The sequence below is a fragment of the Lepisma saccharinum genome, chromosome 9 (genome assembly GCF_977018435.1).
Source record: "Lepisma saccharinum chromosome 9, izLepSacc3.1, whole genome shotgun sequence".
Taxonomy (NCBI): Eukaryota; Metazoa; Arthropoda; class Insecta; order Zygentoma; family Lepismatidae; genus Lepisma; species Lepisma saccharinum.
The window spans coordinates 36,234,502-36,378,680 of NC_139237.1; the positions used below are offsets into that span (position 1 = coordinate 36,234,502).

Consider the following 144,179-nt stretch of genomic DNA (forward strand, 5'->3'; position numbering starts at 1 on the left):
CAAGCGTGTAAATGTGTGTTACAAAGACAAAGCACAAACTGCATTCATTGTTTTTGTAGATAGTACAATGTAACAAAACTCCAGATCAATATTTGCATATCAGGGAAGCAGAAAATCCATGTGAAAAAGGCTCATTGAAAATCGTGTGACAATAGAATTAATGGGTACATTACCCTGTCCATTTTCCTATTTCATAAATTCCCAATGTTCTCTCATAATGTTATTGCTTTATATACATGATGTTGCCCTATAGCACTAACATAATCATCAGTTGTATTTCTGTGTATCTTTACACATTTATAATTTTAATGCTACAAGGAAGCTGTCACAAAGTCAATGTCTTGAATTCATATTTTTCTGTCTCTTTAGGCAAATTGTGACACTGAAGATGGATGATGACTAGATTAAATTGATGAACACACACACACACACTAAGGAATGACAATTAACAGGCCAGGATTTGAAACCGGAACCTTTGTTGAAGAGATCAGAAGTCAACTACTCGGATGGATGTGCTGATCCACCCAGTAAGCTGCATTAATGTTTTGAGAGAGATAGAATAAAAATAATTCTGCAATACTCACAACCACACTGTAGAAATTTTCAGCGAAAAATGCAGGCTCGACCAGGACTCGAACCTGGGTCTCTTGCATACCGTGCCATTGCCCTAACCACTGAGCTACCGAGCTGGACTGGCCTCACCTGATCTTTCGCTATTGCTGTTTTACCTGCGTGGAATCGTCTCTGGGTTCGAGTCCTGGCCAAGCCTGCATTTTTCGCTGAAAATGTCTACGTAGGACAACTCCTGTGTGTGCCTAATCCACAACAATTCGCAACTACACTGTTGAATATTACATAGAAATAAAAGAAATAAGAGTTTTATGTTTGTCAACATGCAGCTTCAAAGACAGGTCTGGGACCTTCAGCTACTGCTGGCTACATGCCCCCTTCCCCCCTATATTCAGGCATTTAATATTTGCATATTATAACAATACTGTCTTACTACTTATTAGTACATTCACATACACATATGTGCAAATTAAGAGTAAAAACAATTACTAGACCTTCAGCATGATACTGTATTTTAAATGGTAACACTGTTAAGCCTTGTTTCCATGCTAATAAAACATTAAAATGCAGACCAAGGCAAACTTTTATAGTATAAAAATATACATAAAAACGTAACTTTCCACCCTCTAACAGGGTCTTCCACAGTTCACAATAAATTCTTTTATTAATTAATTTATTGTGAATATTCGTCTGAAGAAGACCCTGTTAGAGGGTGGAAACATTACGTTTTTATGTATATTTTTATACTATAGAAGTTTGCCTTGGTCTGCATTTTATGTTGTATTTTAAAGTATGTTCGAGTTCATAGTTTTCATCTATTAACAGCTGCCGACCTCTGTGGCAGTGTGGTTAGCACAACACCCTATGACAGCAAGGACCCTGGGTTCGAATCCCAGCCTGGGCATGGGTGATCTTTATGAATGTCCCTTCATCAGTTTCATTATATCATCACTCATCCCAATCTTCGAGATTAGCCAAAAGTGGGTTAGAAAAGCGAAGTAGAATAAACCAAAGCAATCAATTTACTAACAAAAAGTTACTGGCAATAATGTTTTCTTCTTGTTGTAACGCACATGAGAAGATATTGTTGTGGCAAAGTTGAACAAACATTTGTCAGTGTTGAATGACAACACCTTACATAAAGGGGAGAGGGGGCAGAAGTACAATGGTTACAGCCCAAATATTTTCACATGAATTTTCAATGCTCTTTATCACATTCTAAGTGCTGATGTTTTTGTTCCTACCCAGTGATATGTACATCAATATATCTGGTAGAACAAGCAGACAATGCTTTTAACTGATACATAACGTGGCAAATACATCGATGATTCTGCAGATATTGTTTAAAAAAACTTTGCAATCAATATTTATGTATATGTAAAAGATACAACGTTAGGCTACACACACACAAGTGATTTTTCTGCACAGAGCACAGTATTAAAAATGCAAAATTGCTTCATTTTTCAGTTACAGGACAGCCATGCACACAAGAAAACTGTTGTGAAGTGACTATACACCTCTGTTTCATTAAAATATACATTTTCCATTTTCAAAGTTGTTATTTATGAAAACAAATGTGTTGCATTTATTTTCTTACAGCAACTTAACAGCCAATGTAAGTTATTTACTACTGTTCCATTTTTAAATTTTCTTCAAGCACAGCAATCTGCATGAAAAAATCACTTGTGTCCATGCACATAGAACATTATAATCAAATGATTAAAAATGACACCATTACTTCATTACAACGTACACTGGTATTTCATAAGGTTAAATAACAATAGATGTAAATTTAAACAATTCATTCTGTATATCTTGTAATCACAATTTAACTTGAGAATAAATACATTTCATAATTTGATATTTTAAAATACACACATGATAAAAATGTTTACATTACAGGGAATATTTATGTGAATGAAAAAAAAAACATTGCATGTGCTACATGTAGATTTTCTGAGAAGTATAAAATATCTGATTTCACATAAAACATTAGAGACCTTCTCTTTCGAGGTCAAATTTACTTTCTATTTTCGCAATAAATTATCATTTCTGTTTAGTGCGACTCTTACGGGTCGCATCGAGCCATTTTATATTTTTCTCATTACAAGCTTGAACATCTTGTATCAAAGTAAAGTGAATCAATATGATCAATCATCATCATATTATTATTATTAATGTTAATTACTATTCGATATGTTGACAAGTTTACTACATTGCCCATTTCAATAAAAAATTTAGGTTAGTAATACCATAAAATACCAAAGTAACTGGCTGCTAATTCACATGCATATGGATGATTGTTTTAAAACATTGAATATATGAAAACATTTACTTTAAATTTATTTTTACAGGGCATCCAAAAAGTCACAACCTATTTCAATGATAAAGGGCCACAGTTGTCAAAAAACATTCTTGTGTAATTCAAAACATATATTTTCTAACAGGTAGTAACAAAAAGAAATAATTGCTGTTGCATAGGTGAATTCCAGCATAATTTCAAAATATCTTACAGAATTTTCCATGATTTGAAAGTTCATTTTTAAGTTTGAATTTATAAACTTGTATTCTTTCCAAATAGATTTCTGGTCAAACATTATTTCCAAAACAAAGTTTATTCTGAACTAGGTAACCTGAAATTAATTAATAATAATTGTGATGTTTTGTAACATCATGTTCATAAATTGTTACTTTAATATTAATTTGTTCACAAGAATTGAACAAATTAATAAGATCATTCAATAACAACAAAATTGCCAACACTCCGCAGACACTAGAAAAATTTAAATTTTCGTGGCTGCGGCTGCATCTTCAGTCATAGACAAAAGAAAAATGGTGGAAATGCAAGTGAGAGTTTGACCTGCAAAGTCGAACCCTCAATTCTTCGATCTGGACCTGGCAACTTTGCAGATCACACTCTCAATTCCATTTCTGTCTTCTTTCCTTTTGGCAACAGAAGGAAAAACAAAGATCCAAAGTAAAAAAAAAAAAAAAATAGGTTGGAAAACAATTGCATTATTATGACAAAATTTGTATATTTTTCATTGTCATAGATGATGTAATATGTTGCACAACATTCAAACTATGCATTGTTTTGTAAATTATAGTCAAATATCAATGAAAAAGCTTATAATTATAAAGCCTTCGCCACTGTAAAAATATAAAGTCTTAATTTTAGATTCTGTCTTTGAAACATAAAAAGCGAAGGTGTGCCCACTGATTCATATAAAGATGAATATAAGAAACCAGAAAATTTAAAAATATGTAGTTAATGTGGTTGCTTTCAAGCTATACCCAATATAAAAAGAAGAAAAAAGGCTATTTACAAGATATGCGAGATCGAAATATTTTCCCATGATATCAATATTTACATTTCAGTAATATTCTTGAAAACGATGTCACCTATACAGGCACTGTAAGATAACAATGTGAACAAGTTTCTAAAAAAAATTACACCAATAAATTGAGAGAAAATTCTGCACTCATGTAATTTCAAATATGAAAAATAGCCATATATGGCAAAGCAAAGGAATGATTCAGTTGTCCACAATATCAACTAATTTTAATTCAAGAATGCACAATTTTATCTTGCATTAAATTTGTTTCTGCTCAAAAGAGCAAATAAGTAATGAAGTACTATATGTGCTACATTCATGCTTAAAATATTTTTTCCCTTCATATATCTACTTTGCTAAATTTCAATATTTATTAGATTCAAATCTATGAATTTCATTCCCCTTAGATTCAAATCTATGATTTTCATTAAAGTAGTTTTTACATGTGCTGAGTGATTTGCAAATTACATTAAACGAGCTAGTCATGGCACTACTGAAAATTTTTGCTACCCTCTTGTTTCTACTTGGAAATTCTGTTAAGGTTGGAACACACACACAGTTTCCTCTATCGAGAGATTATATTGAAATAAATTGGTTACATATTTTCCCCCTTTGTATGTGTGAGACTTGATGAAGGATTTTAAAACAAGATATTGATAATTTTTTTGTTTAAACATTCAACTAAATTGGAATTTTGTACTGCTCTAGTGTGCATCTGCAAATTTTTTTTTACGAACAAACAACATACACATTTATCTGTTGAAGGTTTATGTCTTCAAATAATAGAGCAGCAAAATTGATTAGGGATAAAGACCAGTTCATTCAACATCCAATTTTCATTCTTTCAATAAACTGACTACAATGTACAGCTACTACTGGCTCTATTGAAAGAATGGGCATGTGCCATTATTCTTTTGCCACAATAGTATTCAGGTTAAACATAAAGAGTGGCTAACAAAAATGTTAACTATATATTAATGACGTTAAGCACATTATAGGACCAAAATAATTTTGAACTAAATATTTGCGGGATTACTTTTGACAATGTCTGGACAATATTGAAAAATAGGCAAGGTTTAATTTTAAAAGATTAATACAAAAGCACAAGTACAATAAAACATTACATATGCAACCTAATATGAAGTAGCCAAACTAAATACATATGTTTCTGTAATAATCCAATGAGCCTCACTTAATTATATGTAAACTAATGTATTCGGTTTTCACATTACCTTTCCCTAATGGCAAAATGTAACATCAACACTGTATTTTCAAAATATATATAGGCATAAGCAAAAGTATGGATTTTGAAAAATAACCTATGCCATTATGGAAAGAAAATGCTTAAAATTAATGAACATATTACTAATGTTTAAAATGTTCATTTTAAACATTACTGCATTTTAAAATGTGTGTACAGTATATACAGTGGAAACTTGATTTTATGTTTTGCAGGGGACCAAGCTGAAAAAATTAAAATGCAGAAAAAATGTATAATTTTTCCCAAATTTGGACCATCAAGATTGAATGTATACTGTGGGAACGTAAAATCGGGGCTCCACTGTATATTGTTTATTGCAGCTCTACTCAGCAGCAAAGAGACAACTGTTATTATTCTGTCACAGCACCACATGCCTACATCCTCTTCAAAATAAATTTGAATTTGCTCCCATTATTACAGTATTTATGTGAAGCCTGTAGTATTCTGACGATATACAGTGTGCTGAGGTTGTTTGTTGTGAAATATATTTACGGTTTCCTAGTGCAGACCAACACGTGCATGCCCCTCTGGATCATGAAACCACTGGAATATTTTGAAACTAACACATCTCCTTAATAAGTATGTAACTTCCTCTTTTACCCTTTTACCACTTCCCTTGTAATGCAAATGCAATTTTTTTTAATTTAAAATGTACAAGGGGATATTCAGTAAATAAGTCCTGACAGATGAAGAAAAAAATACAAATAATTTTTACAAGTACATTCCGGTCAGAATTCTTCCACCATGAGCTACTGCCTCGTACAGTCTCTACCACTGTTAAGGCACTTCCCATACCAATGAAAAACTTCTGTAGGCTCTGGTCATATAAACTAGCCAACTGGATCTTTGTTATGAGTATGTTCTATTTGCTCTGTTCAAGTTGTTGTTGTTTCATTGAATTATGCAGGGATGCATTGGCAAGTCACCAACAGCATTACATTGTAAGAGTAGGTTGATTGTCTGGTGCAGATGTATATGTTTGCTGATCCACAGCTTCAGTGAAAATGTTTAAGAATTACTGCTCTCCCACCAGTTTCCAAATATTTCAAGGACTTTACATGAAATTACCATATTTTTTTTTTACAGTAAGCTTAATGAAACAACACTCATATGCATGGCAGGAATGGAAACTCGTCCGTGTGATGGAACCAGGTGGAAGGTTTCTATGCCAAGGGTCTACAAAAGCCTATGCCCATGTCTGTTAAGTGTGTCTTAGTAATGGAATTGTGTAAGGAATCCAACCATAATAAATTGTGACTCTCCCTTAATAGTATCCGAGTGCTTTCTGAAAGTTGCTTGTTTGGTGACAACTATCAGTGGGAATCAGCAAACAGATATTTGTTTTATAAAATACAATATTGCAAAAAATGTGTGAATTTGGTTTAAAACAAATTTATAATTCTAGCATGTTTTTCTCAAGACAAAATTCATCGGTGTAATTTTGTAATATGATATTAATAGAGAGAAAATTACATTTACACACCAAATTTCCAGTTTTTGTATTTCAGTTTCTGTGTGCACTTGTCAATTAAAATTGTTCAGTTATCAGCATCAATAAATAAATATATTGGTAGTCAAGCACACTTCTGTATCGTAACAATTTCATTAAGTCAATGTTTTGAATTCAGAACCCCTTGATTAAAAGGTGATATCATCACTATGCCATTGGGTAAGCCCTTTCATCACAACTAACCTTTACTTATGACAGCAGAAGATTCCAGAATATTCTGATTTATTATTTCAAAATTGACTCCTATTGTATGTTTATAGGTTCCTTCTGACCAATTCTATTTCCTCCACAGTTTGATATGATTTTCTTACTATCTTGCATTTATTTTCTTTCACAAGCTACACAACATAGAAGTTATTCATAATTGGGAAAAGAGAGACGCGGTAGTATATAAATACGGAGAAACTAGTACTCACTTTTATCCGCGAAGCTGTTTTTTCTTCTTTTTCGATTTTCGAAGGTTCCAACGAGGATGGTGGCAGTGGCCACTGAAATTAATCGAAAAAGAAGAAAAAACAGCTTTGCGGATAAAAGTGAGTACTAGTTTCTCCGTATTTATAGAAGTTATATATATATTCTATACTTGCACAATTTCTTTTATTGTAATTGTTGGCACCATTTTTGGGCACAATATACAATATAAACCCAATGAAAACTTTAATTTACTTTTGCCCTTTTTCCTGTTTGTCGTAGAGTTTCACAAGTTTGCTTTTTTCAGCATTCAATTCTTTGTTGATGTCCCAGCACTAAAAAAATCAGCTGTATACCTCTAAGAAAAAGTATTTGGGTTCAGCATGCACCATCTCTTCCATTGCAAAAATCTTTCCAACCATCTGCCTGTCAAATGATGGCAATGTGAAACTCTGCGCTCTATTTGTAAACTTGCTGGACTGGTAGTAATGCACTGAATATTCATTCACCAGAGAAATACAGAAGATTTTAAGCTTCATGGTAGCAAGAAATCACTGGTGCAAATGTGCAGTGTTTCTTTAAAATGACCATTTGCAGCTCATATCACAAGTGATGCAGCCTAATGGACATTCTGCAATTAATAGTTGATATCTCATGTTATTTTAAGTTGAATGCAATGTGGCCTGTAATATTTGTTGGGACTTTTTCATTTTGTCAACCCTAATACCCAAACCTCTCGGCTCCGAACATATGCCTAACCACAATTTATCTTACTTCTCTTTACACACACACAAATTCCTCTCCGTAGTACATCACAAATAACCAATGTTTATTACATTTATAAAGGTAATCTGTACCTGTCCCCCCTTTTACCCTTTCAAATATGTTTGAGATATCACAATAGATTTTTGGTATATATTGTTATAGCTTTCTGTCTGTGTGAATGAATAAGGCTGTTCTTTCAAAGGCATTTATATAAGTACAGTTCAAACTTATTTGAAATGTGTCCTGCATTACAGATGAATCCATGATTTTTTTTTACGGAATAACTGATATGTCATGTTTTACCAATAATCAATAGCTGTCAATTAATGGATGATATTCAATGAACAAACTCCCCCACAATTCACTGCATGAAATCATGTTCGTCACAATATTTCCAGCAAACAGATCAGATCATGCATTGAAAACATGCTGGGTAAGCTTTGGGCATATGGTCTTTGCTGTAGTGATTCAAGTTATAATTATCATGATCGTATGAGGAATATGTACACATAAATTATTGCAAATTTTCTTCCTGTAAGGTGGCACTCTCATACACTGTACATAACACCAGTGAATGTGTTTGCCAGACTTTATGCATATTCAACTGTTTCTTCCCAAGGTTCACTGTGTGATGATGTCACACTGAATATCATCCATTGATTAGTCAAATTAAGCTTGCATATTTCCGTCCTGATGTGAAATTACCCACTGTAGTGGTCATTTTAGAATTTCCAAAGGCCAGAAGTAGATTTTTGTAGCACTTGCATAAAATAATGTGGAATTGGATGTGAAAATATATATATACATACATATATATATATATATATATATATATATATATATATATATATATATATATATATATATATATATATATATATATATATATATATATATATATATATATATGAATTAATAAGAAGTCTATTTCATAGAATATATATGCAGACTTCTTATTAATTCATAGCTAACAATGGCATTAAGATTTTAAAAAAAATACAGACAAAATATCACCGTGTCTCTTATTCCCATAGTATGAATAATTATTCTTGTTATTGAGTCATCCAATTAATTGAAAGTAAATATGAATTTTAAAGTCTGACAACTAAATTCAATTGTATATGAACTCTAGGTACAAAATTCTTACTGAAAGAAGTTAGTACTGAGAAGAAACTTACTGCATTATCTACATTAAGACAGCTTGGATTAATAATATTAACATTATGTATGGGACTTTAGGGGTTATTTTTCCACTGCACTGTTTTGTACTTTGGCTATTTCATGCTACTTCTTACAGTTCAATTTCAACCACTGGCTCTACAGTTATTCAAAATCTTATCAATAAATGAATCTGCCATTATATTTTAGTATTGAAATACAAAATACAAAAAATAAATAAAAACATACACAAATGTTTCCAATGTTTCATGAACTCCCTGTTTGCATTTGCATTTTTGGGAAATGAAGGATTACATGAAAAGGTAATTTAATCCATTCTTCAAAAAGCACCGAGGACCACACATGAAAAGAAAAACCAGAATGAGAAGCATTTATAATGTTGCCAGATGATCAATTTTTCACTGTTCATACTTTTAGATGGAAAATTCCTTTTTTGATATTTTGTATCCTTTGTACTATGGGCAGCTATGATGCATGTGGAATTTCTTATTATTTGTGGATTCTTACATCACCAAGTTTACTAAGCACTACATAAGTATGAACAATTTAAAATTGATTACCTGACATTACAGACACCTCATCCTTCCTGTTTAATTATGGAGCCCAGTTACCAACTATCTTATAAGCAAACACTAGGTCAACAGATTATCTGATTATCCTGACCAGTTGAATGAACAACTGAACATTCTGGCATAAAAAAAATTAAGGGGAAGTTGTCTATCAGAACACTGCATTGTTTGAATTATCCATCATCATTCGTGTTTGGAAAATAAAAAATAGTCACTCAAGTGTGGAGGAAGACTGAACATAAATGGTTAAGCAAATACTGTTGTATACAATGCAAATTAACAAATCATTATTAACAGTAATTATATAGCTATTTTCAGTGTTGGAATAATTGTAAGATATGTGATTAAAAAATGCCATTGATTATATAATTATTATCTGACAACTGCCTAACGAACGGTTGCTTTCAAAGAATGAATTGGGTAACTTCTCATGTGAATCCATCACAGATGCAAATGGGAAATTTTAAACACCAGAAACATTTTAAAGTATTTTCAGTTTTAGATTTCATACAAAAAATGCATCAAATTACAACATGCCATTCTTTGCCAATGATCTAAAATTACAATTCAAAGTTTGCACTTGAGTTTCAGTTCTTGATTTAACTCCACTTTATGCAGATTTATTATTTATACAGATAGCTAATTGGGACGGCCTACAAAAATGGCTCAAGGAGAAAACTTTACCAATATAAACTCTCTTAATATACACACGAAATGTGCTTATGTATCTGCGCACCTGTTTATGTTTTAATTAATTAAACAAACAGGTATGTGGATAAGAAAGCACGTTTTGTGTGTACATTAGTATCTCACCACATATAAATTCTGGTAACATGAATCGCAGCATTTAGCCTTAAAATAATTGAAAATGTCATTATTTATGGAGCAGAAAATTTAAAAATCACTTGCACTTTGCATTGAAAGTATAACGAAACCTAATTCTGGTAATTATTAGAAAAGTTATTCACTTTTTTTATATATTTTCATACTGTAATGTCAATGACTCCTGTGTGTATTTTAGTTATGTTTATAAATAACTTATTGTTAACAGATGTCTCATTACTGTTGAATAAAGCTACACAAAACAACAATTAGTCATGTTTACTATGTAATAAATTTTCGGGAATACAATCACGATTTCAGAAAAGTAAATGAAGAATATAAAAAGCCATTAACTTGATTTTTGATGAAATTACTTTGAAAAAAAAGATCTTTTACTTAATAACTTTTATTTCGTAAATATAGTAAATTATTTACAATGTTTCCTCTTTCCTCTATTCTTCCACACACACACATGCACACACACACACACACGATTTACAAATCAGCATATAGTTTCCATTCTCTTTTTTATCTAAACATTTTCGAGTTCATGAAAAGTGTAAATATTACAGTTGAATGAAGCCTTGTGCATACCCAAATTTTTTATAGTTCTTCACGGGCATGCTACATTTTGTACATGATCTCAGTAAGAGTTCCCTTGTGTAAAGAAAACATTTAGAGCATGAAGGATCAAGGGATTTTTAAAAGGAAAAGTGCAATCTCGTCACCTGGTCGTTACACAATTTGATTGCATCCCAGGATAGTGGCATTTCAAACCAATAGACATCAATCAAACACCTCTGTACACTTCTTTACAATACCTAATCAATTCATGGTCTGTGTTACTAAGCAATTACATCATGATTTCTGGAAGCTTGTGAAAATAATTATATTATCAGCCTCCAATCATCGAGACTTTGATAACGGGACAGCCATTACAAGCACACACCACTCACATCAGCAGCAAAAACATTCTGTCACATAAAAGAAAAAACTAATTTGCTCCACCTCATTACTTCATCTTACATACATACTTGTACAGAAATTCATAGCAAGTACAAAAATAATTATATATCACTATATATAAACTCTTGCTACACACAACATACACAAACATGCATACATATGTATATATAAATAAATATAGCTTTGCTTTGTATATATGCCTCTTCAGTAAATGTTTTCTTCAGTGTTACTTAAATCGTTTTCAACAGGCTGAAACCAGTTCAATACACTTCCCCTGAATGAGTCATTTACCACAAGTGCAAGCAACAAGAGGAAGCTATATTCAAACATAAGTACATTTGATTTTTATACATGTATATAAAAAAATACAGCGAGAGTAAACTATTACATCATAAATGATCTACACCACTTTAAGCGGATCACAGCACAGAGGCTAATATTTATAATAAATGCAATAAGAATTATAATAATTTCCCACATCCATCTTTGTTTCCTTGTTTTCAAGGCAACATACGATCTGTACTTGTCACTGGATTCATACATCATAAAGTATGCTTTCAGCTCCCAAGAAGCCTCATGAGAATAACTCAAAAAAAAATATACATAAATATATTTAATACAGTCTTGTTTAAGCATGCAAAGGTATCTTTAGTACACACATATAAGTAATCCAGTCTTTTAAAGGGTATGCAATGATAAGCACACACTGAATATAACTTTGTATTACGCAGCAAGCATTTGTTTCCTATGGAAATGCAACATTCAGGTTATTCTTTAGGAAAAATAGTGATACAGACCAGTGGTTCCCTGAGCTCCTTTGGTACCTAGTTCCCGAAGGATGGCAAAAGGGTCGCCATTTTTGGTTCCAGGATTGGGTGAAGCAGAATTTGACTTTTGCGGTTGGGCTCGCAGGACGCTGGCGTATGTTGTGCGTTGCGTTTCCTCATCCATGGACTGTAAACAGGGAACATTTATAGGAGATTCTTGGTTTCTGTTCATCGCCCTGTGGAACTGAGTATTCTCTTGATAGATAGGGAGTGCGTTCGGTCTCTTCAATGGCTGGGGCTGCATGACATCCTGCTTCTCCATTTCCAAAGGTAACCCTATGTGTACTGCCGCACGTGCATAACCTGCAAATGCACTGCTACCTGTTAGTGGTGGCTTGTCAATGCCGTCCGCAATCGGATAATTCCTCCTTTCAGCTGGAACAGGCTGAATGAATGGTTTTGCACTTGCCTCTGATCCATACGCAACATCCTGATGGTAGTTAGTATGTGGTACGAGCTGGGCCACCTCCCCATTTTCCATTGGATGCCTACCATACAGAGCTACATTTGAAATACTATTCATGCCCGGACCTGGTGAACCGTTATGAATAAATTTCTGCTGTTCCATAGCAGGAGACCACGGCACAATTTTATCAGCATGAAATTTACCTTGGCTGTCCTGATTGTATACGTTACCCATGTGCCTCGAAGAGCCGAGAAAATCAGGCCTGATGGAGATGTCATCTACTGCATTCATATGGCAAGGGTACCCTTCTCTGATGTGAGACTGTGCTGCCACAAGCATCGATGCTTCCAAATCTGACACCGTTAAAGGTTTACCCACTTGGCTGTTTGCACTCCTATTGAACCACTGTGGATGCTTTGGAGAGGCATGCGAGACTGAGATCTAAAATAAAAAATTAACATTTTAATTTTGATCATACACTAGTGTGGAATGTACTGTATTTACTCATGTATAATGGGCACTTTTTTCCAAAATGTTTTCCCCCCAAAACTGTGGTGTGTATTATGCACGGAATAATTCAGACAGCCAACATGAAACCACACATGTTTTTACTTATGTTACTGCATGTAACATGTACATATCAACAAGCGCAAATACAATTTACCAGGTTGGAATTCTTCAGTAATAAAAAAAAAAAAAAACACTATAGAAGTGAAATGGCATTTTCTGACTTTCACTTTTTAACGGAACATATTGCAAACACAGAAAAGCGGTGGCATTCTGGCACAATTCAAGAATGCACCTCCCGTCATATGGGATGTGTATCTGCAGATTTGTTGGGCAAGAAATAGCTTCCTGAGCACTGCAAATCTGTAACATAATTTTGATCTAGTTTTCTACCACAGAATAAACAACGTGGTTACGGAAGTTAAAGCTTTGGGATGCTAAACACAGTGGAGGGGGGGCAGGTGGCATGGGGTAGTGACTTATTGTATACACAAGACGATATTCTCCTCTTGGTCCACATAGCAACAGCTTTATAACCTACAAGTAAGAAAGCCATTTCTTGAACCTGAATTGTACTGCGCATTATACATGAGATATAATTAATTGTTTGATGCTTTTCCCTATCAAAAACCAGAGTGCGCATTATACTCTCGTAAATACAATAATTATGCAAGCATTTCATTAAAAACTAGGGGCAAGTCAATCAATACCAATGGTATCACTGTTGGGAAGTAGTGGCTGAAATTTAATCACCAATTGATTAATCTTGCAACAACATTGTAGGGAAGAAGCTGTTTTGTGATTCTCTCATGCAAAATTAAGAAAATATATATATATTTTTTTTTTTTAAAAAAAACACTGATAGATTGATGTGGTACAGTTCAGATGGAAAACGCATATGTTAAAATTTATTAATTTTCTGAATGAATGTGAATTTGTACAATTTTCAAGCACCAGTATTGGCTAAAAGTGGTATTGGCTCAGCTCTTCTAAAAACACACCTTCAAACTGAAAATTGTAACGGGCAAAAGTCTTTATTGTTTTGGCAATAGTAGACCCCAGTCTCCAACATTAAGTAAAATCCTTATTGTGCAGGCTTTCTGCCAAACAAGCCACAAAGATAGCGTGTCTAATACTTTCTCTAGGACTGATATTCTACCAATCAGATATAAAATTACACACGTTCCATGTGTAACGAGGTTTCTACAACAGGTTTTGCTCTGAAGAAAATTCTGCATATATACACACTTACTTTATAAAACTAGGACATATGAATTATATGTTTATATCCATAAAAATAACAACAAAATGGCAGAATTTTGCACTCAGTGACACGTCATTCATATAAACGTCATATGGTAAAATTGTCAGTAATTTTACCGATCATCCAAAGCTCCACTTAATTTGTCCCATTGCTAACAAAAGGTCTGCACTTTAGTGAAACGTATGCTTTTTGTTAATACTTTTAATGAATATAAAGGTACATACATAATAGTTTTGTACTGATTGATTGATTTAGTTTATTTAATTCGTGTTTTGTGCCTCTTGGCTAATTTGCGAAGATGGGGATGAGTGATGAAATTGATGAATGAACATTCACAAACAACCAAGTCTGAGCGGGATTCGAACCCGGGACCCTCGGTGTCGCAGCACGATGTGCTAACCACTTGCCCACAGGGTCCGGCATAATAGTTTTGTAAAGTAAACGTCTACACATGAAGTTCTTTTCTCTAAATCAAAACATTAGTTATCCGCAGAGCTGAGCTAAATATCACTGACTGATACCAATACTTGATGCAGATACTGTTACAAATTCCCCTGATACTGATACTTGGGAGAGTCACAATTAAAATTGGTGATTGTTATACAAGTATTCCATTATAATTATAAGAGTTTTACCGGTAACTTAAATATTTCAATAATTACACAACAGCTAATTAAAATAAGTATAATTTTAGCATAATCAAGGCTCCCACATAAACTCCAAATGAATTTTCCTTGAGCTCTTGAGTACTGTCATTTTTTTCCAGGGTGGCCAATATAGAGTACACTACTGTTTTATCTTACAATGGCTTTGTCCATTTCCCCGCACAGCCATATCATCCTCACCTTCTAATTATTATTAGAGATGGGACAGATTAATCGGTACTCTATCAGTATTGGCCAATACAGGCATGTATGATGTTTTAACAGAAATACTACCAATAATATTAACGATCCGATGTACTTGTAAATAACCTGTAATCTAGAGCAATATTCAATGCTATTCATAAACATAATTGATACACCCTGGTTTTGTGAAGTAAATGTCCAATACGCATTTCTCTTGCAAAGGCAAAATCAATTGCAGCCACTTGATGATAAGCGTAAATTAAGGACGTGAATAACCATTCAGATTCTTCAAGAAATATTTGCATTTCATATTGAATCAGCAATCAGTAATCAGTTATCGGTGAATTTTTATATCAGTAGTTTATCATATAAGTTCAATTTCCGACAGCAATAATGAAACTAAATCCAGAATAAAATGACATAATTAAGGTTACAGGTTTCTTGTGAAATTTAAAGACATATTCAAACAAAATGAAATTTCAAACACATATACAGAACATTGACAAACAGAAATTTACAATATCAATTAATCTGTAATGCAAAATAAACATTTCTAAAGCTTATAGCTCTAAAGTAGCTTCTGTAAAGTAAGTTACTGAAGTTGTAAGTACGTATTAGTACTTATTGGTTGTAATTAGGGATGTGACGAAGCTGAAAATTTATCGATGTTGATGTACTCACCGATAATTTTTGGAACCAATACCGACGCCGATATTTAACTGATTCCGAAGATTATTCAACAGAAATGGGATGTTATTTTCAGCATGACAAAAATAAATTTGCTACATACATTTCTATTGCATATCATATGTGTATACATATATATTCTCAAGATGCGGATGTACATTTGCATCTACAAAAAGTGGTTATGTGAACCTTTAAGAAGAACATAGATTCTCAAGAGATTTAACATTAGTACACATGTAGTTCTTTGAAATGCAAAATGAATTCCTGTTCTTAAAGTTGTAAATTTAATGCTGGCAGATTCAACTTCAGAAACACGAGGTTTGGAAGCACTTGTGGAAGTAACCTACATCTTGTCTTATCGCAAATCTGTCCAGCAACACTGAACACTTGTTCACTGAATCAGGGTGGCTACAAACAAGCAGAAATGAAATTCCCTGACTTTTCCAGGTTTTCCAGGACAAAATTTACATTTTTCCCTGACAATTACAAACTAAACTAAATCGATGTTTTTGCAAATGGAAATAATAAACTCATACAGATCCAGGTGGCCTAGTGGTTAGCACATCGCGCTGCGACGCCAAGGGTCCCGGGTTCGAATCCCGGTCGGGCTTGGTTGTTTGTGAATGTCCATTCATCAATTTCATCATTTCATCACTCATCCCCATCTTCGCAAATTAGCCAAGAGGCGCAAAACGCGAAGTAAAATAAACTAAATCAATCAATCAATCAATCATACAGATCCAGGTATTGATTTGTTAAGTACCAATATTATCTTCTATGAAATTGACTTAATTTCTCTATTCTCTATGATTTGAATTCAAAGTGAAAAATAGTGAATTTGAAAAATTATTACAATTCACAAGCTAGGGAAGGATTACGGACGGAATTTTGTCATTCGCAGTAAGTTTAAAATAAAGTACTTGATTATTTTTAAAGTTACGACTAAATGAAATTAGAGTGAAGAGTGATTGATTAAGAAATACAATTTGTAATTTATCAGTCTCCTTATACATTCTCGGTATTACATGTTGATATTTCCACTGAGGTTTGGAACCCTCTGCTCGCAAGAACCAAGAGTGCGGACTCATTTTTCAATGCATAAAGCTCTCTTCTCTGTAAAGCAAACAACTTAACTCTTGCATATAAGTGAAACAATTGAATGGAACAAAATAAAGTGTCATATTTCCTTACATTATCAATGGGATTTCTGCTTCAGTACAGTATATCCAAGTGAAGTACTGTGAAACTGACAACATGCAGTTTTAATGCTGTCGAAAAGGGTATGTAGGTATTAGAAATTTAACGCAAGGAATTTATAAAATTGCATTGTATAGGTACCTGATTTAGCTAACCATACATTAAAACAGGAACACTCTAATAATAAAAGCTTCTGAAAGTTCATATACGAGGGGCATTCTGAAAAAAGCTCCAATGGTGCCTATACGCAGCACTGGTGGTCAGAGATAGACACACACCCATGCAGGCAGGAAGAAGTGGCATGTAGCTGTAACCTGGTACAGTTGCAATGCAGCCGTTTTAGGACAGTTCTAGGTTAAAGATTGGAGCTCTCATACAGTCTCCCACCGACTGCAATGTAGCCTACATTGCACGCTCAGAATTTGGCACGGAGCCACCAGCAATTGTGTGAGGTGTGCAGACCGGACGTCGTGTATGGTCAGACGATGGTGCAGACAATTCACGGAAGGCCAATCGAATGTGCACAACCCCATACAGCTGAGTACACACGGACCCTTTGCATCACTTCAGGTGAGAGATCACTCCCTGTACAGCCCTGGCCTTGAATGTACCGACTTTCATCTCTTTGTTTAACTGAAGAGGTTTCTGGCAGGACAAGGATTTGACAGCTATACTGCGGTAGAGATAGTTCCAGTCTTTGCTGTCAGACACATATACCATGGGCATACAAACTTTAGTGCCATGCTACTAAAAATGCCAGAACAATGGTGGTGATTATGTCGAAAATTAGGATAAGACTCACTGTTACTAATGAAATAAATTACAACTGATATTCATGTTTTATTTATGCCTAATCGGTAGGGACCTTGATATTTGTTAATTTTTTTTCAAATTGGTGTATTTTCTTATTTTTTATTTTTTACTATACGGTGTTATTTTTCTCAAAATTCACATTTTCATTTTAGCGCATTTTCTGACAAATATCTGAAATTATTCCTTCATGGTGTTTTTAAATTACTGTTTCAAATTGTAAGTCACATGGCTTACGCCTCTTTGTGAGAGTTTCATATCTTGAAAGTTATTTTGGGAAAGTTATTTACCATACCTCTTTTTTAATTTTAAGGTAAGGATTTTAGATAATGGAATTTCCCCCGTATATACTGAAGGGTGCATAATGACCCAAAAAATTAAAATTAATCAATCTCAGGTGACAGATACCGATATATTATGGCACCAAAAATTGACATTATCTTTTTTTGACTTGTCAGTTTCCCAAAATTGGCGTTTTTGTTTTAGAACATTTATCTGCCAAATATACCGAAACTTAATACTCTATTGTGCTTTTAAACGATTATTTTAAATTGTAGATCACATGGTCTACGTATTTTCGTGACAGTTTGATATGTTGGAACAGATTTTTGAGGAAGTAAAAGTAAAGTGCTCCCCTGCACTTTTCCATGAAGGTGTATAAGGGTGTGGAGTTAGGGCCCCACACTTTCTTGATCACGGCTAAAGGTGGGGGTGATGTGATCAGCACCACGCTCCTGGCTACCTTTATCCCTCAAAGTTTCCTCAAGGTACCAGCTTCATATGATGCTGGGTGGGTGCCGGAGCAGTTTGAATAGGTGGTAAACATCCCGGTTCTCCCCCGCAGGGGATCGACCCTGGGTCTCTTGCATAGTAGTCAAGACACCCTAACGACTGAGCTCCATTATTACTCGCTCGACAAATGCCGATGGAGCGCACTTAGCTTGGTAATTCAAAACATAACTCGTGCGACAAATACGTGGCTCCCGTGTGACAGTAGATACACACTCGATCTCCTGTTAGAACCCTGCCACTTTTCTCTGTGATGCAAATGGTTTTGATAAAAGTTGAAAAAATCGTGGGAAATACATGATTTAATGTAGCTGTCGGAATTATTTCATGTACGTATAACTCTATAGTTTGCTCTTGAGTAAAATATTGGAAAACTTGCATGTTCTATGTACACAAACATGGCCTAGAAAAGACAAGAATGTTGGATTTCATGGATTTTTTTCGTTGTCTTAGGTCATTTCTTTAAAAAATATCGCTAAAAACGCCAACAATTCAAATTTTATGCCAAATTCACATTATTTCGATATTTAGAAAGGGCGAAAATGTGTCCAGACATCACTGCACATTCCTAAACATAACTTCGCAGCAATTACCAGAGTTCACGTTTTTGGCGTTTGCGAAAAATCAATCGGAAATTACTTTCTGGCCACCCCTCGTATAAATCAGTAGATGGAAAGTGATAATTTAGCAGGACTGGCAGAGAAAAGTCAATTCTTGAAGAAAGTGATTTGCTTTTATGATTGAATGATTCGAGTAAATATGATATTAAAATATTTACGTATTTATTATTAGTATTTTATTTCATAATATTGGACATTAACCTTACTCCGTGAGAGATTAATGACCATCTCTCATGAGTTTAAACAGACAGGACAGAGAATGGTGTTAATGTCATTGCAATACTAGTGTTGCAGTAAATTTGAGGTTGGGAGCATGCACTTGCCAATTTTTATAACGTTCACCGATGCAGATTTATGTTTCACTATTACGTGATAGTATTCAATATATAACCAGTTTTGTTGGATTCTTCTTGATATCCAAGAATAGTGCAATGTCATTGTAAACGTATGTTAACTTGTGCGAAACCAGTAATACGTCAGGATGATGGAAGAAAACCTTCGTAAGCACTGCTACATTAAATGAGGTGAAGTGAGCCAGAAGAGTAATAAAATTCCAGCAGCATATTTGCAGTCTAAAGCTCTTCTTGTTTATGCATACTATTTTTGTTGGATGTTGCAGTCCGAAGACATCGAACAAAAATCATAAGAGTCCCATGCATGGAATTTCTGTCACATGTTGTAGTGAGATATTTTGTCGGGTGGCGATATTCGACAAAAATCGTACGTATCATGAAACCTATTTGTTTCCAACAAAATGCCTTACTACGACGTCCGACAACTATCGGACGGCGCCACCCGCTCCCATCCCCTCCATCTGTTGACAGTTCTGTCTCCTTACTACTCCCATACGGACAAGAAAAAATGATAATTCAATGCATTTTCCACGTAATATTTAGAGGCTTAACCTTTACTCCCCCGATGATATTATATGGTACGTATCATCAGAGTAAGGTCGTTCTGGCCCGATGAAACCATATGGTATCATGGTGCAGATTACAAAATGAATGTGCTTTTTGGACCCTCATACTCTTCTGTTTGGGTTGAAACTCTGACACAGGTCTGGAGCAAGTCTGGGTAAATTAATATTGATGACCAACCTTCCCCCTCTCCGCAACATATCCATGACACATTTCCGAATAGTTTCACATTTTGGTTCATTATTCAACTTGTATGGCACCCAGGAACATGAAACAAGTTTCAATCTCTCTGGAATTGTCCAGTCTTTGAAGAGAATACTAAGGTTTGCGCCTTCTCCCGAAAATAGCGAGAGAAGAGGAGGGCAAACTCCAGATTTTTGTGTTTTTTTCATTGAAATTCGGTGGTCACGACCCAAACTCCCCTTCCTCGGTTCGGCGATCTTAATTGTACACGGTTGCATGCTATGATGTTTTAGCTGCAAAACAAAACTTATCTGAAGTAGATTGCTCCCATTGCGCCCGAGTTGTAACAATTTTCCTCCAAAAATGCAAATTAACTATATTTTTCGTTAAAAAAATCACATTTTGGCTTATTGATCAACTTGTATGGCACCCAAGAACATGAAACATGTTTCATTCTCTTGAGAAATGTCCATTCTTTGAAGAGAATACTAAAGTTTGCGCCTTCTCCCCAAAATAGCGGGAGAAGAGGGAGCAAACTCCAGATTTTTATTTTTTTTCCATTGAAATTCGGGGGACGTGCCACCCCCCCCCCCCCCCTTCCTCGGTCCAGTGTTCTAAATTGTACACGGTTGCATGCGCTGATGTTTTAGCTGCAAACCAAAAGTTATCTGAAGTAGATTGCTCCCATAGTACCAGAGTTATAACAATTTTCGTCAAAAGTGTGTTTGAAGTCAATGAAGACGATATTCCCTGACATTTCCCTGACTTTTTTTGACACCTCAAATTCCCTGACTTTTCCCGGTTTTCCAGGTTTTCCAGGTCTGTCGCCACCCTGCTGAATACTGATGCAGCAGGTATGCCCAAGTATTTTCTCACCACTTGCTTCATGTTTGGACACTCATTTTTGAATTTCCGATACAAGAGCGGATGCTGGTCACGTGTACTAGTTGGTTCCGCAATGCACTGTTCTATTTCTGATTTTGAGGTAGGTTGATCCTCTGAATGAGAGTTTGCAATAATTTTATTACAAAAGCTATACAATGATGAAGAATCATAAACTAATTTTCAATAATTCTTGCAAAACTAAAATATATAAAACTTATTAGAAGGTAAAACTGTATTATCTGTACCGGTTTAAATATCAGATTTTTGCCGATGCCGATATGGCAATTTCTTCCGATTTTCATACATCTGTAATCGGCTTAGGCACATCCCTAGTTGTAATTATTATTATCAGCGCAGAGCATATTCTAATCCTTCATTGGGACTCCTTGACCAATTAGATGATTTCCCCTGATATTTTTATTTTTTAAAATTTCCTAAGATTCTCAGGTTCTCCAGGTGTATGGAACCCCTGATGATTAGATTTCACGAAAGTATTGCATATCATTTTCATGGATGATACAAGACACATACACTCTGGAAAGTACTTGAAATTCCAACCAATCCTTTCTGATACCAACACCACAATATCAGTTAATCCAGGTTCTTCAGGGAATATTTGCAATTTCATATTGATCATTACAAAATCAGTTAACAGTACGGGGAGGGGACTGACAGTTTAAAAAAAAAGTTATACATCTACATAAATCAAGGTTCACAAAATGAGCACAGTGGTAACATAGATTAACAAAAAAAAAAAATATGTGTTTGTATACAAAGACTGAATCCCATTGCCCGTGTGACATTGAAGACAACATAATATGATCCCATACATCAAATGTTAACGCACCTGATTCGGCAGTTCTTCAAAAGGAGGGGCTTGTGGCATGACCGGAGACTTTTCCACAAAAAGATCTTCTAGTTTCTTCACAACATCCGGTGTAGGCGGACAACAGTCACTAGACCCATTGTTTGAATGAATGAAACCAGATTCATTGGGATTTCCATTCTGCGGATTCTTAAAACCTCTCTGACTATGGCCTAAGATGACTAACTCCATAAACCTGTAAAAGTAAACAAATGCATAAGTTGTGTAGGTAAACTATTGCAATTACTTTTGTTGCTAGACTAATATCAAAGACTGACTGCCTTGATTAACTCAGGTTGCGGCATCTAGGAAGCAGATGGTACCTTGTCACTGCTTGGTTTACTCCCGGTTGGTGGTAGTTCTGATTTCCTCCAGCTCGTGACACTAGTTGGTGTTGATTGCTAGGTTCAGTCATCTGCTGTGCTGTGCTGCTCCATGCGATACAGTTTGTGCTTGGGTGTTGTGCACTGGATCTGCATCTTCTCTTGTTGTCCGGGATATTTTGAAGCATGGGGTCTCAAGTGGCATGTCATTGTCTAGTGTCTAAGTTTTGTGCCTGTTTTCTTTGATGATATTCTCTGTGAGGGAGTCTGTTGAGTGAGGTACAGGGTGATAGAATAAAAATGGAATGGCCAGAGGTGTTGAAGTGTTGTGCAATGCCTGATTTTGATTCTCTCCTGGCATCAAGTAAGTGGTCTCCTATTCATACTTGTACTGCATAGACAATCCTGCTGGTGTAATGTAGTTGACACTGGCATGTAACCTTGTATAGATCGACCACAAGGGAAAAAACCTTGGGACGAAAAGTCCTCGCTCAGTTTTCCCTTCTTCCCTCCACCTCGGGCCATAAGGAAGCATGGTCCACTCACCCCCTCCCCTACTCACCAGAGTACGGTGCACAAGTCGCGGGTCTGCGCAGGTTGTTTTGCTCGTGGTTCCACTATAGACATGTAAGTGTAGTATTTCAAACTTCTGTAGGGCTCTTCCAATCTGAGATGCTGGTTTGTGTGCTACCTTGATATTGCATCATTTGGATAGTCTGCCTGATGTTGTGGGGTGGTACGGGAATGCAATCAATTTCCGTTTGGTTTCTTGGTTTACATTTTCTCTGCATTGGGGGCACTGAAACTAGGGTTTTATTTTTGCACACCACATTGACAGCTGTTGTTCAGTGTATCCATCTATCAGTCCTATATTCGTTATTCATGCAATTTTGTCTTCAAGGTGTGTGAATGCTCTTCTGTAAAAGATTAGCCACGGTCCAGCTTTTGGTTTTCAGGTGGAGGGTGTTGGACTTAGCCAGGGTGAGTGTACTGGGTGCCTGAGTCTCGTTTCCTGGAGTGTGGCTCAACTTTTATAGAACAGACACACAGTCCCTTGGAGGAAAGATCTCCAAGATGAAATAGCATGGATCACATAGGAGTGAATAACAAATACAATGAACATCATCTGCCAATGTGGTGCACAAATGCCAAACTCCAGTTCAGATGCTCCCAGTGCAAAGATATTCAAACCCAAATGGAGTGCATTCCCACAACACACCACAATATCAGGCAGACTATCCAAAACACACAAACCAGAATCCGAGATTGGAAGAACTCTACCAAACCTAAACTTTGTGTTTGTCAACCTGGTGTTGACAAGGTGCCAACACAACACCTCAACACCACTGGCCATTCCAACTCTATCACTTCTGTACTTCACTCAACAGGCTCCCCCTACAGAGAATATCATCAAAGAAATGCATACAATCATTAGAGGAATGCATATTTAGTTTTTGACGAAAACATGAAATGTGGAATAACACATTGTAATGTTAATTTTTCATGTTTCTGAAAGGTGTGAGGCCATTTTCCTAATCTGTTTTGTCACGAATAATGCGAAATGAACTGCAAAATGCAAAATAGACTCAAACACAAAAGTTAGAGTTTATTTACTGCCATGACATTTCTGAAGTCAGAATTATCCTGAGAGTTATGCAATTCACAGAAAATTGATTCATTCTGCTGTACATATTTCACAAGCAAAACTGGACCCCTTTATACAGGAATAAACTTAATATTCTGGTAATGACATAAATGTGCTATTAGAAGGAATATGTTTATTTTATGTAGTAAAGTGCAGTTTTTAAATCACATTTGGGTCATATTCACATTTTTAAAACCAAAATGTCATATTATATACTGCTTTTTCACTGCTATAACAGTGAAATTTTATTTTATTTGCCGCTTCTGAACCCGAAATTGATTCTAGATTTTGTACCGAAATTTTACTTTTTTATTTATCAAAAATATGTCCCTATGTCAATCATCCAGCAGAAACTGGCACTAGACACTGGATAGCATACCCTACACAGGGAATCAAGCAGAAAATGGAACTGGCGCACTTTTTTTTATAAATTAACCACAATAATATATAATTCCTAGGTACCATGTACTTTGAAAGATCCCGGACAACAAGAAAAAATGATGACGTGCCACACAGTCCCAACCAGCAACCCAAGGAATGAAAAACCACACCACACAGCAGTTGACTCAAACTGGCGATCACCTACTAGCACCAACACATGGTGGAAATCAGAACTACAGCAAACAACACCAGAGATGTGTTACCATCTTCATCCTAGATGCCACAACCTGTGTCAATGAAGGCAGTGGTTCTGGTTAATCAGACAAGCAACGAAAGCAGTAATGTGAAAATGCAAAACTTTACCTACACAATAATTTAACTGCGTTTACCATGCCAAACCATGAAATTCATAAATGTTACTGTTCACTGTACATCACCAGGGACGTGATGCTGATCACATCACCCCCACTCACGACCGGATCAAGAAAGTGTGGGTCGTTACCCCCACACCCCCTATACGCCTTCATGGCGTGGTGCTATGCACAGGGGAACACTTTACCTTTTTTTCACTGTACCCAGGATTTGTGCCAAATTAAGGGACTGTTGAATTTATTATATTTTTATCAAAGTGAAAAATAACACGTGTTATAATAAAAATTATTTCGTATTAACATTTCATTCCAAATATTATACGAAAAGTTCCTTGTACATCTTACTAAGTTATTCCTTGTACATCTTACTAAGTATGTGAATGAACTATGAACCCCTCCCTCAAAATATCAAAAACTATCAATTAATATAAGAGTAAATTACGATCAATGACTCACTCCTCTCCTTGAACATCTAAAAAGATGATCTCTCCCTTACGTCATTGGCATCCAAAATTAAATAAACACCTCACCAGTCACTTAAACACAATAAAAATAGCCAATTAATGTAAGCATTAATTTTGATTTCCAGTTTTAATTACTCAAAGAGTGATGACCCTGCCCCTTCAAATGTACAAGATTATCCTCAAGACATCGACATAATAATAAATCATTTATAGAGGCATGCACATTTAGTTTTTGACAAAAACACAAAATGTGAAATAACACATTGTAATATTAATTTTTGATGCAATTCACGGGAAATTGATTAAATCTGCTGTAAATATTTGAGAAGCAAAAATGGACCCCTTTGTACCGGAATAAACTTATACTCTGGTAACTACATAAATGTGCTATTAGAAGGGATATCTTTATTTTGTGTAATAAGTGCAGTTTATAAATCAAATTTAGGATTATATTCACAATTTTAAAAACAAAAAACAATGTTATGTACCGCTTTTGATCCAATTATTATCCCCTATAACACCAAAATTTTATTTTATTTACCGCTTTTGCGAAATTTTGCCAGATATATGTGCCTCTAACCATTATTTATTAAGTGAAGAGTAAATAGTGCTCGTCCCCCTCTTTTTGTTGCCTAAAATACAGTAACAAGCCCTCCCTCTGCCCAACTATGTCTCAAAGCAATAACATAAACCTTCAATGAAACAAGAGGGCAACAAATGACAGAAAAATTGCATTTTGAATTAAACATGGTCATATTTCAAGCTTCTAAGAAAATTCACACAGAATTCCTGGTGTCCAAAATTTATGCATAATTCCCACAATTCAAGGAACTCATTAGATTGAATTGTTGTTTTAAGTCCACTTTATGCACAGAAAGGCTAATCGGTACTGAACCTACAGTTTAAAGTGAGATCCAAACGACTATGTGCCTCCACCGGGGACCCCTTGATAACAAGGTGACCACTGTGCCATCGGGAGGCCTAGCCAGTACAGATACAAACAATTTAAGCATGAATTTACGTCTTTGTCTCCACTATTATCCCAGCCACCCTATGCAAAATGTTACGTTTAGCACATCAGATTTGATGACTTACCTTGTAGCATCCTCAACTCCTCTTGAATCCAGCAAGTGATTGTACCATTCGAACTGTTTGCTTTGCGAATCCAAGAGTTCAGACAGTTCCATTCCAGGAGGCAGGAGCGAACTGTACATTCCCCCATTGGAACTCCACACTGCTTCGGATGGCCCTTTGTCACACAATCTGAAGTCATTGTTATCCTGCATCTCCTGCGAGACCTCTGGGAAATGGACATTGTGGAGAAACTGGATGTGCTTGTCTCCTTCTTTTTCACCTCCCAGTATCTTGTTCACCTGCATCTTCCCCATCATGTCAATATGAGGCTTCTGTTGGATGTTCATGTCAGGCTGCGGAATCAAGGCGTTTGCCATGGGAACTGGCACGAGGGAGTTGTTAGGATTCGACTGGAACGGGATTTTCTGAGCCAAAGGTCTCGGAAGACACAAAAGAGACGGATGAGGAACGCCAAATGGAAAAGGTGCAGGTGCAGGCAAAAGTGGCCTCGGTAAGGTGCAATTTGGAATCGGAGGTCCTTTTGGTGCAATTGCTTGTACGGTGCCTTGCAATCCTGGCTTCTCCAAAAGCTTGTCGTCCTTGCCTGGCTCCGGAGTCTTTGTACGAATTATCCCTGGCAACCCTGGAGAGAGGGATGGCTGGATCATCGGCAACATAGGAGGCGGCACTTTCTTCTTAACGTTCCAACCAACAGGCGTGGACCTGCCTGTCAGCGACGGGTACATGGGTGACGGAACGCAGCTTGGAACGATAGAATTCATCCAAGGGGTTGGAGGGTTTTGCGGAGGCACTGGAAATGGAAAAGGCGATGGTCCAACAGGTGGCCTCACCTGATAGTACGGTGGGTAGCAATATATGGGGTAGGGGTAAAAGGGTGCAATGTATGGCATAGGGTAGCGAAGATTCATTCCTCCAGGAACATTTGGAACAAATCCACCATAAGGTCCCAATAGAGAAGGAAGGCGAATAAATGACTCTCCTTGAAACTGACGTGGTATGAATTCTGGTGCTAAGGGGTTCAGAACATAGGATTTCTTCAGCTCCACACCATCCAGTTGGCTTCTCAACTGAGACCATTTGATTCCAAATAAGCTGTTGTTATCATTGCAAATTTCAATGAATCTTTCCCACACTTTCCTGAAATAAAATAAAAACACCATTAATTCCCTACCTCAATGAAGCAACAATCTGATGAAAAATAACAAAAGCTTCCACTCATTGTGCAAAACAATTTCCTGATATTTCCAGGTACTTTTAAATACATTTTCAGATATTCTGTAATGCTTTAACATAATAACTAAATTTTAGGTTAAAATCTTTGCAATTGTCTATGTAATCAAAGTGTTCATTTTATGAAATTTTATTTGTATATGAGAATAATCATTTTTTGGTGTATTCTATTAATTTTGGTGGCCAGTACTACTATCTTCTCAGGAGCTTGCTGACCTTTTGTAGTGTATAATTTTGAGGACTGCTGCTGTGGACTTGGAACATTTTAGTAATTGCAAGACGATAGTCACGATACCAGAGAGGGCACCCACACAACAAAGAGGAAAAGTAGATAAATATATGCTCTTTTGACCCAAGTATGGTATTTAGATGTATACTAAATTTGACTGCCCCCAGACTTGGAACATTTTAGTAATTGCAAGACGATAGTCACGATACCAGAGAGGGCACCCACACAACAAAGAGGAAAAGTAGATAAATATATGCTCTTTTGACCCAAGTATGGTATTTAGATGTATACTAAATTTGACTGCCCCCAGAAAATATTGCCGCATGCCTCATCTCTACTGCCCACGCCACTGCACAACACAGAAGTCACATCATCTCCAGAGATAAAATGTTCTCTGCTACATGCAGAAGAATGTGTGTTCCACCTTCCACCTCCCAACCATTGTTTTGACAAGAACATTTTTCCACCAGTGAGTAAACTATTGCTTATCTGCCCACAGAGGAATAATCACTTTAGCATGTACAGTATGTTTTCAGCTTCGCTCTGATAACCAAATGTTACATTATTCATGACAAAAAAATCAAATTAAAAATAAATGAGAGTGAAATATAAAGTAACCAATGTTATTTCCTGAGGAATCTAAATGACTTCTCATCAATATGATATCAAACCGAGGTTGCAAACTCTTCTTGATTTTTTCCATGGGTAATGTGGTAGACAGGAAAAGAGAAGAGTTTTTCACAAACAAGTTTCAATCCCCTGCCCACTTTCAGTCATCTAGGAAGGATTCCATGAACATGCTGGTAAAGAAGTGAATGGTGACCAACAGCCCTGTTGTCAGTTTTCCACATGAGTTTTTGTGGAAGATGGAAGGTCGAACAAAGACACCTCAGTCACTACATTGTCTCTAAACCCTAGGGAAAGCAGCGTTTAGCAACACTTGATTTGGCAACAATGCACTTGTTCTCTGACAATGAGGCAGAAGAATCAGCAGATTTTATCTTTACGGGCAATGCAAGAAGTTCACATTTTTCCTTTACTTTCCCTCAAGAGGCGTGTAACAAATGCACTTCTTCCTTCCTTTCATGTTTGGTTTGAGTTGGTGTTTTAAGTCCACATTATGCACAGTAAGGCTAATCGGGACTGGACCTACAGTTTAAAGTGGGATCCGAACCACTTGTGCCTCCACCGGGTATCGAACCCGGGACCCCTTGATTACAAGGCAATCTTCTTTCATGTGAAAAGCCTAACCTCTAGAAGTTCAAATTAGCATGTTGGATGAAACTGTTGCAAAAAAAAGGAAGAGAAAAAGAAGATGGAAAAGTCATGTGGCCAACAGAACAGCCTTCTGGAAAATTTTATGGCATTGGCACGGCTTGGAAAATGTATACAGCGGGAAAGGGGAGTTAGAGCAAAAGTAAGATAGAAGTCAACGTCCTATTATTTAACATGGTCTTTGGCCGGGACCTTGATGGCTGAATGTATTAAGCGGGAATGTAAAATCGGGGTTCCAAGGTGGAAAATGTATTTGTTTCAAGTTGAGGGTTGTTTAGCTAAAGCAAAGGCTGTACTACCGGTGAATCATTATGAAAGTTGAGGAAACTGTGTATCCATATATGTAGTACATGCAGAAATCACTTCCGTTGCTGTGATAATGACAAGGCAAAGCTGTATTCCAAACTTTCCCCAAAAGGGTAAAATTTTGTTTTTCTATCAAATCATTTGAGCTAGGGATGGACTGATACAAATTTTTTGGACGACTGCCATTGAATAGGACGAGAGATTGATATCACGTCTGTCTAAAGGAAAGATTGTGTTCGTCTCTCCATACACTGACCACATGACAACTGCAGATTTTGACACCTGGTTAGTACATTAGTGGTATTAGTACTGGAAACTATTGGTTGGAATTTAATCACTGATATGCTGATACTTTCCCCAATCTGGGAATTCCACACGATCTGCAAAACTAAAGTACAACACTTTCGGGGAGGCTAATTATCCTAGGAACTATGCAAAATGTATAATATACCTTGAGATTTGTTTTTTAAAGTCCACTTCATGCACAGGATGGCTTACTGTGCATAAAGTGGACTTAAAACACTAAATCAATCCAATCCAATCAAAGGGTCAGCTCTAGTTCAATGTGTGTACCAGTGATGGTTCAATGGGTACCTTGCACTGCCAGATACGATACAGCACAAAGATGTGTGGATGACTCTACAGAAAGTGAAAGGAGGACCCAAGGCAGGGTTGTCGCAAATGGAGAGCTAAATATGAATCGTTCTATTGTTCATGGTTATGGCAGCAGGTTTTAGAGATTGAAATATGAGGTGTGATGTCAGCTGTGGTGTTGATGTGCATGGCATGTGTTACGACTAAGATTATGCTTTAGTTTCTACTTGTGTCAGTGATACGAGGTTAGTTTGTATCCTGTTTTGTTGCATTATATACATTAAGATCTAACATCAGCTGAGACACTGTCCTGAATGGATCTTGCACTTTACTATATGTTCCACTAGTGTAAACACCTTTTGTTGCAAATTTGTGTTTACAAATATACGAAAAATTCAGATCTACAACATGTAGAAAATTATGCTTAATATGCCCTCACTTTTACACGATATCCAGGCCACTGGAAACCCTGAATTGGGGGCTATACATGCCTTTAAAAAAGCATTGATGTTTCACTCACCTGCACCTGCCAATAGAGCACAAAGCCACGGGATCTCCAATGACAGCAACTAAGCTCTGTGCTCGGGTGATCGCTGTATTTAGAAGCTTTGAGTTGGAAAGGAATCCGTAATCCATGTCGTCTTCCAGCTCAGGTTTTGTTCCAGAGAGACAGGTGCGTCTAGTTCTCACGGTACTCAAGAACACTGCTCGGAACTGTTTGCCTTATGGAAAAAATGTCATTCTGATTAGATTTCATTGTTCTCTGCACAATAAAACAGTATCTACAAATTATGTACTGAAGAACTACTATATTTTGGAAATATTCCTTTAAGGACAAAGGTATCAAGGGGAGATCTAGGTGGTCTGGAAGTTAGAATTTTACATGGGTACTGATGGAGACATTACTTTCCTAAGTACTCGGGGAACAAGTTCTTTATATAAATTCAGAAAGCAGGTTAACAGAAAGAAGGCAGGTGGAAGAACTGTCTGTTATGAAGAATGCCAAAACATTGCTCTGATTAGAGAACATTTTAATTTGAAGAGCGATCTTTTTCGTTTTACATGTGTTGGACTGATACGAAATTTTTGCCAATGGTGATAAACTGTAAAAATAAAACGACTTGATATCAATGGATATTCTACTGATCTGATACAAACTTCTGAATGGGTCATGAAGAACATAAATGGTTCATTACGCTCCTTAATTAATATATATGTAAAGGTTTGCCCTTGACAATTTTTTTTTAGATATTTACACAAGCTGAGAATATGAATTTTTACATTAATATTCATTAAAATAATAACAAAAAGGAAACATTAAATTACAGGATAATATCAGATCAGTAAAATATCTGTAATTTTACAAATAAACCAATTCACAGACATGCCTTCATTTGCCCATACTAATGAGAGTACTGATTAGTCTTCTTTATCAGTTAAAACACTTTTATTAATGAAATTCATAATAATCCTTATCAAACTTAAAAATCTAAAAAAATTAAAAATCTAAAAACCTAAAAAATCTGTTTACAACTACAACACGAGGAGAAACTGAAATCAGTGTGCACCGCATCCTCTTAATAGTTTAGCAATGACATTGAGCAAAAGGAACTCATCACAGTCTCATTTATGTGCACAAAAGGCCCTTTCTTGCAGTAGGTACTGGCACTATCATATTATGAGCCCGGTTATTAAAACTACATAAGAGCATCTATCTACCTGTAGAGGGCGATACAATGAGAAATCTACATACTCTTACAAAGCATTACCACTTGGATACACAATTAGTTTGCATATAAACAATTAAAAGAAGAGTAATAGTAATGAATCAGATGGAGAGGTAATGAGTATGTCCTGCCACTACTTCCCATTTATCTGGGATCTCACTGATTTGTTGAACAAACCCTCTCTTTGCTCAGGAAAGAATTATATCACCGAACTAAGCACTACTCTATTTCATGTGTTGCTGTTTCATATGTTTTCTGGAAATGGAATACAGGGTTTCCAGAAAAGAAGTAGTGAAAAAGGAAGCATCACATTTCTGAAACAACAATAAATGAACTTTACATAATTGGAAAGAAAAACTCTCAAAGTTTATGTTGGTACCATTATCAAGCACATAGCAAAGTGGAGGAGGGAAATATATACAGCTGTTTTGCACTCGAGTTTGAACTGGGGGGAAGGAGAGGGAGGGAGAGAGAGAGAGCGGGGGAGGGAGAGAGAGGGGGGATATAGATGCAACAGAAGGCCCAGTATGTTTTGAGACTTGTTGAAATGTAGTTCATCAAAAATGAGCAATGTTATTGAAATGTAGTTCGTCAAAAATGTGCAATGTTATTTGTCGATGGAACAAAACAGATTTCTCTCCATCATGAATCTACAAAAATTTTATGACATTGTTCAACTTAAGACATGGCCAAATCTGCAAGCAATGTTACATTCTTTCCTGTGCATTTGAAATAATCTGAATCCAAAGCTACCAAGTACTGGGTTACTGCAATTTTTTGATTATGACATTCCCTAACATTTCTAGGTTTCCAGTCCAAAAATTAAATTTTTCCAGACATGCTTATCATCAAAACAAGTTTCTAAACTGAATCAATTTTGGGAGTGGAATCCAGAAGTGGAAGTGAACTTCTTGTTCATTTTGCAACTTGTTTCCTGACAAGCCAAATTCCCTGTTTTCCAGATGCGTAGCAACCCTGCCGAGTAGTATAGTTGCCACTTTCTGGGTAGTGTCAGTTCAAGCATCACCCACTGAGCTGTGAGGTGCAGGTAGACAATATGGAGGCATATGACAGAAACCAACAATACAACATATTTTCCACCTATTTCAGACGAACTGAAAATGTGCCATGTAATTTCTTCTTTTGCTAATACAGCATTATGGATAAAATGTCCAAGTATCGCCGAGTTTTAGATTGTCTAATTAATAAAAGTTGTTTCTACAAAGTGAAAGTTGTAATATGATAGCTAAACATAGTGTTACAGTAAGTTTGAGTGTGCACTTGTCTCACTTCCAACGGATTCAGACAGGGGCTCAGTGTGTGGAATGGTCGTACAGTTGCCAGGAGTAGCAGATTCTGATATGGACATGGAGTAGAAACCAGGGTTTCAGGCACTCATGGTAAAAACTGATCAAATGTTAAAACCAAATACATTTTCCAGAAGGACTAAAATTAAATGGTGTGACTCAGTTGTTAGCATATGCAGATGATGTAGACTTACTGGGGGATGATGTGAATACAATTAAGAATAATGCTAAAATATTTTTCAAAACTGCTAAAGAGATAGGTTTGGAAGTTAACAAAGAGAAAACTAAATATATGCTTACAGGCTGAAACCAAGTGTTAGGTAATAATCAAAATCTAATTATTGATAACAACTCGTTTGAACCAGTTTCCAAATTCAAATACTTAGGTGTAATATTAACAAATGAAAATTATATTAAAGAGGAAATAAAAAGTAGGCTTAATTCAGGAAATGCATGTTACTTCTCTCTTCATAAACTTTTGTCTTCTCGTTTAATATCTAAGAAACTACCTAGTCGTATCATAAATACTGACACAAAGTTTGAGGCAGTGTGTACAACCGGTTTTCAAGGTCGCGGCCAACCTTCCTGTGCAAGAGGCTGGAGTGGGCCATTGTGAGTTGAGCTGTCATAGAGGAAGTGTGTTCGTAAAAGTGTAGCTATGGAGTGGGGCGATTACAAAAATCGTGTGGCAGTAATAGCGCTTCATAAAGTGGGTCAAACAGCCCCCCATGATATTCAGAACACTTAAAAAGTTGAATATCAGCAAATCTTTCGTGTATCGGACGATCAAGCGATTCACAGAGACTGGGACAGTTGGTGATCGCCCAAGGCAAGGCCGCCCACGCAGCGTACGAACCAAAAAGTTAGTGCAAGCAGTGGCAGCCTGTATTCGGAGAAATCCTGTACGAAAGCAGGCAGTGCTTGCTCGTGAGCTGAACATTCCCAAAATGTCAGTGTCTCGTGTGTTAAGAAGTGACTTGGGGTTGAAGGCTTACCGGCGAAGTACAGGTCACTTCCTCAATGCACGTCTGAAAGAGCAGAGGGTGATAAAAGCAAAACGCCTCCTGCAGCGTTACGCCAACAATGGCCACAGGAAAATTCTTTTCACAGATGAAAAGATATTCAACATTGAGGAAACTTTCAATCGCCAAAATGACCGGGTGTATGCGTCAACATCCCACGAAGCCCGGGAGAAAGCCCCGAAGATCCAGAGGGGTCATCATCCGGCCTCAGTCATGGTTGGTGGGGCGTGGCGTATGATGGCACCACCAAGCTGCATTTTTGTGAAAAAAGGGTGAAACGTCAGCCAGAGTGTACGAAAATACTGTGTTGAACTCTGTTGTGAAGCCTTTGAGTGACACTTTGTTCAGGAACCAACATTGGACCTTCCAACATGATTCCGCACCAGCCCATAAAGCACACTCTACCCAGGAGTGACTCAAGAGCAATGTCCCGGACTTCACTGCTCCAGCTGATTGGCCTGCTAGCAGCCCTGACCTCAACGCGTTAGACTACAAATTGTGGTCAGTGCTTGAGGGCATGGTCTGTACGAGGAGGCATGCCAATATTGACAGTCTGAAACGGTCCCTGGTGAAGGCAGTGGCGACTTTCCCTACGGAGACAGTGCGTAATGCTGTAGATGAGTGGCCGCAGAGACTTCAGGCCTGTGTGAAGGCCAAAGGTGGCCATTTTGAAAAATGATTGGTGTTATGTGTTCGTTAGACCTGTAAGTAACCTATACAATCAGGACATTAAAGTATCTTTATCACTTTCGTCATAATTCACTTTCAATGTTGTTGTGTCAGTATTTATGATATGACTAGGTAAAAGTTAAAATATACAAAACAGTAATTTTGCCTGTAGGATTATATGGATGTGAAACTTGGTCCCTTACATTGAAAGAGGAACATAAATTGAGAGTATTTGAAAATAAGATCCTTAGGAAAATCTTTGGACCTAAAAGGGATGAGGGGACAGGTGAGTGGAGAAGGTTACATAATTTAGAACTAAATAATTTGTATTCATGTCCAGATATTATTAGAATAATTAAATCTAGAAGACTTAGGTGGGCAGGCCATGTGGCACGAATGGGAGAGGAAAGAGGAGTTTACAGGATTCTTGTTGGGAAACCTGATGGTAAGAGACCTGTAGGAAGGCCAAGACAAAGATGGAGGGACAACGTTGAGATGGACCTAAGGGAAATCGGTAGGGATGGAAAAGAGTATATAAAACTTGCTCAAGATAGGGAAAGATGGAAGGCCTGTGTTGCTGCAGCCATGAACCTTCGGATTTAAGAAGGCTAGGGAGTTAGTTAGTTAGTAATTCTATTTGCAAAATACCAATTTATGTGAAATTTTTAGCATGCTATTCCACATCATGCACTACCTATTTTTGAATGTGATTAGTTTTGCTGAAAAACCAATTCTATTACTTTTTTTTGTTGTTGTAAGTTGTTCATGTTAAAATGGTTACGTAGGACAAAACATCAAAGAAAATGACAATAAGATGGCACGAACATGATTTGGACATTATAAATTTAAATGCACGAACGGGTTTGTCATCTCACATCATCGAGAAGTAGCATATGATTAAAAAGAGAAGGGTTTTGAAAAGAGTGACGGGAAACATACATTTCAATGGAAGCTTCATTCATTGCAGCCACTGGAATAAATTAAATAATGAAAATGATAACATGAACCACTATGGAGTTTTCTTTTCACAAGTGGAGTAGGGCACCATCTTTAAAATTCAATTTAACTGAAAACATCAAGAATATTTTGAATTACTTGATGATATTTGGGATTTATATTTTTTTAAAATGTGATAAAACATTTTCATCTTAAATAATAATAAAACAGACTGCTTGTTTCAGTTAAGTTGCTACATTACAACAAGATCCATTGCATAACTTATTCTTTTTTTTAAAGATTCATTACCATTGTTAAAACTGTATCTTTAATCAAACTAAAAATATATGTCTGATGAAGGGAGCGTGCGTTCTCCTGAAACGTCACAACAAAAACTGTGTGTTTATGCTTGCAACAATCGTAGACTACAAGAGAAGTAATTCTATGACTTTACTGAGCAAAACCTGGAAATTGTCAGGTCAGGTTACCTGGGTGTATAAACACTTAACAATATGTAACAATATATAACAATAAAAATACACTTTTAACACATTCATTAATTTTTGAAAACATACACAAGTAGTTGAACAAACTCATACCCACCAGCTAACTAGAACATGCAAATTACTTCTTTCCCTTTGAATGATCTAAATTCCATCTTTAAATCTTACCTTGTACATTTAAAACCCTTTCCACAGAAATTCCGCCAAGTCTTCTTTTTCTAAGTTCAGATCGAATCCGAAACACTTGGTCTGCATACGGGGTCATTACACCAATGCTCTGATCGTCAACTTTCCCCCACAATGAAGGCCAATTTTTCTTCAACTCGCAAACCCTTTCAACAATTTCATACACCTGAAAAGATGGATATGGCCATCATATCTTCTTCCAAATATTCACATTAGCTTATCCTCTTGCAACATTTTAAATTTGTGCCATTCCAAAAATGCATTTAAACAGGCAAATGGATGAAACTGAACAAAAATTGCACACAATGTTTTTATTGTTCCATCGAAGTAATGAATAATGCAATACACTAATAGTGCAGTCAAAATAGAAAAATAAAGGAACTAATTCATAAGCTGAAATTTGGTATGTAGCACCTTTATAGCATTAATAACAACATACCAAAAGTCCCCGGCGATCACCTGTACACTAAGTCCGCCATATTGAACAATGGCGGATAAATTCAAGTTTTCACTAAATAAAGAAGTAATTGACAATATCTTGGTGTTTTATATACAGTATATCTTTCTTATAACACTAACAATATCAATTACAACATGTTAAGTTTTCTGCAGATCATTGAGACAGTAGGTAACGGCACCATATTGGAAGCACTGCGGATAATTGCAATATTTTGCATGAGAATGGAATTAACTTGTAACAGAATGGGATTTGGTAAATGTGTTTGGTATGTAAGGTATGACAACATTCTGTAATATTTGCCGTCTTATCAGGCAGGCTATTTTTTTTCACGTGTCTGGTTCTGTTCACAAACTGAATCTGATTGTCACTATCGTAATGCACACCTGTAGGTAACACACCGCAAAGACATATCTGAATCAAACAGTTCGTCCCTTTCATAGTTGTCATGTTGGTCATCGACGTCTCCACTATTGTTTTATCTGGAAACACTGAAAACAAGAATGAAATTCCTACCCGAAGCATCTTGGCATGGGACACATAAACTGAAACATCTTAAGCTTTCTTGCATGCAACTACATTCTCCATTACTGTTTTGGTACAGCCTCATGAAATTAAATTCAGTATATTGTTTGGAACATTTTTTCAATCTTGACTTCATTTTTTCTACAAACTTCTCTTGCCTGAAACTATTGAGAGACTTCCTGTTCAGACGCACCATAAAAGGCTAAGAGGAAGAGATCTCGAGCTTTTATAATTGCATCTGGTATTGCCGAATTGTCATCAAAAAATTAACAAGTATTCCCACAAGTCAGGTTTGTTTTAACAATGTATTTGTAAGAACTTTTATTTCTTTGTTTGAAAAAAGAGGAAACAGTATTGAATCCACTGGCTGAATGAAGGAATAAAATGTTGTTCTTAGCTGAGAAAGACTGATTTGCAAATCTGCTGTTCTGTAAATCCCCAATGGTATCATACCTTGCACATATTGCATGAAATAAACAGTATGTTCTGAGAGAGTTAAGGCAGCGAGAATAACAATCAAACCTGTACCTTTGAACCTCTAATACTGTGCCCAGTGGCAGGTTGAACAATTAGGTCATTAATGTCGCCAGGGGAAAGTTTTACAGGGAACCTTGCCTCTGCTTTGAGGAAAGGTGAGTAAGAAATCTGGACTGATGTCTGTTATTTCTTAGAAATGTCATCTGACTGGCGAGAAAACAACCTGCCACCTGAAACTAGAAGATCAAGGTTTAGCTCCTGTCACTACTTGGATATCACCTGCTCCAAACGATATACTAAATTTAATTTCCTGAGGCTGTACCAAAATAGTAATGGAGAATGTAGATGCATGCAAGAAAGCTTAAGATGTTTCAGTTTATGTGTCCCATGCCAAGATGCTTCGGGTAGGAATTTCATTCTTGTTTTCAGTGTTTCCAGATAAAACAATAGTGGAGACGTCGATGACCAACATGACAACTATGAAAGGGACGAACTGTTTGATTCAGATATGTCTTTGCGGTGTGTTACCTACAGGTGTGCATTACGATAGTGACAATCAGATTCAGTTTGTGAACAGAACCAGACACGTGAAAAAAAAAATAGCCTGCCTGATAAGACGGCAAATATTACAGAATGTTGTCATACCTTACATACCAAACACATTTACCAAATCCCATTCTGTTACAAGTTAATTCCATTCTCATGCAAAATATTGAAATTATCCGCAGTGCTTCCAATATGGCGCCGTTTCCTACTGTCTCAATGATCTGCAGAAAACTTAACATGTTGTAATTGATATTATTAGTGTTACAAGAAAGATATACTGTATATAAAACACCAAGATATTGTCAATTAGTTCTTTATTTAGTGAAAACTTGAATTTATCCGCCATTGTTCAGTATGTTATGAATTATAGCTCCCTTATTTCGTAAAAATTTTTACTGTCCACCATTTTTCAATATGGCGGACTTAGCATACGGGTGATCGCTGGGGACTTTTGGTATGTTGTTATTAATGCTACAAAGACGGTACATACCAAACTTTAGCTTGTTATGAATTTCTTCCATTACTTAAAAAAAATCGTCAAAAGTGACTGCACTATAGTACTATCATTCTATATGGCTGAGGATGGTACAAAAGTGTAATGCTTCCACAAAGATACACGGAAAAAGAGTTAATGCTACTAATCTCATCACTATGTAATATATGATTATTCATTTGCACTTACAGGTGAATTAAATTTCCAGGATTATTATTGACATTCCAATAAGTTCTAAACTTGTCATTACTTCATTATTATATCTTATTAAAGTATTGTAACTCATTATCCAACTTTTTTTGGGTGAGCAATTAAGATTTGTACTTCAGGGAAACACTATTTGTATGTAGGGATGGGGCAGATTAATTAATAATTTACTGGTTATCAACTGATATAGACATATCTGTGTATCAGTGAAATTACTGTTAGTTTATCGATATGATATATTACGGAACCTTGATTTTACGTTTTTCATGAGACCAAGGTTAAAAAACTTAGAAGGTTGGAAAATCTGGGAAAGTAAAATCACAGTTCCACTATACCTACAAACAGTCTGTAATTTAGTGCAAAATTCTACCATCCTGTTTTTATTTTTAGAATAAACATATATTTCATGTGAAATATGTCTTGAAACTTTCCTGGTGATGAGTGATGAAAAGATTCCAAGCAGAGTGAATAAAAATCATTTTTATTTAAAAAATAATTTTTGATGATTTTTTATTATTTTCAAAAAACATGCTTAACATGTTAACTGTCATATGAGTCCTATATAATTCATGAAGAATATTTGATTCACATATCTCTCTACATTGGGAACCTCATGGTGCACAGGCAACTCACACTAGCATGCTATAACATACACGTTGTGTGAAGAGTGGCCTCGTGGACAAAATTTTGCAGATGGTTTGTGAAAACCTTATTTAGTGATGCTGTTATTGTTACAATTAAAAAGCATGGATGAAATGAATAGATGTACATTAACTTCTTTTACATTTAAATTTCACTTAAATCTGTGAAGTACACAAACAAAATATATACATTTTCACTCATGAACTGGTTTCAAGTCTTTCAGATTGTGCATTTGGCCTTGAATTTTTGCTGGCCAGCTCCTTGAACAATGTCGGTGCAACAGTATACGGGAGTCATGTTGCAAATAACTAGAGGCATGCATATTATGTTTTTGACGAAAACACAATAACACATTGTAAGGTTTATTTTTCATGTTTCTGAAAGGTGTGAGGTGCATTTTCCTACCCTGTTTTGTCACGAAATAATGGGAAATGAACTGCAAAATGCGAAATTGACTCTTAAACATGAAATTCAGAGTTTATTTACCGACGCGACACTTACTGAAGTCAGAATTATCCTGTGAGTTAAGCAATTTACGGAAAATTGATTAATTCTGCGGCAAATATTTGGGAAGCAAAAATCCTTTATACAGGAATAAAGTTAATACTCTGGTAACTACATAAATGTGTCATTAGAAGGTATATGTTTATTTTGTGTAGTAAGTGCAGTCTTTAAATCAAATGTAAGATTATATTCGCAATTTTAAAACTGAAATGTCATTTTATATACCACTTTTTCACCGCTATAACAGCGAAATTTTATGCACATAAAATAATTAAAAATAACAAATTTTCATCTAATCATCAATAAACATATTGCTCTCAGAATTTTTATTATATTCTCGTAATTAAACATCGTAGCCCAAAGAAAATATTTTTTTCTATTGTGGCACTCAATATGTTAAAATTGCTTGTATGGTTTTTGGCACCATACATATAGATATATGTTTTTTATAGGAAGGCTTTCTCTAGTAATCGACCCTGTAAAATATTTGAACAGTTTGATTAAAGCAAATTAAAAATTATATGTAAATATACATTTTTCTGTTTGTGATACTGGATATATGAACTTTCTATGGAAATGTTTATTGAGTGTGTTAGTGAAACTATAATAATTTCAGTAACTTTTCTTCCAGTGATAATAAAACATTCTGGATGTACTATATAATTGTAACTTAAAATATATTTTATAATTTCTGTAGCTGAATTTTGGCAATTTATTTACTGATAGTTTACAAAATATTAGCTGCCATGTTTTTTATAGCTTAATGATAATGACAGTTTTTACTGTTTAACATGATTAGTATTTTGTATATTATTTTACACAAAATTTTGGCTAATTTTGCCTACAAAAATTATTGAATTTTAAATCAGGAGAAATTTAAGTATTTTTACAGTCGACATATTACATTTCCTTTCGTATGAGCTTCACTCCATCAATACGTATATTTTGTTTCTTTTCTTAGAGCCTAATAAACACCATTCAATGATTACAAGATTAATGTACTTTCACCAAAAGTGATAGTGGTATCTACAAATTCCTTGTGCATCTTATTCTGTAAATTATTTCTTTACAGATATTTAAATCAATGTTTTTTTTAAAAAACATTAATTTTTTAACCATTAATAAGTAGTTTCATGGATAGTATGAACTTAATTCTAGTATTTACTATTATTATTTTATATTAATTATAATATATTGTCCATTGTCCAACTAAACATTTGTGGGGTACCAACATCCCTTTTTTAATACATATTCCATAAAACATAAATAACGACACTCACCTCCGAGTTATTGTGGAACGCTGTACTATTGGTTTCCTGAACATCCTCCCCTCGAGTAGTGAAAAATGTTAAAGGGTAGAATTTTTCATGGCGAGGTTGTTTCCCACTGCTAATCAGCTTCTGATCATAAAACAACTCAGATGTGAACTGCAATTAAAATTAGCATATTTAAAATTAAAGAACAATGTAAGTTTAACTCAAGACAAGATTTTTAACAGTACAATGAAGTCATAATTGCATTTACTCGGTTGTACAACTGTTACCATGTTCATTCTTTGTTTTTACCAAAAGCTATGTCTGAAATGAGGCATTATATGTATAACTGTCTAATGAATAAAAATGCGTTTTTACCACTGTTAATTTGTAGGTGATATCAAAAAGTAATTGAGTAAATTCTTTTCAACGGAAATGTATTCACAAAAACTGAAATATACATTTTGAAGGTTGAACATTACTCTCTATTTCCACATAACATCCATTCACATTTATACATTTGTCCCACCATGACACCAATTTTTCGATGGCCATGCAGTAGAAATCTGGACGTGTAACCAACAACGCATGGCTGTCACAGCTTCCATGTCCCAGCTGAAGTGTTTGCCAGCAAGGTGTTCCTTCAGTGGGCCGAACAGGTGAGTGTCTGACAGGGCCAGGTCTGGACTGTATGCTGGATACTTGAGAATTTCCCAATGCCAGGAATTTACTTTTTGAGTCACTGATGCAGCCACATGAGGACGAGCATTGTCATGGAGAATGATGACCTCTTCCAGAGATTTTGTTGGACGTTTACGGTGCAGAGCAGCTCGTAGACGATCCAGTGTGGCACAATATGCAGCAGCATTTACAGTTGCTCCTTTTACCCAAAAATCAGCAAGAATGACACTCTGGCTGTCCCAAAAACTGTAAGAAAAACCTTTCCTGCAGATGGAAATTTTTGGGTGGGGGCGAGTTTGTGTGTTTCCATACCATACTCTGTCACTTTCGTTCAGGGGTGTAATGAAAAACCCACGATTCGTCCCGGTAACAATGCGGTTGAGGAATGCGTTTCAAGCCCTATGGTACCGGAGCAAATGCTCAAGACTATATCCCATATGGTCCTCCATATGCTGTGGTGTGAGCTGTCTGGGGACCCATCTCCCTGACACTTTGCAATACCCAACTTCTTCATGGATGATTGTGTATGCACTGCCACACGAAATGCCCACTGCATCTGCTGTTGTTTGGATTGTTGACATCCGGTTCTCCTGAATCAATGCCTCCACAGCATCAACATTGCTCTGTGTGTGGGATGTGCAAGGCCGTCCAGAACGGGGTTCATCGAAGACATTTACATGCCCTGCGTTGAACTTTGCACACCAGTTACAGACATTTGTGAATATCTTGCACTTGTCACCATACACTGCACACAAGTCATAATAGATTCCAGGTGGTTTCTGTCCCTTTGACCACATAAACCGAATCACACTCCGTAGCTCAACTGTGTCGAACGTCTCAAGCATAGCTGCCATTTTGAAACACCTGCCATCTAGTGGAAAGGTCGGAAAATACATGTACTTCCAAAAGAATATTTCAGTTTTTGTGAATACATTTTCGTTTGGCTGTAAAAAATTTACTCAATTACTTTTTGATACCCCCTCGTAATTTATAGATGATGAAATGATATGCAAGGCGAATAAAGTCAATGAATAGGAATGAGGTCTGTATCTTGCACTTAACTATAGGAGATTACTAGGGCTAGGCCAAAACCAATAGTTGTATCTGTATCAGAATGTAAAATTTAATCACTGATACTGGCCGATACTTTTGGATTCTGTGTGTCTCACAGTCTGCAAAAATACCATGTAACACCTTTGAGATGTCTGAATATCCTGGATTCACGCAAAATGCAGAATTTTCCTAATCTTTGCAACAATATTGTCTGGATAAATAGATTTTATAATTAAATGATAATCTCACATGAAATTATGAATATTTTAGAGCAAAACTCTGGTAGGTTGCTGTGGTATATATTCAACAGAAAACTTATATAAAAAAAAAGTAAAGTGCTCCCCTGTGCTTAGCACCATGCCATGAAGGCGTATAGGGGGTGTGGGGGTAAAAAAATATGAAAAACATTAAAAAAAAGATTCCACTGTATTCTGAACTACTTTCAGTTGTTACAATTTTCAAATGTCGATACACCTATCAGTATTGGTGGGAATTGGAAAAATATCGGTATTGTTTCAGGCCTGGACTTATATTATTCTACATAATTTACATCTAAATCACCGAGAACACCTGTTCGAACCTAAATCACTTCTATAAAATGTTAAGCAAATATCAAATCCCTGCTTGTAAATTATCTTGTTTCCATTGCATGCTTCACTGTATACACCGGTTGCAATTGAGGAAATGTCCGCAACATGCCCATGGAAATGTTAATGACTTGTGCATTCAGAGTCCTGAATTAGCAAATACATGTAATTATGAAGGTGGCAATGTTTTACATAATTTGGCAATATATTAAAAAAAAAAAAAAAACACTTTCATAGTTTAGAAATACCCTGAAAACAAACTCACATGTATAATAGCCTCGTGTGCCCGATAGTTTTCACATAAAAGGATCTTGCATGCATACGTTGAAGGGTAATGGTCATATAGCCGTTCTAATAATGACACATGAAGATTCCGTTCCTTTGCAAACATGGAGAAGAGTTCTGGACTTAACTGGAAAGAAAGAAGCAAATACAAAAATTAACACCATGTCATAACCAAATATCTCCAATGTTGTTTATTCTAAATAAATTTCAAATGCATATATGAAGTCACAATTAAGTGTAAGGGGAACGTAAATGTTCCAAAAACAATGACCCCAGGATGCCAAGCACACAAGCTGCAAAAAAAACTCTGTTGCTTTTTACACACTGCGATTCCTTACACAATTCATACATGTATATTTGTGGCACTTGACAAATAACTGCTGAATGAATTGATGAAGTTGCATCACAAACAAACTGACCATCTGCTCACCTACATATACATATCTTCATCATCCTTCGCAGTTTCCTGACCCTGGCTGGGTTGGCATAGAAGTCAAGTCTCTCTATTTTCTTCTGGTCTTCCACAACTCCTCTCTTTCCACGGTGTTCCAATCTTGTCCTCTTCTCCTAACACACTCCACTATCTGCTCTTTCCACCAATATCTACGTCTTATTCCCACTCCTTGTGCATTGTAAGCTCTTACTGGGTATCTTTCTGCACTCATCCTCTTCATGTGTCCGAACCATCTCATCTGTGCCTGATCTATCCTGTCCCGAAGCTTCACCACACTCACTGTCTGTCGGATCTCCTCATTCCTTATTCTATCCCTTCTAGTCTTCCCCAATATACTCCTTAAAAATTTCATCTCCACTGCCTGTATCTTCCTTTTGTCTCTTCTGTCATTGTCCAAGTCTCTGCTCCATACATAATTATTGTGGTAATGGTATGTGTTGTACAATACCTTCTTGCATTTCATAGGTATATCCCTGTTCTATATTAATCTTCGAACACTCATAGTCCACCACCCATTTGTCCTCTTCTGTTCACCTCCTCATCTATTCTTCCACTTCTCTCAATTATGCTTCCTAGATATTTGAAACTCTCCACAAGCCTCAACTCTTCCGTGTCCACCTTTATTCTTGGTTCATTTCTGGCTCTGTTTCTTGTTGTTATTAGCACCTAACTCTTTTCTGAAGTGAATTTCATTCCTGCTCCTCTGATTTCCTCATTCCAACTATCAAGCTGTCTCTGTACTTCTTATTCCCTGTTTCCTCATATTAATAAGTCATCAGCAAACAACAGGGCGTTCATCTCTTCCTCTCCTATCTTCTTCCCCACTTCTTCGTTAATTGCATCCATTGTAATTATGAAGAGCAGTGGGGAAAGAGCACTTCCCTGTTTTAGTCCATTACTTATACTGAACAACTCGGTTCTTCCCACTGGTGTCTTCACACAGCTCTGGTTGGCCTTGTATGTGCTCAGCACTCTACACACTATCTCTTCCTCATCTCCTTTCTCTCTTAGAGCCTTCCAAATCTTTGTTCTGTCATAATGAATGACAGAATGTCATAATCTAATCATGTCCATACTCGTAGTGCCTTTCCTGTAATTGCCTTACGGGGAATATCAGATATACTGTTGATCTGCCTCTTCTAAATCTATACTGTTTCTCTCTCATGTTCAGCTCTCTTACTTCCCTTATTCTTTTCACCAATAGTGCATATTCTGTACTCCCACTATATTATGAGAATAATTAACTCAATAGACTTCAGTGGGCAAGTCATGGCGAACAACTGGAAGAAGACAGAAAGAGACCATTGCTGAGACACCTGAAGGAAATTACTGTGGATGGTTGAGAGTGCATTGATCTTGCCCAGGATAGGGTCAGAAAGACGGTTTATGCAGCCAGACTAATATTCCCTTGTTTTTAGGAGTGTCAGGGAGATAAATAAGCACATTGTTTAGTTGAAATGTTGCAGGTGACATATCCTACTCTATTTTATATTTTTATGCTACACTCACCTTTAAGGTAGTCACGGTGGTTTTTTTTCATTACTTCTCTTTATTTCCTTCCTTTTTCTTCTCCTTTCAATATTTCTTTCCATTTGGTACAGCATCTGATTGCCATGCGAGAGACCCGAGTTTGATTTCCAGAGTGGGTGATTTCATGTGGGAAAATTTTTGCCGATGTTCCTGCATGGAGCAGCTCTTGGGTTTACTCAGCATCTAATAAAATGGGTACCTGGTGGCAACCCTGGGGTTAATTTACCTGAGCATGGTGTTAATCACGTCACCTCCACAAGTATGCAAAATTATGAATCTGTGGGGTCCTACGTGCACATCCCAAGAGTATATCTTCACAGCATTTTGCAATGAGCAGGGGGTAGTTTTTTCACCTGGATGATGTCAAGCAGTGACTTTCAACCTTTCTCACATCAAGGAATTAAAACCATCAAGCCACGCCATTAGGTTTTACATGTAATGCTACTACCTAATGATATACCAATGAGTAGAGATACATATTTTTGGTAAATGACAATGCAAAATTTTGGTACAAAAACAAAGTCAATTTCAGGTTCAAAAGCGGTCAAATAAAATAAAATTTCGCTGTTATAGCGGTGAAAAAGCAGTATAAAAAAATGACGTTTTGGTTTTAAAATTGTGAATATAATCCTAAATTTGATTTAAAAACTGCACTTACTGCACAAAATAAACATATCCCTTCTAATAACACATTTGTGTCGTTACCAGAACACTAAGTTCATTCCTGTATAAAGGGGTCTATTTTATCTTCTTAAATATTTACAGCAGAATTAATCAATCGACCGTGAATTACATAACTCACAGGATAATTCTGACTTCAGAAAGTGTCGCGTCGGTAAACAAACCGTAAATTTCATGTTTAAGAGTCTATTTCGGATTTTCATTTTGCATTATTTTGTGACAAAACAGGGTAGAAAATGCACCTCACACCTTTCAGAAACATGAAGAATTAACATTACAATGTGTTATTTCACATTTGTTGTTTTCGTCAAAAACGAAATATGCATGCCTGTACCAATGAGTATGAAGTGCAGTAAGTAAAATTTAAATCACTGTGTTACTTTTAAAATAATAGATTGATCGGAAATATGTGGTCTAACTTCATTCACAACCAACCGACTGCATTCAATTATTTCTTTCAATTTCAGAAAGGAATGTGAATAAAAAGTTGCACTATACGGAAACACTTTTGCATAAAAAGTTCACCATTTCGCTTATGCTTGTTCAAGTGCAAACAACCCACAATTTTAAGATGAATCCATTAAACAGCAATGAAGGGAATTGATGGAGGGACCACACATCCCATGCAGAACAGTTTAGTTCAGTAGTTCTTAATCTGTGGTCCACAGACTACAGGGGCTGACCAATCCTCAAGAACGGGGGTCCATGAAGGCACAAGCTGGTATACTTGTTGCAAAACCTCAAGAAAAAGAACTTGCTAATTATTATTTTCACAGTAAAAATTGTGTATTGTAATAATTAATGTTGCATATGAAATAAAAGACTTTAGATGAGCAACTTTAAACAAATATTTACTGCCCTTTGAAACTTCAAATACTGGGTTAAGTCTTCAGGGATCTCCAACGACAAAAGATATTTAAATGGGGCCTTTGCACATGAAAGGACAAGAAATGCTAGTGCTTAGTTTATTAAAGTTTACTTTGGGCTTCAATCAAGAATAAGTAATGCTACCAATGTAATTATAATCGGGTAATAACCAAAATACAGACAAATCAACAAATTAGACAACTGTGTCCTAAAAGAATACAATGATTACCTGCATGTGATCTCCAGCAAGCACAATACGTGTTTTCTCCGTTGCAAGTGCTAGGGGCATTATGGCCTCACACTCCATCGCTTGAGCTGCTTCATCCAACAGCAAGTGGGTGAAGTGTCCTGAAAAGAGCATTAATTATTAGTATCAATTTCATTATAAATAATGCATGGCAAGGTTTTATTTTGCATGGCCAAAGGTTAGCCTGGGAAAGTTTTGAAGTGTAGTGTTTCATTGAAAGATAAAGACATACTCAAGTTAACACCCGAAGGCTAACTTAACTATCCCTACGCTAACATCAAGTCTAAACATTTGTAAAATTTATGAACAGTTCAATTTTAACTCCATCATTCATATGTGGGGTCAATTTGACCCCAAACGTGCAATTTTGGTATATTTCTTTTTTTATGGTATTTTACTTTTTGTCCATGCTTATTGCAATATTTTATTTGTCTTTTTGCTCTCTTTCAATACATATATTGTTTGAAATTTTTTTCATCGTAATTAGAACATATATTTAGCCATGCTCCTCATTTACATGTGTGGGGTCATTCCGACCCCACCATTATATAGTTTTCTTTCCTGGAATAATTTGCAGTTATAATTTTTGCTACACTGATGGTGGTATATATTCTTTCACCCTGTGACATCGTTTCCTAAACATAGGGTCACAACAATGTTTGATTTGTTCATTTTGCCTGATATACTTGATGAAATAATACTGTGTACAAATGTAGAAGGTAGAAGAGATATGACTGAAAAAATAAAAACTTGGAAGGAATTCACTAAAAAGAACTACTTGCTTTCATAGGTTTTTTGCTCTTGACAGGTAAACAACGTGGTTGAGATGTCCCTACACGTGAACTTTTCTTGGGAAATTTTCGATACATGATATCGTGCTATGTCTGCAAATCATTTTGAGCATATCAAGAGAATGATGCATTTTTATGAATCTTGAAGCTTACCATCATATGTGGATACTTTTCATTTGCAATAGATGAACAACTTGTAGGGTTTCGTGGTACGTATAAATTTATTCAATGTATGCCTAGTAAAAGAGAAAAGTACGGAATAAGGATTTTTTGGTTGTGTGTTGCTGAGATCAGCTATACAAAGGATAGTGAGACTTGCAACACATGTTGTGTAGAATGATTGTGAATATACTGGTTTCATTATTATGACTGATCAGTATTTCACAAATTACAACCTTACTAAATTTCTTTTGATGAAAAATTAATATTGAATCAGAAAAGGTCGAACAGATTCCATCCGAAATGCACAATGTAAAGAGCCAAAAAATATATTCAAGAGAATTTTGCTTTCAGGGTAACATAACCCTCGTAAGTTATGTGATGAAGAAGAAAAATAATGTAGTTCTGCTTATCAGTGTGCATAATGACAAAAGTTTTGATCTTAGATGTGAAAAGAAAAGCCAGAATTCATTATGTTCTAAAACTCGACCAAATGCAATAGAATGGATCAAATGGTCAATATATACAGCTGCAAACGTCAAAGCAAAAGATTGCAGTTGGTGTTATTTTACAACATTTTGAACGTTGGAATTATAAATGCACATATATTTTAGCTAAAGCAACACCAAAACTACCACACTCAAGAAACTCGCAAGAGGCAAATCTTCATTGACAAACTGTGTCAGGAACTACTGTTTCCTCACATGCTAAGGCTCTTACCTTTCTTTAGACCAAGTGAAGACAAGTACTTGGACATATTTAACGTTACAACTACCACTCTGTGGTTCAGCACATCATCTAATGTAGGAACTCGAAACCTTTTCATTCCATCCGTAATATCCACTAGACAGTACTGAAAACAAATTAAATAATTAAGAAACCTGTCTGCTTTGTACCAGTCAACTTACTTCTACTAAGAAAAATTAAAAACCTAAATACTCTCACTTCTTTCTTACAGTTATATCATACCATTAAAATGACACAAGCCTGTGAAATTGTACTCTTTTTTGCAGAAAATAGTGGGCTGAAAATCAGATATTTAGAAGCATATTTTACAAAAACAGCTCACATAAAGGGCCTTCATATACAAGGATTATTATTCTCTTTCTCCTGACCCTACCAACGAACTGGCAGTTGATTTGATCACCAGAACTTTAGTGAGAGTACTAGTTGCTATGTTCACTGATTACTTGTTTCGCATTAAATGTATACACACAACTTGAGTTTGAATCAGAAATGTTGAGAAGTGAAGGTGTGATACTTAGCTCACTGTTGTATCATCTGGCAAATCCATAAAATAACCAGTCAATGGATGTTGGGTTCACATGTTGGTTTCCCATGTTTACACTGTGCGCTTTAACACAATTGATTGACTGATTTGCTTTATTTTACTTTGCTTTTTGTGCCACTTTTGGTTAATCTGCGAAGATAGGGATGAGTGATGACATGATGGAATTGATGAATGGACACTCATAAACATCCATGCCCAGGGTGGGATTCGAACCCGGGACTCCTGGCGTCATAGCACGATGTGTTAACCACTCTGCCATGGGGGCCAGCTTTAACATAACTGCACGTCAATATTTCTTTTATATGCGATAATATATAACGATAACAACATTTCATAATTGTGCATTCAATTATTCATAACACATCTGATCAGTAGGGACTTGCATATTTCATTTTGCTGCAAACACTGTGATGTTGCTTTAAAGGTGAATTGAAAAAAACTGGAAGAACATTTTTCTATGAAATTTTTGTCACAAAGAAATATAAGATTTGGGAACATTGATTACTTACATAATTTCAATTTACTTTTACAGTTGGGATGTTGCCTCACAAATATAAACTTTCTTGAAACAATTAAAGGATTTTCAGTATTACAGTATTTGCAAAAATAATTTAAGAGGTGTATTTCAAGTATAATTGTTCTCATATGAGCTTGGACAAAAATGTAAAGTAAATGGAAGCACATTCATTTTGCATGTTTGATCATAAACGCTTATTTTATTTTGCATATAAAGTGCATTTTTTACACAAATTATTGAGAATGCCAACATATTTTCTTCCCAATTTTATTCCTTATCCCCACTGATCAGGGTAGAGATAGCCTGGAAGTCCCGAAATTCACCCTCTACTTTAATTACCGAGCTACGTCCCAGTGTGACTCAATCCCAACTTCAAAACGTTACATTTCACCACTCAAAACATGTCTCCTTAATTCACTACTGGCAACCACCACATTGGTGTTATTCACGTAACTGCATCTACATCACTACAAGGTGACCTTGCTAATTTGGAATAATTATTTGTTTGTTCGTTTCTCTTATATAGTTGCGTGATATTTTCTTGAGCTTCATGGTGACTGGAAAAAACATAGTCTGAGTTCAAATGTACAAAAGACGACTGATGGACAGAAACAATGCCAAAGAAGAAAAATTAATAAGCAGGGAAAGAAAGGATTTGAATATTTTATGAGAAAGGCAGTCACATTGAATTACACTTGAACATTACAATGTATGCATACTTGCAGTAGATATTCACTTACACACTTTTCTTTGTTGAAGAACAGGAAGGAGAGAGACGGTCCAACTGAACCATATTCTCCCCTTGTGGTGTTGTACTTTTTTGATGAAGGTCATGTACTACAGATGAAAAATCATTATTTTACTTACTTTTTCCGCTAAACTAAATGAGTCAAATCAAATTTTCCCAATATTTTGCTGATATCTCACGAACAGCTGATTTTGAATGGAAATGGGTCTTTTCTATTAGCTGTTTTCCCCTGTAGTAACAATGAAGGCTTACTGTTAGTCTTAGACCTCTCAGAAGGGTGATCACCTGTTCCCCTCTCCCCCTTAATCCTCCCATGAATGTGATGTAATATTGAAATGTCCCTCAACAGTCAGACTAGGGTGTACTCATCAAAGTAAGAAATTAATGATCATAACAGTAACCATGGTTGCATAATGAACATTAATTATTTAAATACTTTTATTTCTCTAATGTAAACATGAGCAATTTTACCCATTACATCATTTGAGGGACACTTTGGGACCTCCCTGATGGTGTAGTGGTAACTTTGCTGACTTTAATCAAGAGGTTCTGGGTTCAAAACTTGGTAGAGGCACATCGCACAGTGGTTGGGATCACACTTTAAACTGCAGGTCCAGTGTGCATAAAGTGAACTTAGAAGAAAAATTCAATTTTAGTTTTCTTTGTATTTTGAAGGAGAGCAGTAGAATCTGAATCATTATTATGAGTGTTCACAAGTTATTTTGCATATTTTAGTGCATTTCAGGTCAGTTGATTAATACAGTAATTAAGAGTAGCAATAAGTGTTACTCAGTCCTAACAATAAACAATATTCCTCAAATAGTGAGTTCAGTTCTTAACGGACGAGACTATTAATTCCACGCCTCACAACAATACTGAATATATATTGTATCACAACTGGATTCAGGCAAAGCACACTTGAGAAGCAATTAAGTGAAAGACGAAGTGAATACCTCTTGCACAACGGGGTTAACAGTTGCAGCCCATCTCTTGTGGTAGTAAATCCTAAGAGGGCGAGCTTCTTCATGACCGGCCTGCACGTAAGGATGAAGATATTCCTTAATATACAAGTCTGCTGCACTGAAATAAATAAGAAGAGATGCACCATTAGAAAAGGAAATTGGCATACAATACACAAACAATTCAAATACATTGAAATATGCACATAAGCCTTATTACCAGGGAACGGATACAGTGGAACCCCAATCTTACATTTCCCTGTATTATACATTCAACCTTGATGGTCCCAACATAGCAAAATGTTAAAATATTTTCCTTGATTTTACATTTTCCCGCATTTTAAGTCTTTTCAGGTTGGTCCCCTGAAAAATGTAAAATTGAGGTTCCACTGTATATATGTAAATACATATTTACATATGAAGATGAAATCAGTTATATTTTGTATTAGGGATGGGACCGATTAATCGGTACTCTATCGGTATCGGCCGATATAGGCATATCGGTTTATCGGTAAAATTACCGATTATTTTACCGATCCGATATATCGATAAATATCTGATAATTTAGTGCAAAATTCTGCCATTTTGTTGTAATTTTTATGGATAATCTCCATGCACTACTTTCTAAAAAAGTAAATGTCTAAATATGCAATTTCTTTTTTCACTGCAGTCACCTTGAAACAACACATTTATTAAGGAGGTCAATGAACCTTTCAGGTACTTGAAGGACCATTTCTAATTTTATATCGGATCGGTAGAATATCGGTTATCGGTATTGGTAAATTTTAGGGATGGGCCGATATGAAATTTTGGCCGATACCAATAAAGTAACGATATAAAATTTACCGATACCAATAACCGATATTCTACCGATCCGATATAAAATTAGAAATGGTCGTTGAAGAACCTGAAAGGTTCATTGACCTCCTTAATAAATGTGTGTTTCAAGGTGACTGCAGTGAAAAAGAAATTGCATATTTAGACATTTACTTTTTTAGAAATAAGGGCATGGAGATTATCCATAAAAATTACAACAAAATGGCAGAATTTTGCACTAAATTATCAGATATTTATCGATATATCGGATCGGTAAAATAATCGGTAATTTTACCGATAAACCGATATGCCTATATCGGCCGATACCGATAGAGTACCGATTAATCGGTCCCATCCCTAGTAAATTTTATAGCGGTACTTTAGCAGTATCGGCCAAAATTTCATATCGGCCCATCCCTATTTTGTACTATCTTTGCGCAGCATGGTATGTACACTCAAAAATTCAGTTTTAATTTTCCATATTTGTACATATATTAGATTTTGGCTCATATTTTACATATCTCCATATTTCATATCATTCCTCAACATATAATCCATATTCATGCAATAACTGCATGTTGCCATGTAACCGAAAGAGTTGGGTGAATTTCTTGCGAACAACTGAAACAGTCCAAAGCGATGTTAAACAAATTAAAGTTTATGACCTGTTTTATATATTCAAATTGCGTTAATTACAAGTTTTCTGTCATCCGAACATAAATGTCTTTTTCTTCTTTCTTCAATTTTACACCTCCCACCTGTTTGCTCTTGCTATTGTAAAATACTTGAAATGCCTGCTTATTTAATACAGATGTCAACAATAGAGAATAAGGGCTCAAGCATCGGCTCCTGGTTGTTACAAACATTATTTTGGCAACGTTGAAAGATAGTCAGTTCCAAGTCGAACAGCTAACCCAACCCTTGCTACTAGTTGCGCACCCGACAGCAGCACCAGAAGCAACAATTTTGTGGCACAGGTACGGGATTTGCTTGGTTTCTCTTCAAGACAGTCACGGTAATACTTACAATGTCAAGACTGTATTTTATGTAACTTGTGTAGTGTCTTATGTTATTAAAAAGGTATTTTTTTACAATTTTAAGTCCATATTTTGGTGAAAATAACTAAATATGTATCTATATATGTAGCACATTTTTACAATATATAAATCCGTTCCCTGCTTATTACATAGAAATTTTCATGCAACCTGTTCAATTGATGTGTCGTGCAGGGTAGCTACTCCAATGCTACATGGAAAATCACACAGAATCAAGAATCAAAGTTGCATTATCCATGGCATAGATTTCTGAATTTTCCAAGGGTAAAAATTCTATGGTGTACACATTTTTTTTTCAATCTTTTTTAAAATTGCTAAAATTTTATAGAAAATCAATATTAAGAATTCCCGAGCATGATGGAATGGACAATAGCAAAAGACATACAATGCATCACTGCAGCTGTTTAGAACAAATACCTGCTTTATCAATGCTGAAATGCTTTCAATTCAGCAACAAATTTAGGGTGTTGGCATCACACAAATGTGTGCCAAAGGTGGACAAATGCAGAAGCCCCTAGCAAACACCTTTTCAGCTGCATGTTCTGATATTTGCTCAACCAGGGTGTCTACCGAAAAAACAAATCCAAAATTCTTGACTTTTTCATGACATTTTCTTGACGTTTCTTTCCTTCCCCCCCCCCCCTTTTCTTCCAATTTATTTAATAGTCCCCTATTTAGGTATAGCTGGAAATTAAGAAATATATATTTTTATTCAATGAAAAACCCCTACCGCAAGGCCACTTAAGATGAAAACTGAAGCTGTACTTTGAGAAGAGATTTAGACTAGCTTTAATTATTAATGCATGTAAAAGTTAATACTTCAGAATTCATCCTGGATGGGGAATGGCCACATTACTTTATTAATACTTTTACAAAGCTTCACACATACAAGAATGTAATTCTTAAGAAACAAAGTGAACAAAACCTAACCACAACTCAATACAATTTTAGATTTCCAAATATTCAATTTTATCAAATCATAGACAGGTATATAACAATGTATATGCAATGAAATATACATTTGGAAGTATATGTATTTCGCCACCTTTTCACGAGATGGCAGGTGTGTGCATCTCACACACGCTGAGAGGCAGTTGTTTCAAAATGGCAGTTACGCCTGAAAAGTTGAGCTGCGGAGTGTGATTCTGTGGACAGAAACCACCTGAAATATATCGTGAGTTGTGTGCAGTGTATGGTGACACGTGCATGACATTCACAAATGTCTGTAACTGGTGTGCAAAATTCAACGCAGGGCGTGCAAATGTCTTCGTTGGTAACGCATCCAGCTCAACGATTTCTACCGCATGGGCATCGCAAAATTGGTGTCACGGTGGGACAAATGTATAAATGTGAATGGATGTTATGTGGAAAAGTAGAGTAATGTTCAACCTTCAAAATATATATTTCAGTTTTTGTGAATACATTTCAGTTTGCCTGTAAAAGATTTACTCAATTACTTTTTGATATCCCCTCGTAAATTCACTATACTGTAAAAAATAGCAAACATTCTTGATCACAAGCATAATTTATTGACCTACCTCTTCATTTCTTGACTGGTAGATACCCTGCTAATGCATGATCACAACTTATTGACAAAATAGTGAAAATTTTAGGTTCCAATGGTGACTGAACAAGGGTATTTGGCATGTGATGCCAAATCACTGGGCAATGGTTGGGCTGTAGTGCACCAAATATTGTGTAGTTTTATGACAAGAAATATATGTGCTTGTGGCAAGCATGAATCTGCAATGTGTGGTTGCATATATACAAGATAATATGCAGTTTTTAAAGGATTGTACTGCACAAAATATTGTTATGAAAGCCTGTTGTTCACATTTCATGGCACTACCCTGCATATGAAATGTCCCAATCATCTTATTTTACAAAATTACATGGATCCTTAAGAACTATGGCCAGTACTTGTAACCAATGACCATGTGTAATTCCAGATTTTCAAGCTAAATTTTAAAAAAAAAATGCTTCTGCAATTACAATCATTTGCAATATTGTGGGCATATTGTGAAACCAATATAATGTAAATATTAATGACCTGAAGAAGAATTTGTTTGATGATAGTGTTATGAATGTAATTTAGTGGAGGGTGCCTATTTTGTGTTGATTATTTGGTTTATTTTACTTTGTTTTTCTGCCACTTTTGGCTAATCACAAAGATGAGGATAATGAAACTGATCAAGATACACTCTTACAGATCAATCACGTCCAGGCCAGGATTCGAATTCAGGACCCCTGATGTCTTAGCATGATGGTACAATGGTGGTTGGCTATCAAATTGTGTTTAAGTCCACTTTATGTACAGTTAAGCTAATCGGGACTGAAGGAGGCCGGCTATCATGTACTAATTACTACAGTACAGCGGAACCTCGATTTTACGTTTTTCAGGTAACCAAGATGAAGGAACTTAAAATGCGGGAAAATGTAAAATTGAGTAAAATTTTATAGCATTTTGCTATGTTGAGACCATCAAGATTGAATGTATGAGGGAAAATGTAAAACAGGGGAATGTAAAATTGGTGTTCCAATGTAATAACAAAAACTGCTCAAGTAATAAATGAAATAGCCACCTATGGAAATCTTTCTCTGCCTTTTAGTGTACAGAATAAAAATCAAAATAAAATGCTTTGAAAGGTACAAATAGAAACTAATAGTGTATATTATCCATTTAATTTTCTACATATGTTTTTGTTTGATTACAATGCCACAGGAATTCTCGCTGCCCAAAATTTGATCTACACCATGGGAGTCAAATCATTTCAAATTTTAGTGAGAGTACTGATTAATATTTCTGACCAAGCTTTTGAACCCTTTCGGTCCCGAATTAATGTTTATCGTTCAAAAAATTATTTTTATGTGTAAATGGTGTATATGAAATATGACGTTACTTGAATATTTTCATTGTTACCATGGTAACGGGAAGATGTGTACAATTGTACACAAAATGACCAGAGTGTAAAGATAATACACACTTTAATTTTTCATACAATTGTTGTTTGTTATAATGTAATACATGTAATGTATAGTGTTTCTTTGAAAAATTACCATCATTTATCAATTTCGTTTTTAATTTTTTAATATTAAATTATATTTTCACATATGAGATCTCTCTGGGTTCTAAATTTCACACTAAATCCTAAAATATAATATGTTACATACTGCTACATTATTATTTTTCTAATTAGTTATTGAAATCTACAATTGCAAAAAAGCGTAAGAAATGTAATTTCAGTAATTATGATGTAGGTTTTCAACTATTATTATACATATTTCTCATAAATAAATATTTTTCACAAACTGCACATATTTTTCTTTCTGCAATTCTCAATTAATAATAATAACAATATGACACATTAACAACAATATAACCAAAAAAATGATTATAAACAACAAAATTGTTCCAAATGAACAAAACGTGCTAATTGAGGCAAGTACTTATACATGGAACATGCAATGCTGCACAGTCCTGAGTATTCAGCATTCACTAGCTCCGAGTATGAATGTGTACAATTGTAGACACCATATTTCAACAATAATTTCTGTCACTACTTACTATCTATTGTAGAAAAGTAGTTATTCTAACAATATCCTCAGATATTCATGGTACACAGAAATGAACCAGTATATGTAGTAATTTCAAATTAAAATCCACAAATATAATATGAACTAATCTGCATTTGTTCAAGGGTGCATATTATATATTATTAGTATTAATAGTATTACAGCTATTGCGGGCTGTAATACTCTCAATTTCTAACAGATGGTATTGGGTAGCACGTATTTGAAACGAATAATGTCTACAAAAGTAGACAATGGTACTGGATGGAGCATATACTCTGTAAACATCACTTTACATGGTAAAAAATTTAATGTGTACAATTTTACACAAGGGAAGCGAAAAGGTTAACATTTAACTTTATGAATGTAAATGTCTGATATTTTCACATATCAAATAACAAATCCCCAAATTAACTTACCTATTAGAATGAGTGCACACTAAAATGCAAGTATTTGGCTGTAATAGTAACTGCTTTATGGCTTGTGCCAATGTGTATGTTTTTCCAGTTCCAAATGGACCTGGAAATTAACAAAGTTTAAATTCAGAACAAGTATTTATAACCGGAACAATGAAGTATTACGTTGCACAGAGAAATTACAAAATAAAATCCATGCACACCTACATACAATCATTAGGTGTGCAGTAAAAACTATGCTATACATAAATATACCCTGGAGAATTATATTTGAATATACCACATGACAAAACAATAGTTTACCTAATATCTATGAAAAATATGTGATTGTTAGACTTCAAAATTATAAGATGCTCGTCAACATATTAGCCATAAATAAGAAGATTGCCAAAGCTTGTTTCCAATGCTAGTAGTAGAAAAAATGATCATTGGAAACTGATTACGAGGTTACTTGGATAATAAAATGTTGTGGTACTTAAGAATTCCTCATATTCTGTACTTTTTAAAAAAAAAAATCTATGAGATTTTCTGCCACTTTTAGCAAATTACAAAAATGCTTATGAATAATGATTAAATGAAGCTGGGATTAGGGCATGAACTAGGAACCATCCGTGTAGAGACTGTGAGTCAATTATTCAAAGTGCTTGGCTATCAACGAAGCTAAAAATTCTTAGACTGTAAAGTGGAATTTTTGGAAAAAGACAAGCAAAACCTTTTCTTTCCTTATGCACAATGTTACATTTTAGAGCACAATATAAGAAAAATGGCACTAAAACTTATTTGGGGCTTGTGATTACTTAAAAATTACTCTGTGTGAAATCATTTAGAAGTATTGATTTTTGAAAAAATGCCAAAATATTTCATAGCTTTCTACACTATTTGTGAATTTGTGTATTAATTTTTTTTTATTTATTGAAATTACAGTACAGCAGAAGCAATTTTAAACCAGAAAGAAACAACAGTAAAACAATGGACTAAGATTAAAAACACAAAAAAAAGGATAACATAAAATAAACAAATATAAACAAGCCAAAAGAGTACCAAGTTAAACAGATCAGTTTCACAAAAGCATTACTTATGTACATTTTTTTTCTATATTGGTGATAAAAGATGAATATGAAGTGAATATATCGATTTGGTTTGAGATGATATTGAACTGATTCGGTAGCCTATGGAATAGTGATCGTTGTATGAGTGAGAGCCTGGGAGTTGTAGTGTGGAAAGTTTCCAAGCTCCGTGTTTTATGTCTAGGCACTCTGAGTGAGAGTTCGTGGAGTAGGATGCTGCATCTTAAGTTTCCATTTATGATCTTGTATAGCAATTTCATATCTGCAATGTATCTACGAATTTCTGGAGTATTAATGTGCAGATTTACAAACAGATCTCTCTTAGGCAGGCACTCTATATCGAACGATGGAGAGGAAAAAGCTGAGAACACTTTTGATCTTGGAGGTATGAGAATGGGCAGCCATGTTCCAGATTGGTGAACAGTATTCTAGAATGGGGGACACAAATGTTTTGAAGTAACTGGAAAGTGCTTTCGGGTTATTGATTTCGGTGAATCTATAAAGTAGGCCTAGCATACGCATTGCCTTTTTTGTGATGGTTGATATGTGATTATCGAAATTTAGTTTTGTATCTATGAGGACACCTAGATCTCGGTGTTGTGCTTCTTTTGCTAGAGGGAGGTCGGTGAGTGTATAATTACCTTCAAGAATGTTTTGTTTCAATGAAATTGTTATGTAAGAGCATTTAGAAGGGTTTGTGGACAGTTTCCATCACTTACACCATTTAGAGAATCTATTAATGTCATTTTGGAGAATTTGCATGTCTGATGGCTGTTTTATTTCTCTCATAATCTTGCAATCATCGGCAAACATTAGAATTGTGCTTGAGATGGGGGAATTAAAGAGGTCTGTGAGATCATCCAGACATAATACAAATAACAGAGGGCCAAGAACGCTTCCTTGTGGCACACCAGATATAACAGGAAGCCAGTTAGAATAAGTTCCAGGAAGTATAATACATTGTTGTCTATTTTGTAGATAGTCTTTCACTAATTTTAACGTGTTTCCAGTTATGTTAAATCTGTTAGATAATTTATGCAGTAAATAATGGTGATCCACTGAGTCAAAAGCTTTGGACAGATCAAAGTACACAACATTTAACTGATTACGATTAGTAATTGAGTTTATGGCACAGGATTGCATAGAAGACAGATTGGTAAGGCATGAAGAATTTGGAAGAAAGTCGTGCTGTGCTGGGTTAATGTAAGGGGATGTGAATTTCAGAAGTCTATTTTTCAGAATTTTTTCACAGACAATAGCAAGTGTGGAAAGAAGAGAAATGGGCCTATAACATGTAGTATCGTTAGCATTTCCAGATTTAAAAATAGGAATGATATTTGCTTTCTTCCATTGAGTGGGAAAGCAGCCTTCAGAGAAGCACCTATTGTATAACATTGCAAGAGGAGTAGCTAGTGAGTGAGCTGTTTTTTGAAGGAAAATAGTAGGAATATTGTCTGGTCCAGATGCTCGGTGAGAAGAAAAGGAGGTAAGGAAGTGCAAGACTTTACCTGGTTCTGTAAAGATGGTAGAAAGAGAGTGAGAGCAGATAGATTTGATAGGCGGGTGATCTAAAACATCATTTGAAACAAAATTATTTTGAAATATTTGTTAAAAAAAACATAATGATATTTCCTTAACATAGACAGCAAAGAAGATGAAACAAACTATTATCAACGTTAGTAAATCTCTTGTTTGCAGCCTCAGGGACTGAAGGATTTACATCAGAAGGTGGTCTTAAATTCATTAGGAAATAACCATCGTAAACAGAGAAAAAATATGAAACAAACATTTCACTACAAGGTATTTTGTAATGCTGTGCCATTTAAGTGAAAAATTTATTTCTGAGATATTTTGTAACCTATGAATTGTGGGTACGCATGACAAATAAAGATTTCCAGTTCTAGTAATTCAGTTACTCACGTTTTCCACAAAGCTGTTTCAAGTAAGTTTCTATTAATTTCAGTAGCCACTGCCACCATCCTCGTTGGAATTCGTTGTATCGTTGCTTGGCACGTTTCTACTGCTTCTTCCTAAATCACTGCTAGGTGCTGATGTCGCCTGTATGTCTGCATGTGTGTCGTCTACTGTTCACCTGTATTAATTGCTGCAGTAAGGGAAGCCAAGCATGGTGTGCCTGACCACTATCTATGTTGAGTTCATGGTTGTAGTGCACGATGGCGTGTGTTTCTTTGATTTTTGTGTCTATGAGAGTGTGTGCTTTGTATTTGACATGTACATTTTCGATTTTATGGTTGTGGAATTTGATATGTTTTGCAAATCCGTGGTGAGTTGGGCCGTTTTTGCATTTGATAGGTGCTGCTGAATTCTCTCACTGACAGGCCGATACATGCATTCAGCATCATAGTATGAATAGTTCTAGGTCGTAACACAGATATACCTTTCTTGACATTTCTTTTAATTTTATTTTAAGCAACGGCTAAAAGGGTTTCATGTTTAGTCTCCAAAATATTTGTTGCATAAACAAGAATTGTTGGAATATTATTGAAGTAAATATGAAAAATATACATTTAAAGTAAACTTACCAATGATTAATATTGGAGGTAGATTTACAGAAAATGGCGTTGTTATGGCAACCACTGCTTCTTTCTGCTTAGGATTTAGTCTAGCATCTAGGTTGTCATTCCACTGCCTTTAATAGAACAAAAGTTATGAGTTTCACAGCATCTTAATATTACAAAGTAAACTGATATTCATGCAATTCCTAATATAATTCAGCCACTCATTCTCAAATTACTTGTACTTCATATACAATTATTTTCCTTCTTACACCCGTATTAAAATAACCTTTGCAATGATGGAAAAACAGCAAACAAAAGAAGCAGATGAATTCTAGGTTCTCTCCATCCATAGTTAAGAACCAAGTGGATGCCTACAAACAGCATGTGCCTTAAGAGTACAGCAGCTCTGGACAAACTTAAAGAAAGTCAGACTATATGCTCCTTCGATGTGGCCAATTTTTGTAAGGACATCCATGTGGAAAGGACAGTGCAAAGGAGAATTCATATCCATTTGTAGGAAAAGTACATGGAGGGAGGGGAAGCATGGTCATCACAGAAAGCTTGTTATTTTTTTTTTGTTAATAACATAAAAAAAAGTTCAATTAGTTAGTATTAGAACAGAATAACCAAAATAAAAAAGAAATTAGATTGAAAAATGCAGGAACCATGTTCTACTATTTCATCCAAAGAATAAATTGTTCCATGGTTTTCAAAATTCCAAAAAACTATAGTTTTAGGTGAGAAATCACAATATAAACTTTACGAGTAAAATTTCCCCTAACTTTTCTTCAACGGAACTTGTCAAATTTAATAACAAAATAGAATAACAGTGAATTTCAGTACACTAACTGTTTGAAATGTTTAAAAAAAATAATAATAATGGAAAAGAGTTGTGCTGGACATTCACCCATCTGGTGGATCAAAAAGTACAGTGCCCTTTTATATAATAACAATAAAATTTTGAATACAATATCTATCTAAATCTAGATTTATTTTTATTACTTTACAATATTTATTATTGTATAAAAACAATTATAATGTACAAAAACAATTATAACCAATAGTAATATTTATTGTCATTGTTATTATTTCTATTATTCAAGCTACCCCCCCCCCTGCAGTAATAATTTCTGATAACATACATGAGGGGGAGGGGTCTAGGACATTTTGGTGCTACGTAATCTTGGTGCCACACGCTATGGTGCCCGAGCATTTTGTGCTTTTATCTTTACACACACCTCTGGCATTCAAACGACTATAAATGCTCAATGTGAGTTACTTCCTCATTTAGAAAATGGCTACATTAGTAAATAGCTCTCATGGCGGGAAGGAATTATTTAATTAAATAATGAATTTCCGTACTTAAACTCCATTAGTTACTTTACTGTATTATATCATTTTAAAAAGAATCAGGTTTTTCTGCACCACTCTGTCTTTGGGACTAACATGAGCCAAGAACTTAAGAAGAATTCTTAAAGATGGTTTGCGGATGGGACATTTAAGGTTGCAGGTCTACTTTATTCTATCAGCTGCATACAATCAATGTGCAGATAGAGAGCTCGGTACTTCAGCATTACATGTATTGATGACAAACATAGGATAGGATAAACATAGACAAACATATGTGCATATAAAAGGACAATCATCATTCGCTACTCATGAGGTGTTGGCCATAACTTTTCCATGTAATGTTGCTTGTATGTAAGGAACTTAATAAAGAGCGATACACTACAGTCCCGTTGAACCGAATTTGATGGTACCGATGGCGATTCAGTTGAACGAAAATTCAGTTAAACCGGAATAAAGGTTTTTTGATATACAGTACATACATTTTATTACGTACAGTATTTTGATATACAGTGGAGTGGGTGAGTACAGCCAACTCATCGTAACAATGAACTTACTCTTTGATAACTAACTGTTAGACCAAAACAAAGACAAAAGTGCTTCATGAGAGCTCCCGCGTAAAACACAGTCGCGCACGATTAACGGCTTTTTTTAGCGATTCGGTTAAAAACGGGACTGTAGTGTACATTTAAAAGAACATTAATTTGTTTCTGTACACAAAGTTTTATGTTGCTTGCACCAATATGTCCTGGCACCTAAGTGTGTGGCACCAAAAGTCCCGAGGGTAAGCTGACACACATAAATGTAGCAATGTTTTAAACCTAGCCCACTACCTAAGTGCAAGGACTTGCAGAATCTGCTCAAATCTGGCAACACTCAGACAAGAAGAGGAACGCATCATCGATACAATAGAGCTCAATGGGTATCCTCCCATAATAACCATAAATAGCATGGAGTAGGTAGTTGGTTAGTGCACTGGATTTGTAGTAAAAATCACAGGCCTGTCATACGATTGATCCCCACCACCGGCAAAAAGAAAATTGTTCACCTGAAGACGGGAGAAGAGGTGCTCTCTCGAAAAGTAGAGTTAGAACAGGTAAAAGGACTACACAATGGACAATGTCCAATTAACATTGCATACTAAGAAGAACAATTGTCACTAACATTCGTAGAATTACTAGTTTATGAATATGTAAATTTTTTTACAGTACTATGCACTGTTTTCTGTTACAAAAAATGTCAAATGATGAAATATGTGGTTGCTGTTTCAGATTTGTTTTAAAGAAATCCCTTTCAACTTCATGGAAACCATGGATTAAAATTGGGTCACCATGTTTTTCAGATCAGAAATGACAAATACATAAAAATAAGTTGCCAGATATTATGTAATGCAAGAACTGAAAAAATAGAGAGGGTTGACCACTTAAACTCACTTCACATAATGCTGTTTCCCTAATTTTGTTTGTTTGTAACAAGTAATTGGACACAGGGTTGTTTCAAATGTGACTGAGCTTGATTCATACTTATTTCCTCTTGGAAAAGATGCATCAGCATATACTGAAATGTTGAGACTAAATATTTACGCAGCAAAAGTTCATAATTTTTAAAACTACCTTTGATAGCATACAAAAACTATATTTGTTTACTTAGGCATGTACAGGATGGTGTGGAGCCAACTGACACATTTCAAATTTGAGTATTGAGCCGACGCGATATCTTGTCGTGGTTGGCGGGAAGGGGAACAGCAGAGGAGAGAATGATATTTCACTTATAGTCCGTTCCAATGGAGCGTTGGAAAATGCTACAGTTATTACGAAAAAAAAAGTCTGTGACAGGAGTGCCGTGTGTCTTTAGATGACAGCAATGTTGGTCAACATAAACACATACCCTCTCGAAATACCATATTGGCTTGGGTGAAGAAATTTGAAGAAATGTATCATAACTATTAAAAACTAAAACAAGCCATTGTTGATGAATTTGGGGCTATTAATGAGGACCTACGGAGGCCATTTGCCTGTTTTTTTTTTGTTTTTTTTTTAAATAAGCTTGTATGTAATCTTACAGATTATATGGCATACTTGGACATATTTATAGACAGTTTTGCTTAATTTTTCGTTTCCATATATTTATGACCATTTGAAATGTGTCAGTCGGCTCCACGGCACCCTGCATGTAAGTTAGTGAGTGAGTGAGACAGTCTTGTGTATTTACGCATGCAATTCCTAGAAGTTCCACAAGTAATGGAATTCCCAATAAAGAAATAATTGCATAAATTGTGCTCAAAATTGATTTAACCCCTAAATGCCCAGCTGGTAAATTTTTGTAGCATTTTGCAATTAAAAGACATAACGTTGACCCCCACCTCTCCCCTCCCCCTGCATAGCTATTCACTTCCTATGCATAACCATATCTCTCCCAGCCAAATGAATCTCCAACACATGCCTCAGCTGCAGATCAGATTACAAAATAAGATGGCTGGGAACAGTGTTTCCGAGAGTACGCAGGATAATCCAGACGTCGAAAAAAGGATGAGAGAGATGAAGGCAGAACTCGACCAGCTAAAAGCTAATAGAGTTGAGTCTCCGAACCCAGGACACGACTTGTTACGGGATAATGAATACAGGAAGACACATTCATAGTCTGCAGGCTGTGACTAGAACCTGAGATCTCCTGTGGCAAGATTATTATTAGTAGACTGCTCAATGCATTCAGCCACTTACATGGCCAACAGGTCTTGTAAAATATTTGCTTGTGATATGATACTACTACACAGAGTGCAGGTTACAAGGAAAAAACACCTTTCACTCACACTTGACTTAACAAAAGCAGACCATACTTTTTATTGTGAATAAATAGCAAATTTATATATTTTAAAAATATACATATAAATTAATGTATTAAAAGATTCAAGGTTTTAACCCATGATATACAAGTGAGGAAACAAGCGTTTCTGTAATTGGTAGTTTACCATATCAAGAGCTGGAACACAGATTAAGTCCAAAGGATCCATAAAATTGCACTTTGGACGAACTCCTTAATTTATGGTGACAATATTAAAAGAAGTGTAGTATGCACCTTGGAAATACTTTTTCTCATGCTTCAGAGTTAATCACATTTCATGTTTAAGACAGCATTCAAATAGTATTTTATGTATGGTTTAAAGTTGTATGCGAGGATTTTTCATTCTTAGTCCAGACTTTTATGTCTATTTTCATAAGACAAATGTACTGTTAAATCTAAAATATTTTAAAATTATTCAGAACACTGTAAATAAGTTAAAATGTAAACTAAATGCATGTTTAGACTCACCTTTGTGGAGTCCATGGAATGCTGGGTTTAATTTCTGTATCCGGAAATATTATTTTGAAATCTGATATCCTATCTACTGCAAAATGCCACTCGCAATATGGAATCCGATTCAGCTGGAACTGAACTTCACACTGGCATTCAGTGTCCGCCTTCAAGTTGCACTCTGAAACCATTTGATGGGACAGTTTCAAGTAAATAGCACTCTTTCCCTTGTCTTCAATAAAGGCTTCGAACACCCTGAGCTTTCCGTCGGAAGATTTCTCCCGTAATTGTTTTACCGGTGACATCAGGACCATGGTGCAGTTGTTCAAAATCAAACGACCTGCACATGTGTCTTCCGATATATCTTTTGTGAGGGACATCCGAGCGAACAGCTCCCCTGATTGAGCATACTTTGCAGTCCCCATGTGGCTCGGCGTAAGAAGGTAGCAACTGACTATTTTTACTTTCGTGTTGAGGTTGTACTGGGAAATCAACTCGTGCCTTGCCATTTCTTCTATGTAGAGCAACTCATGCATGCGAGAGTGATAGTTTGATTCGGTCAGGATCTTTTCCATCAAAACAGATTCAGTCAACGTGAAGTTCATCGCCTGGGGCGCTGGGTAGGTATTTAGTAGGTCCATCTCGCTGTCTGTATATGTTTCTACCTTCGGTACATACTCAACAATTAGAGAGTTGGTTTTGTCCCATCGCTCGGATGCCGACAATATCATGTCTTTAATCTCCTGCACTTTGTCCATATCTTGTACTGGAACCACATCTACACACACATGCTGAACCAAAACTGGTTCGAATCCAAATTCGAACACTACAGACTGTCTAAATGTGCCATAGATATCAGTCCTAAATGCTATTTTCACTTCGTAACAAATATCCATTTCCTCAGGGTTAGAGGTTACTGGGGGAATATGCCATTCTTGATCATTACTTGGAGTCCACTCATACAACCTACTCTGCGACATAATTCTGCAAAATATCTGCTTGAGGGAAAAATGGTTCCGATGTGCATCTTGGAGAAGAGCTATCACTTGCAGGGGTTTCCTTGTGTTGATTGTAAATATCCATTCCCTTTGGCTAATTTTTGAAGATACTGTTACCGAGAGCTCATCGTTGCAAGTTATCTCTACATCCTCAACGGATTCCTTCATAACATTTTCGGGGTTGGTCGACTGAATCCATTTCTCCAGTATCTGTTCCGTGTAGGATTTGCCATACAGCTCCTTCTCGTAGGCACGTTTCAGCTTCATCTGACGATAATTAAAGCGCTCTTTCCATTCGGCCAGCTCCTCTTCACTGTGTGCTTCAACGCACTGGACTCCAAACCTGCATATGCCGTAAGTTGTGTAGCGTTCGCAGAGCGAGTATGCATCCGCACCGACCCCACGTGGGGGTGGCCTCCACTTCCAGTCCCTTCCGTCATCGGACATGATGACCATCTGGTGACTCTCCGTCTGACAATGCGCCTGGAGTTCCAATTTGTTCTGGAATGACACGTTACAGTACACGCACACGTTAACACCATCCTTGAGTCTGCTGGCATCTGGAATAGCTTCAAACAAGTTGGGGTTTTCGCCACCATCAAGAAAACCGTTCTCGACCACCTGGTCTCTGCATGCGCCATCAGGCTTCATATGCTCATTCTGCGGATGATAATGTGCATTCGAGGGGCCCTTCCCGTCAGGTGGCGGTGCGTACTTGGCAACTACATTTTGGGCAGAAGCACTCCTTTCGCTATTAACCATCTGAACGACAATCTGGAGTCTCTCCAAAGTTTTGATCGCTTCAGGGTTCACTTTGTCGCTGGCGATCCAGTTCTCGGCTGCTGCTTCGGCCTCCATAAACTTCTTCAAGTAAAAGAGGGCATGAATCAAACGTCTCTGTGCTTTGGTATTATTGTTGTTGCTTAGTTTAATTATCCTTCTGCAATCCGAAACGACCATTTCATGATTCTTCAACTCCATACAACATTCCGATCTTCCGAGCAAAAGTTGCACAATTGTCTCTTTTGGCGTGTTTTCTGGTAATGCACCCAAACACTGGTTGTACACCTCCACAGCATTTCCATAGTCTTTCTTCTGTAGGAGGTCATTTGCAAGGGCTCTTCTTTCATTCATGGTGCAAAACAGAATTTCCTCCAGGTGCAAGACTCCCAAGGTTCATTCTGGAATTATAAAAATTGAGGGAAGGTAAGAAAAATGTTTTGCACACACACATATTCTAGTATGGTTAAGAAATGTTACTTGTCAACATAACCCAAAGCAAATATCTGACGGATTTGCAAGGTATCAAACACTAAAGCCACCAAAATTGGGGGCAAATAAAACAGCTAGAGAATGTTTGATCTTATAGTTTTCAGTTCTTCAATAAACGATGGTACACATATACAGTCACTAATCCTAACCTTTAAATGCACAGATGGATGAAAATTTGCTCAATATCAAATTTTACTGAACTCTCTTCCATTGAAAGGGCTGGGTCGAAGTTTTTCTTCCTTCTAATTTCCCATGCTCCAACTTTTCATTATTAACAGAATTTGGCATTGAGTCATTCCATGCCAAATCAACACAGATATGTGCAATTTCCAACCTGACCAACTCCGATTTTCATGAAATTTTGGGAGTTGAAACTATGCCTGGAACTTAGTAACTATGAAAATTTTTAGTTTAGTTTGTCTTGTAATTGTTAAATTATTCAAGGTCAAAGTTACCAGAAATTGCCCTTTTTGAGCCTGCTTAGCTATACTAAATGTGCTGTAACTCCGCCACTATTTTGCCTAGAAAGCTCAATAAAGCTTATTGTACAGGGAATTGAACAAGCTTTCCAGTGATATATAACAAGCCTACCTTTGAATAAAAATATAATTTTGTCACGTGACCTTGACCTTTGACCTTGAATATCTCAAAACATGTCATCACCAAAAATCGTGAAAAAAAAAATTTGGTCCCTCATGCCATACTATAAACATATCATGAAATTATTCTGGAACTGCAATGGGATCAGAAGATACAAAATAATATGTGTAAGTATGTGACTGATAAAAGCCTCATTACATGAACTATGATGAGTCAAGTCCCTTAACACCCCCTACAAAATGTACAGGAGTTATCCTGGTCATGAAAGAAATAGGTTAGGCACAGGGAGACTTCTAGTTGTGTGCAGGTCCGGCATATTGTTGACCGCCATATTGAATTCAAAGCAAACATTTCAAAGGGAAACTGAAAAGTCCCGGTTACAAACACTGTGTCAAATTTATAAAAAAATATTTCTGGTGAAGAACAGACATTGAAGAGGAATTCACCGAAGAAGAACTGTGGTGTTTTTCACATGCGCCTGTGATGTCATTCTACGTGGAAAGAACATTTTCACTGTACAAATCATTCTTCACTGACAGACACAGGAGCTTCACACAAGAAATCTCAGGATGACCTTCCTTACATACTTTAACAGCTTTGAATAAGGTAATAGATCTAATAAACAAAGGTTTTTTCAGATTTTCCAGTATTTGCTTATGCTTATTTTTTTCATTTTTTGTGCTTATTAACTTGTTTACTGCCTGATTGTGCTTATAAATACGGGCCCTAGAGCCTGACAAGTTAAGTCCCGATATGCGCAGATCGCTGCGGAGCACTTCCTATTACGTCATCCTCCCCACCACTCTTCTACTCACTGGTCTGGCGTTGAGAGTACCAGTGGTGCCAACTCAGAAAAATTAAGCTAAAACAAATATGACGATTTTCATGGTACAGTGGCTCTCAGCGACAGACAAACCTGCAAACGAAACTGAAATTGATGCGGAGAATAGAGTGAAAGCATTGTGAACAATGAACAAAAGGCAATTGTACTTAAAAATTCAAAGTGTACCTTATGTGAAACAGTATGCGATTGACACGAAATTTAGAAACACGGGGCTCACCATAATACGACTTCCGCCTTACCACGCAGACTTAAATCCCATTGAACTTGTGGGGGGGGGGGGGATCAAGGGTAAGGCAAGGGAATTAATTTCGGATTCACTGGACTCAAAGAAAGAATTGCTGGGAAAATTATTTAGTGAATATTCTGTACAGAAATGGATTAAATGTTGTGAACACGTGAAAAAAATTGAAGATTCTTACTTTGAAAGAGATGGACTTAAGGACGAGCGTGTAGATGAAAGATAATTAGACTTGGTAAAGCGGATTCAGACACAGACTCGGATGAGTGGGAGAGTGAAACTGAAGAAGGAGAACTGGAAAACATTTAGAAGGTGAGCTCAGTTCTATCGTTTATATATTTTTCATTTTTCTAACGGTTTATTTGTTACATTTCTTATGCTGGTAAGAAATATCCCTAATATAACTTAATTCATTTAAGGTTTAAAGGGAAAATATCAAAATGTATTTAGAATTTAGCGTAATCAATAGGTAGCGTAGGTGAGGGGATACTAATTCATGCCTTTCACATTCAAATTTCGTTGAAAATTCTCAGACGAGTCCTCTCCCACCAGGTTTGCAACACTGCGAACTAACGTCACCGCAGACAATGGGTTGGGGAAATGTGATGCGAGGTGCGCAAACAATGGATTGCAGCATCTTGTTTTTAAACTTGTCAAGTTATAGTAATCAGTAGGATCAAACAATAACATTTCAATGTAAAAAGATGAAAGCACACATGTAAGTTAATTTATGCATTTGCATGTTACATAAAACCCAAGTTATGTCCTAGTGCAAATATTTGCATTCAACCAGCATGAAATACAACACTTCAGATTGATTGATTTATTTTACTTTACTTTTCTGCCACTCTTGACTAATCACGAAGATAAGGATGAGTGACGATGTGAAAATTAAGGGACACTCACAAAGAACATCCATGCTCCAGCTGCGGTTCAAACCCGGGACAATGACATTTAAGAATTTGTGAACATAGTTGGCTTGTACTGTAGATTACATGGATTACAGGAGAGTAAAACTCTGCTCAACTGACCAAGGTACCGTAAGGAAATTGGCACAGGTTAAACAAATGTGATTGCAAAAATTCTTAGGTTCAAAGATAATAACTAATGTAACAGTGTTGAAACCACTGTAAAAGACATCGGATGATGAAAATGACATCGAAATATATATATTTTCGTGGCTGGTGACTAGAGTTCGAAGTGGTCGGGAAAAAAATTGCTTTCTTGAGAAAAAAAAGTTTTTTCCATGGCTTTTTACCACAAAGTGTTTCAAATTGATGAAAATACATTACTTGACTTCATTTTTCTCTCGACTATGAAAGACACCCATATCTAAATTTAAAGTACAACTTTCAACATGGAATTCGTAGCAACTGTTTGACCAGCGATCCGAGAGCTCCAGTTGGCAAAGTGCCAAGAAAAAAGGGAAGTTCGTGAGAGGTAGGCAGGCGGGAGAATGCAGTTTGGGGTTGAACAGTGTTACCAATCTGCGAGGATGCTTATCCACCACAACATAAGTATCGAAAACTGAGGGACATGCACAGAAGTAAAGGATTGTGACAAGGACTTGTTTTGTATCACAATCATGTCTTTTGTCCTTCTTACAATTTACAATAGAAGGATAGTAGGGTAAAGCAGGGCATGACATTTCTAGTTTGAAATAAGTCGCGGGACTAAAATCTTTGATCGCCACTATTTTATATTGATAAATAATAAAAATATGAGCAATTATTAAAAAGTTAGGAATGAATGTTTGTGTAGCACTGTCGATTTGCACTGAAGTACCACTTATCAATCGCAGCTGCTGGGTCAAACTCTGACAGGGAAAGGGGGGAGGGGGTCCGTTTACGGAAACTGAGCAAATCATCCAGTGTCTCAGTCTTCAGAGAGTTCCTAATGACAGCTGAAATCTCTCTCACATGAAGCTGTGCTCACTGGTAGAACAGCACAAAATGTAAAAATCTGGAGCAAATTGGGGAATCTTGCTGAACACTCCACACTGTGGATCTTCTCCAGCGTCTGATTCAAAGCTGGAGAAGGAAACAAAAGTTTGTATTCTGTCCACTCTGCTGACAGAACATCCATTTTCTCATTATAAAGGCTCGGGTTCAAGTATATGTAGAGCTTCTTTATCTCTTCTATCCCAAACTGAAGAATATTTTCTTTGGGAGGCCAACCCAAGGTGTCGAAAACATGCAGAGATGCAATCGCATCTGTTGATACAGATTGCAATCTTTCTGTGATGTACACCTTTGCATTGTTAATTAAGTTTCCTCTAACAGCTGAAACTCTTGCTCTCCGTTTTGAATGTTTGTGAACTGCACATCCCTGATCTTCCCTGAAATGGATACATGGTCCAAGAAATCTTGTTCACTTGGTCCAACATTAGATTCCAAGTCAGCCAAAACTGAAATACAGTGTTCAATTCTTATTTTCAGAGATGTAATCAAAAGATTCTTATTTTGTCGTGCCAGGCTTAAAGGGTTCAATTTCCCGTAGAAATCCAAAAGGAAGTACAGAAGCTTAACAAATTTAAATTGCTTCAAACTTTTCAGCAAATCCTTAGCTTTAGCGCCATCATTGTCTTTTCCACGGGCCACCTGTTCAAGATAAGTCACAACAGCTTTCCATGATTGCAAGAGAGCTCTTACTGCTTGCTGGCGAACCACCTAATAGTGTGGATATCACTAAGTTTTAGAATTTCTTCTATAACTTCTGCCGTTTCTCTCAAGAGGTGAAGTCTTGAGGCGTGTTTGACACACATTTGAAACAACGAAATTTTAGTCGCCAGCCCAAAACTTTTGGTCGCCAGTGGCGACCTGGCGAACGGAAATTTCGCGCCCTGGGGTAAATAACTGCAGTTTCACTTTTCCAGTGGGGCAAACAAGGCACATTTTCTCCAAAAATAGTGCAGTTCCATAAAAAAACATTGCTTAAATTTGAATTTATGGCTATCATGCAATAATTAACACATATTATTGTGGCTAAAATGAAATTATATGTGTGAAATACATAATTTTTGGTTGACTTTCATTTTTCATGCCCCCCTCCCCCCTTCCAGACCTCCATGGTGGTGGCCCTCTGAGGTTGGGTCAAAGATGCCGAACTTGCGCTACGTTCAAGACCAGCATTTGCAAAGACGCCTCTCCACGGCCAGAGCACTTCCAATATCTTGTGTCAATATTCTCCGGTTGGCAACATTGCTTTCTTTCCCCACGTGACACTCACGCTGCTCGCGTTTCAGAGAAGCGCCTCCGCAAACCCCCCAAATTTATGACTGGACTCGGCTACTTCGGTCATGCGCAGAAAACTCGAGAGCTCTCGGATCGCTGGTCAAACAGTACACATAAGCAGTATTGCAAAAATGCCAGCTTTTTTGAATGGATGATTTTAATGCCAGCTTTTTTGAATGGATGATTTTATCCAAGTGCAATCTTCATATTTCAGTAGGCTTAATAAATATACAGGGTGTCTGATAAGTCACTCTGTATTTTTAAATTGTTATAATTTCTTTATTTACTAACCAAATTGTTTAGAACTAGTATTATTAGAAACACCACTAATAAGAAATTATAACAATTTAAAAATAGGGAGTGACTTATCAGACACCCTGTATATACATAGTATATACACGCTCACGTAACTTAGAGTAGTCTTGTAAATAGAATCTAATAGTAGCTATACTTATATAATTTTCCATGTTTGAATTTGGCATACAAATGTGCACATAAAGCAAATAGAAAATAAGGAGGAAAGAAAATATTGCTACATCTTTTAACACACTTATCAAATGTACCTTCAGTCATATCACTTTTCGTTGAACTATATTTAAAATAAAAAATCTAGTATCAACCCCCTTTACATTTGTATCTAGCATAAAATATTTGTATTCTGGCTTTCAACTGTATCACGTATAATTTGATGTAATAGCTGCTAAATCTGGTCATGGAGCAAGCCTTGTGTAGTTGTTCACAACCATTATGAGGTCAGAGGGTGGTAAATTCATTCTATAAAGTTGCTCAAAAATGTTACCCCTTTCTAATTTCTTTTTAACTAAACATTAATATGCACCCTTCAAATTAAATATTAATAAATAAATTATGCCCTATGGTATATGTCTAGGTTTGTTCACAAATAGAAAATTGGGATTCAAATAGTTGGCAAGCATTGGATTCAGTGAACTCTTTCAGCCTGGTACTGGGTCACAAACCAACAGTTGATAGACACTGCCCTAGTACACCGTAGTCCTAAAATGAAGGCAGAAACTGAAATAGATTGGCCTAAAAAAGGATATTATTATTTTATTTTATTTTTAAATCTGGCTTTCTGTCAGTAAAATTTTGTTTAAGTCCACTTTATGCTCAGATGTGCTCATTGTGCTTGGACCTACAGATTAAGATGGGACCTGACCACTGTGCTTTCATTGGGGATTGACCTTGGAACCTCTTGATGACAAGATGGCAGCATTACTTTATCCCATCACGGATACTTTATGTATGGGTAGGGACATGAAGTTTTTGTTTTATATTTCCCTAAATTTCGATGTTATTTTTAAATGCATTTTAACTGTTGCTTCTTTGCTTAAGATTTTCACATTGTTTTAGTTCTGGAAAACTGAGACAAATTTTAGTTTTAATGACAAAAAATTATGGCTTATCTTTGTGAGAAATGACCAAATTGCTTCCATTTGGAAAACTATTTCATCTCATCATCCATTAAATATGAAATGTTTATTGAATGATAACACCCAAATTTTTTAACACAATCATACACATGGCATTTCCCTAACAATGCCAAAAAATCCCTCTGCGACCTAAAAATGTAGTTTTGTGTACTCACACATACATGCCCTCCCCAACCCTTCAAAACCCAACAGTGCATCTCCCTGAAATGCTTGCGTTCCTTAGAAATTTTCCTTCAGGGGAGATCCCTTCGAGGGAATTCTATTTCAGGACGGGGTTAAACACCGTCAGTCATGTCTGCACCAAACTGCAATAAATGAAGCATGATAATCTCTTTTGAATCGAACTATCACCAGCTAGACTACAAATGACGAATAGTTAACAAAAGAAGTGTTATCCCCAGTTTATATTGCATATTTTGTGGCCCTTAACTGACACTACAAGTAAAATAGGTGAGCGGAAATTGATAAAAAGCCAGCGTTTTCTCGAAGAAAAAAAACACAAAAAAAACATCTATTTAAAAAAGTTGGCTTTTTTGCGACTCTACTGGTGACTGTACACGCTCAAAAACTTCGATGTTTTTTTTAACTACAGTTTTCAAAGTTTTAAAAGATCAAAATTTTATTTCAAGATATGGAAACCACAAATAAGAATGATATTTAGCCGTATATTGTAACATGCATCTATGCGTAAAATTCATCATATTGCAGACCCACTTTCACTGCTTCTTTAAAGAAAATTTAATTCTACTTACACACAAACATGTGCCAAGTACAATGTAAAATTACTATAGCAGTGCTCGAAAAATCTTCTTCAGAGCTAGGAGCCAGCTCTGAAAATCAGGCGCCAGGAAACCACCAACTAGCAATTGTGCATATTATAAGAAGCTGAACCGGCCCCCATCGCAGAGTGGTTATCACATCGCACTACGACACCAGGGGTCCTGAGTACGAATCCCGGCACAAGCGTTTGTGAGTGTTCATTCATCAATTTCATCATATCCTCACATATCTCCATCTTTGCAAATTAGCCAAAAGTGGCACAAAAGGCGAAGTAAAATAAAGCAAATCAATCAATCTATAAGAAGCTGAGCATCACCGTATTCAAAACATCGCTAAATCATGTGAGAAATGGGGGGTTAGGGGACAAAGAGTAAGAAATTGTTACTGATTCTATGGAATGCTCACGTTAAAAAAAAATTAATAATTTGTTAACTTACGCAGTACTGCAATTTGTACTTAGAATCTTCAAAATTTCGTACATGCAAACTTAAAAATTGGCAATATTTCAGCAAAAGATCACAGTCGCCATGGCGAGCGGGATTTTTCGAGGCCTGACTATGAGTATCAATGAGTTGAGTTGGTGTTTTAATTCCACTTTATGCACAGTAAGGCTAATTGGGACTGGACGTACAGTTTAAAGTGGAATCCGAACCACTTGTGCCTCCACCAGGTATCGCACCCGTGACCCCTTGAATACAAGGCGGCGACGCTTCCACTGCGCCATCGGGTGAACCTAAAACTTCCATTTGTAGATTTTAAAAATTGTGGCACTATCAGACACTCATCCTTGTGAGCATGCTTGTGAGCTTCACTTGTATGATTGTGAAACATGTATGATAGTGCAACACCACATTACATCGGTGTGGCCAACTTTCAACAATAAATACTCATGATAATCCAAAATATTAAAATTCTGACCTACGGGAAAAATGTCTCAAATTTGTTTATTTTATTATTTTTTACATTTGTACTTACCTATTCTGCATTGCTAAGGATTATGGAAGGTGGGATTTTGTATTTTTCACGACAATAACTTCAATTTTCCACTTATCGAGTAATTATTGTTCGTTCATTTTTCGGTTGCGTTAACACAATATGGCGGGCAAATCTTGACTACCGTTGTCTATCATCAGTGGGTATGCAGTGTTTCCAACCTTCTTCACCAAAAAATACCTACTTTCGTGTTACTGATTTTGTATTTTTTTCAGGGATCGAACCATGCATGCGTAGCCCCACACACCATGCATGGCAAGGTTAGGTTAGGTAAAGCAAACATAGTTAAAATTGTCATCTTCTTGCAAAACAACAGTGTGGTTGGAAACACTGACTGGGGGTTACGTCAGTAAACGCACGGAACATCTGGTTCACATAGTCGAAGGTAATGGAGGCAAGAGCTTTTGTGCATTGGAGAGACATTAAGATAGAAAAATACATGATTTACTGGCCGAATAAATTGAGTTGCTGTTTTTTAAGTCCACTTTATGCACAGTAAGGCTAATCGGGACTGGACCTACAGTTTAAAGTGGGATCCGAACCACTTGTGCCTCCACCGGGTATCGAACCCGGGACCCCTCGATTACAAGGCAATGACGCTACCACTGCGCCATGGGGGAGGCTCGAATAAATTGAACGAAGGGAGAAAACACTTCCACGACCTTTCAAAATTCTACAGAAACTCAGTTCCGTAAGTACTTTCTAATGTAAAATTGAAGAAATACGTTTCCCGGAGATCAGAATTTTACCTTCTCCTGTAAAAATATATAGTGGGTAATTCCATGTCAAATCAGAGCGAATGTAGAATATAGAGAATGTCTCTAATTTCATTAATATTTGGTATACTAACTAAATTTGGCTTCTAATCACGAATCTGTTGTTAAAATGCCACAGACACTTCTGGAAATCGTGAAAAAAGCTGATGTAAGTTGAATTTTTTTTTCTTCAAAAAAAAAAGAAGCATTTTTGCATTGCTTTACGAACAAAATTTTAACTATGCTTGCCTAACCTAGGCGGAAATGGTTCATGGGGCTATCTGTGAATGGTTTTTGGGGCTATCCGCCAATGGTTTGTGGGGCTACCTGTGAATTTTTACATACGTCCGTGGCATTTTAACAACAGATTTGTGATTAGAAGGTCAAATTTAGTTAGTATACCAAATATTAACATAATTAGAGACATTCTCTATATTCTTCATTCATACAGTCAAATCAACCAAGAAAAAATACATTTTGGAATTTGATGTCATGGATTTGACTAACTTTTAGTAGCCTATACACGTTTCTTATCATCCAAAATACAGATTTTTTTCCCCCTCCATTTTGCCGGGTTTTGAGTTATTGAATTTTGAAAAACCGCTCACCGCTGAAACTTTAAATATGCCCTACAATTTGCAAGAGACCTGTTTCAACTACTGGGCTGGGCATGGTCTCATTTTAAAGCTTATGAAGAGGGCTTTCATTTTATATTTGGTATCATGAAAAGCGAATTCCTTTCAAGACCAACTAGGCTACGTTATGGGGAATCCTGTAGTTCACATATTTTCTGAGGTTTCAGAAAGCTTCGCAATACTAGTATAGTGATGTTTGGGGAGGGGTTTACAAAGATGCATAGCACAGGTGTAAGTATTATTTGATTTGATGAAAGGGAGGGCAAGAATGAAAGAAGATAGGAGTAAATCTATCTCTCTGGTTTAAAGCAATAAATATAATTGAACAAAATCGCTAAAACTCCACAGTGTGTGTTAACAGAAGTAAATCGAAATCGAACCATGTTAAAATTGCATTCGTATTCATAATGAAATTGCAATAAAGCAAATGGAACTTGGGCCACTTGATTAATTGTACAGAAACACTCATTCTGTTTTGAATTTAGTCTAAATAAAAATAATAATTGATTTAATTAGGTTAAAATTAATTATGTAAAAGTAATATTTATGTATAAATAAAACACCACAATATGAAAAAGCTATAGGTGGTAAGAGAAATGTATTTGTGTCTACTTTGTTCTTTTCAATATTCTCCCCACTCCCCATAAATTAAGTTTGAATTTTATTTAAAAATGCAGAGAACGTATTTGTAAAGGTACATACAAATTACATATTAGATGTTTCTTAGTGAAAACAAATAAAATGAAAGTATACATGCTTCACATTTGGAAAGTTACAAATACTTTCAAAAAGGAAGTTTCTCTGTGATCCGATTCCTAATACGAAAATTTCAATATCCATTATCCATGTCATTATTACAACAAAATCGCAAAATCGTATTCTCTGCATAGATTCACAACAAAGAGTGATCAGATTCCTAACATTAAAATTTCAGTATTCATTATCCATGCCATTATTACAACAAAATCGTATTCTCTGTATAGGTTCACAACAAAGAAAGTATTGTTGCGAATTCGACACAAGCTACTGTTCCCGACGAATAGCTACTAGTTTGAAAACAGTCGATATAAGTCAGTCTTGCGGGTTCTTCATGCAAACATAAAAAAACTTGCCTTATCTAAATCAATTCTGAAGAAATCAAACTCCAATTTTAAAAACTTAATACTGGTGCATGTTTTTTCTTGCAATTTCCGGGGTTTCGTAAAAAAAAACATCCTTGACATGTAACCTACAATTTTTATATCTACGTACACAAAAAACTTTCTCATACAGTTATATTAGACGTATTATTTACTTACAAAACACGATTTCATAATCTTTAGCCGATCTAAGTATTACTTATTCACTATTTCCTTTTTTACCTACATTTATTTTCCTCCAAGAACAAAATTTGTGACGCCATCTTCAACACGTCCCTCCATAAACAAAAAAATTGAATCCAAAGGTACTAGATCAGTAATTCCATACTTTTCTTCGCAATTTCATAGCAGATATTTTGTTATTCCACACATTATTAACTATTCCACATACATTTCGATAATAAATGTTCACTCAAACACAAAAGAAATTTCCCCTACAACTACACTGTTCCCACCCTCCAATGTTAACCACCCGTCATTTGTTTCTCGTTTACATTGTAATGAGTGAAAACATAGATGTCACTGTAAACGCATGTGGAAATTATTTATTGGCCAATCAAAGTCACGTGATAGTAACTATAGAAACAAGGGACCTATTTTTTGTTTATCATCGTTGCTATGGAGAAATCTGTTTCGATATTAGAGGCAGTAAACCTGAACTTTCCAGCAGTTCGAAGGAATTTTCTATGGAAAACTATGCGCAATAAAGATACTTTTGCAGAATCGATGATCAAATACGAACTGTACAGATTCCTCCCTCTGGAAGACCATATATCGAAATCCTTCATTATTTTAGTGAAATGAAGAAACCACAGCAGTGGCGCAGCAACCAGGTATTGGGGTGTGTTCAGTGGCGTAGCGCAGTTTCCTGGTGGCCCGCTGCAACTAAAATATGGGGGGAGAAATATCGAAAATGCTATAACGTATATATCATCGATGACGTCAAAGGATATACAGTGAGTCACATAATTATTCGGACACAGTAAATTTCTAACGTTTAAGAGCGGGAAGGGAGTGAAATCTGTATACAGCGTTGAAGTTGATTTTCGTTTAAAAAATGTCATGTTTAGTACAAAATTGGACGATAAAAAGTTAAAAAACGAACATCAGCAACAATAAAACGAAGGATGAATCCCTACCGTTGCAAAAATAGTGCCACAAAATTATTCGGACACATAGTACATGTTAACGTAAGTTTCCGATACAGTGACAATTTCGATTTACGGATTGATTGATACTCTGTTCATATATATTAGCTCTGGTTTCCTGTAGGTTTCTATAGCAATTACGATCGCGTTTCGTTTAACAAAGTTGTGATATAAGAACATTTTCTATGTAGAAATGGGGCGAAGAGGAAAGGAAAGTTCATTTAAACAACGTCAGTTAGTGATATGGCACCACGCTAAGGGTAAAACTTACCGTGCAATTGCCTCAATGTTGAAAATGAAAAAAAGTACAGTTGCAGATATTATAAAGCGATTTAAAGATGAAGACAGGATCGAGTTCCACGGTCATACAGGGAGACCAAGAATTTTACCCCCAGAGAAGAGACAGTAATCGTGAGGAAAATTAAAAAACAAAACAAAGATGAGTGCTCCAATGGTGTGTGCTGAGGTAGTTGAGGAGTGTGGAAAGCATAGTCATCCTGAAACTATACGAAGAGTGCTCAGAAGGGCAAACTATCATGGCCGTGTAGCTAGGAGAAAGCCATTTGTAAGTAAGCCAAACAGGACAAAAAGACTGGTGTTCGCAAAGGAACACTTAGGAAAGGATCAGACATGGTGGAATCGGGTAATTTTCACTGACGAGAGTAAATTCAATATTTGTGAGTCAGATGGGAGGGTAACCGTGTGGCGTAAACCAAATGAGGAGTTCCGAGGGAAAAATTTGCAAGCAACAGTGAAGCACGGGTGTGGTCACGTAATGGTTTGGGGCTGCATGTCGGCCCAAGGCGTTGGTAAATTGGCTTTCATCGAACAGACAATGGACAGGTACCGTTACCTTGACATTCTGAAGTCAAATCTAAAGACTAGTGCTGAAATGATGGGCATTCTTTGTAACTTTATGTTTTATCAAGATAATGACCCGAAGCACACTTCCCGCTTAGTACAAGAATGGTTATTGTACAACTGCCCAAAAGTGCTCCATCCTCCACCGCAGTCTCCAGACTTGAACGTCATTGAGCACCTCTGGTGTAAGTTGGAGAAAGAAGTGAGGAAAACACCTATAACCTCGAAGGCAGACCTCAAGGAAAAACTTCAACATGAATGGGCCAACATATCGCCAGTGTACACCAGAAAATTGGTAGAAAGTATGCCAAATCGTTTATCCGAGGTGTTAAAAATGAATGGGATGCCTACCAGATACTGACACTTCTGTTCGTTGATTTTCACGCTTGTTTTCCTGTTTCTCCTTCCATGTGTCCGAATAATTTTGTTTAACCCACAAAAAATGTTTGTTTTGTTTAATGAAAATATTCTACTAATATATTATATTAAACATAATCGAAGATAATTAACAGTGTGCTCATATTGTGTTTTGTTTGTTAAATAAATATTAAACATTTATCATCGTATTATATCACGACTACGTCAGTAAATATTCAGAAATCTTATCTGTCCGAAAAATTATGTGACTCACCGTATGTCTTCTAAGCATCAGCTGTTCGGTGTCTTTGACACAACCCCGGAGGAAGCCGACCGGACCCGTATCTGGTTTTAAGCCACCACCAGTTTTTCGGCAAAGCGTTGTTGTCACTTTTGCCTGCAGTGTTTAGACATCCATTCATTCACTTCGACGTTTTACTCCCATATTTATATTGTATGAAAAATTGCACAACACAACAGTAGCATAGCGTCCTAGTACGCCCATACGCCCGGCGTTCCCTGATTTAAAATTTTAAAAATGCGTAAATATAAAGTAAAACGTGACTAATTATATATATGTTTGAGCATTATGGCATTATAAAAGCTAATTTCTCGATCCGTCTACAACGCTCCACTAACAGCTCTCGTTGTGGCATTTCTCTAATGTCTCTGCTTGCCGGACGCCGGCTAGGTTTGGCGTACAGGACCATGCTTTCCTGGAGGCAGAGAGGAGGAGGGAAAGCTTGTCGCTTGGATCTCTACAGCACGGGCAAAATGCTCTCTCCATACGCGGGCGTACGGAGCACCTGATTAGTTCTAGGGGCCATGTGACCTTTCCTGCCTTCCGATTTAAGGCGCTGTTTGTAACCTTTATGAATATCTAAACCTTGTTTGTAAAATCCACATAATATTTAATAACCTGTACGTATATTTACTCCTTGTACCATATATGCATAATTAACCCTTGTATCCTGTATAACCCACATATGTCACCATAACAACCTCATGTCCTTGAAATAATGTTTTCCATGTATACCATCCACCTAGTTATCATTGTATCATATTATATCCCAAACATGTACCTGTTTACTCATACCATTGCACGGCTCGTGCAACAGAACCTTCCACGCCGGCTGAGGGAGCAAACAACTCCAGAAACAAACTGCCACTACGCTCAGCCTCCAAGGAGCCCCCCCCATTTCGAGGTAGGAGAAAACCTCAAAACTCTTCGCTCCAGCCAAGTTAAGGAGCAAAAATTCCTTTCCCCACCCAAGTCAACCCCGCTGTTGCAGTTGCAGCAGGAAACAACTCACCTCAACTAACTAAATAACCAACCTTCCTGTCCTACACAGCACTTCTACCCCAAGAAAAGCCGAGTCCTACGGGACGATACTTACACCCCTCCTAACCAATATGAATGATGATGATGATGATGATGATACAGACGACAGAAGTAGAATTCCTACCCGGTTTTTTTCGCGCTCGTGCCCATAGACTAACCTCGTGCCTCTGCTCGTGCTGTGTGATGCTACAATACGCAATATTCACTGACGTATCTTAAATGACCACTGCATTGTGTAATTTATCGCAAGAACAGTGAAGTGCATTAAAAACTAAAAGAACAAAACAGTTTTTGTCAAACAAGTTGATAAAGTCCTCGTGGTAGAAGTTCAGCCTGTGGCTGCTCTACCACCTAACCCGCAAAACTATTTATTTAAAAAAATATATTTTTTTTCGTTAGTATCTTACTGCCTAATATTGTGCCAGTGAAAATGTTTAGCATTCATTTCAAAACTCTTAACATCGTATGATCTCTTGACAAAATTATTTTAAAATGTCTATCAGCATTCTGAAGATGCAATAAACAGTGGTCTGAAACTCTGAATTACTAATAATCACTGTTACGTCAGTAGAGTGTACGATTGTACAGAATATTTTGCACAGCGCGCTAAGACGCCAGAGGTTTCCTGTTTGAATCCCGGCCTACGCATGTTTGTTCTTTGTGAGTGTGACTTCATCAATATCATCACTCATATTCATATTTGCGATTAGCCAAAAGTGGTAGAAAGCGAAGTAAAATAAACCAAATCAATCAATAGTTGTATCATCCACAACAATGAAGTCTACTGTTGTTCTAGAGGTACTTGTGATTCAGGTAGTTTTTTTTTAATTACTTGCGTCATGCCGAAAGGTTTCCTTGATTATAAAATACTGTTTTGCTACACATGTGTTATACGTGCGGAGCAAAATACTCCGAATGGTGTACGGTGTTTCTGACTTGAGTAATCTAATTAAAAATGGTATAAAACACCAGTGCTCCAAGCATTTATTGCACACTGATGCATCTTATTTTCTAGATAAAACAAGCATGGATCATGTTTTATCGGAACCCAGCTGACTTCATGTAATAAACACAATGAGATTGTGATTTTAAATAGACAACACATATGTCGGCTAATTCCATAAGTAAACTCTTAAGCGAAAAAAAGGCCTACCCTTCCTTCGGACTTGGCGTTCCCATCCGAAATGCTCATGCTACGCCACTGCAACACAATAACACAACCTATCAAAGATAAAGAACCGCAACCACGCGTTCAGTAATATCTAAAGAAACCGAATTAGCAACATCTCATTTACTCCACGTGGAGTTGACAAGAACTGTAATTTCTTGGACGATCGGTATTGGTGGGAAAGGTTTCAGGGGACGATTTATTGGACTCCACGTGGACCTGACATGTGGTTGTTAGGGGGAAACTGATCTCTCGGAACTTTCTTTGTAGCAAAGTGCGGTTGGAATCAGGACGACAACTACAACAGTTAGCTAACCCCCCACCCCTAGTTCTACAAAAAAATATGAACTTTTCCCCTTTCCATTTTTTGTAGTAGCTTCTGGAAACTAAATCAGTATTGTATGGTCTCAATCTCATAAACAACTTGAAGAAGAGATTGGAATTATTTTATTTTACATATAACGTATTTAACGATGTTGTCATTTTATTGGAACAACTTTTTAATTCGTTAGATTTTTCTGTTACCTGCGGTAACTCATACACCTCGGGTCTCCCCCGTTTCGCGGTGGCGGCCACTACACCACTGGGTATGTTGCAAGGTTTAGGAACCCCCCTCCAAAAATGTCTATGTTGTGTTGAAATTTTTTACAACACAAATTCAACAGACAGTGTTGCATAGTAGTGCATGAAGGGGTGGTACAGAAGCACACTGTAGCCAGAGGCGAGGCTTCCAGTCATCCGGAGATGCGACCATGACAAAGGAAATTAATTAAAATATTGAATTTTAAATATTTTAGAGAAGAAGTAAAAAAAATAAGTGAGAATATTAGCATATTTGTGCAAAAAAGCCAAGCGACAGAATGAAACAGCTAGAAATACGCAAAAGATTCGCTAATTTTTAGCACATCGAAATGAGAGCTCAGTACTACTCTCCGTGTCGAACCCTCCTGCCACGTTTCCTATTGAGTTCAATGGTGTTACACCGTCCAGGCCAGCGCAGAATTATGCGAATCCATCCCTTCTATATGTTCGGCAGACACCCATGACAAGAAAGACGAGAGACTTTCCCCCGCCCTTGAAGGTCCGAGGATTTTTTTTCAGCCCCTATGTTTACAACCACGGCAATATTTCTCTGACGTAATCAAAATTAAAGTTCTTCCGAGTTTCAGCATTGTGAAGCATGCAATGCTCTTGTTTTTAAGAGGAAAAATATGTATAATGTGCTAAAATCGAGTGCGAAAATCGAAAAAGTAGAGGACACATTATTGTTGAGACTCTTGATTTACTGGAATTAGTATTATCAGGAACACCAATACATGCATTTAACATATTATTTATATTTTGGGTGCAGCAAATTGAAAGAGGGAAAGGTAACGAAAAAAAGAATTGATGCAACGATTAATTACATATTTCAAAAGCCCTATAAATACCCTGAGCATCAGGCCAATGAAACCCAGGGAGATATGCCAGTAGATATTAGTAAAGTTCATGATACTGAGTACATAGAAAGCTTAAAAGAAAAGTTAAAAGACAAAACAGGTAATGAGTGATATGACATCTGTTTTTCATTATCAAAAGCAACATAGAAGCTTGACTTAACGTGACTTGATATTTCGAAGTATCGAGTAACCTTCGTGCGAAAGTCTCGATGTTCTCGCAACAATTGGCGATTGACTTTAAACGTGACAATTGAGGTATTTGCAGTTCAGTTTCAAACAAGAAGAGAAATAAATAAGTGAGGATTGTTGTTATTACGTATTGCTCAATTTAAGTAATGCGGTCTCCAAAGTATTTTCTTCCAGGTATATAAATTTTAGTGTTATTAGCAGTATTATTAAAGTTATTAACACTGATGAACTGCCTGACAATTCACAAGAGCAATATCAACAAGAAATTAAAATACAGTAACATGCTGTGCTGTAGTATTTATTTTCTCTCTGTATTCAGGATTTCTCAAATAAATAAATGTCAATTTGTTATATTTTATTACAGATAGAATACAAATTAATCAAATTTCATAATTATCATCGTATGAGATAGCATAATTTGTCTTTTGTAGATGTAAGGCCTATGGCACTGCAGTGAGCCTTTACATTGAATAGTCAATGACCTTGGCGTTTACCGCGAAGAAATATCGTGCCCCCCCCCCCCAGGAAGTTCATGTGATAATTTTTGTGCTGCTGTTACTATGATTTTTAGTGCATTTCGTTATGATGTAAAATGTTGTTCTTAATTGCATAATCAAGATAAATATATTCTGAACCTAGATGTTAACACGTAAGTCCTGAGTTTGTTAATTTACTGCAAATCTTAATGTTTTCCCGTGCCCTGGGAGGTATCACGTGTATACCGATATACAGTCTCATGTTACTCATGCTCAATTTGTATTGAGATAAATCTATTCTTATGGATATTAATATGCTATAGTTGAACCTGGCACGACCGTGTCAATAATTTGGCGCACAGAACGTGGGGCCACGAACACATTGTGCATTAGTTACGTTAATCTTTGGTAACGTGTTTTAGATTTGCAGTTGACTCAGAACTTTTGATGCGCAACAATGGAAAAGAAAATATTAAGAAGTGGAAGCAAAGCGTTAAATGTTGACGAAAGCACAGTTCATGTGTTTTGCTGTGAGACTACATCAAGGCTTGATGATACGTTTGTTTGCACTGAGTGTCACAATACTTTTCATTTAAATTGTGCAAAGCTAAAGTCACCAAAGGAAAGTAATTCTCCTTGTGAATTAACATGTCTCGCATGCAAAGAAAAACTTGCAGTTCCTGTTGTTCCTGTTACTACTGATTTGCTTGCGTCATTGCAGCGAATGCTGGAGGCAAATTCCAGCAATCTGGAAGCTAAAATGGCAGAAAATTCTAGTAATCTAGAACTTAGAATCCAGGAAAGGATTACTGAAAATACTAGTAATCTAGAACTTAGAATACAGGAAAGAATTACTGAAAATTCTAATAATCTAGAATCTAGAATGCGGGAACATTCTGATAGCTTGGAGGCTAAGTTACATGAGAACTCTAGGAGGTTAGAGGATAAACTTCAGGAAAAGATGAATATCTTGGAGCACAGTTTACAACTAAGACTAGAAGAAAGTAGTAGAACTCTTGAGTGCCGGCTAGAAGCAAGGATGGAGGAGAAACTGGCCCATAGTTGTTCACAACTCGCTGCGTCCAATTCAGAGATGGGACGGAGGATCGAACAACTGACTCTGCAAATGTCTGAGGGACAGCAGAAATTGAAGAAAGCCTTGAAATTGAGATGATGAGCTTACGTCAAGCATGTCAGTCAAATTCTCAGCAGCTGGAATCTAAACTCGATGAAACAGTTGTTCTGTTGAGGGAAGAAGCTGAGCAGACCAAGGAGGAGTTCCGAAAGGAAATCAGTGAAACGCAGAGCGGTTTCAGAGAAGAAATGTCCAGAGAGTTGGACAACCAGGTGACCAATATGGCACATCAGCTGAGAGAAAACCTGAATTTGCGAGTTGAAGAGACTGTGGCGGAAAAACTTAAAGGCACAGAGGGTCCTAGAGAGAATGCTGAAGAGTGGAAAAATGATATGGAATCCAAACAAGGGAAGCTTTCTTCAGACATGCGTAATCTTTGTGAAGAAGTGGCTCAAATTTCAACCACTTTAAGCAAGTTGCCACTCTCCGGTGAACCAGAGTTACCGCGGGTGGACCAGCTGGGCGCGCCTTTTCGAAGGTTACTGTCTCCTAGACGTTCTGAGGTCTCTTCGGGGCAACGAAACCGTACACATTTAAAAAAAGATGCCACAGAGAGATCGTTTCCAGTTCTTCAGGCAGCGAGTCGACTTTATCGGAAAAGAGAAAAGAAAGAAAATCTCGAACCAATGCTACGCGTGGTGGGATGACTCCCCGGATGGCTGACCTGAATTCCATGCGGAAATTCGACGGAAATATTATAGCCACTTCGGCTGAGATTTATTTCAAAGAATTAGATACCAACCTTGAGATCCTTCAGATCCCGCATAGATACAGGCTGGAGATTATTCCTCGTTTGCTAACGGGCATGGCTTATCATTGGTTCTACTCTCATAAGAATGATTTCCACACATATTCAGATTTCCGTAGGGCGTTTAAAAGGCGTTTTGCGTCTTCAGAGGCAAAAGAAAGGGAGTTGGCATCTGTTAGGGCCAAACGGTACAATAAAAACAATGACAATAGTTTGGAAGAATATGTTTGGTCTGTATACTCTGCTTACAGAAACCTGAGTAGCCACTACACAGAGCAGGAGGTGGTAAACCTCATAATAGGCCAATTGCCTTATAGAGTGAAGCAATTGTGTATGGCCCACGCTCCCGTAACTGTTGATTTGCTTGCAGATTTTGTTAAGAGATACGAGCAAGCGGAAGAGCAGGATGCTTGGCGAACTGCGTGGAGGAAGGAGAATCCTACTCACCAGAACAACAGAGATATTCCAGGCAACTCGGCAAACAGAAACCCGAGGGTTCGTATGGTCCAGAGGCAGAATAATTACCGTGAAAATCGCCCTGCAGGCCCATATAGAAACGACAATCGTTATCGTCAACAAAGCCAAAATAGGCAGAGACGTGAGTATGCTGCTCCCAGATACGAACCTTGTGAGAGACCACGAAATGAGAACCGTGTATCTTCACCGGAGCACAGTGAACCTTTGAGGGAAGGTCGTAGCTCTCCACGATTCCAAGCGGCGAGCAGTGGCTTACAAACAGATGCTGCAGTGTCGTACCCTAGTAACGAGCAGCAACAGAGCGTTGAGCTGACCAGAAATTTTTGCTGGGAGAATGGAGCAAATCTCGACCAGGTGCGGGATTTTACCCCACGCCTGGCACAGAAACGTCCCCTTCTGATGTCGGGCGGTCTCGGATAGAACTGGGGCCTGCAGAAAATAATTCCCAGTCTGTAAGTAATGATCTGAAGCTGGTGTTTGTTATTAATCATGAAGAGAGTGAGTTTCTTTACAATTTGTGTCAGGCTAGTCAGTCTAAAAATTTTGGAAGAGCGCCTGAGTTCAAGGCACGTGTAGCAAATGTTGATATCACTTGTATAGTGGACACTGCAGCTAAAATATCTGTTCTGAGTCTCGAGATTTGGAAGAAAATAAAGCAAAATTTGCCAGGGGCCATGTTACAAGCTACTCCGGAGGTACGACTTATTGATTTCGCTGGAAAAAGTCGAACTCGAGTTGTGGGAAAGCGCAGAATCGTGCTGGAAATTGGTGAGAGCACCATACCTTTAGAAATTTTTGTTGTGAAGGATTTGCCTTCAGACTTATTATTGGGTTATTCGTTCCTGCAGAAATATGAAGCAGAGATCAATCTCAAGCATAAGAAGTTGTATCTAATGGTGGATGGAGAGCCAATTGAGCAAAAGCTAGATGATGATGATTCCGTTGATAAGCAGATGAGCGTCCGGAGGATTGAAGCTAGCTACGATAAATGGGCTACACCGCTAGAGGATATAAGGGAGAAGATTGACTCCAGAGAATTATTGTCTAAGGAACAAAGAGCCGAATTGTTCGAGATATTTATTGCACATAGGAAGGTGTTTTCAGAGAGGCCTGGCACTGCCAAGAACTTAGTCTGTGATATTCATTTGTCCAGTACCGTTCCAGTGAGTCAAAAACCGTACCCGATTCCAGTGGCAAAAAGGGCAAAACTAGAGGCTGAGCTGCAAAAATGGAAAGATTGGGATATAATTGTGCCTTGTAACTCTCCGTACTTGAACCCGCTCATTGTTGTGGACAAACCGGATGGGTCTGTACGTCCGTGTGTAGATTTTCGGTTGTTGAATAAGTTTGTTATTGTTCCTAGAAGTTCTGTTGAACCAATAGACGAAGCACTTCAGAAATTTAAAGGTGCCAAGTACTTCACTAGTTTTGATTTGGTATCCGGGTATCTGCAGACTCCTGTAAAGCAAGAATGCCAGTCATACACTGCATTTTCTTATAAAGGAAGACAGTGGATGTTTACAAAAAATGCCTTTCGGAATAGCTAACGCAGTTTCAGTTTTTGTTTCGGCTATGCATTCTATATTTGGGCCCGAAACTGATTCATTTCTGACCCAGTATATCGACGATTTATTACTGTTCGATTGTGATTTGCACGAACATTTCCGGCACATTAATTATGTTTTGACCAGACTAGAAGAAGTTGGAATGACGGTGAAGTTGAAGAAATGTGACTTAGTTAAGTCGGAAATATTATATTTAGGCCATATTGTTTCTGGGGATTCCATCCGAACTGATCCTAAGAAGAACGACGCCATTTTAAATTTTCCTAGGCCTAGAAATAGAAAAGACGTTAGGAAATTTTTGGGACTTGCCGGTTGGAGGAGAAAGTACATTGAAAATTTTGCAGTCAAAGTGAAACCACTTACTTATCTTTTGTCCAAAAATGTGAAGTTTCAATGGACAGAAGTAGAAAATGAAGCTTTCGAATTGACGAAACTTGATTTGGTTAGTGCACCTGCGCTATCGCAACCAGATTTTACTAAAGAATTTTGTCTACAGTCAGATGCATGTGGAAAAGGGCTTGGTTGCGTTTTGTTCCAGACAGATGGACATGATATTTTCGTTATCCAATATGCTAGCCGAAAGTTACGTAACAATGAACTTCATTTTTCTGTTAATGAACTTGAGTGCCTTGCTATATTATTTGGAATAGAACGCTTTGCAGTCTATCTTAAGGGGCGAAAATTTAAAATTTATACTGATCATAAAGGACTACAGTGGCTGCAAAATAGCAAAAATTGGAATAGTCGATTGACCCGTTGGTCTTTGAAAATCCAATCATATCAGTTCGAAATAGTGTATGTTAGTGGAAAAGAAAACATTATTCCTGATACGCTATCTAGATATCCTGTGAAAGCAGATACTGAGAGCAAACCGGAGTCTGATTGTCTGCATTACCACATAAATTTTCTGTGGGAAGAAGATGAAGATGAAGAAGTGAGTGATTGGAAAGAAGCCCAGGCTAAAGATTCTTTTTGCAGTGAAATGATTGCTAAACTTCAGCAGCCTACTGAAAACGAAGATGCAGGCATGACCAGGTTACGGAAGTCCTTTAAACTTCATCATGGATTGCTGTTTAGAAGTTACAGTGGGGAGGCTCCACAGTACAAGTTGTGTGTTCCGAATTCCAGACGTCCTGAGCTGCTGAAAAAAATTCATGATGACGGCGGTCATTTTGGTGTGGGAAAGTGTTATAGGCAATTGCAATCCCGATATTATTGGAAAAAAATGAAACCTGATATTTCTAACTATATCCGTGATTGCCTGATTTGTGCAAAAGTGAAGCCTGACAAGTTAGGTATCATGAAGGAAAAGCTGCACATTAGTGGAAAGGAACCTCATGAGATGCTTTCCATTGACCTTATTGGAAAGTTACCGCCTTCTTCAGGGTACTATTATATTCTCAGCCTTATAGATGTTTTCTCCAGGTTCGTCACAGTTTATCCTGTGCGGAAGGCTAGTACCGTTGAGATAATTCGATTAATGAAGGAGAGATATTTCGCCCATTATCCAGCTGTTAAACTAATTTTGTCGGATAGAGGATCCCAGTTCACTTCCAGGTCATGGCAGAGTTTCATCGAATCCATGGGAATGAAACATGTGTGTACGACGCCCTACCACCCTCAAGGAAACTTAGTAGAGAGAGCAAACCAAGAGATAACTCGTTTACTTAGGGTTTATTGCCAGCACGATCACCAGATTTAATCCAAGCACCTTTATGAAGTTGCCTGGTTAATTAACAATTCTCTTTCTGAAGTTACAGGATATTCACCCATTGAATTGTTTTTCCACCATTCAGTTCCACCACAAGTGCTAAGAGATTTTCCATGGCCTGTGTCCGAAGAAGGTGAGAGTGACTGGCAGAGTAAGGTTGTTCAAGTGCAGTTAAGGGAACGATATGCTGTGAAGAGGCGGAAACTGAAGCAGAAGTGCCATGCTTTGCAGTTGAAGGAGGATGACCTGGTGCTGCTAAGAAGTCATCGTCCAAGTTCAGCTGTTAACCGAACCATTTCAAAGTTGTTTTATTTGTGGACAGGACCGTTCATAGCTACCCAAGTGAAATTCAACACGGCAGTGTTATTGGACACAAAAACTCGTAAGGAAGTGTGCAAGGTAAATTTCGACAATCTGAAGATTTTTAATTGTTCTCCAGACATGAGTAAAATACTTTTAGAAGGTTGAATCCAAAATCTCCTAGACTGTGAGTGCTTCCACGAGTCGTCGTCGATTTTGTTTCTCAATGGAGGGGGCGATTGACATGTCCTTCCCGGACGTATGAACAGTCTGCTGAAGTACATCATCCCGCCTGATAGATATGAATCTTGGAATAGAAGTTACGAGATTAATGGAAGTTCATGTGATAATTTTTGTGCTGCTGTTACTATGATTTTTAGTGCATTTCGTTATGATGTAAAATGTTGTTCTTAATTGCATAATCAAGATAAATATATTCTGAACCTAGATGTTAACACGTAAGTCCTGAGTTTGTTAATTTACTGCAAATCTTAATGTTTTCCCGTGCCCTGGGAGGTATCACGTGTATACCGATATACAGTCTCATGTTACTCATGCTCAATTTGTATTGAGATAAATCTATTCTTATGGATATTAATATGCTATAGTTGAACCTGGCACGACCGTGTCACTACAGAACCCTCTAAATCCGTGGATCCAAGTTGTACCCCTTGTATCTTCTCAATAATTTTGACTGCCTATTTTCTAATAGCTAAAGTACGAAAAGTTTATATTGTTTACAAATATTATCTTCCTTTTCACATGAAATCAAAGCAATGTAAACCTATTCTACTGCTTTGTAGTAGTAGAATAGGCCTACTACACCCGCGACACGTTAAGTTTAGAGCAACTTTTTGCATATATAGTCCAAAACCTACGAGCAGAATATAGTTCCGCTGCAATGCTGCCAATTTTCTCGTCTGTGATGTAAGCAACTCGGCGGTTGAGGCAAGACTGGTACGGAACATTCTAATCGCCGTTCTCGCGTGGATTGATACATAAAACCTGCTGCAAATTTAACCTGTCGCGGGGCTTAGTTAGTAGTTCACTTGACCTGTACTCTTACCCTTTTTAAGGAGATGTGGAATAACATACAGTTTGGTTTCAGGAAATCACTCTGCACGCTAATACCCTTTGGAGGGGGGTACACTTTTCTAAAGAAGTAATAGATTGGAAGATAAGTTAAAGATCTGCTTCAGAAGAGTGTACGACTAACCTCCTTCCCTTAACAATTTTTCAAATTTAAATTTCAGAAACTAAATACTCTCACAGTTCTTTCTTTCATTTTCTTTCTCTTCTTATGTCAGTTTTATTCAATTTATTCAGGAGAAACACAAAACATTCATGTTTTACCCGGGATCCCTGGTGTCGTTGCGCGCTGTGCTAACCACTCCGCCGCGGAGGTCGACTACCAAAATAGGCTACCGAACCAGCTCCGATTTCGCACGATTTTCCACTGTCTGTATTTTACCTGTGTGGAATTGTCTCCGTCAGTGATATTGTAGCGAGACCTGATGCGTTTTTTTAGACTGATTGATTAATTTTTAATTATGGGCACAAATAGGCTATGTTTGACGGGGGAGGACCTATCTTGATCAATTTTCCTATATTTTCGATTTCTGAAAGATTATGAAGAAAATTTGTATCTGACGTGATGTCATCTTTTCTAATCAATGGGATGCATAGTGCTTGCGGTCACCTAAAATTGACTGCCAAGTCGAAAGACAGGCTGAAGACCAAAAAAAATTTTAAAAAATTACTGGAACTGTTATTTATCGAAGGATGCTGGAGTTTCCCCCCCCCCCTCCCATCTCATTCTGGTTACATATTTTCGTTTCACTTTTAGGTTTAAGCAAAGCACCTAGAAACTTGGCATCGGCGGACAAGAAAGCTACTTTCGTATACGTAGTGAGTTACTCAATATGTTTCCTTGTACAAAAAGCCGGCCCCCGTGGTAGAGTGGTTAGCACATCGCGTTACGACGCCAGGGGCCCCGTGTTCGAATTCTGGCCTGGGCATGGATGTTTGTCAGTGTTCATTCATGAATTTCATCATTTCATCCCTCATTCCTCATCATCCCAAACTTCGCAAATTAGCCAAAAGTGGCACAAAAAGCGAAGTAAAATAAAGCAAATCAATCAAACGTTGTACAAAAGTAGATGCTTCTTTTTACAATTTGTTTCGAAAGTTACAAAGAGCTCTCTTACATATTTACATATTCTACAATAATTTGCGATGTGAAAAAGTAATTAATAGTTGACAAAATAGGTTTCTTAAATATGTGCATGTTGCTGTGCGTTTTTGAGATTATAAATTTGATAGAAACTTTAATTTGAACAACATGTCTTTAAAATTACGTTGAATATGTTCAAATACAATAAATATCTAGCAGAATTATTGAAATTGCTTGGATACTCGATTGTTATTAATATTGCATATTCTATGATACTCTATATTTAGTTACATATCCTTTTCATAATACATATTTAGGTACATATTTTATCAATTATTTTACATATTTTGTACTTTGATAAAAATCCGGGCTCTAGTGAGGAGAAAACGGCTTAATCGTATTTGTTCATTATATAGCAGTAATTCGTGGTGAGTGAATCTTGTTGAGCTCAGGGTTGAGAAAGCAGAATGGAAAAAAAGAAAAACTGGAACATTCTTTGACTATTTCAAGGAGAAATCCAAAATGTAAGTAGTAGCATGCTTTACAAACGCTTATATAAAATTTAATTGGCTCATTAGATACATTGACCTATTAATTATAAACTTTATTATTACTAGCATTATTATTACATGTAAAACACTTGGCTAATACCCCTATATACGTGCCTGGGATGGAGAGCATAACAAAAAAAAAAAAGAGGCTTACAATTTATTTTTAAGAAACTTGCTCGGACACCCTTCCCCCTTCAATCCTGCCGCAAACGGAAATAAATCGGTATTTATGCTTTGCTTAGCTTTGCCCCACCCCCCAAATATCAGAAGAAATCTGCACCTATGGTAGAAGATTTGGATCACAAACATGGTGTTCAACTGGGTTACACCGGAAATTTTCTTCTCACATCTCTTCACAGCTGGCTTGCGGCCCCTGCTTGAAACTTTGGTTTCCTTTTTCTTCCGTTCGGTTTCTCCTTATTTTCCTTGGGTTGCCTTTTCATACTGCTTCAATTGTAATCAGCTTACTTACTAATACTGCGAATATAGATTTATTTTCTTTCTTCTGTACTAACGCGATCATGTTCGCACAAGAAATGATGTGAATTAAAGATTCAAGAATATTCTGGAAGCGTTTGGGAGATGGGCGTGTGCCCTCTGCTACAGCTACCAATGCCGAAGGGTGTGAAAGGTCAAATTCACTCCAATGCTCTAACACTCATCCCGTTGTCATACTGAATCAAACGGACCGACCACATGGATATTTAGAAAAGGCTATAAGGAATATCTGGCGCTTTCTTTGAACAAACGGTCTATTCAAGTGGATGTGGACGTTGGAAGCGGGGATCGAACCGCTCCGTCCAGCACACCTGTCCCCTGGAAATTAACATCGTTCATTTTAAGTCACAAAAAGAAGAAAGCTTGTTATTTTTATTGTTAATAACAGAAATAGCATACAGTTAGTTAGCATTTCAACATAACAACCAAAGTAAAAACTACGTTAGATCGAAAAAGTTAGTGTAAAAGGCAGTAACCACACTACGTTTTTATATTATACCATTTAATGCAAATAGCACAGTGTTCAATTTTTTTTAAAAAAATAGTATTATTTGAGAGCACAGCATACGCCTAATGTTTATCTCTAAAATTTCTTCCTAACTTTAGTGTGTAAAAGTTACAACAAAATCAAATAACTATGTATTTCAATACACTAACTGTATAAAATGTAAAAACATAAAGATAAACAGTTGTGTTGTATATACACTTACCTGGTTGATGGAGTAGAAGTTTCAAAGGATGTTATAATAATAACAATAATAATAATAATGATAATTATTATTATTATAAATTGGAATAAAATCGGTTAATTTATATCAGTTTATAATAATTACTACTGTATGATTACAATCATAACCACGATAATAATTATTAAAATTGTTATTATTTCTACTATTCAAGTTTTATCAACGGCCTGACACACTACAAAAATTTCCGACGACGCCGATGAAACTGGTCGGGTCTCTCCTTCTTTCTTAGCAAGATGTAAAACAATCTCCATATTCCCTTCCTTTCGCCTCTGATATTTAAAGTTTCTACAGGGGCAATGGCCTTGCTTACTATGAGCATAGAGCACCCGGCTGGAGAAGGAAAGTTCTGAAACAAAAGTGTGGACAAGAGACTTTCTGAAATAAAACAAATGGGTCCTAAAATTAAGGAATTCAAACATGCACTTTATTTCGTTCTCTAATATACATTACATTATTTTAAATCAAATAACTACACACTGCATGTAGCAATTTTCGTTGAAAATGAAAATAACTAAGAACATGAAGTAAAACAATATTGACCTATACCAATATCGAATAAGAAAGAAGCAGAAAAAATATTTTTTAATTGTTGATTTTTGTTTTAAGTCTACATTATGCACCGTTAGGCTAATCGGGACTGGACCTACAGTCTAAAGTGGGACAGTCTTGACACAGTTTGCAAAAACCTCCAAGCATCTCTTCTGTCAGGTTCCCGAACGGCAATGGCACCTGGGAATAAAAGGGCAATTGGAAAAGTAGAGGAATGCCCTTCACAGGACACGTCTATTTTACACAACACAACTCTCCGACATATTTAAGTATAAACATTAAACGTTGTCCTAAGCTTTTAGGTTTCGTTGGTCTTCCCAACATTTTGTGAATTCCCTAGAATTCTTTTGGTGATTTATGTTGTACTCGTGGATGACGTAGGCTACATAAATACCAATGGACAGAGCAAAAAGCAGAGGGAAAAGAATTAAAGAAGTCCGATCCTGAATGCCCCATTTGTCTTTGTCATATTGGGTGAAATGCTTCCCCATTGCAGACATGAACTTTCTCATGTAAGTCTTTCCTTCGTGTTCCTGAAAAGAATATAATATATATTAATATTTGTTTTTTACCACAAGAAAAGCTACGGGCTAGGTCACTATTTAAATGTGTATTGTAACAATGATGCCTGAATATGGTAAGGAGAGAGATAATAGAGAGAGAGAGAGAGAGAGAGAGAGAAAGAGAGAGCATTACAGAAGAATATATTTAACTTTCACAAAGATGTTTAACTTAGTCAGAGATGAAACAAAAGAAATGTGAACTTTGGCCTTTTCGGGTACATATTAGGGGCCTCCCCGAGGGGCAGGGGCGTTCCTAATATGTTGTGGGTTCATAGTGGCAGCGTCTTGATTACAATGTGAAGGGGTCCCAGGTTCGATTCCCGGTGGAGGCACATAGTGATTTGGATTACATTTTAAATCGTATGTCCAGTCTTGATTAGCCTGAACATGCACAAAGTACACTTAAAACAGCAACACAACAACAACAACATTCTTCTTTCAAAATCCTGAGTACGCTACTAGATTCTATGTCATCAAAAATGGGTTTAGAAGGATATTTAACTTCTCAGAAAGAAATTAGGTTTATATATATGTCAAATTTTTAATGTATGGTTGTGCACGCATGGTGCAGAAGTAACATTAGAAGCAGAATAATAACAAATTAGGTCATTGTGACAACTGTTATGAAGTGCTTTATAAAAATTTAGGAAAGGTGCAAAATCATTAAAACGCAAAAGTATACATTTCCGACCCTGTGTTCTGTATTAATTAACTTTCGCGTTTACGGCAAGAGATAGCATATTTAAAGAAAATACCACCATGAACGAAACAGAGGTTCTTGTTTGATTAATCATACCTTCCAAGCAAAACATATCAAGTTTTGACTCACGTAGTCCATTAGTACCGAACTCACCCACCAGTAGCGCTGTCAGCATTGTTCTTGAAAATGGCTACTTTTACTGCCCACCAGTGGCGGCGATTAGGGGGGCGAGGGGGGGTGTTTCCCACTCCCACTTTTCGCCACTATGCTAAACCTTATCTACAAAGGCACCTTGCCCCCCGGATTTGGAACTCAATTGCCGCCACTGCTGTCCACTAATGTGAAACGTTGACTCATCACTAAAAATGACATTGTCGTCTCGTTATCTGCTGGCGAGCGACTTTATCTGCATCCGTAACGTGTCGAACCATTGTTAGTCTCGTGAAACCACAACGCACAGCGAGCACGTTCCGCACCACTAAAAGTGGCCATTTTCAAGAACAATGCTGACAGCGCTACTGGTTAGTGAGTTCGATACTAATGGACTGCGTGAGACAAAACGTGATGTGTTTTGCTTTGCAATGGCACCTTAACCGACTCTGTAAGTTATCTGAATTAATTTCTATATGTTTTCGAAGTTGTAAAGTTATTTTTGAATCACCCTGCGAGGAAAACCACTCCCCCTACCAGAACCTCTAGGTGATGGAGTGACTACCTCCAACGACAAAACTACAAACAAGGGGTGGGGAAGGGGAAACAAAGGAAAATATCTTTCCTCTCGGTGGCGGTCTTTACCAACTTAAAGGTCGAGCTGTGGAAGAGGGATTAAAGAAATGCATGTGAACTGCGACTTCGATAAAACAATAAATGTTACGGTTTAAAACTTATAAAATCTGTAAGATCGAGTGGTCTATTTTTTTATAGCAGTGCTGGACTTGCTACCCCTCAGTGCACGGCGCTACGAGCACTTGTTAGTGAACATAAACTGGCAGGCGCGGGTTGGAGTGTGATTACTTTCGTAACATCTCTGGCTGTTTTGCATTATCTGCTTTGGAGCGAGTCATAAGTACCGGAGCAGCCAATCAACAAACGAGCCGCTGGCGTCATCACTACCCAGCACCTATCGCTATACCTGTTGCTCGCGCTCTGGACTGTTGGTAGGCTCACTAACTGGACTCGCGCTATCAGCTGGAGTTGTTATGAAAATAATCTGACTCTATCACTTTTCGTCGATAAGGGAATTCGCCAGGTGGTAGGCGAACTTCTTCCCTCAGCGGCCGCTCGGAGCACTTAGCTCTCTTGGAGCCAGATCTGGCTTATTAGTGTACTCGTTTGGCTGTGGACTGGGGCGCCCGCCAATCAGCCCCACTATGATGCCATCCAGTAGCGTAGCGCAGTGCCCTGCCCCCCGCAACTAAAATATTGGGGGGCCCCTTAGTAAAAAAAAAATATCGAAAATACTACAACGTATGTATGACAGATACCCCCATCCTTTTGAAGTGTTTAACATTTAAAAGAAAACTGAACTACCTTGTCCAACTATAGCTAAATATCAAAAATAATATGTAACACTTAACAGATGTGGACTTTGTGGGAAATTTATCTCAGTTCTTATTTGAATATGAAAAGGCTTAGGCCGGCTTTGAAAATATTTGGTGGGTAGTTACATTTTAAATAGAAGAATAGAATAGAATAGAATTTATTTCAAGTATGAGCCTTTACAACTGTGCATACCATACAAGGATGAAAAATTTTATTGCAATTTTCCTACACCCTTTCTCCTCTCAGTCTACTTCCACATTCACACTGCTTGGGAGTTAAAAAACACCGTCTTTCATTTCCATTATTTCATTACACTTGCACTGTTACCTGCGTGATTCCTAAATTATCTCAGATTTATTTATTTATTTAGTAACCCTCTTTCACACATTTTCGCTATCACCACTTTAAATACCACACCACACACACATAAACTAAGACTGTATTAGTGTAAATGAATTGAAGACTAAAATTGGTAAACGCTGTAAGTGCCACAATAATTCAAATACCGTTTTCCACGTTAAACTGTGAAATGTGCCATGCTTTATAATGTGGTAAACGTGAAAAGTGGCTGGTAGCCCTCTAAAGTGGTTCAAAGGGCGTGTAAAGAGGTCACTAGTGTGAACGTTCTTACGGGCTAATGTGCGGAACGATGCGATTTCCCAACACTTTCGCTTTTGGCACTTACAACGTTTACCACTTCTAGTCCTCAATTACCAAGTTTTCTTGTTTGCTTGGCAAGAAAAGCAGACTGTCCGAGCAACTGAATCTTCATAACTGCAGACAATTTATACTCTAAAATTTTGATTGATTGATTGATTTGGTGTTTTAAGTCCACAGTAAGGCTAATCGGGATTGGACCTACAGTTTGAAGTAGGATCCGAACCACTTGTGCCTCCACCGGGTATCGAACCCGAGACCCCTTGATTACAAGGCGACGACGCATACTCTAAAAGATTCCGGTATATCTATAAAGGTGTAAGATGAGGATTTTTTTCCTATTTTAGGCAATCTGCGAGCAAGTAAATTAATACGGCATTTCTGAGGGCCCGCAGGTTAAGTTGCCAGGACCCCTTTGATTGAGCCAGTACGCCCCTGCTTATTATCGCAGACATTGTCTTATGATATGTTACTGGGAACCCACTTGACCACCTTCCACATGAAAATAAATAAATAAAACGTCGCGAAGTTATTTTTGGTGTCCACTGACTCGTAAATTACAGTGACTCTGTTGATACGTATTCTAAGTTTACCGATCTGGCTTTTCTATTTAGTGCTCACCTCAGTGAATTTCGAGTTCAAATTTAATTTTGACATTGTTGACCAATATTTTATATATTTCGTATCTTTTAAAAATAACCGACACTATTAGCTGACTTTCAGAAATTATATAACATTTCAGGAGCGCAGAGAAAACATTGCGGGGCGCTAACACCTCAGCCCCCCCCCATCCCGCATTGCGGAGGTTGCGGAAGGCGGTCATCACTGGCTCCGGCCCACAAAGACTAACTTTTGCCATGAAAATACATTTTGCACGTGATAGTGTTATATTGGCTGCGTCGCCCCATCCCCTCTTAATAAACCATTAACGAGCAGGCCTCATCTCCAGGAAGGTATCAACTCGGTTAATCCCGGCACATACCGATATGTTGGGTGAGAATGAGTCAAGGCCTTAATGAACCTTTTCCTGCTCCACCAGAAATAGGCAATAGTTAGGCTGGAGTTCGATGAACTAACCGATCTCTAACTACGCACTGGTAATGGTTAGGCTGGAGATTTATGTGAACTAACCGACCGCTAACCCAGTCTTTAAGACTTTGAACTTCCCATCCCCTCTTACCTCTCCAGCTTTTTATAGCGCCATGCCTGACGTGAAAATGACATAATATTGTTATCCGGGAATCCTTTATTTTCGATTTCATACGACCATCGGTGGATTATTGAGATGAGTGACGCCGCCAGATATAGACTGTGAAAACTAAGAATAGATTGTCATCACTTTAAAGTTAACGATAATAGGAGCGCCTCCCCCCTTGATACCCAAAATTACCCTAGGAGGTACTTTGTCCAGCCCTCGTATATCTAGCTCATTGAAAGTCAACTCTAGCTCCATTTAAGGTGAAATTTAGCTCTATTATGCGCATCACGTTTGGCAACACTGCCAGGATGGGCCTCATTTGCTTAGAAAAGATCTTTGTGAACGTATACCTAAGTCGGAAAAATATATCAAGAAAATCAAGATAAAGTAACGAAAATAAATTGAAAATCTTTTAAGTCATGCTCGTTAGTTTTTTCATCTCTTATGGTATGGCTAGATATACATATAATCAAGCTTATGGAGGCCAGGAAAAATGCATTACGCTCATGGAAGCATTATTTTATTTGTTCTCTCTGGAATATCAAAAAGCCAATGGCTTAGAAAAGTACGTGGACGGGAAAAGGACATATTGAACAATTTCTTGGTTCGAATTTCTTAGAAAAAGTCGGAACTTCTATTTAATTAGAAGTAACTTGAAGTTCCTTATAAGGAATACATGAGATTCTGTAAATAATTTATTCATCATAGTTTTCAAACATTGTGTCTAGCTTAAAAATCAACTTGAAAAAGAGCTTACACTTGCAACGTGGAGAGAAATTCATACTCTGTTGTATAGTCAAAGGTTTTTGTTAGTAGCAATGCCCATTCCGACGATATTGAAATAAATGCACAACTGGAGCGAAACTGGCGCTCTTTCACTTTGGTGGATTCCATTGGTCTTGCAGAAGTGAAGTGGGTGGCGATACACTGAAGATTTGGCGCTCAAGTGGGTTACACCAACTTTGAAGTGTGTATGTTTCCCCTTCCACCTAATAGACACCGCCACCTCCTTTCCAATGCATTGTCATGGGTACAGATAAGACTGTGTTAAGTAGTTAAATAAGTGAAAGCCATCAATAGTCTTGTAACTATTCTCCGCCCAGTATAAGAACGAAGTGAACGTAAACAAATACGCGTAGCACCTGATAAATCCTATTGGTTGTTCGAATAGCAGTTGTGCAGGAATCTTGTACGTGAGAATATGGAGCATTTGATAACATATCTTTTTATACATTTTATAAACAGATGCAGAACACTAACGTAGATGTTGTGGGACCTTGGCATCAGCCTCATTAAAAGAGCTGGACAGCCACGACCATACATTAATAAGAAAAATAATACCGGAACTAACACGTAGGAAAGAAACGTTTTCTCAGAAGTCATGTGGTTTTGTTTGCATTAATGTCGTTCTTACAGTAGATAGAGAACAGTGAAATTTGATTGTTTTTTCAAAGATTACCAAATGTCCAGATTTAGTCGACACCGTCCAGACTTTATCTAACTCCGGTAGGGACATGAAAATGTCTCGATATTTTATTTGCAAGCACAGTCTTGAGCACTTGTGGCTTGTAACGACCCTATTGAAAGAGCATTGGAGTTGGTTAGTACAGCGCGCTACGACGCCAGAGGTCCCAGGTGCCAATCCCGGCATGGGCCTGGGTGTTCTTTGTGAGTGTCCCTTCATCAATTTCATCATATCATCACTCATTCATATCTTCGCGTTTAGCCAAAAGTGGCAGAAAAACGAAGTAACATAAAAAATTAATCGATCAACGAACCTCGACCGCCCGCCTTGCGTACAGACAAGAATACCATCACCTCGACCACAAAGCGCCTTGTATATAGACAACCCAACCAACTTAGCAATTCTGCGGCTTGCATATATTCACGGTAGACTGAGCAGTGATGCCAAAGAGAAATTCAAGAATGAATGAATGAATTGATTTATTTTACTTCGCGTTTCTGCCACTTTTGGCTAATTGCGAAGCTGACGATGAATGTTAATAAGATTAAATAAATGAAGGAACAATCACAAGCACAAGACAGGACACAGCACAAATTCCATAGAAGATTATACTCGCTATTGATCCAGACGCAAAATGCAGTCCAGGATGAACTACGTGGAAGTAAGGTTGACATTTTGTATCTCTTGAAAGAGGGCCCTTTAACCTGAGAAATACGAGATGAACATTGTTGGATTTAATGTCTGGGTTCGCGACGTGGAGTAATACTCGGTCCAGTTATGTTTGTTTATTTAATATTGCTTGAGAACGAACCTCACGGATATGCTTTATATTAGTGCAAACTCTATATTTTACAATTATATTAATGATTTGGAGGAAAAGAATACCTAGAAAACATTCAACACATATGAAACCATTCTTCTCATACACGTGCACATGAAAACAAACATACAAACTGAAGTTTTAACTTCCAATCTAATGTTCTTGGGACATGCCTTGTTCTCTGCCAGCCAGAGCTCGCCGTTGGCTTTGTGAGGGGAATTTGAGCACTTGTATGCCACATTCATAGTGGATGAGAGGTGAAAGCAACCGACACACTGTACAGTGCCATATTGCACGAGTCCTTTCTTGCAGGAAGGTGTAACAAAATAATATCTATGAGCTCTTCAAACCCTTTAGAGGGCAACTTATTTTCCGCTCTCTCTGTGGAATACTTGTGCCCTGTGTGTCGATTGCCTTCACCTACCCTACACTGTGAATGTGGCATGCACGTGTTCAAATTCCCCTCACAAAAGCAGTGGCGAACCCTGGCTGGCAGAGAACAAAGCACGTGCTGTCTCCAGTGCTCCTCTTGGTCAGTGTTGCCACAATATGATGGCAAAATTATCCTTTCCAAGGGACAAAATTTCAGCACTGCTTTTCAGGTGCGGTGATTCCGTGCCCAGGGTAAGCTCCTTCTTGTGAGAGTCCACCGGTCGCACTCTCAACCTTGAGAGCCTTTCCGTTCCCTCCGCTCAACTAGGGAAAACATACCCGGTAGAGTGCGAAGAACAGGAAAACTGAATAACATGGGCAAACCAATTCTACGCTAATTTTCACTTTACATTTGCTTCTGTCGTGCTGATTTCTGTTACTTGAACATAAATTTATCAAAAGGGAAAAGCTTAAATATTGAAGATGAAGCAAACTGAATTAAAATTCAAGGCTTAAGCAATTAAAGCACCTATTTGCTGACTCCCCCCATCCTTGTATTTACAAAAATAGTGATTGTTTCTCCTCTCTAATCTTCAAAAGCAGCGAGAATACTTCTCTCACGGAACTGAATATTTTTTTAAAGGGAAACCCCCCTCCCCGAAATCCTACAAATATCTAATTTAAAAAGTGTATAGTGGTAATTCATTTTACTTCATTAGCAGGATTAAACACTTTGCTTAATACATTGTAATAATCTGAGATTCATCTTCAGGACTTCTAACCCCACTGTTTCAAATTTATGTGGCGGCTGCTAATAAGGGATGATCCCCATCCCGAAATAAAATTCTGACTCTGACCTGCAATGATTCGAACTTTTAAAAACCTGTCATTTCGAGCTCGGAAAGGGATTTTTTTTATTATTCATAGGGAATTTCATTCTGAGCCAGGAACACAATTGTTGTTGTCACGATTTCAAAATTTTTACTTTGATTGTTGTGAATAGTCAATAGTAGTTTATAAAAAATAATTAATTGTTGCAATTATGATGCTATTTTTAGGGTTTGTAGTGGTAACGTCGTAACCTTGTAGTAAAGGGGTCCCGGGTCTATCCCAAGTGAAGGACGTTACTCAGTTGTTTCTTCAGACCTTAGGTTCAGTTCAGATTAGCCTGAATGTGATACTTCCCACACAACATCAGTTAATGGTTGGTTGTCTGACACACAGGGTGAGAAAATGCATTCACTAAACTCACTGTCATGATTGGTCGGCTGGTAGAAGTTCGCGCTGTTACCACGTCGGACACAATCCCGTGTATTCGGAGGTTTAAGAGAATGAAATATCTCGTTGTAGAGTTGGTCTTTGTAATCCATGTGATACAAACTGACAGTATTTTCTCGAAAGGTCAGGGATAACACAATACTGCCCCGGAGAGAAGTCTGTCTGACGCTCGAACTAGGCAACGCAGCCCGGTTGACGTTGCCACACAGTGCGCGGGAACCAGCAACATTTTTCCCTCTCTCGCCTTCCTTTTCCCAGATGTGGCACCAGCGCAATTCTGCCCAGCCGCCTATTTTTATGGCCGTGCGTTTAGTTATTGTTACAAACATTTCTGTAACAAATAGAATGCAAAGTAAAAATACAACTGCAAACTACGTACACGTTACAGCTGAAATACATTACGCAATGTTTTTCGTCTTCGTGGTCTCTTAACGAGCAACAATATAGTATTATTTATTATTTTTGAATTCGTGATATATATATATATATATATATATATACACACACACACACACACACACACACGTCTTTTATTTATCTATTGCACTACCCCTAGAACTTTATATTTGGTTGTCTAACACACAAGTTGAGAAAATATTTCCCCTGATCACAGAGAGAGACATTGCATAGGAACGCCTGCCACCGTGGCGGAGTGGTTAGCACATAGCGCTACGACACCAGGGGTCCTGGGTTCGAATCCTGGCCTGGACATGGATGTTTATAAGTGTCCATTCATCAATTTCATCATATCATCATTCATTCCCATCTTCGCAAATTAGTTAACAGTGGCACAAAAGGCAAAGTATAATAAAGCAAATCAATCAATCAAGCATTACACTTCATGCACGAATAGGCTAATCTGTAATGAATATTGAATAGTCGAATCACAATGGCTCCCACTACTAATTTAACTCGAAATAAGTTTATTATAAAACTACTACACTATCGAGGAGATCCTTGGGTATTTGTGTTGTATTGTTCTTATCAGTATATTCCAGGAGTGGTTACATTAATCGGCATTGTATCGGATTCAGCCGATAAAAGCATTCCTGTTTTCGGCAAACTACCAATAATAATAACCATATTGTTTGTATATTCATCATGTTCCTGTAAATAACCTTACTTAGTTCAAAATTATTCCATTTTTTACTTTCTTGTAAATAACATAAAGATATAATTCACATTCTTTGCCTTTATAGTAAAATTATTATCGTTTTTATTAAAGAAGGCCGTGTTTCAGACTTGTGGGCCCTTTTTATAACCAACCCTTACATGAAAAATTAATGGATAATTATGTAACCATGCAGAATGATAGTTACATAAAATGCTAATACTAATAACAATGTTATTTTGCAACAACACAAGGAAAGTGCTATATGAATCAAAACTAAAATTGTGCGCTTTATAAGAGACATAATTTAAGAATAATAATAATTGATAATAATAATAATACACAATATGATTAACTTAAATAAAATACATTATAATCGTCTGGTTTCCTGTATTAATTAAGGAAGTGAATGATCCACAAAGCACAAGAACACATTCTCGTCTACACACCGAAGTCCTTCAACATGGTTGAGATAATGTGATTTGCCCACTTGATTAGAAACTGATCTTACAATTAGTATACTGACATTACAAAAGGTCGAACTATGTGGCCTAGACTGCATTTGAGGACATTACGAAATGAAAATCTGAGCTTTTTTAGGGCATCAATTGAGTTATAAATTTCTCATAATCGCTTTGAAAGTTAGTGTGCAGTTTAGGGAAAGGGAAGAAAGTCAAAATAAAGGCAAGTGGTCGATATTGTGTCCAAAATAATTGCAGATGATTTAGCATCGGATATATTTCACTTTTATGATTCGGAGATATCCAAGCAGTGTCTACAAATACGTCACACCATTTAGATTTTGGACGAAATTAGAACAGCAAATATTAATTATATTTCACTTAAAAATTAACGCTGGAGAAATTAAGAAAGATTATAATCTCAAAAGATTTCTAAAAATTAAAAGATAATTTTGGTGTATTATAAATTATGAAGTTCGCAGGGAGTACAGATCACGTGAGGTATTAGTACTACAGTTGTACGTTTGTGTTTTTTCTTGTGTAGTGGTTGTTATGTGTTTGTGTGTCTTGTGCAGTAGTTGTGCTGTGTAGTGTGTTTGGGTTTGTCTTGTGTAGTAGTTGTGGTGCCTAGTGTGTTTGTGTTTATTTTGTGTAGTAGTTATGCTGTCTAATGTGTTTCTGTTTGTCTTGTGTACTATCGGTGGTGTGTATGTTTCTTGTGGTGTAGTTGTGCTGTCTAGTATGTTTGTGTAGTAGTTGTGCTGTCTAGTATGTTTGTGTAGTAGTTGTGCTGTCTAGTATGTTTGTGTAGTAGTTGTGCTGTCTAATTTGTTTGTGTTTGTCTTGTGTAGTAGTTGTGCTGTGTTTGTGTTTATATTTTGTTATAGTTGTGATGTGTTTGTGTGTCTTGTGTAGTAGTTGTGCTGTCTAATGTGTTTGTGTTTGTCTTGTGTAGTAGTTCCTCCATTCATATTGGGGGTTAGGCGTAGAGCTGACAACTCTGCACTGTAAAAACACATGTCAAGAAACAACAATATAAGGCCATGGATGTTCCCAAGGTAAAATATTCCGGAGGTAAAATAGTCCCCCGTTCGGATCTCCGGGTGGGGACTACTTTGGGAGGTCCCTGGACTAAGGATAAGATCTACATTAGGAATAAGGATATTAAATTAGGCACCTGGAATGTTCTGAGCCTTTACCGGCCTGGGGCATTTCAGTGTACAGTTAATGAGATAGTGAAGTATAAATTAGATGTAGTAGCTGTCCAGGAAGTTAGGTGGCCAGGAGAAGGGAATTGTAAAACTAAAAATTATACTTTTTTCTATGGTGGTACTGAAAATCATAATTTTGGAACAGGCTTTTTCATAAATAATAGAATTATCTCAGCTCTTAAAACAGTAGAATTTATTAATGATAGGATATCATATGCAGTTTTACAGGGTAGGTGGTGTAAAATTATTTTAATAAACATACATGCACCAACGGAAGATAAAGATGATAATACTAAAGATGATTTTTATACAGAGTTAGAACAGGTCTTTGATAAATTTTCTCATTATGATATGAAAATTCTGTTAGGTGACTGTAATGCACAGATTGGCAAAGAAGAGACATTTAAACCCACGATTGGTAAAGAAAGTCTTCATGAATTAAGTAATGATAATGGTATAAGATTGATTACTTTTGCAACCTCAAAGAATTTAATTGTGAAAAGTACCACTTTTAAACATAAAGATATCCATAAATATACCTGGTCTTCTCCAGATGGTAAAACTCATAATCAGATAGATCATATTCTCATTGATAAGAGAAGGCATACTAGTATAATTGACGTTCGTACACATAGAGGTGCTGACTGTGCCAGTGACCATTATTTAGTAATTGCTAAATTAAGAGAAAGACTCTCAGTGATAAATCATAAGCAACAAAATACTAAAGATGATTTTTATACAGAGTTAGAACAGGTCTTTGATAAATTTTCTCAGTATGATATGAAAATTCTGTTAGGTGACTGTAATGCACAGATTGGCAAAGAAGAGACATTTAAACCCACGATTGGTAAAGAAAGTCTTCATGAATTAAGTAATGATAATGGTATAAGATTGATTACTTTTGCAACCTCAAAGAATTTAATTGTGAAAAGTACCACTTTTAAACATAAAGATATCCATAAATATACCTGGTCTTCTCCAGATGGTAAAACTCATAATCAGATAGATCATATTCTCATTGATAAGAGAAGGCATACTAGTATAATTGACGTTCGTACACATAGAGGTGCTGACTGTGCCAGTGACCATTATTTAGTAATTGCTAAATTAAGAGAAAGACTCTCAGTGATAAATCATAAGCAACAAAATCTAAAAGTTCTAAAATTTGATACAGGAAAGTTTACTGATGAAAGAATTAAGAAAGATTACCAAATTAAACTGTCAAATAGATTTGATGTTTTGCAGGATTTAAATGATGATGAAAATATAAATGAAACAGACGTAAATAAGAATTGGGAGCACATACGTAATGCAATAGAATCAGCAGCTAAAGAAAGTATAGGATACCATAAACCGAGAAAAAGTAAGCCATGGTTTGATAATGAATGTCATAATCTAATAGAAATAAGAAATCAGGCTAGACTTAGGTGGTTAAATAACTCTGATGATACAAATCTAAACAATTATAATAGAATAAAGCGAGAAGTTAACCGCACGTTTAGAAGTAAAAAAAGAGATTACTTGAAAACCAAAATTAACGAAATTGAAACAAACAGCAAAAATAAAAATATTAGAGATTTATATAAAGGTGTAAATGAGTTTAGAAAGGGGTGGCAACCTAAAGTAAACTTGATAAAAGATAAAGACGGTGATTTTCTAGCTGACCCAAGCGATATTCTAAATAGATGGAAGAACTACTTTAATGACCTTTTAAATGTCCATGCAGGAGATAAATCAGAAGTGAATGAAGTACACACAGCAGAACCTTTAGTTCCAGAACCTAACTTGACTGAAGTTAAAGATGCTATTAAAAGGCTAAAGAATAACAAAGCACCTGGCATTGATTTAATACCAGCTGAGTTAATTATATATGGTGGAAATTCATTAATATGTCAAATTCATAAATTAATTTGTTTAATATGGAATAAAGAAGAAATCCCTAAACAGTGGAAAGAATCCATAATTGTTCCTGTGTTTAAAAAAGGTGATAAAATGAACTGCAATAATTACCGTGGAATTTCTCTACTCTCAACAACATATAAAATATTATCTAACATTCTTTTAACAAGACTAACCCCATATGCTAATGAAATTATAGGTGATTATCAATGTGGATTTAAACGTAACAGATCTCCCACAGATCAAATTTTTCACATCAGACAGACACTTGAAAAAAAGTGGGAATATAATCAAAATGTCCATCAGCTATTCATTGATTTCAAAAAAGCATATGATTCAGTCAAAAGAGATAAACTATATAATATATTAGTAGAGTTTGGAATACCTAAGAAGCTTGTTAGTATGATAAAAGTATGCACCAGTGAAACAGAAAGTAAAATTCGTGTGGGTATTAATATGTCTGACAAATTTACAATTCATGATGGGTTAAAACAAGGAGATGCATTATCTCCATTGCTCTTTAATTTTGCCTTAGAATATGCTGTTAGGAAGGTAAACGAAACTAAAGAAGGACTAAAATTAAATGGTGTGACTCAGTTGTTAGCATATGCAGATGATGTAGACTTACTGGGGGATGATGTGAATACAATTAAGAATAATGCTAAAATATTTTCCAAACTGCTAAAGAGATAGGTTTGGAAGTTAACAAAGAGAAAACTAAATATATGCTTACAGGCCGAAACCAAGTGTTAGGTAATAATCAAAATCTAATTATTGATAACAACTCGTTTGAACCAGTTTCCAAATTCAAATACTTAGGAGTAATATTAACAAATGAAAATTATATTAAAGAGGAAATAAAAAGTAGGCTTAATTCAGGAAATGCATGTTACTTCTCTCTTCATAAACTTTTGTCTTCTCGTTTAATATCTAAGAAACTAAAAGTTAAAATATACAAAACAGTAATTTTGCCTGTAGTATTATATGGATGTGACACTTGGTCCCTTACATTGAAAGAGGAACATAAATTGAGAGTATTTGAAAATAAGATCCTTAGGAAAATCTTTGGACCTAAAAGGGATGAGGAGACAGGTGAGTGGAGAAGGTTACATAATTTAGAACTACATAATTTGTATTCATGTCCAGATATTATTAGAATAATTAAATCAAGAAGACTTAGGTGGGCAGGCCATGTGGCACGAATGGGAGAGGAGAGAGGAGTTTACAGGATTCTTGTTGGGAAACCTGATGGTAAGAGACCTGTAGGAAGACCAAGACGAAGATGGAGGGACATCGTTGAGATGGACCTAAGGAAAATCGGCGGGGATGGAAAAGAGTATATAGAACTTGCTCAAGATAGGGAAACGTGGAAGGCCTGTGTTGCTGCAACCATGAACCTTCGGGTTTAAGAAGGCTAGAGAGTTAGTTAGTTAAGGGACAAAATTTCCATTTTTGGACCAATTTTTCCCTTCACCTAAGCAAATGATATAATAATAATAATAGTAGTAGTAGTAGTAGTAGTAGTAGTAGTAGTAGTAGTAGTAGTAGTAGTAGTAGTAGTAGTAGTAGTAGCAGCAGCAGCATTATTAGAGGTGGTGGTGGAAGCAGTAGTAGTCCGTAGTAAAGTATTCCGTTGAATTCGTTATTCGTTTGAATAAAAAATATTTTCAAAAAATGTCACATTTCAGTTTCATCACTTCCTGAACAGATGTCCCAGGTTTGAATCCTGGTCAGGAATCCATTTCATCGTTAATCCTCATCTTACTATTCATCCAAAAATGCATAGAAGCAACGTACAATAAACTTAAAGGAGCAGAAACAAGTAGGAATAGCAAAATCAATAAATAACATAAAAATGTGGATATAAAATTCGAACTTAACATAAACTGTAATAATGTAATCAAGTAGTATAAAATATGATAGGATGAGCACAAAAATCGTACAAAAGAAGAGGTTATTTGATTAAACAGCCCGATTTGCCTACACTTAAAACTATGCAAAGATGCCCTTATTCCCTATTTCTTCAAGTGTGATATGCTCTTAATTCTAAGAATTCTGAATTCTAGTGTAGAAAAGAAGAACCCTCAATAGACAGATTTGCCTACACTTAAAACTATGGCAAAAAGGGCATATAGCCCAATCGGCCATGTGTGTACATATTTAAATCTAAAGAATTTTGAATTCTAGTGTAGAAATGAAGAACTCCCCTCAGACAGATTTGCCCATGAGTGTAAAAGCTGAATCTCTTAGTTTGTTGTCCATAAACTTGTCAAAAATATGCCCCCCTTGATATTGTTTTGACTATACTTAAAACTAGGGCAAAAATGCTTATATTCTCATCCTCTACAACTTACAGATCAATACAATAGGACAAGGGCAGGCAAGCAAATTGGTTTCATGTTTTTTCTAATCTTTGATCAGTTTCATGTCCTGGCCAGCAATAAATTATATGCTTGCATGCATGAGATAAAATCTAGACTGTGCCCTTTCAGGGAAAATTCCCCATACATGCCATCATGTCATTGACTCCAAGGGAAATTCTTAGTAAAAAGAACATTGGCCTCTTGCATGTTGACATATATGCCTGAATTGGATTCAAGTTTTGCTTTGTTCTGATAATATATACCCGAGAGAGACTTACAGAATATTCATTGCACAGTTCAAAGTCCAACTTTGAATTGTATTTAGCTGATATATAGCTCATAACTCCTGGGTTCTGATGCTCAATAGAATATGGACATAGTCCCATGGCTTATATGCTTTGTAATCAAGAGGCTTCTGTGTTTAAGACCTCTCTATGGAGAAGTGCTAGTCTTGTTGTCTTGTAATCATAAGGCCCCCAGGTCTGAAACCTGGTAGAGTGTGTGGGCCTCCCCTGATGGCAAAGTGTTGGTATTATTGCCTTGTAATCAAGAGGCTCCGGGTTTGAGGCTCTGGTAAAATGTGTAAGATTGAAATACATGTGGCAGAATAATATCCCCACATGTAATATTTTGAGAATATTTATTGCTAGCTGATATACAGCTGAGGTTTGAAACCTGGTAAAGTGTGTTGTACAACAGCATAATAGAGCAAAACTACTCTATATTGGGGATCACCAGAGCATAGTTTCTGCTGTTGTCTGGGTATAAAAGCACCAGCTCAGCCACTAACTGCTGTTATAATTGTTTTGGCATATTGTCCATAGTTCTGTTTTTTTGGACCAAGAAATTTTATATAAACAAACAACAAAAAATGCCAAATCAAAAATATTGCAATCAATGCAATAAAAATATATCTAGTTCTAATTGGTCTAGGCACCGGTTTATTTGTGACCGTAAGAAATGCAGAAAGGCTACAAAAATGTGTCCAAGATGCCATAAAATATTAAGCAAGGCATATTACAAAAGGCATAAGTGTAATTCTTATGTACAGTCATCAATATTGCCCTCACAACCATCTACATCTGGTCTGAAAAGGAAGCATGAAACACCTGTTAATGCTAGAGCAGCAAAGCAGCCACGCTATGCACCACCTATCCATAGCAGTTTTAATGGCCAATTAAGGGATTACCGGTTTGTATCAGAGCCAAGATGTGACATTAAGAATTTTTTGAACAGTATAAATCCTGATGTGCAGGCAATTCTAAATGCACAAAATGGCTCTTATAAGCTGTCTCTCAAATTGTTTACACAATATAAGAAACCAAATGGCACAAAATTTACACAGCCCCACATAACAGAAACTGTACCTGTATACTCAAATACAAATTCAGACAAAATAATAAGCAGTTTGATAGATCAATTGAATATTAAACACTCTGAATTTGCAACAAAAGAGTCAGGATGGAGCCTATGCGGTTCTTCACACAAGCTCTATGTTAATATTTCTGAATTCAGCCCATTACAAGGATCTACATATCTGCCATTACCTGCCAATATAAAAACAAAAGAGCCGTGGTTAATATAGAAAATAATGATGAGAAATGCTTTTTGTGGTGTATTTTAGCTGCTTTGTTTCCAGTTTCAAGGAATCCTCAGAGAATAAGTTATTATAAACAATATGAACACAATTTTGATGAAGCAATGGAGGGTTTAGAATATCCAATGTCTATTCAGAATATTGATAAATTTGAAAAAAAGGCCCGGGATATCAATGGTAAACAATTATCTATTAATGTATTTATTTGTTCTACTGGCCGTGGCAATTGCTTGATAGCACCTCTCGGAATCAGTACATTTGATGATGATTCTGCTGTTCCGATTGATCTGCTCTTAATTGAAGGGGATGGCACATATCATTACACTCTGATACATAATCTTGAAGCTTTAGTCAGAACACAACTAGACAAATCTAATAGAATATTTAAGTTGTGCAGAAGATGTTTAACTGTATTTGATGGTCAAAAAATAATAAATGGTGTTTGTGAATGTAACACAGAAATTGCTAAAAACAAGTTAATTGAGCATCTGAAATACTGTGGCAACCATAAACCTGTTCATATGGTGATGCCTAATCCAAGTGAAAATGCCAAATTCAAAAAATTTGAAGCCTTGTTGGAACACCCAGCATATATAGTCTGTGATTTTGAATCAAACCTCAAACCCCTTGCATTCTGTAGCCCAGACCCTGAGGAATCTTCAATTACATCTTATCAATTACATGAACCTTCTAGTTTTTATTATGTGGTTGTACAGGATGGTGTTGTTAGTAAAGAAGATTTATACATGGGACCAGATGCCATCAAAAAATTTGCACATATAATAGAAAATGAGTGCCATGACATAGCATCTAATGTCTTATTAAAATCAAAACCCATGTTGCCTTTAACAGAGAAACAGATTGAAGATTTCAACAATGCAGAAAAATGCCCGGTATGTGATTCTGAATTTTCAGATATAAATATCAAGGTACATCACCATTCCCATACAGATGGTAAATTCTTAATGGCCCTGTGTAATAGCTGTAATATTAAGATCCAGAGACCAAAATTTGTCCCTATATTTTGCCATGGTGCATCCAATTATGATTTCCATCATTTGATCAGGTACGAGGGGTTTGACAAGCAGAATTTAAATATTTTAGCTGAAAATGATGAGAAATATATTGCTATTAGCAAAATAATTAAAGTTAATGGTGTTCCTATTCACTTAAGATTTCTTGATTCATACAGAATTTTATCGACTAGCCTGGCTACACTGGCCACTCAATTATCTGATGATCAATTCAAAATCACATGTGCTTTGTTTCCAAATCAGGACCTGAAATTAATTAGGCGGAAGGGTGTATATCCATATGACTATGTTACAGATTTTTCTAAATTTGATGAGTGTGCTCTGCCACCACAACAAGAGTTTTACAGCAAAATCAGAGGATCTGGAATCACTGATGATGATTATCACCATGCCCAGTTGATGTGGAACAATTTAAAATGCCAGACATTTGGTGATTATCACAATGCTTATTTAAAACTTGATGTGACCCTCTTAGCTGATATACTGCAGGCATTTAGAAAATCTTCCATGCAAAATTATAAACTGGATCCAATGTATTTTTACAGTGCTCCGGGCCTAGCATGGTCTGCAATGTTTTTAAACACTAAAATGCAATTGGATCTGATCCAAGATCAGGACATGTATCTGTTTATGGAGCAATGTATAAGAGGGGGCATGGTGCAATGCTCTCAGAGATATGCCAGAGCTAATAACAAATATATTTCTGATTATGATCCAGCACTGCCATCAAATTATATACTATATGTGGATGCCAATAGCCTGTATGGTTATGCTATGATGGATAAATTGCCATATGCAGGGCTTGAGTGGGTTGAAGATTTCAATATTGAAGATCTTAAGGATTTTGATGACAGTAACTATGGCCTATTCTTAGAGGTTGATCTGACAATTCCTGATAATTTACACAATACATTTTCTGATCTGCCCCCAATTCCTGAGGTTGAGTGCTCATCTGGCTCTAAACAGAAGAAATTCATGATGACTCTGGAGCCAAAACAGGGTTATGTCATATATTACAAAAACCTCCAGTTCCTGATGAATCATGGTGTTCAAGTGACCAAAGTTGGAAAAGTTTTGAGGTTCAGGCACTCAAGATGGTTGAAGCCATATATTGATACAAACACAGAGCTTCGAACATCTGCAATGAGCCAATTTGATAAGACCTTGTTTAAATTGATGGTAAATTCAGTGTATGGCAAAACAATTGAAAATGTCAGAAAACATATTGATGTTAAAATAATTACTGACCCCAGCCGGAGCAAAAAATTGATAGCAAAGCCCAACTTCAATTACAGAAGAATTTATGATGAGCATATGGCACTTTTTAATATGAAAAAAACAAAGATTAAGTTTGATAAGCCTATTTATGTAGGGGCTGTGATATTGGAATTGGCCAAATTACACATGTTAAAATTGTATTATAATGTGTTGAAACCTTTTTATGGTGATTGTGTAAAATTGATGTACATGGACACAGATAGTTTTGTTCTTGATATTCAAACAGAAGATGTTTATCAAGATATAGCACAGCCTGAATTGTTTAAATATTTTGATACCAGTGAACATTCAAAAATTCAACCCCACAACAAAAAGGTGCCTGGCAAGTTAAAAGATGAGACACTTGGTGATGTTATTGTGGCATTTGCTGGGTTAAGGGCCAAGATGTACAGTTTTGAAACATGTAGTGGTGCTGTTGCAAAAAAAGCCAAGGGCATTGGCAGGGTAATTGTTGACAAAGAGCTTGAATTTGAAGATTACAAAAATTGCCTCAAGTCATGTAGCACAATCAGAACATCAGAAAATAGAATTCAGAGTGTGGATCACTTGTTGACTACAAATATTGTAAGAAAAGTGGCTCTGGACCCACATGATGATAAGAGATGTATTTTGTCATGTGGCATACATACTCTACCATGGGGTCATTGTGATTTGAAAAGTGGGAATCAATGCCCAATTACAGAGCATGATTTGAAATAAATAAACATGCCTATGAACTTATTTGGGTTCAAAAAACAGGCTATTATGGACCTGCCAACACCACAACCCTCTTCTGATATAATATCTAAACTAAGTGCTTTGTTAATTATTCATCTGAACAGCATACTTACAGATGTTGATGATGAAACAGGTAAAACATTGTACATATTTAACAATAATTTAAATCATTACCAATTACCTGTAGGTGGACAATTACAATTTATTACAACCCCTGAGGGTAATGTCAAGATTTCAATAGGGAGAAATATTTATAGAATTAAGCACTCAAACATGATTTCTGGCACTGTATATACTGTTTCTGCTGGTGACTGCTTATATATTGAGGTCCCGGGATCCTATGACAAGCTTATACCCTTTTTTATAGAATTAAGAATTAGATATTCAATAATAAATAACCGCTAAAACAAAAATGCCTAATGATATATTTGGCCATACAAGACATGAAGATCACAGTGATGAGATTCTGATGCTTGATGTCAGAGTCAAGAAATTAAGAAGTGATTTACAAGCTTTACAAACCACACGGAATGCCAGTCTTCAACTAGAAATTACAAATTTGCAATCACAATGCATGGACCCTCTTCTTAAAATTGATTCTGAACTCAAATTATTGCTTCAGGAATATACTGATTTGGCCACATTGGATAATTTTCAAAGTTTAGAAGAAGCTGTATCAGCTCTTCAAGCCAAATTTAAGACCCAGGCCACCAACTCTGAGCAATTGAAACAACAATTGGAAGAGCAAATAAATAATGTCCAGGCACAGCTCCAAACAATTGTCAAAAGCATAAAATCACAAGAAGATTTTGATCTAGTGATTTCCACTCTAAAAGAACAGATTCAATCACTCCAGATACCTAATCTGGACCCTCTGAAATATGCCATAGCCGAGGTTAAAGAAAAAATTGAGACACTTGAAAATTTTATGAACAACTTGCCATCTTCTGATGCTTTGAGTGCAATAACTCGGAGTGTTGCCAATATTAAGCTGCAACTTGAAACATATGAAGATTTTGGAAAAATTCAAAGTACCATAACCCATCTTGAGGGTACAATAGCAGCAGTGCAAAGTGATTTGACAAATGTACAAGAATCTCTAGAATCTCGCCTGCCTGGTATTGTAGATACCCTTGCCAGTGTCCAGCAACAGATCACAAAACTTGAAAACCTCAACACTGAATCTGAGCTATCTCATTTTCATCACTTGATCGATGATATCCAAACAAAGCTTGAAATTTTACAACAATCAACACCCACTCAGGCAGATATAGCCCTGCTTCAAGATGCTGTGCGTGGTGTGGTTGATGCTTCTGAATTAAATGATGTGAAATTGGCACTTGAATCTTTGCAAAATACTGTATCAAATCTGCCTACATCACAGGAACTTAAAAATATTAAGAGGGCAGTGAATCGCATATTGAAATCAGAAGATATCAAGAATATCCAGACAGAGATCAAACAACTCACTCAGACAGTGGCCACTCTACCAACCAATCAACATATTAATGAACTGCATGCCCTGTTTGAGGATATCAGAAGACAGGTCCATGATCTTACTGCTCAAAATTCAAAATTGGCAGTTGTTGAAAATTTACAGCAAATTGTAGCTAATATCAAGCAACAGCTAGGGACCATGGAATCCAATCAAGCAAATGCTTTGTCTGTTTTTGCCACCCAGCTACAAGAAATTGTGCAACAATACAAGAAACTTGTTGTGGACATAAAAATCAAGCCAGGCCATGATGATGTTGTTAGGACCATCAATGAGCACCTTGAATCTGTAACAAGCAGATTGCTTACAGCAGAAAAAGAAATAACAGGCATAATCGAGAATCCTAAACATACAGTAATTCTTGAATTGTACAGCACCCCCAACAAAGAATATGATTCACCATTTACACCAGGAGGCAAAATATATATGCTGTCCCCTGCACAATTTTATTACCAATTTTTGTTGGGGGCACACTGAGATCAATCAAGATCAAACATTGGCTTCAACCACAGGCACACCACTACCCTACCTTATCAATAACAAATGCTGATAACAAACCAAAAATCATGAGTGTAGAGTTAGAGGATTTTACAGATCCCAATACATTAGAAACATCTTATGCTGAAGATGATGGCTCTCTGGAATTTCATATACAAATAGGAGACAAATTATATTTAGAAAATCCTGTTGTATCAGCTGCTGAACATCCCATAGTTGCAATATTCTTGTTTACATACTATGTCTAGACAAATTATTGTTGATGAATTACACAGACAAGCCAGACATAATTTTAAGAGATTGCCAGTAGTTACAAAAGGCATAGATGATTTATGGCAGTGCGACTTGATTGAGATGGCAAGTGGACAGCTGAAAAACTTAGACAAAATCAACAAGGGCTACAAGTATCTACTCACTGTAATAGACACATTTTCAAAATTTGCCTGGGCTGTGCCACTCAAATCCAAGACTGGAAAATATGTTACAGAAGCCTTCAGGACAATCATCAATCAGAGTGGAAGATCACCGCGCTATTTGCAAAAAGATAATGGCAAAGAATTTTATAATTCTGTGTTCCAACAATTTATTAAAAGCCAGTCAATACAACATTATTCGAGTTACAGTGATCTCAAGGCCTCAATTGTAGAGAGATTCAACAAAACCCTAAAAAATCATATGTATAAACAATTTACACTTCAAGTAATTATAAATGGATTAATATTCTTCCAGAACTTCTACAAAAATATATCAACTCGGTCCATTCCACATTCAACATGAAACCCTCTGAAGTAACTTCATCTGATGAGCAAAAATTGATCAGGACTGTTTATTATCCTAGATACCAGCCAACAACAAGAAAAGCCAAATACAAGGTGGGTGATCAAGTAAGAATCAGCAAATATAAGCACTTATTCAAAAAAGGCTTTACAAGAAACTGGAGCACTGAATTATTTACAGTGGTTCAAGTTAAACCTGGGACCCGATACACATATATAATAAAAGACCACCGAGGAGAAATTCTCAAAGGCCGGTTCTATGAAGAAGTACTCAACAAAACTAAACAGCCTGACACATATCTCATAGAAAAATCATCCGCAAAAAAGGCAACAAGTTACTTGTCAAATGGCTAGGACTTCCAGAACACAGCTGGATCGATGCAGACAGAGTGATAATATGAGCACCTGGGATGTTATAAAGAGGCTGCCAGAACCTGAACAGCAGATTAAGAGAAATGGCAAGTTGCTGCCTGAAAATATTAGATGTCTTATTGTTGGGCCATCGGCTTGTGGTAAAACTACACTAATGATTGATAATTTTTTATTGGCACCCAACTGGTTAGACTGGAAAAATAGGCACTTGTATGTCTTCTCTAAGAGCTTGGAACAATTAAAATATCAGCAGCTGATGAAGCTATATGATGGACTGGATATTGCCACTTTTGAATCAGATGTTAAGCCACTCCATGAATGTCTCGATAATTCTGTTGTTGTGTTTGATGACATTATACTGGATAATCAAAACAAGGTTAGAAATTTCTTTACACAGGGCCGACACAAAAACATTGATTGCTTCTATCTTGCACAGACTTTTTCAAAAATACCCAAGCAGCTGATCCGAGACAACAGCAATTTTATATGTGTGTTTCATCAAGATCATACCAACCTCAAACACATACATGATGAATATGTAGGTGGGGACTTGAGCTACAATGATTTTTCCAAGTTTTGCAGTAGGTGCTGGAACCAGGATAGTTATGGGTTTGTCACAATTGATATGACAAGAACACCTAATACTGGTAAATATAGAAATAAAATTAACAATTTTCTAGACATTGAAACATATATAAATAACCATGAAAAGGCCAATCATTGATGATCTTAAATTAAGAGATTATCTTGTAAAAAGATTTAAGGGATGGAAATCAGAGAACCGAGGAATCTATGAAAAACACAAACAAACAGAACAGCCTATTATTGATGCTATTAGTGAATTAGGTAAAAATATCAAAACTGTTACAGAGCAAAATCAAAATTTGATCACAGAGCTTGTACCTGTAGCTGCAAGGAACATATTAGATTATCCAATCACCCCACTTTCTAGTATTCATACACCTAGTCCTGTTGCTCCTCGAAGAATTGAAGCTACTCAGGATCCTATTGAATTGGGTCTTCTTGCTCAAAAATATTTAAGCACACCTAAAGACAACAAAGATGAGGTCTTTGGCTTATATGCTGACACAGAGCGTGATGGTAGCATCATACATAGAATTGGCAATTTCAGAGTAACATTTATGGGAGATGATCTGATTGTATATTCAGAATCTCATCTTGGAGAAAAAGGTGCTTTTGTTAAGTATCTTGGCACACCTGGATTGTGGGAACTGATGACTAGGAAAAGGCCTGGCAGCTATACAGATCAAGATTATGAGCATTACAAAGAAATATTAATAAAATCAGATGCTCTATACCAGAACAATGATCCCACACAAAAAAGAGTCAAGTCTAGCAGTGGAGCAAAATATAACAACTTAATCAAGCCCATATGGTCACAGATCAAGACTGGCAGTGGAATCAAACATTACAACACCCTGCCTAAAGAATTTGTGTGGGTTGATGATGTCAGGAAACTTGTAGATAGGTTATTGGTGATAGCTGGGGAGGAAAATGCTGGCAACCACAATTTTTACAATGAAAAGGTTGAAATTATGGACATGATAAGCACAAAATTGTCTAATTTTATAGTGAATGACACTAAGGGGATTGGATATCTTATAAAAATTATTAATACTCTACCACCTAAATTTTGGAATATTTCTGAGGGTCGGGGGCTGGTTAATGACATTATAAACAAGCTGCCATTTGAACTACACATTCCAGGCTATCAGTATTGTGGTCCAGGCACAAAATTCGACCATAGATTAAACAGAGGTGATCCTGGTGTTAATCCCCTAGATGCTGCTTGTAGAGACCATGACATAGCATAAAACACACATTCTGATCTTGACAAGAGACATGTTGCAGACAAGAAATTAGAAGAGGCTGCATTTGGTAGATTTGTAAGCAAAGATGCTTCTTTAAGTGAAAGAATAGCAGCATTGGGAACCACCATAGCTATGAACACCAAACAAAAACTGGGGTGGGGGTTGTGAATATATATATAATAAACCTAGGATGAAGGCCAAGGGTGTTATGTATCAGGTACCTTATGCAGGTCTTAAATCTCTTAAAACTATTGATAGTCTTTTAACCAAAAAGCAGCGCAAGAAAAAAAATTCTTGTATTGCCAAGGGCCATGGTATGAAATTATTACTTAGTACCCCCCAATTAAAAAAATTACAGCAATCTAGAAAAAAATCACATGTGGGTGGATTTATATTTACTATCCCGGCCATCTTAGCAGCACTTGGGGCTGTGGGGAGCTTGGCTGGGGGATCAGCTGCCATAGCAAAAACAGTAATAGATGCCAAGAAGAATAGGGCAGAATTAGATGAATTGAAGCGCCATAACCTGGCCATGGAGAAACAAGGCAAAGGTGTTAAGAGAGCCATGAATAAGTTTAAAAAAACAAGAGCCACTTACAAACCAAGATATTGAAGCTTTAATCAAGCCACTGGGCATCAAACATTTTAGAGGTGTGTACATGTCTGATTCTTTACCAGAACAACCACTCAACAAAGAGTGTGGCATTGTTAATTTGGATAAGTACAAGAATCAGGGCACTCACTGGATCTGTTATCTTAAATATTTAAAAGATGAGGCATTTGTGTTTGATTCATTTGGAGGTGTTCCACCTGAAAATTTAATAAAATATCTAAATTCAGCTAATCTTTATTACAATAATGCCCGTGTTCAAAATTTCAAAGATGTTAATTGTGGACATTTGTGTTTATCTGTTCTTAGATATATGTCTCAAATAAATAAACCATCAATTGAAGATTTTCAAAAAGCCCTGTGGTATCTGAAACATCATGGGGGTATTCCATCTCACCAGCCAAAATTCAATATTGAAACTTAGATTACATGATGACATAGTGTATCCCAAAACAATAGCTCTCAGAGCATTTTATGGCATGTACTTGATCCCTAATATTACACACCACAACAACACAATTGCAGTTGGGGATCAAAAAATTGTCATCACTCCAGGGCAATATAATCTATCTACTCTAAATGCTCAATTACCCAGAGGTATAGTTTTAACTCAAAATTCTGTCACTCACAGAGTAGAGATTGTATCTGCTACAGAGACAGTGGATCTGGGTACTATAGGAGAGCTGTTAGGATTTGAGAACAACACAAAACTTGAACCAGCCATCAAACACACTGCTATTAATATACCTAAATTCTTAGCCATAGAAACTCTGAATATTCACTGTAATGTGGCCGAGGGTATGATCACCAAATCAAATGGCATAGGCACTCACAAACAAACTGGCATCATTGCAACATTTAAACCTAATTCTGAATTTATGGAGCCAATCATCTACACTCCATCCCCAACATTATATTTTCCTGTGTGCCATAATAGAATAGATTACATTGAGTTGATGGTCACTAATGAAAAAGAAGAATTAGTTGATTTTGCTGGAGCCACAACAACTGCAATCATAGAAATTAATATTTAAATAAAAATACATACAAAAAAAATGGAAAATATTGAGAGTTATGAGCTACAATCATTCCCCCCAAACAGGAGGACATTTGCAAATTTAAATCAACCCAACACAGAGATTGAGGTTGATCTTGATGTAGGGGATGGCTTTATACACCCTCACAGAGCAGATCTATACATCAAATTTGATGTTGTAAAGCTCGATGGTACAGATTATCCGGCAAATTCAAATATAAGATTGGTGGACAATTTTGTGCCGCATCTGTTCTCTGAAATTGAGATCAGAAAACATGGTGTTGTTATAAACAGAGTAGATTATCCCGGCATTACCTCCACAGCTTTGGCCACACTAAAATTATCCAAAACCGAGGCTTCTTACTACAAAATAGGTGGATTTGAGGCTGGTGATAAAATTATATCTAAGAGCCACACTGTACTGTTCCCCATGCGCCTGTTGCCAGGATTCTTCTCAGATTACAAAGATATTATGTGGAAGGGTGGTTTAAGAATCACATTTAGAAGAGCTGCCAATGATAATAATGCTTTGATGAGGTACAGCACATTAAACTCTACAGGGGAAGCTCTGCCTAATACCCTACCTGATGAAGGCAAATGCCTTATTCAGACTATGGAGCTAAGAATGCCAGTTGTTGAATATAAAGCCAGTTATGCTCTTAAATACAAAGCAGATATTCTAAAAAATCCACAGGTACCTTTACAATTTTATACATATCAATGTGTACAGAAGCCCGCCACTGGTACTTATTATGAGTTTGATGCTACAAATTCATTCTCCAGTATACAATATGACATGCCGGATTTTGTGGTGGTACTGTTTCAGACTGGAAGACACAATAATCAGGAAAAAATTTCAAGTAAATTTGATAGCTGCAACATCAAGAACATATATCTTAAAAATGGCAGAAATGAGGTATTTCCTAGAGAAAATTATAATTTAGACATGTCCAAGGATGATTTCCTTAAATTATATGAAGCATTTACAGCATACAAAAGGGTCACTACTGGCAATACTGACATGTATTACACACCAGATGAATTCAAAGCACAGAGACCCATGTTTGTCATCAACACTTCAAAAATAAAACAAGTTGTGGTTAATGACAGGACAAACATTAAAATTATCTGTGAATTCCACGAAACACTCCCTGATGACACTATATGTAGTGTTATTCTCATAGGTGAAAAATCATATGTTTATGATGTAAGAAATGAGAGAGTCACAGAGCAATTCTAGAAAGTCTCTGCATATTACATTGTTTTAGTACTAGATATATGAGTTGAGGCTGGTGTCCAATTAAAATATTGAGCATATTCCAGGTAATAAGTATTTAAGCATATATTACATTATATTATTGTGTAAGCAAAAGCTCTTATAAGCATTTTTGCCCTAGTTTTAAGTATGGTCAAAACAATATCAAGGGGGGCATATTTTTGACAAGTTTATGGACAACAAACTAAGAGATTCAGCTTTTACACTCATGGGCAAATCTGTCTGAGGGGAGTTCTTCATTTCTACACTAGAATTCAAAATTCTTTAGATTTAAATATGTACACACATGGCCGATTGGGCTATGTGCCCTTTTTGCCATAGTTTTAAGTGTAGGCAAATCTGTCTATTGAGGGTTCTTCTTTTCTACACTAGAATTCAGAATTCTTAGAATTAAGAGCATATCACACTTGAAGAAATAGGGAATAAGGGCATCTTGGCATAGTTTTAAGTGTAGGCAAATCTGTCTATTGAGGGTTCTTCTTTTCTACACTAGAATTCAGAATTCTTAGAATTAAGAGCATATCACACTTGAAGAAATAGGAAATAAGGGCATCTTGGCATAGTTTTAAGTGTAGGCAAATCGGGCTGTTTAATCAAATAACCTATTCTTTTGTACGATTTTTGTGCTCATCCTATCATATTTTATATTACTTAATCAGATGACCTTAAAATTTCCTGCAATTGTGGTACTTTTCATCGAAATTCCCTTTTCCCTTTTGGCTAAAATTTCGGTCCGAATTTCCCTCCATGTGGCAACATTGCTCTTGGTGTGTGAGACAATTACGTGATCCGCGCCAAAGAAGAACTTTTAGCAGACGACAGACTAGCGGAAAGTGTATCAACATAAACCTTCGAGACTATAGAAACGTTCCTGGTACTACCTCGAGTTCTGCCGTAGAGTTTATCTGTCTCATTATTCGTTACTCTCGAAGTCAGCTTACAGACTGCGTATAGTTAAGTGTTCTCAGATTCAGTGACAAGAAAAAAGTTGTGTTTCTGACTTTGTACATTCCACTATTGACTGTTACTGTGTATCTGTGTTTTACTTTCGTGAAGTAATTTAAAAGAAGGATTTGTAGTCAGATACTGAAACTAACTTTCAAGAAGCGACTGGACATCAAGAGTTAATGCTATCCTTAGGTTTCGTTCAGAAAAAACCTGGATAGCTTGAGTTATGTTCCCTTCCATAGCAGGGCTCGTGCCAAAAGAGCGTGGGTCACGCACGGCCCATACAAAATGAGAGTGACCCATTTGTAAAAATGTAATAGGTAGGGACATTGAATTTTCGCGATGCGCGAAATCGCGAAATGTGAAAAAGAAGATGCAATTTTGACCATTCTGCACGTAACTACACCCCCAATGATGAAATATGCATGAGTTTTATTCGCGAAGTAATGCGAAATGTGTGCTTTTCCACGAAATGAACGCTTTTTCGCGAAATAACCGTGAAATATCATCAAATTAAGTAGAAAACACGCAAAAACCGGCAATCGAGGTTTTGCGCGCAAACTATCGATTTGTAACGAAATGTTTGCCTAAAGTTTCCTACCACTTGCAGCTGAAGAACGTTTTATCTTCGATCACATCAGGAAGACGCTGCAAATTGGGATTTTCCATGCACATAATCTCAGTTCGAAACCTTCGCTCCCTGTCAAGCTGCATTCCTATCTTCCCCCGAATGTCTACTCAACTTCCAGTTTCATTGAACTTGCTAGCTGTAGCAGCGATAAGATTAGTCTGTTCCCGCACATCAAGGGAAACAATGGTATCATTTGTGTTCAGTCATGAATTAATTTTGTTTATCATCATGTGATTTTCAACATGTGTTTGTGTATGTGCAGTTGTGATTATTTTATTTGTTGGACAGCAAGGATATCCTTTAAATACATACAATGAATAAATCACTTGAGATATGCAATTTAGAAATGAGTGATTTGTGTTGATGTTTTCTTTTTGGTTGGACAGCTAAGTACTTTTGTGTGTGTACAGTATATAAAAATGAAGTAGTTTATCAATTTATAGCTCTTTTGTATGTTGTTTCCTCTCATAATGAAAAAGTGTGTGCCAATTTTTTTTTTTCCACCGCTGGTATATAACGCTGATCTAACATTTTATTTACCGCTCTCCTCAGTTTTTATTTACCATAAATTTGTCTCCCTAGTAATAGGCAATATCGCGATAAAGTAAAATGAAAGTGTATTGATAACGAGGAACATTTTTTTTTCTTTAGGAAAGTTGCCCCGCCTAAATTTTAATACAATCATCCAGAAATCTAATCAGAAACTCTGGCGTCATTATTGATTCACTGCATAAACATTTTCTACTTTAAGTAAGTCTTGAAGCTTTCCTGCCGACTAATGATGAAAAGGTTCTCTCGGGCTATCGACAAGGTGAGTTGCGGAAAAGATTCCAAGCTTTCGAGAGCTAACTTCACTCTCATCTTCTGCCCTAAGACTTCTACCCTGAAGATGAGAGTGATGTTAGCTCTCGAAAGCTTGGAATCTTTTCCGCAACTCACCTGGTCGATAGCCCGAGAGAACCTTTCATTATTTTCAACTTTGTTTCAGTAAAAACTATATTTAAAAAAAAATGTCAACATTTTAAACAGCCCGCGGGCCAATGCTACGCTATAAGAGAGGTAACAAGACACGTCTGGTCAACCGTCTGTCGTTCTCGTAGGCACATGTTGACTTCAGAGAGAGCAGTGGTACCAAAACGTTGTAAGGGGGAGGGACCGAGGCTTCGTGAAGCGTGCAGGCGGGAATCTTGAACCACAAGTGAGAAATCGCTAGCCTGTACAGTGTCTCTCAAAAGTTTTAGGACAACGACATTTTAAACTAGGCAACCCAATTTACACAAGCCGTTGGTGGGTTGCGTGCAGAGTTAGGCTCAATTTCAGGGTTGCCACATGCACAATAGATATTTATAAAATACGCGAAAGAAATATAAACAAGTATTATTGTATACAATTATTAAAAATATCACTATTATATCGCAAATGACAAAATTCTTTCTGAAAGAAAAAAATAGGTTTTCTAGTATTTCATCGCTGATGAGTCTACAGTAAGGAAAAGAGGTGAGAGGAAACGAAAGGTTACAAAGGAGAGGAGAAAGAGAAAGCGAAAGGAGAAGAGGAAAAGTAGAGGAGAGAAGAAAGATAGGATAGACGAGGAGAGGAGATGTAGTGAGGAGAATGGAAAAAGATTCGAGGAGAGATGAGGAAAAAAGAACGAAGAAGAGAAAATAGGAGGAAAACGAGAGGAGAGGAGAGGAGGAGACGAGAAGAGGGAAGTGGAGAGTAGAGTAAAGGAGAGAAAAAAGAGAAGAACGAAAAAAGAGAGTGCAGTGGAGTCGGAAATCTAAGACAGGAAAGGAGATAAGAGGAGTTGAGAAGAGTGGGATGGAGATAAGATGCGAGAAAAGTAGGGAAGGGGATATGAGATAAAAGCAGAACAGAAAAAGGGGAGAGAAGAAAGAGAAGGAACTGGAGAGAATAGGTAGTTGCAGAAAATATCGTCTGAGCGTCAAGAATGGATGCATTGGTCAAATTATCGACATGAAACATTCAATATCATTTTGAAATTTATTGGAGAATATATTAGATCGGTGCGAAATGCCTTTTGGCTGAGTTCAGAGCAAATTAAAATCTTACATGTAAGATCTTTGATTTTACCTGCGATTACACCACTAAAAAAATGAACGTAATTTTTAATATTTATAAGAATTCTTCAATTTTTCTTTACTTCTCGGTTCGTTGAAATTGAGATTTTGTAATTCAATATTTCCCCTCACCCATCGTTAATTCCAACCTGAATCATTCAGTTTCAAACTGCGTGGACAATGAACACAATGGGATATGTCTAAAACTTACGAAAATTTTCTGCCACCAGAAGGGTTTGAACCTACGACCATCAGATTGACAATCCTGAACGGTAGCCACTACCCTGCAAGCTTTCGCTCCTTAAGCAAGGTAGAAGGAGCTGACCAATGAGAAATGTAGATGTAACTCTACTGCATGTAACGTGCAAACAAGTATTGTTTGTAACATAGAAAACGAAAGTAGTACGACTCGGCGAAAACATTTAATGGAGAATTGCACATGGTGAGAACTTTTCATTCGATATTTGCGGAGGTATCCTTGCATTGAACTCAAGTGGGAAAAGGGGTAAAATTAGCACGTCCTGAATTGCCACACATATAAATAGTTATTTCATTAATATTTGTCAATGTCTTTGAAGCAGTACACAATTATCGTTAGAGTATCATAATTCACGATCTTATATATAAAAATATCCCGTTGAACCTGTGTCAATTCATTTATTATTATTATTTTTATAAATTCCATATGCAGAACAATGTAGCGACTATATACTGCTATTACAAATAATGTTACCATGCTCTTGTTTAATGGAAGGGATTATTTTTTAAGGAACATCTAGTATGGAGGATCGAACGTGAGACCGCAATGCTTTCAAGAACTCTAACCAATACACTACGCCCTTTGTTTTCTTGGAGCTACAGTTCCTAATTATTCTGTCGTCTCAATATTGTAAACGTTATCTGCAAAAAGATGTTAAATACTCAGATATAGCTCTGTACTTCTAGAATTACTTTATACAAATGCATTTGAAATTTAACTCTGAATTTCTTTCTTGGTATTAGTATATCTAAGCTTGTGAATATTTTATTTGTAATTTTATAACGGTTTCATGAACATCTACGAAATAGTTCCTTATAACTTGGAATATGGTGAATAGATATAAAATGTCTTGATATTAATTTTCGACCACTAGATTTTGGCAAGGGAATTATGTGTGATCCGTTTCCAGTCATTCATTGCTTAAACAAACGTTTTAAAACTATGTGGAATTTTCATTCTGGGATAAGTTTCTTTACTTGCTACATGTATGCGAACTACACTCTGTCCCACTTATCTCTGGAGCAGGTGAACGAAAACAAGTATCTGAGCAGCGATGAACACGTGAGAGGAATGGGATTGCGTGGAGGGAGGAAAACCACTGCAGTTACTAGCCTTCCCAGCAGCGTGCACTGATTCGCTCTGTCCACTCGATCCCCTCTCTCCACTTCTCTTCCGCTATGCGCGGCTTTGCTCCAGAGATACTTGGACAGGGTACAGTTAATTGTTTCTCAAAAGGTATCATCTATCTCTGTATGCCACACATTTAATTCTTACTCACATGGAAAAAAATGTCAATTTGTATTCAGGGGTAGTTTCACAGTTATAAACTATTTTGGCCTTGATGAGAAGTTTAGTGTAAGTAGTTATTTTGTTTATAATTTTGAAATTGAGGTCGTCTAAGGTTGAAATCCTCATATTTAGGGCTTGAACTCGTCACCTAAGAGGTTGAAGATCGTCCTCTACTTTGTGCGTGACCTTCTTTATTTTTCTATTCATAATTCATCCTCATCGTCGCGATTAGCCAAAGGTAAAATAAGAAAAGTCCTCCTCCGTGACCGTGCGGTCGAAGGAGCTGTGCTTTGGACTCCGACTGCAGGACGCCATGGATTCGAGTCCGCCTATTCTCACTCTCTAGGTTCTCGTCCTGTGTATGGGACCGGTAGCAACCCACCATCGTGAAGAAATTGGGGAGCTACGAGTGAGTAGCGTAACCCGGTCCCGGAAATCACATATGGGGCATGTTCCTGGGTAAACAAAAAATAATCGATCAGACAATTCGATTATCGAAGGCGATAAAATAACCTCCGGTTGACCAAGTTGCCAATATAAATAAATGGAATACAGATTGTCTTCGAGCTTACATTGTTAAAAAGGAGCGGTTACACGTATTACTATCCCAATAATTATTCAATACGGTTTTTTGTTTGTCAGGAATTATCACTTAAACTATTGCATGCTGAGCTGGTGCCTACCTAGCCGCCTCTGATGAAATCTACCATTCTTCAGATTCTCTTTAAAATTCGACTCTGGTCACTTGTAACGTGCTGGGTGCAGACACTGTGTTTTGCGATAAGAAGCGGCCTTGAATAGCGTGAGTGAGTCACTTTGATCGCGAGCAAGCTAGACTACCAAGCTTGTCTGCCTTTGAAAACCAAGTCATTTTTTTCACGGTTTCCGAAATCGATTGCTATTGTAGAAGTATATATTCTCTCAAAAGAGCAAGAAAGGAAATTCGACCAATGTTCTCCCGTCGTCTAAAACCAAATATTATCTATTAAACGAAAAGTTCACGATTGTCAATAAACGGTTTAACCTATCTGAGCATAAGGTGAATGTAAATACTAAATTTAATAGAAAGGTTCTCCAAAATTTCTCTTCCACTGCCTACGTAAGGTCAGTACCCAGGGGAGGGGCCATGTGGGCCATGCTCCCCCCTCGAACCCTAAAATATTTAAATGTGAATCTATAAATAAATATATACGAAAATAACATCGTCGATTTTTGAAATGTGTAAAAATTTCAATTTTGCTCTTGCATAAATGAATCTGTTTCTTGCGCAAAAGTCTTCAAGCTGCAATATTGGGTGGTTTTAGTTTTATAATCATTGATGCAAGGCTACCAGACGTCCGGTTCACCGATTTAGTCAGGACAGTGCGTTACTTTCAATCCCTGTCCCGACTTTTTCGAACTGCAATCGTGATGCGAAAATGTCTCTTTATTATTGTTTTTTTGTTAACTCACAAATTAGACATGTTCTTTATTGTATGAATAATTCTAAGTACGCAACATAGAATTATCATGACTTTTTAATGGCGCTCGCACTATTTGAACTATTTTGTAATATCTGTCTGCCTGTCTGTCTGTCTCTCTCTCTCTGGTCTACGTCAATGAAATGCAAGCAATATTCTTATTTATTTATTTAAAAGAAATAAGAAATATCATCACTGTTGCTCTTCCTTAGAAATTGTTGTTCTTCGAGGAAGAAAAATTAGAAGGATTTAGTCCAGCACCTTAACACAGTGTCCCACGAGTCTCTCTTGACTAATGCTGTCAAATGTGACATGATTTTATGCATAAAATTTTCCGCCTGTTTACGTATAACGTTGCACAGATTTGGTAGTTCGCACAATGTGTAATTATTTCGTGTTACCTTACGCAACAGCAAATACATGTCATAAGACTGTTCTGGGCACAAGACTTGCATCAGTAAACAAGCATTTTGTCTGTTACAGTATCACAGGAAAAGAACATCGTCCTGTAATGTTCAAGCCTCTAGTTATTTTCCATTAGTAATGTCTAATCACAATAATAAGTTAGAAGAAATAACTCGCATTTTCACAACTACCAATATTCTTGTTTTTAATCACTTCGAAAATTATTTCTCGAAGATATCGGTTATACTACAAGAAAGCAAATCAAAATTAAAGTAAAAGTTCAACTACACGTATACCAAACGACATTTACAAAATTGGAGGGACAGAATACTTAAAAATTGTTTCATTCGAAGGTAAAGGCGTGGTGTAGTGGTTCTTCTACCTGGCTTAAGGAGCGAAAGCTTGTAGGGTAGTGGCTACCGTTCAGGATTGTCAATCTGATGGTCGTAGGTTCAAACCCTTCTGGTGGCAGAAAATTTTCGTAAGTTTTAGACATATCCCAATGTGTTCATTGTCCACGCCGTGTGAAACGGAATGATTCAGTTTGGAATTAACGATGGGGGGAGGGGAAATATTCAATTACAAAATCTCAATTTCAACAAACCGAGAAGTGGAGAAAAATTGAAGAATTCTTATAAATATTAAAAATTACGTTCATTTTTTTAGTGGTGTAATCGCAGGTAAAATCAAAGAACTTACATGGAAGATTTTGATTTGCTCTGAACTCAGCCAAAAGGCATTTCGCACCGATCTAATATATTCTCCAATAAATTTCAAAATGTTATTGAATGTTTCATGTCGGTAATTTGACCAATGCATCCATTCTTGACGCTCAGACGATATTTTCTGCAACTACCTCTTCTCTCCAGTTCCTTCTCCTTCTTCTCTCCCCTTTTTCTGTTCTGCTTTTATCTCATATCCCCTTCCCTACTTTTCTCGCATCTTATCTCCATCCCACTCTTCTCAACTCCTCTTATCTCCTTTCCTGTCTTAAATTTCCGACTCCACTGCACTCTCTTTTTTCGTTCTTCTCTTTTTTCTCTCCTTTACTCTACTCTCCACTTCCTTCTTCTCGTCTCCTCCTCTCCTCTCCTCTCGTTTTCCTCCTATTTTCTCTTCTTCGTTCTTTTTTCCTCATCTCTCCTCGAATCTTTTTCCATTCTCCTCACTACATCTCCTCTCCTCGTCTATCCTATCTTTCTTCTCTCCTCTACTTTTCCTCTTCTCCTTTCGTTTTCTCTTTCTCCTCTCCTTTGTAACCTTTCGTTTCCTCTCACCTCTTTTCCTTACTGTAGACTCATCAGCGATGAAATACTAGAAAACCTATTTTTTTCTTTCAGAAAGAATTTTGTCATTTGCGATATAATAGTGATATTTTAAATAATTTTATACAATAATACTTGTTTATATTTCTTACGCGTATTTTATAAATATCTATTGTGCATGTGGCAACCCTGAAATTGAGCCTAACTCTGCACGCAACCCACCAACGGCTTGTGTAAATTGGGTTGCCTAGTTTAAAATGTCGTTGTCCTAAAACTTTTGAGAGACACTGTACAAGTGCAAGCAAGTTGCACAAACCTGCGATTTGGTAATGTTGAAAGGGTGTGGATAAATACTCAATTAATCTTACATAAACATGAAAACTAACTTTGTGCACTGCTTCCTACCTTGACTGCCATACCCCTGTTTCCGTAGAGAGCATTACGTGCTATATAGAGTACAGGCTCTTTCCCCTTGCTCTTCAATGTTGATCTCCTTGCTAGCAGCAGTATGTAGCTGTACTCCAAAAGGGCCAGGAAGAGGTTCATGATACAGAGGACCAGCCAACCTTCCGCACAGGAAATCCCCAGCGCAGGGGGCGATGAGGCCCTGAAATGGGAACAGAAATAAATATCCACGACCTAACAATCGGTGAATATTGTCTCGTTCAGTGGTACCCACACAGAACATTTTCCAGGGCGAAGCATGATGAAAATGTGATTGAATAAACAATACAGCATTGGACAGAAATTGAACAATGTCATTATTTAACTCTTTCCGGACGGGACTTAGAATATCATTTTTTCCCAAGGAGACGGATTTTTTCGTGTTTTTCGAAAAATCTTAGAAAATATGTTGTTTAGTGTGTTATTATTTATAAATATGTATAAATATCTTAAAATATATCCGATTTAGTAAAGGTGTATAGTTATAATTTTCGAAATTTATTTTGTTTGCAAGTTCGTTTGTTTGTTATCTTTCTGGCCTCCTTATCCTAACTTATCTTCACTTTCTGAGTTGACATTCACGGAGACTGTATCTTGATATTCGTTAAGGTTTGAGATAAGCTATTCTTGCCAATTTACATTATAGTAGATGAGACATGCATGCCCTAGTGAACGTGCGTCATTTCTTTCTGAGATACTCCCTTTGTCCCGAAAGGAACGAAAAGATTTACGTGATGTGATTATTATATATAAAGGCAGGGTTAACTTTGAATTTTCTTGTGTTTATGTTTTCATATTTATACACATTTATGATAATTTAATGAAAATTAGATGAGCATCACTAGAGCCAAGGTTTTTAAAGTTTTTACACAGTTTTCCTTTTGTGTAGCCAACCAAAAATGACGAATGTCTCCGAATATCACTCTCAGGAACCATATCCATGAGACTCATGGTACATATTTCTTTTAACATAATTTGAGGTATAGCCGGCCGGCCCCGTGGCGGAGTGGTTAGAACATCGCGCTGCGACACCAGGGGTCCTGGGTTCGAATCCAGGCATGGGCATGGATGTTTGTGAGTGCCCATTCATCAATTTTATCATATCAGCACTCATTCCCATCTTCGCCAATTAACGAAAAGTGGCACGAAAAGCGAAGTAAAATTAAGCAAGTCAATAAACAATAAATAATTTGAGGCTTGTTACACATGTTCCGTTTAGGGTTCATACTTTTACATATAATGCAGCGTTAGAACCATTTCTCTAGTTTTAATTGACTAATTCTGATATATTTGTAGGACAAACATTCAAAATATAATTTCTCTAAAACTTTGGTAATTTTTACTTAATCTTTTCGTACGGCAAGAAAATCACACCCAATAGGGTACACTACTCCATATGTGCTTTGTTCTTCACAACTGCCACATTTCTCAAATAATCCCTGTAGATTGTGGGAACAGTCCCTGAATGTTCTAAAAATGAAATCTAAAAAGAAGCAGAGAAATAAAGGAAACGGTCGAAGACTAAGATAATGTTATTACATATTTTATTATACTTACATATTTTACATATTTCTCAAGTTTTGGCTACATAAAAATCCAGGCCTTAGTTATCAGTTCATACGTGCAAAACCTTCTATTTCTACGTTATCTAGAAGAGCGTTACTGTAAAACTGACGTACAGTATTTTTTTGTTGTAACGGCAACTACAACGCAGTTACATGTAAAGAAAATGTGGCTGAGCTACTTTTACAGCTAAGTAGCTCAGTTATTTTTAAGAAGTATTCGTCCAATCAGTAGAGCTGATATGCTCTTTTACTCTTGTTCTGTCTTGCTTATTGTGTTGCAGATTTCGGAGATCTCGGAGTGACTTTTGGATAACCCTGTACATACTTAGGGCTTTTCAGAGAAACGTACCTGATAGCTATGAGCAGTGTGACCAAGGAGAGCAAGTTCGTGACGAGCAGCGCCATTCTTCCCGGAACCATCTCCGGAGGAACGAGGAAGCTCGCCCAGGACACCACGACGAACACGGCGCTCGGGAGGTACATCTGGATGATGTGGCTCTTGATCTGACGCTCCAGGGAAATGTATATCCTCAGGCCAGGCAGAGAGAGACCTAGAAAATAATATAATTCTTCATAGTAATGTATTCATTCAAAGCAGAACAGGGAGCGTCAACACTTAGGCTAGAATTGCTCTCCAAGTTGATGTGAGACTATTAGGCAAGGTGGTATCTAAAGAGGGCGATGAGGGGGAATTCCTCAGTCTGACTTCTAATTTATACCAGTTTTGGGGTAAATTATATAAGACACCGATACCTCAAAAAATATCTTTGATCATTGAAGTCACACTCTATCGCTTGTCAGACTGGCTGTTGTTCTGTCCAAATGACAGTCCGATGCCACTTTCTGGGTCGAAATCATAGCCACAGTCTAAATCATTTGTATGTGACGCTCGTATATTTACACGACATATTTCACTACAGTGTTATTTTTATTAGATTCCTATTTTTACACTCCGCTCATTGTCCAACAACTCTTTTTATTTACATAGCCTGAATATTAGAGTACTGGGTAAAGCATAAAACCGAATACAACACTTAGAATAATAGAATACGGAATTGTATAATTGTACACTAAAACAAGTATGACAATTTAGAAGACAATATATAATAATATTAGATCACTAAAAAGTACGTTGAAAGATAGACGTAATTACATTGCGGCACGTAGTCAAGTACGGTTGATGTAGAGGGGTTGTAAGCGCAAGACCCGAGGACTATTCCGCCCCGACGATCAATTTTGAATAGAAGAAAGAAAAGAGAAAGAAAAGAGAAACCTACATCAAAGATATGCATTTACATTCAGACCCACACAAAAAATTATAATGCAAGAACAACTCAGATTCCAGCTGCAGCATTAACCATCGAGAGGTGACACACGGTTTACAGTACCCGATCCAAAAACACAGTGAAATCAATTGCCATGAGGGCACACTAGAACCAAACTCTCCTCAGTTTCAACGTTGCCCTCACTTAGACCTCACTGTAACACGTTCTATTCCTCGAATCACACGTACAAAATTTACCTGTCATTTTTTCTTGGCACTCATGCAGCCTCTCATCGCGTAATTTTCTGTGCTGAAGAGACATTTTGTTTTCACACTCACTGCCTCGAGAGTTTTTACGTGGTTGGTGGACTAATATAGCAGTAGTGTCCCGTATGTATGAAAACCCTTCTTTCTTCTGGCACAATATTCGGATCCCACTTAATATGTATGCCCAGTCCTGATTAGCCTTACTGTGCATAAACTGCACTTAAAACACCAACACAATCATCAATCAATTTACTGGCACACTAGAATCACGTGTTTTTTTTCATGAAGCTTTTTTTCTGTGTCCCCTGATCCCCGTGCTCTATGAAAAATCGTGACATTTCAGTTCATTTCTTAGCCCTTTTATCCTATACGTTCCAAATCTCAAAATAATCATTTCCATTATATTCTTCTGTTGGTAAGGCGTTAGAGATTGTTAGCCAAGTAGTTTTGGGGAAAATGCAGGTGCTCAAAGAACAGCTGAAAGAAGAAAATGTCTAGGTTTCAAAGCACCCAGGCGCCACCTCTCGTCTCACAATTCCGTTCGCCATTTCTGGATTAAGGTAGCAGCAACATCTGGTGCAAGACAACTTAACAGCTAAAAATATGAGAACTTTATGCACTTGCAACCAAAACTGTACCTAATATAACACTTTTACAATTACCTTTATTAATATTTCTCATTTTTCAACCAGAAACAACCTCTCCAAAATACTCAAAGTACTTCTTACAACATACACAACATCTTGAGACAGTTTTCGTCACGATTAGACAAAAGTGGCAGAAAAGTGAAGTAAATTAACCCAATTCAATCAAATTTTGGAACAGTAACTGCTACGGTCTATTGCTGATACAATTATTCAGGTTTGGGGTACTTATCCAGTATTTGACTATCAAGTGGAGTATCAGAATTTGGAATCTAGCGTTCATGTCTAGTTGACACTCCCTACGTTATAAATGATTGTGTCTATTATATGTAAACAAGAATTGGAATTGTTTCGATTGAACAATACTAACCTTCCCCAACAATATTTCTCACGGGATCTGGCTTGGAGCAAATTTTCACGTAGTACAGAGGCAGAGGCTCGGTTTTTCTTCCCACCTCGTTGTCCTTCGACCACGTCAGGAAGGAGTGCTCTTGCTCGTGAAGACCAACTGTAACGATCAGTATGGGCATTTACTAGAATCTGATGTACACTTTGGAAGAAATTTCGTCTAAAATAATAATAATAACGATAATGACAAGAGTATATTATAGTTATTTTATAATAATGTTATGCATGAAAACAATAACCACGGCCTTTGCTTTAATCAGCTAAAGCTAACAATCGTTTTCGTATTCTATAAATCTCGTATTACTCTATTAATAGTGACATAAATTCCCAATAGGATATTTTTTTGCCTATTCATGCGTTATTATTATAATTATTATTAACAACAACAACGATTAGTACTAGTAATTGTAGTATAGTATACATTTGAGGCACCTGGTTAGTTTGAGAGAACCCCTCCCCGAAATATATTTCTTAGATATGTTCCTGCCTGGAGATGTAGAAAAGCAATGCAAAACAACAAGAATAGAGATTGTGTTGCACGAAGTTTATTTTGCTTATTTTGCATGTATATTAATATCAGTGTTGTTTTTATTAGAATTAGTGTTGTCTGCAATAGATCCAAAAAAAATTGTTACCTTATTTTATTTGAAGGGGTCGGGATGAGAGTGTCGAGTCATATTTATTTTCACCACACACACTTGCAAGATAATTCAAATGAAGTCACACGGAAGGTCAGTTACAGATGTTATTCACGCATTATTTTTCGATGAGTTAGAAACCAAGGTATGAGTGTGAGAAAAAATTGCCAGTATAAACAAAGATTTGTGCCTTCTTTGTAGCTAATCAGTGGTGATTTATTCATTCTAGTTTTTTTGACTTTTAACCACTGTTATTTTTTAATAATTTCTTTTAAAAAATAACAGTGGTTAAAAGTCCAAAAAAGTAGAAAGATTTGTGCGTTTGCAGGTGCACATAAGTACGAAAAAGTATGAAAATGTGGCTTGGTACTATATCGTTCCGAGCCTTCATTATTTCGTGAAAATACCGAGTGAAATACATTGTATTCTTATGGGCCTCACCGATGGCGCAGTGGTAGTGTTGTCACACTGTAATCAAGGGGTCCCGGTTGGTTACCCGGTGGAGGCACATAGTGGTTCGGATCCCACTATAAACTGTAGGTCCAGTCCCAATTAGCCTTACTGCGCATAAAGTGGACTTAAAACACCAAATCAATCAATCAATCAACATTTTATTCTTATGTAAGAGTGTAGGTCATTTTAAGTAATCATGTAATAAAGGCTGAAATGAATGCACTAGTAGTGTTCTAGCAATTAGTTCAGTCGAATAAAATACAAACTAAACATGATTTTTATACTTACTGATATGAATATCAATTGCACAGACTTGAGCATCCACAGGGTATAGTTGAAAATCGAATTCACATCTCGTGGTGAGAATTGCTCTGCAAAAGATTGAAAATATATATTTTTAAATTCTCTGTTTCAGATTTTTTGGCCCGGGTTTCTCCTAACTGTTGTTAAGCAATTCAATGGTGGGGTAGAACCCATCTTCTCTCCCGCCGACAACGCCCCATTTCCATATCTTCAAAAACTTCGACAAACACAAAAGGCTACCTGTGAGACATACTCATTTTAGTAAACTCAAAAAGCTCCTGTGTTTACATGATCACTCCATCAAAAAGAATCCAAACCACCGTAAACCTGTTTTACCTCATGGCAATTGATTTTGCTCTCGAAAACTTCTTTGAGGAAGGTGGAATACAATTAAAAATGAATGAGGAAAATTTTAATTCAAGTTCAAGAGGCAGAAAGTTACTATTGCCCGTATGTATGAGCAAGGGTACCTGCAGAAAATATCCCAAAATCGAAAAGTTGTGTCCTTAAGTGGCATGCATTGTCAGGTTTACGTGTCATGAGAAGAAAGAAGAATTTTAAAGAAGAGAAAAAAAGAAGAGATGAAAGAAATGACAGAGAATGAGAGAAAGGAATAAATGAAGAGAGACGCAGAGATAGAGAGGAAAAGGGAAGGGTGAAGTAGGGACGTAAGAAACAAAAATAAAGAAAGAAAAATAAAGAAATGAGACTGACACAGAGAGAGAGAGAGAGAGAGAGAGAGAGAGGGGGGGAGAAACAGACATGAAGAAACCATAAAGATAAAGAGAAACAGAAAGAAGAAGAAATATAGACGTGAGACAGTCTGACGAAGAGAGAGAGAGAGAGAGAGAGAGAGAGAGAGAGAGAGAGAGAGAGAGAGAGAGAGAGAGAGAGAGAGAGAGAGTTTAGGAATTAAAGTTCAAAATATAACCATTGATATACTCCTTCCCAATTTTAGCCATATTCAGCTATATCGTCACCCAAATTTTTCTACAGAATTTATAACAGAATGTTGGGGGTATTTTTTAAAATTCTATTCACTGATATCGAATAGTTTGCGTCTGAGTTTGAATTTATTTTAGAAACCTTTTTGACCTTTACAGTAGGTATTTGATTTGTTACATGTGGTATATACAGTAAAGTACTGAATGCATATGTGTAAACTATTCCTAGTATATAATACAATTATCACAAGAATCAACACTCATATCTAACTGCAGGCCAATGAAATGTGCCGGGTCAAAACCTAGATACGTAAAGTGTAGAAAACGGTTACTCATGTTTAACAGACCCCAAATAATACAAATGTATATGAAAACACTTCAACATGCAAAATTACATTCGTAAAAGGCGAAAACTGTTTTCATAATAAAAATGTGACAATTATATCCTAAAATACTCGCTTCTCTGTAATGCGTTAGTATGTTGCGTAACTTCACGGCGATGACCGAACTTGCTACTGAAAAGTTGCTTTTGAAGTTCGCTCATCACCGTAGAGTTATGCAACACACGTAACGAATTACAGAGAAGCGAGTATTTTAGGATATAATTGTCACATTTTTACTGCTGGTGACTGTACATAAAACATATAATAATGCAAATCAGTACAAATAATGCATAGAAAATAGAAATAAAAAATGAAGAATAAGAATCTCATAATTTTTAGCTCAATGACTACACACACACACACACACACACACACACACACACACACACACACGTGCACTGTGTCTTTTCAATTACTATTTCTATATACTCTTGGACTGAGTATAAACAGTGTTGATTTAGGAATTTTACACTCTTTATTACGCTTTGCGGATTCTTGGAGCTTCTCAGTAATAGATAAAATCTAATTAAATTATCCTTCCAGATTTCCAGACGACTGAAAACGTTATTTTGTAATGGTGTATTAAAAGTAGGGATGTACGATATCGGAAATTTAATATCGCGATAGATAGTTATATACGATACGATATATATCGCTAAAATATTGTGACGATATCGCCGACACGATATATATCGCCAAAATATCGCCGACACGATATACATCGCTAAAATATTGTGACGATATATCGCCGATACGATATATATCGCTAAAATATCGTGACGATATATATCGCTAAAATATCATGACGATATATATCGCTAAAATATATCTTGACGATATAGCGCCGACACGATATATATCGCCAAAATATCGTGACGATATATCGTCGACACGATATATATCGCCAAAATATCGTGACGATATATCGCCAACACGATATATCTCGCCAAAATATCGTGACGATATATCGCCGACACGATATATGTCGCCAAAATATCGTGACGATATATCGCCGACACGATATATATACCAGTTGAAGATCCTAACGTCTGGACTCGTTATTTTTCTTTTTAAGGGAAGGCACAGTAGCAAAAACTTCTCCATGTGTCCTACAAATCGTGACGATATATCGCCGACGATATATATCGCTAAAATATCGTGACGATATATCGCCGACACGATATATGTCGTGGCCACGATATATATCGCCAAAATATTGTGGCGATGTATCGCCTTGTTGATATCGCTGGTCGATATTTTTTAATGTCGCGATATATGGTCTTGACGATATATCGCAAACACTAATTACAAGCAAACCATGCAGCAAATATTCAAACGATATGGAATACATACTCAACACCGTAAGTCAGTTTCGGCCCATTGGAAAGCACCACCGCCCTGGTGTCAGTGATTCCTCGCTTGGTCTCCAGCTGTTTCATCCCGTTTATGTACAGCGATGGAATCCACAGGCGCTCCACTTCGCCGGGATTCAAGGTCTGTCTGAACGACTGGTTTCCTTTGTGTGATGTGTCGATGCGAGGGTCCACCCATGAGAACATCATTTTCAAATCAGCCTTCAGCGTCTTGAAGAAAAGAGAGCAAACTTAATACTGGACCACAAAAACGTATGGAGGACATCAAAATAAACAACTTGTTTCTGTAACTTTTTTTTGTCGTTGGTGCATCGATTCGGTACGTAACAACGTTCAAAAAAGACCGTTTTCCCGCCTGTATCCTGGCAATCCATTATAACATTTTATTGCAGTCGTGACGTTTCTTTCATTCATGGAACGATGTGCCAGTGTGGCAAGGAATGCACATATTCGGCGAGAAATGACATATTGAGAAACATACAGTAATTAAATGGGAAGTAAAGGCAGAATGAGAGAGCAAATAATGTATTCCATATCGTGTTCAATGGCGGGTTATTGTCAATATTTATTATTATTATTATTATTATTATTATTATCATCATCATTATTATTATTATCATCATCATTATTATCATTATATTCATAAATAGCTGACACATTCTTACATATCCGGAACTTTTTGAAAATCAGAAATTCAAACTACGAATCTTCAAATGTAACCTATATTTCTTTAATGATTTTAAATTTGTTTCCTAATTTCAAAATTTGTAGAGTGTAAATATCACAAACCAGCTCATAAGAAGAAAATATCGAAGGTTGCATAAAATGTTGGTGCTTGGTAGTATGGGGGAGGGGAGCAAACCACAATCCTGCCTAGGGCGGCAAAATATCTAGCTATGGTGCTGGTAAATTGTGACTCATATTTTAGAAGAGAGATATATATTACTCGACATAAGAACTTTTATCTAACAAAATCTTGAAATATTCCTTCTATTTTTCCATTTCTTGATAAAATTTCTCTGTCTACCTATAATTTTTCTTAAATTTCTCTGCACCGAGTGAAATTTCTGCTCTCGTGGTAACGCTGCATAGCAGGGCGAATATCGTCTGCTGGAGCCGTCACGTGAGAGCAACCACCCAGTGACAGGAGACTGAAGACGAAACGAGATCTCTTCTCTGTCAGTAGCTCAGTCAATAAAGGTTTCATGTTGGGAATAATTCCGTATAAGCTGAATTTGGTCAGTTGTTAGAACACTACTAGTAGTGCAAAATCCCACGGGTCCTCGCCCCTCCCTGTGCTGCTTCCCTCATCCGGGGCCCCCCGCCCCCCCCGGCACCCCCAACATCAATTTCGCAGACTCTCAGTTTTTGACCTATATCTCCGTAATTAATGGTTGTAGGCAGGTAATCTTTTTTTAGTCCTCATTAGACGCGCTACAAATAGATTCTGTTTATTTTTTCGATAATGTCAGTGATTTTGCTGTTATTTAAAAACAACCTTTAAAAAAGTGAAAATTTTCTACTTCTTTGTTAAATGACAAGAAATGTTTTCCAATAAAAGTTGTAGCCTAATTAATTAGCTTTAAAAGGATATAAGTTTTAATGTATTTTATTTAAAAATACGCTATAACTTGTGTCTCCATATGGAGGATAGTACCAAAGGAGCGTGTCTTTATGTCAGTTCGGCGGTTAATTCCAGAATCATTGACTTTTTGATGAAAGCAGACATTTTAGAATTAATTGTTATACCACTTAAGGTATGTTCAGTCGAGTAGCCAATCGCTATCTGCGTACTGACAACCGCCATCTTGAAAAGAGTCTGCCATATTGAATAATTTTGATTTGGTATATCTCGGGAACGCAGGCACCAAGCAACTTCCTGTTCTTTCTAGAAAATGCTCCAAATAGTGTCAACTTTAATACTTGTATATCAATAAATCTATTTTTGAAAAATAAGAATTATATTTTTGTAGAAAAACTCACTATTCATAATACTTTACGAGAATGACGGCAAGTTTAAAGTCTTAATAATTCTCGAACCAAGCAATAATATTTTTATATTTTGTAAGTTGACGAAATGTTTGTTACAAGACTTTAGACCAACTGAAGCCTTAAAACACTAATTTTA

General features: G+C 36.7%; 1 protein-coding gene across 1 annotated transcript; it reads right to left on the reverse strand.

Annotated features, from left to right (window-relative positions):
• Window positions 1–8,751: 8,751 nt before the first annotated feature.
• Helz (Helicase with zinc finger) lies at window positions 8,752–79,898 on the reverse strand. Its single transcript, XM_083128010.1, has 14 exons — window positions 79,656–79,898; window positions 66,510–68,670; window positions 61,878–61,984; window positions 58,271–58,370; window positions 52,405–52,531; window positions 49,616–49,748; window positions 47,928–48,046; window positions 44,147–44,293; window positions 41,588–41,734; window positions 36,439–36,622; window positions 30,627–30,828; window positions 26,473–27,609; window positions 22,176–22,389; window positions 8,752–13,062 (listed from the first exon to the last, which is right to left on the reverse strand). The coding sequence occupies exons 2-14, from the start codon at window positions 68,621–68,623 to the stop codon at window positions 12,163–12,165; spliced, it is 5,631 nt and encodes a 1,876-aa protein (XP_082984136.1). The 5' UTR covers window positions 68,624–68,670; window positions 79,656–79,898; the 3' UTR covers window positions 8,752–12,162.
• Between the last annotated feature and the right edge of the window lie 64,281 nt (window positions 79,899–144,179).

Bases quoted from the DNA above. Each gene is read 5' to 3' on its own strand.
- Helz (XM_083128010.1), bottom strand. From the start codon at position 68,623: ATGAATGAAAGAAGAGCCCTTGCAAATGACCTCCTACAGAAGAAAGAC. The intron at 27,610-30,626 runs GTGAGTGAAACA...ATTTTATTTCAG, and splicing joins TGCTCTATTGGCAGGTGCAG to GAAAGTGTGGGAAAGATTCA. The intron at 13,063-22,175 runs GTGCGTTAACAT...TTTTTATTTTAG, and splicing joins TTGAAGAACTGCCGAATCAG to ATCTCAGTCTCGCATGCCTC.